At 50.2% G+C, this 114863-nt stretch overlaps 7 protein-coding genes and 1 long non-coding RNA gene across 20 annotated transcripts; 7 read left to right on the top strand and 1 right to left on the bottom strand.

Annotated features, from left to right (window-relative positions):
• The first annotated feature begins 743 nt into the window (after window positions 1–743).
• On the top strand, window positions 744–14414 carry MPG (N-methylpurine DNA glycosylase). The gene is made up of 5 exons (XM_048320692.1): window positions 744–829; window positions 4811–4951; window positions 5546–5771; window positions 8799–9003; window positions 13897–14414. The coding sequence occupies exons 3-5, from the start codon at window positions 5550–5552 to the stop codon at window positions 14289–14291; spliced, it is 822 nt and encodes a 273-aa protein (XP_048176649.1). The 5' UTR covers window positions 744–829; window positions 4811–4951; window positions 5546–5549; the 3' UTR covers window positions 14292–14414.
• Window positions 14415–16219: 1805 nt separating this feature from the next.
• On the bottom strand, window positions 16220–57889 carry NPRL3 (NPR3 like, GATOR1 complex subunit). Of its 9 annotated transcripts, none has more exons than XM_048320681.1 (14): window positions 57723–57885; window positions 56484–56553; window positions 51487–51525; window positions 47938–48067; window positions 44702–44776; window positions 42423–42627; window positions 41582–41663; window positions 35278–35415; window positions 34389–34545; window positions 32431–32537; window positions 31108–31237; window positions 23243–23432; window positions 21891–22083; window positions 16220–16951 (listed from the first exon to the last, which is right to left on the bottom strand). In XM_048320681.1, the coding sequence occupies exons 1-14, from the start codon at window positions 57838–57840 to the stop codon at window positions 16786–16788; spliced, it is 1800 nt and encodes a 599-aa protein (XP_048176638.1). In that variant the 5' UTR covers window positions 57841–57885; the 3' UTR covers window positions 16220–16785. The 9 variants fall into 9 exon arrangements, with proteins under 9 accessions (XP_048176638.1, XP_048176640.1, XP_048176647.1 ...); XM_048320683.1 differs by having other exon boundaries at window positions 42474–42627; window positions 57723–57884; XM_048320690.1 differs by having other exon boundaries at window positions 57805–57876.
• A 1733-nt stretch (window positions 57890–59622) lies between these two features.
• On the top strand, window positions 59623–65679 carry LOC125334505 (hemoglobin subunit pi). 2 transcript variants are annotated; one of them, XM_048321374.1, is made up of 4 exons: window positions 59623–59793; window positions 63532–63700; window positions 64648–64852; window positions 65404–65679. In XM_048321374.1, exons 2-4 carry the CDS (start codon window positions 63606–63608, stop codon window positions 65530–65532), a joined length of 429 nt encoding a protein of 142 aa, XP_048177331.1. In that variant the 5' UTR covers window positions 59623–59793; window positions 63532–63605; the 3' UTR covers window positions 65533–65679. The 2 variants fall into 2 exon arrangements, with proteins under 2 accessions (XP_048177331.1, XP_048177332.1); XM_048321375.1 differs by lacking the exon at window positions 59623–59793 and having other exon boundaries at window positions 62623–63700.
• A 2255-nt stretch (window positions 65680–67934) lies between these two features.
• On the top strand, window positions 67935–68854 carry LOC125334481 (hemoglobin subunit alpha-D). Its single transcript, XM_048321325.1, has 3 exons — window positions 67935–68080; window positions 68195–68399; window positions 68675–68854. The coding sequence occupies exons 1-3, from the start codon at window positions 67989–67991 to the stop codon at window positions 68801–68803; spliced, it is 426 nt and encodes a 141-aa protein (XP_048177282.1). The 5' UTR covers window positions 67935–67988; the 3' UTR covers window positions 68804–68854.
• Window positions 68855–71047: 2193 nt separating this feature from the next.
• On the top strand, window positions 71048–71904 carry LOC125334457 (hemoglobin subunit alpha-A). The gene is made up of 3 exons (XM_048321292.1): window positions 71048–71203; window positions 71351–71555; window positions 71677–71904. The coding sequence occupies exons 1-3, from the start codon at window positions 71109–71111 to the stop codon at window positions 71803–71805; spliced, it is 429 nt and encodes a 142-aa protein (XP_048177249.1). The 5' UTR covers window positions 71048–71108; the 3' UTR covers window positions 71806–71904.
• A 101-nt stretch (window positions 71905–72005) lies between these two features.
• LOC125334459 lies at window positions 72006–75902 on the top strand. Its single transcript, XR_007207140.1, has 2 exons — window positions 72006–73310; window positions 73823–75902. It is a non-coding gene; the product is annotated as an uncharacterized LOC125334459 (long non-coding RNA).
• Window positions 75903–79372: 3470 nt separating this feature from the next.
• On the top strand, window positions 79373–96601 carry PGAP6 (post-GPI attachment to proteins 6). Of its 4 annotated transcripts, XR_007207112.1 has the most exons (14): window positions 79683–79933; window positions 83548–83725; window positions 85242–85449; window positions 85528–85661; window positions 86023–86288; window positions 87453–87772; window positions 88495–88588; window positions 89163–89286; window positions 89954–90090; window positions 91977–92155; window positions 92958–93104; window positions 93494–93610; window positions 94049–95997; window positions 96058–96601. XR_007207112.1 is itself a non-coding variant. In XM_048321031.1 (13 exons), the coding sequence occupies exons 1-13, from the start codon at window positions 79376–79378 to the stop codon at window positions 94343–94345; spliced, it is 2298 nt and encodes a 765-aa protein (XP_048176988.1). In that variant the 5' UTR covers window positions 79373–79375; the 3' UTR covers window positions 94346–96601. The 4 variants fall into 4 exon arrangements, 3 of the variants coding, with proteins under 3 accessions (XP_048176988.1, XP_048176989.1, XP_048176987.1); XM_048321031.1 differs by lacking the exon at window positions 79683–79933 and adding an exon at window positions 79373–79472 and having other exon boundaries at window positions 94049–96601; XM_048321032.1 differs by having other exon boundaries at window positions 79672–79933; window positions 85561–85661; window positions 94049–96601.
• Window positions 96602–97268: 667 nt separating this feature from the next.
• On the top strand, window positions 97269–100211 carry MRPL28 (mitochondrial ribosomal protein L28). The gene is made up of 5 exons (XM_048321278.1): window positions 97269–97615; window positions 97722–97874; window positions 98576–98710; window positions 99317–99403; window positions 99816–100211. Exons 1-5 carry the CDS (start codon window positions 97328–97330, stop codon window positions 99897–99899), a joined length of 747 nt encoding a protein of 248 aa, XP_048177235.1. The 5' UTR covers window positions 97269–97327; the 3' UTR covers window positions 99900–100211.
• The last annotated feature ends 14652 nt before the right edge of the window (window positions 100212–114863 follow it).

The raw sequence follows: 114863 nt of genomic DNA on the forward strand, positions 1-114863 counted from the left end.
TTGACTGTATGCTCCATCTGGATAAAAGCTGAAGCCAAGAATTTTTTCTGCAGGCCAGACACTTGTTATTTGGGGAACTGAGGGAGTAATCAAATGTAGCTCTCTATAAAGCCAGCTTGTGACCATGCATGTCCATTGGAATGCACGTTCATGCCTTTTTGGAGTAGAATCACAAAATAATTTGGGTTGGAAGGGACCTTAAAGATCACTCAGTTCCACCCCCTGCCACGGGCAGGGGCACCTCCCATTATCCCAGGTTGCTCCAAGTCCTGTCCAACCTGCCCTGGGACACTTCCAGGGATCCAGGGGCGGCCACAGCTTCTCTGTGCCACGGCCTCCCCACCCTCACAGGGAAGAATTTCTTCCCAATATCCCCTCTGTCAGTTTGAGGCCATTCCCCCTTGTCCTGTCACTCCAGGCTCTTATCCAAAGTCTCTCTCCAGCTCTCTTCAAGGCCCTTTAGCCACTGGAACGGGCTCTAAGGTCTCTGCGCGCCTCCTCTAACGCAGGCTGAACACCCCCAGTTCTCTCAGCCTTTGTACTGATGAATTAATAACTAACATGAAAGAGCGAGGAGTGGATGCTGAAAACCAGCGAGAGTTCAAACGCTGTTTTACAGAGCGTCTGTGCTCCAGAAAACAACACCCTCGACGAGACACCGCCGAGGAACAAGAATCTGTAACTCGGGGCCGCTACCGACGGCTCTTCCCCCGCCAGGCCCGCGGCCGTCCCGCCTCCCCGGCCCGCCCCTCACGGCCGCTGCGGGGCTTCCGCGGGGCCTCGGCAGGGGCTGCGCGCGCCCCGCCTGCGGCGGGAACGGGCCCGGCAGGTGCGTGAGGGGGAGCCCGGGAATGGCCGGGAGCGGCCGGGAATGGCCGGGAATGACCGGGGCGGGCGGAGGAGGGAGCTCGGATTCCTGGAGCTCGGCCGCAGCCACGGCGCCGGCAGCGCCCGAACGGGCCCGGCCGGCCTTGCCCAGCACTGCCGGGCACGCCCCCCGCTGCAGCCCTGGGTTTCGCTCCGTATCACGAGTCCTAAGCCAAAACGGAGCCTAATTCTGCTGTGAAGGCTTTTTTTTTCTTTTTTGGTTGTTTTTTTGTTGTTGTTGTTGTTGGTTTGGTTTTTTGTCATTGCTCGTTGTTACCTTCTTTGTTCTTTACGGAAGGATGAGTTAAGTTTCATCCCTAAAATGCTCAAGATGCCCGGTAGGGAGTAGGAGCGAGGACTTGAATTTCAAGGGAAGTGAGATCCCCAGCACTCAGTAAGGTGAACAAGAGCATCCCTTCTGGCATATTTTTGAGGTATTAGGATTCCACGTACTGTCAGAATCTGTCTGTGGAGAAATTGACTAATTTATGGTTACATTAGCTCATGCCTGCACTCTTTTCAAGGTTTTCTTTTCCTGCTTCTCACACTGTTGTCCAGAAAACTATACATTATTAACTTACTTCTGGTTACTAATAGGTTAGACTAGACAGGAAAGGCAGAGAGACATCATTCATGCTGAGAACTCACTGAAGGATCTGCATTAAAATGTCTGTTTAAGAAGTTATGGAACAAAAAGACAGGAATAACAAGTAGTAATAAGTTGCCAAACTGGCAGAAACAGGCAGGAATAAACTACCAAACCAGATGCAGCCCCCAAGGACAGTGTTGCTAATGATGGTTTCAGCAGCAAATGTGTCACTAATTTTTAAAGAGGGTTCTAGGGGAAATCCGAGGACTGCAGACCTGGAAGTTTGACCGCCAGCGAGTGAATTAATAGAAAATGTAGCAAGGTAGGCTTATTGGACAGCTGCATAAATATCTAGGAGGGAAAATCAATGTGGCTTAAAAGCCATGCCTTAAAAAAATGCTGTTAATTTTCTGCAGGTTTAAATAAGCATGTTGAGAGGTCTGGCTCACAGTCTGTACTCAGATTTCAGGAAGGTTTTAAACAGGATCCCTCACCTGAGCAGCCCTTGACATAATAAGGGAGTTTCCCTGTCATAAATACACAGTTGTTGCAAAGATAGGAAAGAGGATGTGAGTAAATGGGCAGTTCTCCTGCTGGCTGGAGGTCACCGTTGGGGTGCTGCAGGGATGGTTTGTAGATGACATGGAAAATCAGTGTTTCCAGCTGGCTTTGCCTTATTTGAGGTGTTAAAGAAGAGGGCTGAAGGTGATGAAGTGCAGCTGTAAACTGATTCATATGGGTGCGGAGCAGTGCAAATTTCTCACACAAAATGAGTGAGTTTTTGGAGCACTAGTAAGTAATTCTGTGAAGTTTTCTTCCTTGGTAAAGTCTTCCTTTGGCTTGTCTTAGAGAGGTTCAGGGAAGACTGTGCCTTGGTCAGAAGGTTCCAGTCTAGAGACATGGAGGATGTGTGGAGGAGCACTGTGTGCTTATTCTGTTCTTCCCCAGGCTCCTGCTCTTGACCTGGGCTGGAGAGCAGGATACTGGGGGAGGTATCCTTTGGTGTGACCCAGCATTGACCTAGCATGTACTCCCACTTGAAATCTGTACAACTGGGAATTGGTGTGAGGAATTGTCTCTCCAGAAGTGGCAGTGCTTTTATGTACTCTTCTTCATTGTTCTGTCAGAAAAATAGATGTGCCTGAGGAAGGTTTTGCAGGTAACTGGATCTAGGAGCCAAAAGTACATGCAAATTGCTGGTGGGATTTTTTTTTTTTTTTTTTTTTCCTTCTTTTCATGAAAAATTATATTAAATACCTAAGGAAGTGCCTGCAAATGTAGTCTTGTTAGAAGGATAAAAGAAGCCTTTGTAGACTCTGTTGTGCCTTGACTACAGGGTATATCTGCTGCTGAGCTGGGTTTTACACAGATTTGCAGTGTCTTTCTAATTTTGGCTTGCAGGTTCCTGAACCACTTGCCTGAGATTAGCCCAGCAGCCCTGAACACTCCAGGCACTTGTTCTGATGATTTAGCTCTTGGTCTTCTTTTTCTGAACTTCCATAACTTTTTTTTTTAATATGTTTCCCAGATGCGCTTAACAACTTGTAGTTAATTTGGTTACAACAGGATTAGTAAAAAGTGATTAAACCCACGGCTCATTATTTGAGGCACAGGAGTAGAATTTGTTTATTACACAAGCAAGAAAATCTAGATAGAAATGAAGAGTTGCAGAATTTGTCTGCAGACTTACAGAAGAGGTTGTGTCTCTTGCTTCCCAAATACACAGGGCTTGGATCCGTGGTGTGTGTTGCCTTCTACAGTGTGGTTTTTCATAGGCAAGAAGAGATTTGTATTTACAAGCAACATCCTTTCCAGAAAGTGCAGATAGGCTTTGAGGCATAGAGCTTTTTGTTTCAGATCTTGCTATGAACAAGCAGGGAGACAAAGGGTATGTTGGGGGTTTTTGCTGGGTTTCTAAGCTGGTGTTGCAGCCCCTCGTTCTGCACTCGTGTTTCTGTATGTGACCCATTTCTCCTGGCTAGAAGGCAGTTTTCTGCTGCCATTTCTATTGAAGATGCTGAGATGTGTCAAGGATCAGCCCACAGCAATGAAGTTACAAGTGTCCTGAGGCTGCTGCTATAACATGTCAATAAGAGCACTTGCAGCTTTTAGGAATTATTTAATTAGAAGTGCAGTAGGTGCCAGGCAGCTCAGATCCTGTTTCTGATGTCGCATTCCATAAGAGCAGAAATTACCAAATGAGTTAATGCTCCACTCGCATCAGCCACGTTTGCAGCGTGTCTTTATGTGTGGCTGATGAGCTGGAAGTTCCAGTTAATACTGTCAGAGGAGTCTGGAGGTATTGTCTTCAGTGGGAAGTACTGCCTTGACTGAGTGTTTCAGAGGGTCAGTCTGAAATGGTGAAGTGTTCCTCCTCTGGCCCTTCCTTCCTGCAGCACTTTCTCATAGACAGGACTCATTTGCCAAGGCCACCAGACAGTTTGTCTGAGGCAGGCTGGTGAGTTCTGGTGAGTTCTGACAAAATTTTTAAGAATTCCCACCAGCTGAAAGCCACAGCTCAGAGCAGAGTACCTGGCATGGAGCTGGTGGTTCTATGGCAAGTCTCTGACATCACTGAATTATTGCAATAAAGAATTAGGTGGTTAGAAAAAAATAAAACCATCCTACCTCTCTGTCAGTCATGCCAATGTGATTTTATTTTTTCCCCTGCCTATTTTTATATGTTTGTGTCTGGATTCTTCTGAAGTGAAACATAACACTGTTGGGGAATTGGCACTGGTGATTCAATTTGTAGCAATGCTGAATTTGTTTCACTGTAATGAAAAGAAAGTGTTGCAGGTGGAACTTTCATTGTGAGAATCATCAGACCAAGATAAAGATTAGTTTTGATGTTGAAATTTTTTGTAGTAATTTTTAAATGCTGATGATCTGGTGAAAAATGAGTGGCAACAGCTAATTACTTATGTATATACTTCCTTGCAGGTTCAGCTGTGTATAGGATTCCTTCTCCATTTCTAAATCTGTATGATGCTGGAGCCTTACGTCTACATGTGGTTCAATTTTAGAACTGGTGTTTTTGCATTCTCTTGTAAAAGTCCTTTTTTTGAGGCTGACACTTTCCAAATTTAGTGCCAGTGGGGGCGTTTAAAAAGTTTGGTTTCAGCTTTCTGTGTATTCAGTATAGGAGAAGTGCATTCCCCACTGAATAACAAAGGCTGAAGAGCATCTCCAGCACTGCCCATCTGGGAGATGGGACCAAAAGAACACTGCAAATTATTCTGGAGTTTGATTTAATGGTGCACTTGGTATCACATTTCCATCATATCTCCAGAATCTCTTGGCCTCTTTCAAAGTACTTTATACAGTGAATAAATGTTTGTGCCTGTTCAACAGGTGTAAGGACTGCAGCCCTGAAAAGGAAGCACCAACTTTTTGGAACTCACATAGTAAAGTGGTGACAAACCAGAAGAACAATTGCACCTGATGTAATTGCCTCAGGTCCATACTACTGGCTGGAACAGTAGGTTGAATCTGGTAGGTTGAATCATTTTGGGGAGATTCTAACACAAACATTTCTACAGCACAATAAACAAGTTTGTGACTGTGAATAGGACATCTCTAAACTTCCTGTGGAGATTTAGATTCTGATCCTGTTACATTACCTTTGAAAATGATTGATTCACAACTTCTGTGGGCTTTCTGAGGCACCACAATTATTGAAGTGGTTGTTTTCTGTTTTTTCTGTCTACTTCAAAGATTATGTTAGTTTTAGGTAAAAAGTACATAGTACTGGTTCATCTTTGCTTTCAATTTCTGAATTTTCTAACCTAACAGCAAACTTATTTTCAATGCTCAGTGGAGCAGAGTTGCTTTTATCTGCAGTCCTTAAAAGATGAATACTCAAACTGCTGTTTTCTGTTTGCTCACCAGTAGAGCCCAATATTTGCCCAGCCTGGTGCAAACACAGCTAAATCTGTCACCTGCTGCTGCAGTTTGCATAGGTTGTCCATGTAGTCGTAGCTTTCAGATTCATTGTTGTGGAGAGATGTGTAAAAGCAGAAGTTTGTGGAAATGAGTTGCTTTTAAATAAGCTTTATAATCCTAATTATGCTTATATCTATTTTCTAGAACTATGCCAAGAAAAAGAAAGCTGTTGGCTCAATTAAGTGCTCTTCAAAGCAACACCAGCTTCCCTCAGATCGATGCCTTGGAGAAACTGAGCACTACACCTGGAGCAGATCCTTCTCCAAAAAGCAGCAAGTATTTTGTGATAGAGAAAAAAAACTCTCCTCAGCTACAAGCAGATTTTTTTGACCAGCCCTGTGTTAGTCTGGCCAAGTCCTTTCTGGGACAGGTAAGACATGAGCACTGAGATTCTTGTAGTGGAGCATGTGCTAGCTAATAACTTAGTGTAAAAGGATGAAATTCTTTCTTGGCCATTTGACTCCCAGGCTTGGCTATTTTAGGAATACAGCTCTCATTCCTTCTCTTGCTAAGTGCAGTGGAATGTAAAGACTAGTAGCCAAATCTATTCTAGATGAGGTCAGAGGAGTAATTTTTCAGGTTTAGTCTGTCACATTTTTAATTGGGGTTTTTTTTGGTGGAGTTTTCCTCCCTTTTTTCTACTTACTAAAATGGGCTTTACTGCTTGTAGTTTGAAGGCTGTTTCAGGCCCATTATTTTCCTTTCAGCAACTGCTTTGCTTGTTTTTGTTTCTTGCTTAGCCCAGTGGAAAGTAATGCTCTGCAGTCAGCAACATCTTCTCTGCCTCCATTTTACTGTCTTGTTTTGCTAAGGATTGCACAGTCCCACAGTTAAGTTCTCTTCCCTCCAAATATTGCTATTTCTGTCTTTTGTTTCTGAGTTTCCAAGTCATTACTTGCTCATGCAAGGACTTCTCCCTTAGCCCATTGCATAAACTTTGAGGAGTCTTTGGACCTTGTTGAAAGGCTTTGGAAATCAGTGTAGTGGAGATTCACTCTTCTGCTTAGTGAGTCCTTCAGAAAACTCTCTGGCTGTTCCAGGGGAGAGAGTTCCCTCAGTGTTTTCCCTATAAAAAGTTCCAGTCTGGGACCTTCTAAACGCAACTGCAAAATGTGTGTTCAGTTTCACTGCTATGGTCTTATCTTCTCTGAGTCTTTTTTATACCTTTATTGTCTGCAGGGTGAGCAGACTCTCTGTGTTCTCATGGCTTTAGATAACTTCAGGAATTTGTTCCACAAACTATTGGTTTTGGCCCATTTTGCTGCATTCAGCCTATTTTTGTTTTCTAAGGATATCTTGCTTGTAATTGACCCCTTTGCTCTGCTTTTTAGTCCTGCTGGGTTTCTTTCTGCTATGCTTTCACCTCTCTGTGATACTCCATATGTGTTGCTATCTTTACAGACATCCTGTTAGAGGCTTGCCTTTCAAGCCTTAACCTTTGGCTGCCTCTAAAGTTCTTCCCAACAAGCTTCCTCACTTTACGTAGTTTCCTCTTTTTGCTGGTAGGCAGGACTCTGATAGATTATTTTTGGACTTTAATGCTTGTGAAAAGACACTGAGCTCTGTCTTTCATGGTCATGATACAAAGTTGATTTTCAGGAACAAGTCTTTGGAAAAGACTTTGTGTTTTGCTCCAGATATGAGAACTGAGTCTTTTCTTACGAGATTCCTGATTCCTCACTCTGCACAGCATTTGATGGTGTCTAAGAAAACATTTTATGTGTCCTGGTCTAGCTGAGGATACCTGAAGTGTCACATTACCGATACATTGTTGTTGTTTTAATGGCTCCATCACCCTTATGCATTCAGTTACTCTGGGCAGATGATATTTGAGTCCTAATTCTGTATTTTTCCTGTTTAGGCCTAGTATTACAAACCAGGTGATTTCTATCGTAATTTTACATTTTCTTTAAAGTAACCCCCAGTCCCCCATGTCCCAGCCTATTCTCTCAGAAAGGTAATTTGGTGTTTCCTTCATTATCTTCATTCTACCAAATTTTGGAGGCATCTGGTATATTAATCTTGCTTATCTTCATGATACCTGAGTTCTTGGAAACAAAAAAGATACATGCAGTAAATGGCCTCTCAGAGGGAACTGCCATAACATCAAGATACATCCTCAATGAGAAAAGTAACTTTTATGAAATGGCTTACTGTGAGGTGTTGGGAATTATCACCAATTTTAAACTTTTTTATTCAACAGAATATTTGGTGTGTCTGAAGACAGGGAAGTGCCTGGATGCTTTTAAACCCATTACCTAACCATTGCATTTCATCATGCTGAGGGAGAAATGTGGCCACATGGGTCTGGTTTTGGGGTGTTCACAGGCACTTGCTGAACACCAGTGCTTTTTTTTCATAAAAATAATAAACTGATTATTTTCAACAATTTGACAAGTGCTGCAGGAAAACCATGGTATGCCAGAGCTGCAAGTTTGGAAACCAGCTTCTGGAGCATCCATACTGGATTAGATCAATATCTGCATTAGCAATCCAGCACAAACATCTGTTAGGAATTAAGCTTTCTTATCTGAAGGTCATTTTTGAACAGCTGGATGGAAGGGCTGGTTAATTAAAGTGTTATAATTAAACTGATTGCTGGTACCCAAACATGACTGTGCTGCAGTATTTCATACACATTAAGTAAAACACAAAGTTTGGAAATCAGGTCAAACCACAAATTCCTTTGTACAAAGTTTAGTTGTTGTTTTATTTTTAAAGAGAATCTTTTGACTGTCATGTTTTGTTTCCCCTGCATCTGCTTTGTTTTATTCAAGGAGGTACCAGCAGCAAAGAACACACTGTAATAACAAAGATCTGTTATTGTCTGCCTGAAGCCAATTCCCAGCTCTCCTGCACTGCCCTTCTCTGTGGTGCAGAAGATACTGAAATAGCATTGATGCTCTCTCTAGAGCTGATTATCTCTGTGATTTGGGACTGGGACTTGTTTGAAACATCTCTAGGGAGAGAAACTGTCTAATCATAGCAGTTATTTAATTGTGCCACTGTCATATTTCTTCTGATCTAAAGATTATGCATTCATGATGCTTCAGGGTTAATATCAGTGGTGTTTTTTGCCTTAAACCTGATGGATTGGAGTGCAGAATACAAAAAATAACCACAAAAGCAACTCTGTGGTTCTTTTTAATATTGCCTCATCTAGACACTCAAATGCACCGGGCATTTTGTGGGTGAGTGATAGGTAGGGAACTCCTTGTAGTGGGCTGTGGCCTGGGCAGTGGAAGCTGAAAAAGTTGGTTTTAGCTTACAGACTGCTAACTGGAGAGGATTTAGTACCATCAGGTCCTTTCTTTTCACCTTCTCTGTTTCCACAGCTCTTGCTGTGGTTATTTTGTACTGAGGGCTGGTAACTGATGCACTCTGACCTCTCTTTCAGATTTTGGTTCGCAAACTTCCTGATGGCAGAGAGCTCTGGGGCAGGATTGTTGAAACAGAAGCTTATCTGGGTGGGGAAGATGAAGCTTCCCACTCGAAAGGTGGGAAGCAAACACAACGAAATGCAGCAATGTTCATGAAACCAGGAACTCTGTACGTGTATCAGATCTACGGGATTTATTACTGCATGAATGTTTCCAGCCAAGGTAAGCTGAGGCTGAAAGAGATGGAATGCCAGCAGGATGGGGCTGACATTTCAAGCTACAGCAGCACTGCAGTCACTTGTGCGCTCTCTGTGGGCTCTCTGATGTCAGTGACTTGCTGTCATGATCGTCCCTTGGGACCTGGGCTTTGCCACTGTGCAAGTAGCACAGCAGGCAGGGCCCATCTCCAGCTGCCCAGTTTGTCCCAGCTGGGAGCTGTTCAGGCACACGAAGATTGAGAAATGAGGGAAAATCTGGATGGGATAGAGCTTTCAGTTTTGATGACCGGGCTGCTGCCTCAGTCATGTGATTCAGTGAACCTTGTTCCTCAAAAGTGGTGATGTAGAGAAGAATTCGGAGTCATTAATGACAGCCTAAATCTTGGTGTCTGTTGCCATGGCAGGAAACTCCTCTGTCTCCTACCTTTATCTTCAGAGGCTGAATGAAACATTGGGGGAAAAAAAGTCTGAGATGTCCTAAGCTTAAGCAAGGAGTCAGTAGGAGCATTTTAGCTGTTTTGTTGTATCTAAAAGCCAAAAAACCCCACCCAAATCAAAATACCCAGACTGTTACAGAATCTTCAATCTTCTTTTATTATTCTCAAGAAAAAATAATCAAGCTCTAATTAAATTATTCTGGAATTTACTGAAACTGTCCTTCCACATTTCAAGACTCTTAACAAGCAAGCGTTACTGAAAACTTCCTTTTTTTCCTTTCCTGTAAGAATGACAGTATTTATCTTGCAATGAAGCTGTTGTTTAATTAGACACCTTGAAATGGCAGCAAGTGTTTCCTAGGTAACTACTCTGTTAGAAAAAAATCTCAAACCCAATTTACTTTCTTTTTCACCATTTCGAAGATAAAGGTTAAAAAGCTTGTGTATTCCTAAGTGAAAAGCAAATGTAACTGTGACCATTAATCCTCAGGTTTTGGCCTTTGGACAGAAGCCAAGCAGAGAAACAGTGCCAGGTTATAGTGTGGGGAAAGAGCCTGACTTTCCAGCTGGGGTCTGGAGTCTGGACGATCAACACATGTGAACTTCATTACATTGGCTCTGCTAGATCTGTTCAGATAATGAAAGCACATGGTTCGTTCGTCAGGATGGGATTCTTGGTGTTTGAAATATTAGGAATAACACTTTTTATTAAAAAAAAATACGTTTAGCCTTTGAATTCTAGAAAGACTTCTTTGAAATACACACTTTGGGAAATTTTTCCTTATATACCTGTGTTTAGTTTTGTAGCAAACCAGTTAAAGAGCTCCCTGTGGTGATGGAATTCATTGGATTTTTTGTTACAAACTCCCTCTCCATCATCCTGTCACACATGCAGTGACACTGGGCAGAGCCGTCACTGCCAGCTTTGTCAGAGCACTGCAGTCAATACTGTGGCTGTGCACTGATGCAGCTACATAAACAGGAGCTGCTCCTTCTGTGGATTTGCCCACATGCAGAAGTGTTACAAGAAAGAATCTGGGGGGGAATCACACCTGAGATGTTTTTCTCCAGTTAGAGGGAGAAGGAGTTGTTTAATTGTCCTGTTGTTTAGTCTGAGGGAAGGATTGATGGAGTCATCTTCGTGGTGGCACCTGGGCAAAAGGCAAAAGCATTTAATTCTCTGGATATGGGATAGATTTTGGAAACTTAGACTCTGGCTGTGAAAAAACACAAGGAAACCCTGGCAAAAAACCCCCTGTTTCTTGTGGCATAGCTTGGTCCTTCTTCATAGCACAGACCACACTGAAGGGGAAACAGCTCCAAGAGACAAGTGTATCCTCTGAAGCAGTGGCAGCTCTGACTCTTTAGGGATCACTTGTTTAGATACACAACCTCATAGCCTCTAACTCCAGCTGGAATAAACCTCTGTTTATTGGTTTATGCTGGAGTTCAGGCTCCGGTATCACTCAGGGATAGGAAGAGTGTGTCACCCGCAGCCCTGTGTACATAAAACCACAATGAGATGAGGAGGGGCTCCAGTACTTTTTGTCAGTGAGGAAGGGGAAATAATTTGTGCAGATCACTGAGATAAAGCTGTGTCATGGGGAATTTTACTGTAAGAGGTCTTCCCATCACTGAGTGAAATGCTGCAACTGCCTGAAGCCACGTCAGGCATCACTGCATTTGGAGAAATCACGGATGGTAGAGGAGAAGAGCTCACATAAAAAATATAGCCAGAGTCTTTTAGTGTGCATGAATCCTACAGTATCTCCTGAGCAGCACATAATCTTCGTACTAAGAGCTTTCCCTAGAGTTGAGAGAGATGTGGGGCTTCCCTTGCCTCAGGAAGAGGATAAATGGCAGTCATGCTTCTCTTCGACTTAGCTGTGATCTGTTTCTCTGGAATTTGCCAAGGTCTGTATTTTGCTGCCAGATCTGAAAGAATAGCTTGTAAAATGGGTGATGCTCAGCCCAGGGTCACACTGCAGGGACTTCTCCTTAACTTTCAGATCCTAGACTAGGATTTTGAAGGAAGTATTCGGGAGCACTGAGTCAGGCAGGTGAATGGAAGAAAAAATTCTCTTCTCTCCAGTGGCCAAGAGCTGTTTCCAAGCCTGGGAGCTGGAGCTGTTTCAGGGAAGGAGCAGCAAGCTGCACTGTGGGGGTGTGGGACTCCACTGTCATGTTACGATTTCTAGCTGCTCAGGGAGAGAATTGACCTCTGCAGTGTTGTTAGATCCCAGCTTTTAGCCCTGAATGCTGCTCATTATATGGAGTGACTCTTATCAAAGGAGATAAATACTTGGCATCACCGACTCGCCCTACTGCTGCTGCTGGTGTGTCCATGTTGGGCAGATGCTGAACCCAGGTGACCCTTGAGAGTGAACTGCTGCAGGCTGGGAGGGGGAGGAAGCCAGGCTGAAGCACTCTAGAGTTGAGCCAAAGGGATTCAGCTACTCTTTGGGAATTAAAATTAAATGTCTAATGTGGAAGTATGCTCAGGAGGACCCAGGGGTGTGAGGGGAATAAAGCAGTAGCTCATCATGGCATCTCTGCACTCTTGTCCTGCCTGCTGTCTCCACCTCTTCCCAAGGCTGCTTTCTGGGTAGAGTGTGGTGTGTGTTGCACACAGCTAGAAAGAACCTGGAAACTTCCAGCTGGAAATGCAGAAAGAGCAGCCAGAGACAGAAATTCCCAGTACCCCCTTGCTGGGCTCTGCGATGCTCTGGGAGCACCTGCAGTTTTCCAAGTGCTCATCTCTCTTCATGTGAACTCCCAAGGACTCAGTTCAATTTATGTGTGGCCACAGTTTCCACTTGCATTTGAGATGGATGAAAGCAAGTAGTATAATTAGCAATTGCTCAGAATCCCACAGTTGTTCCTGGCAATGGAGGCAGCAACATGATATGAAGGATGTTTCTTCATGCATCGATAAAAAGCAGAATTAGGACATGGAACATGTTCTTAAAAATCTAAAATGACCTTTGAGCTCTAAATCACTGTTAGGCCAGGGAAGCGGCTTTTGGCTGCCAGATTAGCATCAATCCCCCCCTCCTTGCAGAAGGGAGTGCCTAGGAACAGATTGCTGACAGCTGTTGGAATTCAGGCTGTTGACTTCATCGAGCTGTAGTGGGGGCAGCAGGGGCTCCGAGAAGGTTCAGGACAGCAGGCACACCTCAGAGAGCCAGGAACCAGGACCTCACTGGGAGCACAGAGGGATAATTTAGTGTGGGATTTGTACAAAAAATGAGAGGGATTCTATTTTGGGAAGTCACAGGTCCTTAGGGATCTGCCAGTGCCTACAAAAAAAACCTTTGCCAGGCATGAGCATGGTTCCAGATGTTCGAGGCTGGAGAGGGAGCGGCACCACGCAGATGCTGGCAGGAGGAAAGCCGTGGGCGGCCAGCACAAGGAGAGCTGTGTGGGGCTGCACACAGGCCCTGTGCCAGTGCTCTCCTCACCCACTCAGGGGCAGAAGACCTCCCTGCTGTCCACTGGAAAATACCAGGGAAACGTTTCTGTCCCACTTAGGCTGGAGATCCTTGTTAGACAGGGAATGTCTGCTGTGAGCTGTGTCTTTGCTTGACTGTCACCTGGCTGCAACAGCTGGGAGGGCAGGAGACCTAAGGCTTCTGACAGGGTGGCAAATCACATTTGAGAAAAGAATTTGTCCGTTTTCTTCAGTTTTTGTCATAGAAAGGTCTTCTCTGCTAAGTGCTGCTCCCAGGGCTGTGCATCCCACAGCCAGACTGTGCAGCCCTGTTCTGCCCCAGGTCCCTGCCTTGGGAGAGCTTCCCTGGCACGTGTCCCAATCACACTCTGTTGGAGCTGTGCAGTTACCCAAGGCCCTGCTCATCCCACCTGTTCCACCTCCAGGAGTTTGCACTGGTGCCACCTGCAGCTCAGGCTCCCTCAGCAGTGTCTGCTCCCAGTGCCTGCAGCTCCTTCCCAGGTTTCTCTTTGTCCAACCTCACTCTGCAAGCTGCCTCTTTCTGCTGGCAGCATCCAGACTCATTCTTCCTCGCCTTTGTTAGCTGGAGTTCTTGTAATCAGAGTTTATTAGAAATCCACTGGGTTTGGGAGCAGCTTTGGATACCTCTGCCAAAACTGAACCAGATGTATATTTATTCCTGTACATTGTGCTGACATAAGAAAAAGCTCTTGCCCTCTGGCAAGCCTTGAAGCAGCAGCCAGACTTAACAACATGAGGTGGAGCTGGGAAGAGCAAGTCAGCACTGCAGAATGAAGGGCACAGAGCTACAGAACACTGGACATTGGGAGGAGGGAAGGGAGTGCACTTGGAGCAAAGGATAGGCCCCATGGTTGGGTGCACCAGGCCATTCCCTCCTCCATCGGGCTGAGCCACAGGCTCAGAGCTGAAGTGCTGCTGGCAGTGGGCTGAAAGGTGAGGCATTCCCAAAAAACACCCCCATACTAACACCAGCTCTTGTTCTGCACAGGAGAAGGGGCTGCAGTGCTGCTGCGTTCCTTGGAACCTCTGCAGGGCTTGGATGCCATGAGGGAGCTGCGCAGGGCCTCCAGGAAAGCACCCACCAAGCTGCTCAAGGACTGGCAGCTCTGCAATGGGCCCTCCAAGCTCTGCCAGGCATTTGGGATCGACAAGGCTTTTGACCAAAGGGACCTGACTCAGGATGCTGCCATCTGGATGGTGCCTGGACAGGACCCGCCAGGGGAGCAGGACGTGGTGACCACTACCAGGATTGGCATTGGCGACAGGGGAGAGTGGGCACAGAAACCACTCAGGTTTTATTTACGGGGAAACAAATTTGTGAGTGTTTTAGACAAGAAGATTGAGAGAGAGATGGCAGCAAGGGGACACTCCCCTTGCAGCTGACAAGTCTTGGAAGTGCCCCAGGGACCAGGACCTGAGCTGTGCTCTGTACAATGGCCTCAGGCTGCATCATGGCAGGTAGAGGGGCTTGGGTGTTTTTAACAATAAATGTACTTTGTCACAATGGATGGGGCAAGGTGGAGCTTTACTTGCAGGAGACTGGCATGGGCCTCCCAGCCAGAACTGAGGCTGGTTTTGGACACTTTGGACACTGAAGGCCACTTTCCCTCTTGCCAATGGATGCAGGCTTAATTAGGGTGGGTGAGAGGAGAAGGGTCACAGCTCTGTGCTGCTCCTGCCTCAGCTCCCAGCAGAGGCCAGTGCTTGGTTGCTGCAGGGGAATAGTAAAATAACTGGATGGCAGCAGAGCAGCCTGAAAGGATGGGAGCTGGGGGAGAAGGATGTAAAGGGGGGCTCTTACTGTTGTCTGCAACTACCTCAGGGGAGGGTATAGAGAAGACAGAGCCAGGCTGCTGTCAGACAGGATGAGGCAACAGGCCACCAGCTGGAAAACAGGAAGTTCTCATTAGCTCTATGGAAAAAATTTTCACCATGAGGATGGTCAAACACTGGAACAGGGCCCCAGAGAAGCTCTGGGCCATTCACACCTCCACAAGACAGGGTCCTGAGTGACCTGATCTAACACCTTTCCTTTGAGCAGAGACCCCTTCCAACCTCTACCTATCTGTAAGGTCCGGCTCAGAGAACAAGAATGGGTTTTGTTCATTTTCCCAGCTGCATTTGAAACCAGTTCAGAACTTACCACTATGTGAACCCCCACACAATGAAAGCACTGGTGCAGAAGCCTGACTTGAGGTACAGAGGGGAAGAACGTCCAGGATTCAGGGCAGGACCTGCAGGACCGCAGCCACACTGGGTGGGTGACAGGGACACACCTCCCACCTCCACCCCCACCTTAAGGTTCCATACAATAAAAGGGCTCAAGTTTTTAAAAACTCTTGTCCCCATCCCATGAAAGAATTTGGTTTGGCCCCTTCTGAGCAGTCTTTTTTCTGATTGCAGTAGCTCACCTTGATGCTCAGGTGCTGGGGCTGGTTGAGACAGGGTCTACAGGGGTGTTGATCTGATTTTTAGGTTAGATACCGTTTTTTCCTCTTCTCTACCATCCCTGTTGCAGCTGCAGGGCCAGACTTGCTGAAGGAACCCTGAGTCATGGAGTAGCTCCCCCAGCACTTGACTGCTGGAAGGTAAGGCAGCTAAAGCTCCCAGTTTCACCTAGTTTGTGTGGGCAAGTGAAGCTGCTCCTGAGAGCCTGGAGCTCTGGGAAAAGCTCCAGGTGTTGTGCATGGTGTAAGGGAAGGTCTTCAGAGGGAGCCTGACAACCTTTTAACAAACCTGTAGAAGCTACACCACTATGGAGGTAAAGTTCCCCCTCCCTTCCCCAGGTATGCAGCACAGAGCAGTGAGCAGCTGTGGGGGACAGTGGCCTCACACAGGCAGGGGTGAGCTGGCACAAGCTCCTGCTGTCCCCAAGCCCTGGCATGTCCCAGGGCTGTCACCTCTTCTTCTGGCCCTGGCATGGCTGGAGGAGCAGTCCCAAACCAGAGCAGGAAATACAGTCCTGTATCTCGTTTTCCTGCTGGATAGCTTTACCCCAGGCCAGGGTCCCTGTCTGGTTCCCTGCAGGCACAGCCACGCTTGTGGGAGGGAGAGTGGAGGGGCGAAACAAGCCCTGGGGGACAAGCCCGAGTGCCCTTACCCCCAGCCTCTGGGTGGAACGTGTCCCTGCACCTGCAGCTTGGCCAGTGCCTTTCAGTCCTGCTCAACAACCAAGCTCCCACCCCCAGGCAAAAACTGGGAAACATGAAAACCCAGGAACACAGAGGCTGCGTGGTGGCAGTCCCTGCTCCAACAGACACTTGGGAATAAGGATATTGGGACAAGGAAAGAACGAGCTGTGACACAGTGACTGAGTCATTCATTCATGATTTCATGTTTACTTGTGATACTTTGTCTTCCCACCTCTGTCCTCGCTGCTGCTGCGAGATCAAACAGAATCCTTCAGTGCCCAGGGTCATTTCCCTACGAGCCAGGCCAGCTCCCCTGTGCCCTGGAGCAAGGCCATGCGTGCTGTGCCATGGGGACAGGTCTCATGGCTGAGTGTCCCAGCAGTCGTGCTGGAGAGCAGAGGAGGCACTCTCGAGGCACCAGCATCCCCCCCAAAGGTGACATTCTGCCAGCAGCACCGCAGCAGAACCCTCTTATCCCACTCCCACGATTCCTGGGGAGCACCAGGGCCAAGGAAGGGCTGTGAATGTAGCAGGGTAAGAATCCAGGCTGAGCAAGCACATGCTGTCCTGCAGCAGCCCCTGGAGCTTCGGGGAGCAGCTGGGACATCGAGGCACGGATGGGGACAACCTGCTGCGTGTCACGTGGCAAGAAGGAACTGAAACCACCTCCTTCAGTTTTTAGGCATCCTTTAGACTCCCAGCATGGAGAGTATGGCAAGCTGCCTCCCTCCTCTGTGCCAGCAGAGTCACTTCAGGAGAGACTGGAACACAGAAATGACGGGGTCCTCGTGGCTGGTGACCACCAGCACACTGCGGAACTTGTCAAACAGCATCAGGAGCTGGGAGCGCCGCATGTTCTCATTGTACATGATCTCCTCCAGGTGGTGCCGGCCTCGGAAGTAGTGCAGCAGCCTGCAGGGAACAGAGCAAGGCAGCACGTGGGCCAAAAGCAGCTCAAACTCATACTGCCACCCCCAAGGTCTCCTCCCCCATGGGATGCGAATCAGAATGTTGTTTGGGTTATGTCCCTCATTTGCATGAAAAGGGAATTAAATCATGCCTAGACAGAAATCCTCTGGAAAAGGATGGGAGTTGCCCACTGTGGGGCTTTGCCAAGGTCCTCCTTGGATCAAGAGGTTTCCCAGCATTTCCCAAGATTGTAAATTTTCAACTTAGTTATAATTCCAGAAAGTGAAGAAACATAAGTGCCAGCGAGCCTTGAGAAGTCAGGACATAGCAGATTTATTCCATGTTCTCTTAGCTGGGCCTAAACTGCCCTTTGTCACAGCTCTGCATCAGGGGCTTGGGTACCTGCGCTGCCTTTTAGAATTAAGAGCAATTTTCCCTCACAGCAGCACAAGGGGCTTTGTAACTACAGGTCCTGCACTCAGGGTTTGGGCAGCTTGGGTGGGGTGGAGCAGTCACAACAGGCTGATGGAAATTTTGGTGGTAGGCACCACAGAGAAGCTGCAGGAGTTACAAACCCCCTGAAGCCTATGCTCAAACCATGCTGGCTTCTTAAATTCCCTATTCTCTTTAGACAAAGACAACACTGATACCCCTTTGCTGGCCACCACCATGCTACAGCCATCAGAAAACCTTAGCCCTGCACAGTCAGTCACAGCAGGGTCCACGACAAACAGCACAAGTCCCCGATGGCTGAGGGCCCCTCCCCAGAGTTCCCTCTGAGCCATAATGCCAAGCCAGCCCCACAGATGAAGCCTGAGTTTCCTGCTCAGTCTCTTACTTGTCTCGACACCCTCCCAAATGTCACAGCCATGCTGCACGTGTGACTCAAATGCTCCCACCCATGAAGGCCCAAAGGCCAGAGTCTCTTCCCAGCTCCACAGCCAGCTGTGCCTCCACGTGTGTTCCACATCACACTCTGTGCTCCAGCAGCCTTTGCTCATGTTCCATTACCCATCTGCAGCTTCGTGCCAACTGACTGTAAAAATGAGTGGAGATGACATGATCTGTTTTCCAATCCATTCATACAGCCCCCATGCAGGAACAGCCCTCAAAATATATCATCCACTGGAGCACTCCTGCCTGTTTTGGAGGATGGAGTGGCTCGTGCTTTCCCTGCAGGACCAACGCCTGCCTGGCTGCCTCCTGCTGGGCACTCCCGTCACCCACCACCCTCACGGGTGACTGCAAAGGAGTCACTGTGCAACAAGAGCCCCTCCATCACACCCCCACTACACTGTGCAGAGGAGTTTTCACCTCTAGCCCAGTACCACGTGTGTTTCTCTGCTTCCCAATTTGCCACGTCCCTCCTCTCCCCCACGAGCTGTCTGTGGGCTCAGAGCAGGATCCTCACTGGCAGCCTGTAGCTGGGCAGCCCCAGCTCACTGCCAACTCCCTCCTGCTGTTCCTCTGCCAGCTCTCAAACTGGCACCAGTATGGAGAACATAACTGCTGCCTCTGTACCTGCAGCACAAACAAACAACAGAGACAAGCTCCAGTCTTTCCCGTATCTGGGCTATGCCTTTTGCACTGTCTCCCACTGGGTATTGACACGAGGCTCACTGGCAACCTCCCCAGGGCCAATGGCAACTGTGTGCACTGAGAAGTGGCTACTCACAGGGACACTGTTCGGTTCTTGGGTGTGTCAAAGCCAGACTGTTCCCTCAAGTATGAACAGAAACATTTGTATCTTACAACTCATATCACAGTTCACAAGGTGGTTTTGGGGATTCCTTCCCCTGTGCCAGTCTCATGTGCCCATGTGCTCATACCCTGGCTCAGCTCTCGTTCCTGTATGACCTGGCTTTCCACGGCAGCACAGACTGAGCAGTTTGCCAATAAATAAATCCATCTTATATTCAGAAAGAGTCTGGATTTGTAACTGGTCAAGACTAAATACTTTCCACTCCAATAAAAGCTAGAGAGGCTATTAAAGAATATCACAAAAATGCCAGCTGGAAGACACCCCCAAAGTCTAGCCCAGCATTCTGCTCCAGCAGGACTATTGCTAATGCTGTAGAGCTTTTTCAAACCCTTCAGAGATGGAGATCCATCCACATGCTTGGGCAATCTGTCCTGGGCTGCACCACCCTCCCAGGGAGGGGTTTTCCCAAAAGTCCAAGTAGAATCTACAAAGCTGTCCTTGGGGCTTCACAGCTCCAGAGAAGGTGAGCACTGCCTTCACCTTTTTGGGCAGTGAACATTTCTGGGACACAATCAGCATGATGGCACTTCTTGGGGCAGTGACACTGTGTTTGAGTCCCTCTGAAGCTGCACAGGTGTGTCTGTTGACAGATGTGCACATCCAGATGCAGTGATGGAAGATCATTGCTTTCCATAGCTCATCACTGTTTTCCCCTCCTCAAGTTGCAAGAGCTGGCCCTCTAACAGCACTGGAGTGTTCCTATGCACTAAAAAGAAAAGAATTCTCCCAGACTAGCAATGCCAATATAATTAGCTTATTTCTGGCCAAGGAGATGTCCCTGCCACAGCACTGCTTGAAACCAGAGCAGAACTGTCCACAGCTCAGTGCTGCCAATGAGCATCCCTCCGTGGAGTGAAGGATCTCACCTCCCAGTCTCAGAGCAAGACAAACCCTGAGAGCAACTCAGGGCTTGGGAGAGAAGCCATGAGTGAAGCCTCCAACTTCTTCAGGCTTCAAAAGCACTGCTTAATGTGCAGTGAGGAAGGCTTGGTGCACATTACTGAGGATCTAGATCAAAAACAACTTGTGTCCTTCCCAAGCTTACTCCTGGAAGGACATGCCAACCCTCCTTCAGTTGCACCTTAGGAAAGAACTTGGATTTAAATTCTCATTGGATGTTATGAGGGTTAATGCAGCCAATGCTGGAGCCAAGCTTTAGTAATTCCTTACTTCCCCTTAAGGTTTCTGCCTTCAAACATGGGCTGTGCACAGCCTGGACAGGCACCAGCGCTCTGTGCTGTCCAAGTAACAAGGGACAGGCACTCAGAGGCACCAGCACAGAAAAATGTGCCAGGCTGAGCTTTATTGCTGTGCTGGAAATAGCCCATCCCTCTGTGTGTACACACAGCACCCTGGGAAGGGCAAATACCACAGGATATTTAGGGCACCAGTTGTGCATTTATAGCACTTGGCTCTGGAGGCAGCTATGAGAGCAGAGCTGTTGGCCAGGGCACAGCCCCCCCCAGGCTGCTGCTCCTACGGCAAAGGAAGGAGGGGCTGGAGCAGTACCTGCATGAGGGTACCCAGGGAGGTCAGCTCCTTCAGGCAGCTTCACCATGGTTTTTTCCCTTTCATTGAGAGCAACAGATTTACTCACTCATCTCTGATGGTTATGGCACAAAAAGAGAGAAAATACACCACAACCTACAAGTTGTGGTGTCTCATACAACCAGCAGTAACTAAGAGGGTCTGGCATGAACATTCCTACGTGCGCACGGCAGCGTCTGCCCACAGGACCCATCTGTTTATTGTTTATTTATTGTTTAATCTGTTTATTCCTCTCTGTTGCCTCAGAGCACTCTGCACTTGTCAATTCAATCTGTAGCAGACTGGAAATTCAAACCTGATAAGGCCTGGGGATTTGCAAAAGAACCCGGGGCAGGAGCAAACTGCAAAATAAACATCACTCAGCTTCACAAAGAAATCAGTCATTTTTTGCATCTGCAGTTCAAAAGCTTCCAAATGGGCTGTTTTACCCCACTGAGGGTACTGAGAGGGGAGCAGTCATGACATCCTTTCCTCACAGATTCTCTAAGAATCTGCATCGTCACTGAACTGGTCCAAGGAGTTCCCCACAACTTCTGTCTTAAGCTATTAAATATCATTTTGTTTTTACTTTCCTTCCTCACTGGTTTTGCAATGACTTAGCTGGTAATAAAGAAAAAAAACACTTCAGAGTTCTCAAGTGGCCAATGTTGCCTCCCAGTCAGAGCATATTCTCTGAAGAGTTGCAGAAGACAGAGACAAATAATTCAGAGAGCAATAACTACCCACAAGCTTTGAGAGCTCTGTCAAAGTCCCTGAGCTGTACTCTGCCACAGACAATGAAAGTATTTTCCTCCTATTACAGTTTCCCTAGGCTAGCTGACTGTATCCATCCTAGGGCAAGAACCAGCTTTTCAGGGGATTACCAACTGAATCCAGAATATGGGACAGCTGCAGTCCTTGCCCCAGGTGGTTTTCTGCTCCACAAGTATGAAAACCAGTGAAAGTTGCATTCCAGTGATGCCACTGTGTTTTGAAATCCTTAGGAAGAAAAAGTCTTCCCCCGCCCTCCCTTCTTCCCAGATGGCTGCTTAGGAAGTCATTCTGCTTTTAGCATGTGCAGAACCACATCGTGCCTGCTTTTGTGGTGTGCAAATTTCTAACAACAAAATGTGTGCTACTGATCTGAGTGAGCTCTCATCACTGCCAAACAGTGAGCTCTCATCACTGCCAAACACACCTTGGGACACTCACAGGCTGGTCTGTAAAAGTATTCAGGCTGGCTCTGTGTCTCTTATTTCCATGGAGTTTACAAACCATCAAATTAAGGAGAGCTGGCCTGAAAATACCAATGGACACAAAATGGCAGCATCAGTATCACTGGGTCTCTGCCTTGCCTGCTTAGAACAGTTTTTTAGGCTGTGCAGTTTTGTGTCTGCCATGTGTGCACACAGCAAAACTGGCAGGCAAACAGTGAGTCCAACTCCCTGATGCTCCTTCACACAACCAGGACTCTTGTTACCAAGTGTTCGTGTGCCACAAATATTAGTTTGTATTACAGATGATATACAGGAACAAACCCCGAAGAATTTCTCCTCCAAATCCCCAGGCTAACAGGATTTGCTCAGACTCCACACCAAGCCTTCCATAAAGCAGGAAGGAGAAGAAACAATGACTGCATGCTGCCCTGCTCACCTCGCAAACATGCGGAGATCTTCTGGATTCTGGGCAGCTGGGACATTCAGGATGGCTTCCCGCTCATGTTCCAACAGGCTTGCCAGGAGATTCTCCGTCATCCTCTTATTTAGGGGTGAGTCCCCACCAGGTATCAGCTCAGCACTGGAATTATCCATGCTAGGGCTTGTCAGAGTCATGTCATCACTACTGGCTATCGGGGCAAGAGAGAGACATACATTACACACAAAAGCTTTATATTCCTCAGCATAAGGATGCAAAGTTTATCAATTCAGTGCAGCAATTCTGTGCAGCCTTTCCAACTAATCCCTTTTCTCTGGAGAGCAGAGAAGGTGGGTCTCCAAGTGCTCCATGAATCTGCAATTAGTCATATGACAACACAGCGCTTTTCTCAATGGGAAATTCAAATGTTTCAACAAAGTCATCCATTTGTGTGGAAAACTGTACTTCTGGAGACTATAAACAGTCCATAAAAAACATTTGGAAAGAGAATTCCCAGACAGCTGTGCTGGAATACCATGAAGTGGTAACATGAAAAGCCTAACAGCACAGAAGGTGGGAGCAGACAAAGAGGCCAAGAAGCAATATCCTCTTGTGAGGGAGAGCCAGAATAAGCAGATCACAGACTGATCTGACTCACGTTCCAAGATTTCTGCCCTAATTCATTACTCCTGTAAAAGCTCAAAGTTGTACAGAGAATCTCTCCCCATATCCAAGCCCAGCAGAGTTCTGAGAAGGCTGCTCAGAACAGCACAGGCAGGACAGTTTGGTGATTTCAGCACCATATCTGACTCATCCTCTCAGAAGAATGCTTTCCTGGAATCACCCTGAAGAATGGCACTGGGGAGATTAAAGAAATCAGGATACATAAACAGAAATCAGTCATTTGTGAGAACAAAGCCAGCTCTGTGTCTCCTCGGGTGGCTCTAATGGTTCTACAGCCCACAGAAATCAGTGCTGCTTGAACAAATTCTCACATTTTCTTTCTGTCCTGAAAACCAAAATCTGGGCAGTAATAGCAATGCAGCCAGAGGAACATAGGGGATACTTCTGAGTGCAGCAAGGGAGGAGGAAGATACTTTAAAAAAGAAAGAAGTACCTCTCATAAAAATCTTTTACATGACCACATGAGAATTTGGCAAATTACAAAGCATTACTTCTTTCTAAAAAGAAGTCTAATAGCCCCTAGGACTTTCACCAGTGCCTAGTTCTAAATTTACAAAAGGCTGGACCTAATTAGCAAGTACTCCAACAAGAGGAGATGTCTCATTACCAAGGCCTGATGGCCCTTGGCAGCACTAAGGGAAGTTCTAGAAGTGAGGTGAGAACAGCAGAGAAAAGCATGCTCATACTTGGAGAGCCAAAGCTGAGAGCATTGGGGGTGCTCAAACTTCGTCCCCCAACCCTGGCAGTGAAGGGCATGTCCTCATCCTGGGCTCGGAACTCTTCCTCATTTGGGGGCACCATCAGGCACACGTAGGTGTGGAGCTGGATCAGGAGCCGGTGCTGGAGCATCCATATCACCATCTGGATAAGCTGGGTCTGCAGGGGGAGAAATGAGGGGTTAAACACCTGGGAAATGAGATACAGGAGGAAAACAACACACAAAGGGTACACCTGGTGAGTAACGACTCACATGGAAAAATGCTTCTCGACCCACACAAGAGTTTATCCCTGTTCCAATCACAAAAAGGTGACCAGGCACAAACCTTCATCACACCCAGAGCCTCTGTGGGTGCTTAGGCTGCAGTGGAGCCTTTAGTGATCCACATCTTTATGCAACACTGACCAGCACAGCCTCGAAGGAACCTGCCCTGCCCCAGCTCCAAAGCAGTTTGCTGGTTTCTACACAAGGGCCACTAAAATGTGTATCACAGAAGGCTTAATCCCAGATGGTCAGATTGAAGCCCAGGCACCTCTAGAGAGCCAGAGAGAGGGCAGGGTGATGGGGCAGAGCTAAAGTAACCAGGAGAGGTGGCCAGGAATAGGAGCCCTTTGCTGTCAGATGGGAAACTGCTGATTAGCCATGGGAGACGCTCTGGAGATCAGAGCCTGACAGGGCTGGGCAATACAGAAGCAGGAGGAGCAGCAGCAGGAAGCCCTGGCAAGGGTCAGCAGCCTGAGCTGCCAAGGAGTCCCCTCTCAATGCAGAGTCACTATCCCTCTTTTCACCATCCCTCTGCTATATAGGGCCAAGCTAATAAAGGCACCTGGGTTTTCAGGCAGGCAAGAGACTCAAAAGCAATGAGATGTATTAAACATGCCCAACACCTGCTAGAGACCTGCACCATGGGCAGAGCCAGGGGCAACGTTTGCAGGGTCTTGGCATGGTCTGTTTTCACAAGTCTGGGAGGAGCCTTCAAAATGTATCATTGTGTCTTGATTTCTGCATAAAAAGCCTTTTCATATCACTGCAGGCAACTCTCATAGCAAAAGGCTCAGAACACAGTCACTGACAAGGCTGTTTGGGGACTTCATAGCAACCAACACTGTTTTGGTGAGACAAACACATGCAGCATGAGCTCAGACTCAGAAGGAAGCTCACTCTGCTGCGTTAATCATCAGGGTAACAGGCCAAATCGCAATAAAAGCCCCAAACCCAAGTTCATCAGCCCACATAATTTTCCTTTTTCCATAAATCTTGTAATTCTCAGTTCCTCCTCTGCTATCAAATCACAAAAGAAACCTCTTCTGTTTGCAGACAGACCCACACCCTGTCTTTTCAGGGATTACCACTTCTGGGGGCTCAGCGGATTTTAATCTTAAAACATATTATCTGGGATCGCCTTCAAACATATATTTTTTGGAAAAGCCATAATTCATTTTACATGTTTAACAGAAAATCTACAGAAGAGGAAGGTTGGCAAAAGACACCAAAGACCTAATGCTTTGCTAACATCTGAAGGCAGCCTGGAAGAGCGAGGTTTACTCCAGTGATTACGTTGCTGAAATCCTTCCTTCCAGACGCAGGCCTGGATGGAAAGATGGCTCATTAATTTTACTTACATTTCCAACCTGTTGGCACACAGTGACGTCTGATTAGCAAATGAAAGAGGTCTGCACGTTTCAGAGCACAAAACAACCCTGGAAAAATCCAAGGAGACAGGAAGACAGGCTCTACCAGACCTACAGAAGCAGTGGGTTGGGCCTGATCCAGACCAGCCTCCCCTGGTCACTCTGGTGGTTCCATGAATTACAGAAATAGCCAATTTCTTTTGCTGCAGCTCCATGTGCATGGAGAGTCTCATCCAACCCCCTCTAATCCTGCATGTGCACCATCACCTCCACACCCTCGTGGAAATACCTAGAAAGCCACCCTGAGCCAGAAGCTATGGCCCAGTGGAACAAGAAGCCAGGCAGCAGAGGTGTTACAGCTTTACAGCCAAAACCTTGTGCAACCAGCCCCTGTCAAACACCTTTGTGCCGTCTCTGGGTGGGAGAGTTGGAGACCTGTGACTAATCTGAGAACTAGAGGAAACTCATCTTCCATCCTGAAGTAAGCTTGATCATCCCTAGACCACAGAGACTGATGATCCCTGACATTTTTCTGTATTAAGACAAACTTCAGCAGGAATCTGGTACTTCTTAAAACCCAGTCCTAGAAAAAGCCCAAGTGCTGCAGCATCCTGCAGTGGCCCCTGCCCGTGATGAACTTTGTGCCACCACTGCAAGTGCCTCACACCATTCCCACTTCTTCCAGGTTTAGACCCATTTCTTACCAAAAGAAGTGTGGAAGTGCAGAACTGTTTTCCCAGATCAGGTCTAGCAAGGGCTTTGCTAACACATGCTGCTGCCTGTCCTTCTGGACACGAGCACTGCGTTTCTCTTCGCTGTCCATCTGCTCCTCCCAAGCTCCGATGGAGCTCACACAGGGCTGCAGTAGCAGAGGCTGCCCTGCACCATCAGTGCTGTGCTGGCTGGAACTGCTGCACCTCCCCCAGGGGTGCAGGGTTATCTCTGGGCCTGCTCTCAGGGCACTTCATTAGAGCTTGGCTCCCTGCTGAAGCCAAAAGGGCTGGGAGCAGCTTCCCAGGCAAGGATATACTTCATCCCAGGACTGCTTGCCTCAGTCATCCTCTGGCACAGCAGGAATCCAGAGCCAGGATTTTTTGGCTGAAACAGCAGGATTGTGATGGAAATATAAAGTGAAACATTTTCTGTTGCTTAATTTAACTACCAATTCAATCTAAATTTCATCCATATTCCTTTCATGCTTCCTGTCTGCCCGTGCTGCCTCTTTCCAGCTTTCTCTGAGGGGGTCCTGTCTGCTGCAGCAGCCACATCTGGCTTGTTCCTGCTGGCACAGAACAGCCCAGGGCCATTCCCAGAGCAGTGACAGAGTGTTGTCGAGCAAGGCACTGGTACAATGCCCTGCTTTGTGTTCACTGGCACAAGCAGAGATGCTGCACTGGCTTCCAAAAACATGGCACTGTGCATCAGCCCAGCTGGGCACTTCAGGATGGCCAGAGATCAGCCCCAAGTCTTGGAGGGACAAGATCCAGCATTCCTTATTCTCTGGGGCCATTTGTAAAACTCTTGAGAAATGTGTTACATTTCCTGCAAGGATTCTTTAAGGCTGTTTTCTTTCCCAGGCCTAAAAAGTTAAGGATAACTGGGAGTAGCAACAGGTTCAGGAAAGGGAAGGGAAAACAGCAGCCTAGAAGCAGTCAATCCTAGCTTGTTTCTCACTACGTGAGGAGACAGTTAAAACACAGCTTGTTTTGCCTACTGAAGCACACAAGCCCCCTTTCTCCAACCTGGATTATCCAGTTATTTGACACAAACCCTCTTCAAGGTCTGACTTGAGAACTGAGGGCTGCCTTGGCTCAGGATGATGACACCTTCAAAGCCACTGGGGCGCAGGGATGTTTGCTGAAATGTATTACCTTTCTTTAGCATTCAAACCACGCTGTTTCATGGAAAACAGATCAGCTATTAAAACTTCTCCCTGTTTTACAGGAAACAGACTCTGAAAACTCCTACTGATGTAGGATGAAACATTTACTGTCTAATGTTGCCATTTTAATCACAAGGTGACAGCTCTGAATTCTCAGCTTCACCATTCCCTCCATTCAGGCCTAACATGACATACTCCTTTAACTTACTGTGCTAAACCCCTGATTTCATACCCAGCCCAACTGAATATAAATGCATCTTAATCCTACTTCCCTACCTCTGCCAACAAAAGCTCCCGTGGCTCCTAATGCCTTCCAGCAGAGCAGCCCCATGTGCAGCGTGGCTCCCTGAAGACACAGCTGCCCATTCAGGGTGTGCAGGCAGCTCCCCTCCCACTCCATCCCCTGACACATTTTCCTGCCTCATTTTCCATGAGCCCTGCACAAAGCTCGGCACGTTTTCTGCAGGCACAAGGCAGAGGCCTCATCTCCCTGTGCCTGACTCCCAGCAGGATGGCCCAGACTGACTAAAACAAAAGTGAAAAGTTAAACAGATTTTGTTCAGCAGCAGCTGTCCTGCTTTCCCATCTGTTTTTCTGGGGTTTTTTTTCCTGCAGTTATCCATATCCCATCAAGGGAGAATTAGAGAACCACAATAATAATGACAATGTGCATTATGATAAAGGGGATGCAGGAAGAAAATGGGATGTCTAATTCACCTAGGAACACTACTTACAGGTGGGAAGATCCCTCCTGCTAGTCCATGTTTGTTCAAGGCAGGGCAGAGTGATGTTCCCATGTTCATCTGAAGCAGATGAACTAGCTGAGGTCACAGTGCAGAGGAGGGGAAGCTACAAACATCATCTCTAACTCTTGGTTTGCAAAGCAACTTAGTGCAGAGTAGCTGGGTAAAGAAATTTGATGCTGGACAAAGAAATCCTTATCCTGAAAAGCAGGCCAAAGCCTTGCCCTGCACCAGCAGCAGTGCCTGGTACAGATCCTGCCAGTCAACACGTGCTGACCTGAAGACTTTGGGTCACCAAGTGCTCCTATGCTTTCCCCGGAGGTTTGGAAGGCATGTGCACCCCACTGAGCAACCCCAGAGCTCCACCCCAGGTGTGCTCTGCACTCAGAGCAAGGCTGTGCCACTCAGAGGAGGAAAGCACAGGGACACGAGCCAACAGCCACAGGCAGCACAACAGGGACAGCTTCTTTGGGGTCAGAGTAGAGGGGATACAAACTGCTTCTTTTCCAGTGAAAACACCAAAAGGCAAGATGAGTTCCCTTCTGTATGAGCTCCCCACCCCTTGGCTGCATCCTGGTGAGATCCAGGACAAACCCAGGCACTGCAGCAAGTCCTGGTGACATTACAAGGCACAATGGGGCTAAGGGACAACTCACTGTGAATTGGAGAGAACAGCTTCTGCTTCCCTCACCCCCCACCAGCTGCAGAAGCTGTGCAGAAATCACCTCCCTCTGCGCCAGCCCTGGAGCTCACTAGATCTCCCCAAGTGAATTCCACCTGCTAACCTGGCAGAAAACTTGTGCAGCTGAAACAAGTTGAATGAATGGAGTCAGGCAGGACAGGAGCCAGAGCTCTAGGAATGGGAGGAGGGAAGGGAGGAAGGCTCGTGTGTGCACACACCTGGGAGTGGGAAAGAAAAGCAGGGCCTCGGCTCAACACCACCAAGACCTCTTTAGGTCAGCTGAGCTGAGGGCATGGGCTCATCCTCACCCTGCTGCAACACTGCTGTCCCAGGAAAGCCAGGGAATCCAAGGGAAACACAGAGAAAGGGAAGCAGCAGGGAGAACCACAGGGATACGAAAACCTTCTCAACTGACAGATACACACTGCCCAGGGTTCCACTGCAATACACTGCTCCTCATCACAGGCAAGACAAGAGATCAAGATGACACAATCAGGACTTTCAGTCTCTGGCACAGGGCACGGCTGAGAGCACTGGCAGGCCAGGCACACACCACTCACTTGACACCTCCTACCTACTTGACAGGCAGACAGCAAAAGCAGAACACAGCCATGCACTCCCAAGGCAGTCTTGTCCTTGCTCAGGTTGTTCATATGTCCTACCAGCCCAAAAATACCACAGCACACCAGGTATAAAAATGACTGTCACATTTTTTTCATCTACCCAAAGGAATAGAGGAATTCCACTCGTGCAATGGTAATTGAACAAAAATAACTTTGTCCCCTTTCAAATCAAGCAATATTTTTGTATAAAAACAGGAAGGGCTCTAAGAGCTCTCCTGTTTCCTATCGTGGGCTTTATTAATGCCTTCTGTATTCTTTACCCATCCAGAAGCACATGCCAAACGCAGGGAGCCAATCCCATGCTTAAGAGAAGAATCAGATGGGATGGATGCCATGGATGCCATGAGGCCACAAGAGCTTCTGCAGAAGATCCAGCCTCTCCCACAGTACTGACCCTCCAGCACACTGACCTTCAGGAGAACAGACAGTGCCCTCAGCCTGATGAAAAGCACGAGGTAACCTTTAAAGCTAAAATACCTCACATCCCCTCCTGTGTACACAAAGAACAAAACTACACAGAAAGTCCCACCTTTGCTAATTTTTTTCAAAGGCAAAGCGAGTACATTTTGACAATATTTACAGTTCAGAGTACAACATCTTTTATCACAGCACAGCGGAACAAAAACCCACCCACATTTCATTAGATTAATTGCTGTATTGATTAGATCTCTGTTAATTACAACTGGAGCCTGACCACTTCAGGGCAGGGATTGGAGTCACGTCTCTTAAAAGATTAAAAAAAACAAAAAATAATACAAGAAGTCCTACATAGGTAAATCAAAGTAGAAGAAAATGTACTGATATGAAAATACATAAAAACTCTCTTCAATCTAAACTCCCCCAAGAACTGTCACACTTTGCTTTATCAAAAAGCCACAGCTTTTCACAGCATCATCCTTCATCTTCCAATAAGGCTGAAAGGATGATGAAAGCAAGCTGTGCTGCTGACCCTTAGGACCCCAGCACAGACAGGTGAGCAGCAGAGGGAAGGTACACACTCTAAAAAAACACTTTAGCACTCCATCAGCTCTGGCAAGCATTTATTGCACCCTTCTTTCAAGGCATAACCGCAGTAGTAAGTGGCAGACTTTTATTTGTGTATTTTAAACAAAAGTAGGACATCTGAGAACAACCAGAACTATTGAAGGAGAAGTACTGAGGCAAGTAATGAATTTTAAAAGAATTACTGAGAATGTCTCCTGAAGCTACTGCAGCTAGAATAAAATTAATGCTATGGCTTCAGCTTCAATTTTCAGGACACTTACTTGTCTGTAACTACAGTGGAGTCCTGCTCTTTCCCTGCCTCCCAAGGTGGCAGCTGACCAGTACATGCTACTGGGATTAGACCTACATCATTACTTATCTTTATCTCTGATCATCATCTCTCCCAACCTGTAATTACAACCAATTCTTCCCTCACAGCTGTGCTTGAGTGCAGAGGTGATGGCAATCTTCTCTGTATCTGAGCAGGGGCTCAATCCGTGGAGCCACCAAGGCACCCAAGTCTGAAGGCCAGAAACAAACATCACAAGAAACCAGCCAAAGAACTCTGCCTATGCTTGCTTTGGCTCACTGAGCCACGTTCAGAGGTCCAGGCTCCTCCATCTGGGAACAGAAGAGTGTCAGCCAGGACACCTCACATTATTGAGCTCCTTCTTGTGTTCCACCAGTTCCCAGAAATGCCACAAGCCATGATCGATGCCTAAGCAAAACAGCTCACAAATCCCAAATCCATATTTTATTAACCCAGATCTGAATACTAAAAAGCTAATGCAGTGACACACGGACTTCTGCTCACCCCATGCTGAGTCTATTTCCTCCAACAGCCTTTAAACAATTCCAGTTTTACAGCAAAACCAAGTGTACAGACAGATTGCTTTTAAAAATAGATTGTGAACTTGAAGCAGATGGAATAAAATAAAATCGAATGTGATTGTGAGGAATCCACAAAATTGATTCACCCCTACCAATTCATGACAGTTTGCAACAGACCAAATGGAGTTTCAGTTTTCCCTACTACATCACTCCATGAAAAGAAACATTCTAATATTTCTTTCAGGACTCTGCTTTGCCAGCACAGAGCACCCTCTCACTTTGAACATCCCCACAGCTTTTCGGCACGAGGACACGAAACAACAAATCATAAGGCTGGAAACACAGTAATTGGGAACTTGTAAATGTGCAACAGCAGGTTCCTGACCAAGTGCTCCAGAAGCAGCACCATCCCTTGTTATCAGGAGAACAAGGAGCTGTTGGACAGTGCCCAGCTCACCTCCTGCACAGGCGGTGCCAGCGGGTTCTTGAACTCGGAGAGTGACACCGGGAGGGAGAACTTGGCCAGCATCGAGGGCAGGTTGTGACCCCGGAACTGACAGGAGAAGGCGTCTGCCAGGGGAGAGTAACTGCAGGAGAGAGGCAAAGGCACAGATCAGCTCTGTAGTGCTGGTCAGGTTAACTTTTATCCATTTAAGCATTGCAGAAGTGCCAATTCCCAAATGTAATACTCCTTGTGATCTAGAAAACCCCTAAGGATAGTTGATGGCATGTTGTGTCCTGCAGAAGCCAGCCAGAAGCTCATGCACTTTCACCTCAGCCTTACATTCAGCTCCAGCCCTTTATTCAAGGTGTGGAGGGAATCCAGAGGAGAAAAATAAAAGTGATAAAAAGTCCAGACCTGTGCAGCCTCTGATGAAAGGGACAGAGCTTGGGCAGGGCTGGGCAGGACACACAGCCTCTGAATGTGCCAACTGCAGCTGCAGATGTGGCTGAGCCCCCTCCCCATGCTGATAAGACAAGCAATATGACTGAGCAGAAGTGAAGGATAGTCAAGCTATATATTAGGAAAACTGTCTTAGCATTTCCATCTCCAAAGGTCTTCAAGAACAGCACTGCCATATATGACACAGGCACAGTTGCTGCTGAATGACCTCAAGGTCCCTTCCAGCCCTATTTTTATACTTCCATCACCGAAGTTTTGATTTAAAACTACTTTCCTGTAACTGAGTTCCAACACAGAGTCTAAAAACATCTCAAAAACCAACAGAGGAAGGCTTAACAATCTTCAGCAAAGCAAAAATACCCACCACTGCCTCCACATCTTCCTTGCAGTGGCTCTGCCTGCTCTCCAAACAGCCACGTTGCCTTCTGGCTGTGACAAGGCACACAGTACGGAATGCCAGCACATGAAGCAACACAATGGCAACTTTTGCTACTTTTGATTCATGTCAGGTGTGCCAGCTACACAGAGAGCCCTATAAACCACTCATTTAACTTAATCATAAAGTATTTTGGTTTGTAGATGTTCTCATATTGAACATCCAGTGAGCAAGAGTACTAAAAATACTGACAGCAGCTCCACAGGGTAAATATTGCTTCCAGGGCCCTCACCACCACAGAGGAATATTGATCTGCTCTGCTGCTCCTCCCTGCCCACACTGTGGGCTGTGCAAGTCCAGGCTCATGTAATGGTTTGTGTTTTGTACAGTCTCAACAAATTAATTAAGAAAGATCCCACTCTCTATCCAGTCAGGGAAGGAAAGTGCATCTGCACTCTTCAGCACTGTGCTGCAAAGCAACACACTGTCCTTCTACTTACAGGCAGACACTGGCATTTGGAGAAAGCATGTAGACATTGTTTTCACAAAGAGGATAAATAATAATTGCTTTGCCCCAGTAAACAAGATGTGCAGCAAGCTGGAAAACCTGTATTGAGAAAACAGGGAAAAATTAGGGGAGCAAAAGTAATATACAAACTCTCAGCAAGCATTCCATACAACAACAAAAAAAAGTCTCGTTTGAGCTGAAATGAAAGAAAAATGTTCCATCTTTTCACCCTGCCTTCAGAATAAATTCATGGTTTAATATAACATGTGGCAGATCAAAAAGCATTTGACAAGGTTATGAATTTCCAGAGATTCGCTTCACATTTCTAAGCAACTTAGTATTTCCTGCCTCAAAGGAATTCCTTCAAACTGTATCAATACAAGTTTAGTTTCTTTTCATGTCCCCAAAAACTATTTTTGTTTATGCACAAAATGCATTGTGTTATACATGAAAAATAAAACAAAAGAATCAGCTTCTACTATGACAGAAACACAAAGGAAACCAACACTGCCTTTTTACTGCACAGAGGTATTTCAGTAATGAGCTATACAAAGTATTTTAATGTGTTAAACAAGTCAGTGGTTGCTAATGGCTCTGGAAAAGCCACATAAATAGTGTCTACAAGACATAAAATCCAGCCTGTATCATTAGATGCATTTAACCGTGCTTTTTTGTGGAGAACAAAATTACAGAAGCAGTAGGGAATTTCCAGAGTCCATCCCATGGCCAAGTAACACCACAGACCACGGCAGACAGACCTGGAATTTTATTACAAAGCAGGACCTTTCCCTTGGAACAAGAGAAGGCACAGACCTATGAACAGAAGAACATGTGATGATGAGCTGTGTTTCCCCTGTCACACAGAGCACAGATTGTGTCCCTGGGTCTGGATCAACCCTTAGGAGCATGGAATGGCCCTTCCCTCTCTGGAATCATCTCATATAATCATCCCAAATGATCACAGTCATTCACAGGGGTCTCTCTGTGGCCTCAAAACTCATGTGAGTGCCAGAGTCTCATCCCTCCACTGGCACAAACTTCCCTTTCCAAGGGCTCATCACGTCACCTCCAGCAATTCAGATTTGAGAGCTGGGTGTCACTGGAAAGGTATTTGGAAAGAGCTGCTGGCTTGGGGAGACTGGCTCAAAATCTTTGCCCAAGCCTAAACTAGATCTTCTTCCCATGACTCTGCAAAGTCTGTGCACTAAGGGACTAAAGGAAATGGATGGGAAGGTTTGCACAGGCATTCACAAGGCTTTGGTAGAAAAGATCCCGGCAGCTCCAGGGAAAGCAACGTATTTGGCCATGGCAGCTGTAAATCTTCACTTGCTTTTTGAGTGCTTCATTTGCATGTAGACATCAACGTGGCAGGACCAAGACAGACCACTGTGGTGTCAGTCAAGAGTACAACTTGCTCTGGTTTTAACCACCAAACAGGAAAGCACAGAGAAGACAGAGTCACTCTCCTCAGAGGGGCACAGGGAGAGGTCCTGAGGCAACACACACAAAGGGGACATTGGGAAATTCCCTTTTGATATGAGGAAAGGTTTCACTCTGATGCTGGTCACGTGCTGGAGCAGAGAGGCTGTGGGATGCAGCCCTGGAGGTGCTCACAATTTGAAGAGAAGTTTTTCATCAGCCTGTTTTAATGGACTTGTCCTGAGCACTGGTGAGGACTAGAGACCCCCAGGCTGGGGACTAGAGACCCCCAGGACTTGAGACTCCCATCTGAGATGGGATGCAGCTGCAGGGCTGCCCAGCACTGTCCCTGCACCCCTGCCCTTTGTTTCTCCAGCCTTTCCCCAGGCTCCAGGGCTGGTACTTTCTCCCTGCCCTCTGCTCACACCAAGGCAGCTGACATGCTCCTGCAGCACAGAAGCCCACGGGCACACAGAAGAAAACACCTCGTGATTTAAAAGGCTCTCAGCAGCCGCTGACAGCTCCCCGTACCTGCAGCAATGCCAAGTCAGCATCCTGAGCCAGTTGCTGCAAATTCTTCACAGCAGAGGTAGTTTTAATTACTCTCACCAGGGCAGGAGAGCAGTCCAACGGGAGCTCATTAAGCAATGACTTCTCATCATTTAAAAGTAATAAGGCATGGTAAGGCCTGCAGAAAAATAGAATACATTTGCACAGTAAACTGCAGCTTTTCCTGAAGGCTTTGTTATTCCCACACCACGATACCTGAGGTCAATCTAATGGTAGAAAAAGAATTTCTAATACCATCCTTTTGCTCTAACTGGGTTCGAAATAAGCTTATTTTTATGTCACAGCATAAGACACTCCCTATAAACAGGGGACAGATGGTTATATGGTTACTGGATACCCCAGCAACAAGGAAAAAAGACTGCACTGTACTGGCACACAATTGAGAACTAGTCTGAAAACTGCTAGTCTGCATTACTGAAATACAGAATGGAGTAGAAGAAAGGAAGAAAGCAAGAGTTAAGTTATTTTTGCAGATCAACAAACACAGGAAATAAGGTATCACAGGACCTGGGTTCTCTTCCTTCCAAAAGCAGAATTACTTCTGGGTCAACAGATTAAAATGAACACACAATTCCTGGCTGCAAACAGTGCAGGCCACTCTTGCAGCATCTCCTCAGTACAACCACCTAGAGTTAACACCAAGGCTGTGGCTTCCCACCACCATGAATCCAGCAGCATCACAGTGCCACAGCAGCAGCTCCAGGGAGTCCTGTGTGAGCGCAGGGCCCTCCACCTCTCCAGCCCAGCCACACCATCCCTGTGTGACTGTGCCATCTCAGATGTCTGCAGCATCACCCTTGGAACTGAAGCAAGGACTGGCCACACTTGGAGGGGCAGATCTTGCTCTTACCTGATAGATTTCAGACTTCTCTCGATTGCTTCTGGGGGTATGAAGTTGGTGGCAACATAGTGGATTTTGTGAGGAAGGCAGAAACTCACTTCCAGCCAGTTGTTGATGTGTAAACGAACCACCCCTGTCGTGCAGAGACTAAAATAGGAAGGCAATAAATCCATACAGCATTTACCCTATATCACAAATGAAAACAGTGGTCCAGAGTCACCCCTGCACAGAAATCAGATCAGGACAGGAAAAGACTGAATGCACCCTGTCTGTCCCCAGGCTGGCTGAGGACCAGCTGACTCCTAACTGCAAGGGCCTCCTACACTGGGACTTACAGAGCACCATCCCCCATGGCATTTTGAGGGAGATTTGAGAGACTTCACCACTGATCTTTTGCTCCCTCTGCTCTTAACATTGCAGCAGTGTCTCAAGTTTTAAAAGTTTATTCAAGATCTACTGCGAGGCAAAGGAAAATTCCCTAGGCCAAAGCTGCAAAGGGCAAAGATGAACTGGGCTGTCTTCACCTCCAATTTCCATCCTCCTCTCCAAGGAGAAAGAAAAGAGGATGTCTGTATTGGGCAAGGGCTGTTCCAAGCAGCACATTTCCACAATAACAGCCTCCTTTGGTTCTGCTTAGGTTGTTTGTTTCCTTACTAACCTGTTCCTGCTTGTCACATGAAATCACAAACGTGCTTCTTAAATGGTTTCTTCATTCTAGGAAACCACAGGGACTAAGCTAAGCCCTTAAGCTGACTCCAGACAACAGGACTGGAATGGAAATGATGGACGTATCAGGAATAATAAAGACAATAAAGTCTGACCCTGGCGCTCAGCCTGAAAGCAACAATAAGCCTCTTTTACTGAAAAAACCAGAAAAGCTGGAGATTAGAGCCAGGAACATCATTCAGGTGCTTTTACAGAAGTGTGCAAATCTAGACAGGAGGTGGAATACACCTCAGGAGGGAACTACAGTTACTTAAAATGGGTAATGTACCATAGGGAGTTAAGCCAGCACCACTTTGCAAACCCTCACAATATTCCCATTCCACGGGCAGGGAATGCTGGCCTGGGAACAACTGTGCTGGGAGAAAGCAGCAAGGCCTACCACACCTCTTCATGAGTTAGGAACACATATAAACTTGCTGATCAATATCAAGAAACAGCTAATCTTGTCTACACCAGAGAACTGAACTTCTCAAAGCCCTTCGATTTTAAACTTTCTTCCCAAACAACGTCTTTTGGCTTAAAATCAAATTTCAAAGTTTGCACTCTGAAAATTCCAGCCTGAATTTTAAATTACAAGTGTGTTGAGACTCGCAATTTGACTTTTGTGTCAATAACTCCCATGAATTTCCCCCTCTACACAAACAGATTAAAAAACATGCCAGCAACAAGCCGGGAGCAAATACACACCTTGGAAAAGTCTTTATGTGGTGATTTAACCATTTATAACCAGCATCCAATTGCAGGTCACAGACTAACATGCTCTTTTTCAAGCTCATCTGGCTGTGCACAGGGTTTGGAGAGAGCTGAAATTTCAGCTTTAAACAAAAACATTGGGTAGCTTTGGCTGCTGGTGCAACTACTCACCAAACCACAACAGAGTGGTGAGGGAGCAAACGCGATCCCCCCCTGCCTCGTACATGATCAGACTCATTAGGGAGCATCTATCTCACTGCACACAATGCTTTGCAAAAGATTTTGTTCTCAAATCTTGCATTGAACTCTGGAAAATGCTGATTTTTCAAGCTGCAAATTGAGCAGATACCATGTGTTTTGCTCTTTTTAAGAGAAACTGAGAGGGTGAATCCAGTGTCTCTCTGGCCCCACCAACTCTCATCCGCTCAGAGGCTCCCAACCCTGAAGGAACATGCAAAGCACAAACACCTCTGTTTTAGTTCATTAAATGCTGCAGCTCCAGTAACACTGCTTATCCCACCACACAAACAACTGACACAGAAAGCTGGATTCCCTCAAAACACATCAGGGAAAAGGGCCGAAGCTGTGGTTATCCACAGCATCTCCCAGGCCAAATCCTCACAAGGGGAAACATGGCAATAAAGGAATGGGACAAGCGAGTTCAGAGACCACCTGAAAACTCTTGGAGTTGTAAAAACAGGTTATCCAAGAGCAGCAGAGATACATGAAAGCATGAAACACTTGCAGGGATATTTTCCCTGCAGAGTTTAACACTCAGAAAAAGATCCAGTTGGTTCCTTTCATTCTTTGGTCCAAGTGCACCAAGGCAAAAGCTTTAATTACATAATTACACTCTCCACAGCATAATTTTGTCTACAGTGCACTATACAACAAGAGCCTAGAATTAAAGACAACAAGAAAACCAGATTTTCAGTTCTGATCTGGATCTTAATTTCATTCTTCTGCATTTGCATTCAACTGTACAATTTCCAGCCATCATTACAGCTTTATGCACAGATTTCTCCTTCACCTGCCCCTCCTTGGATGGAAAATAATTTAAGTGTCTGTAATTTGACAAGGAACAAGCTACACCCTCCAGCAGCAACACTTGCAACTGCCCTTAGCCAGATGGCAGAGTTAAATAATGTCCCCAGTACAGACACAAAGATTCAGGCAATAGGATATTAAACCCTCAAAAACATTTTATTCTGTAAGAACTTAAGTTTCAACACTTTTTTTTTTAATCTCTGGTTTGATAACACCTGATGAGCAGTCTGAGGGATACATGGGGAAGGATCAGGATAATCAGATATCAGAGTAGTTTAAAACTGAGAGAGCGAGAGGCAAATAGGAAAAAGCTGTTTAATGTCTCTCCATCATAACGCCCATGAGACATCTCATGATACGAGAAGGAGCAAAGTTCAGAAGAAATAGAAAGAAACACAGAAAGTAGTTAAGCCATGGACCTCCTTATCAGAGGATGCTGTGCTTGTTAAATATTTACCCTGGCTCACAGGGTTGTGGGCTAATTCCGGGAAGTGAGATCAGCTGAAAGCTGCTGAATGTACAGAAACCCCCTCCAGAGCTGCAGGAAGCTGGGGACTATTTTGTGGAATATCACTGCTCTTTTGCTCTGTTCTGCTGTGTCCTGAACTGTGAGATACTGCCCCAAAACGAGGACCTGAAAGCTTGCCAGTATCTCACAGAACTGTAGCCTTTTCCATAACTATTGGCAAAACAAAGAAATCCCACTTCATGTTTATAAAAGAGTTATGAATTTTTACATATCCACACCTCATATCATGTCTATCCTGTCTATATCAGAAAGGAACACATTTTTGAGTTTGGTGGAAGTGAGCTTGTAACTCTGGAGTTTGTTTTTCCTAGAGGTTGTGACTACTCAGAGCTTTGAAATTATTTTGTATTTCCTTATATCAAAGGACATGGGCTGTCCTTTGATAAATAACTGTAGTTGGATTGTATTTTACAGTACAGCCACAGAAATCACATCTAATAATTCATTAAGTCTCATATAAGTATTCCCTGAGCTGCTGAGATGGGCTAGATATACCACTCAGTTCAAGTCCCACTATGCTAAAAATTTATAAAGGCTCTTTATGTATTAAAAAGAAGAAACAAACAATCCAAACCACCCCAAAAACCTCTCCATACTTTCACTTCTATGCCAATGCAAAGCTGAGAGAAGTTTACTAGAACCAGACAGGCAGTTAGTAAGTATCAAGCTCACATATTATCTGCAGTTGCAGATAAAACTTGGTGAAAGCTCCTTAAAAGAGACACATATTGTAACACCAGTAAGTTTTTCAGCCCTGGAGGTCCTGAAAACTTTCTTGGGCCTAAAACCCATTGCTTTCTGTTCCACACAAATGCTTCAGCCTGGGGACAAGATGAATGAAGACTCTCAATTTTCTGAATTAATCAAAAAGAAACATTCTAGTTCTCTCCATTAGAGACAAAAGGGTCCCAGGAAGTACATGCTGAAAGCCTCTAAGCTGTCAGTCTAATAGCACTCCATTTCTATAGCAGCAATAGTGTTACAGTCAGGATGTCCTGGGTACTGATCCTGCCCGAGGAAACACAGGCATCTCATTCAAAACACAAAGAACACTTTGAATGACAAAAATATTCCTACACTTGTGGTTTTGCACAAACCAACTTGCTCAAGGACACGTTGGGTCTTGCCTGAAATACCTCAGCACCATCTACAGGAAGCCAAGGGCTCGACAGCACCTCTGGAGCAACCCTGGAAATTGGGCTGGAATTGCAGAAATCAGCAGGCACTTGGAAATGCTGGTTGGAGCAAATCTCAAACGGAGAGCTGGGCTCCATCTGCAATTCAAAGTGCTCTCTCCACTCCACTGGCTGTTCTCCTACAGCCAAAGGCTATGCCAGAAATTTAAAGCAGCACATTGTCACTGCATGCATCTGAAGGTTTACCCTTCCCAGCAGCGCTTTCTCCTCTAAAAGCAACAGAGCAAATCTTTCCATCTTCCCTCTGAGGTCATCCACACTCTTCCACACTCTCTAGGTGGCCTAAATCCCTCCTGAAATGTGGTGTCCAAACTGGATAAAATAGTCATTACAGTGAGAGTTTTACAGCTGTGAGCAGGACTAGTTCCTATCTTACAGGCAAGACTTGCTTTATGCATTCTTGTCTATCTGCTTTTTTTTTTTTGTAACCCCATGTCACTTATGATTAACCCTCATTTCATAGAAGACCACACAGACTTCACTCCAAAGCTGCTGCCACACAGGAATAATCAATTCATCTTGGACTTGCAGAAGAAGATTGCATTTCTAGAATCCTTTTTCTACCTTACTAAAAAATAATTTAAAATCTATGCCTGCCTGGCAAGGTGCTGCAGCTCCTCTCAGCTGATGTGACTGCAGGTATAACAAGCATATTTCCTATGCTCTCATATTAAGTATTAATGGCAAAACCGTGCAGAACACCTCCTTATCACCCAGCCAGCCAACAACACCGTCAGCTCCTCTTCAAGTACAACTTTCCAATCAAGCACACAGGTACTCCAGATTTTTACCAACACCTTATTTCTTACATTTGCTTTTGACATTGTCATGCAAAAGCATCAAAATCTAACTTGCACCACTTCTTCTCCACTCACAATGCCTAAATGAGGGAGCAACTGCCTTGTTTTACAGCTGGGGGCAGCACCAAAGTGTATTTCTCCATGGTCTGTCTATTCCTCCTTATCTCTGGGAGGGCTCACAGCAGCAGAGTACATGAGCTCGAGCTCTGTGTTGCTACAGTCACAGCTAAATGCCACAAGATGTCACTGTGTCCCTAAAATGTTTGGAAACACGATCAGGGTTTGCCCAGTCATAAATACACAGCCCTAGAGGAACAGAAAAACATGATTTGAATATTAGAATTACAGGCTGCACAAAAACTGCCTTACTTAAAGGGTTAGTACAGGTTTTGTGCAAGGTGTGTGGAACAATACACATTCCTTCAAACAAGATGGAATTCACAGCTCTTGAGCACAAAGAGCAGCTTGGTAGAAGTTTTCTGATACTCTTTGCTACCATTACATTATTTAGGCTCCCAGTGCCTTACCCTACAGGGCTCTGATCCCCTTTGTACAAGAGCAGCCACAACCCAGGGAGGATAAAGGGTTCCCTGAGGAACTCCAGTCTAATTCTCGGAATCCCTGACAAACACCCCAACCAAGGGGCACAGCGCCTTCCCCCACACATGCAGAGGTTCTGTGTCCCTTTGTCCAGGCCTTTCCCCAAGCACATCTCCTGGCTGGAGGAGCCTCTGGGCCTGAGGAGGCAGCACTGACAGGCCCAGGCTCCTGCTCAAGTTCAACACCAACTCCACACTGCTTTGAAACCTTTGCCAGAACTTCTAATCCAGTCAAGAAACAGCATGTTCCACTTTCCATTCTGCTGGAAGTCTCAGCATCTCATCCAAATTTGCTGTCCAGACATGCACAAATGGAGCCAGGGCAGTTCCTGACTTGCCATCAGTGCTCCTGCAGCACTTTCCTCTTAGCTGCAGGTTTAGAGCCCTTCTCCAGTGCTGCGATACCCCTGTTATGACACTTGCCAGTTCTACAATTCACTTGTCATTAGGTGCCTCTGTGCTAAGGAAGAAAATAATAATTCTAAAAGCTGTGACAGACATCGCCAACTTTTAAGAACAAGATACCAAAGACACACCAAGATAATGATTAGGATAGCAGTTCTGCAAGCATTTCACCTGACTGCCAGGCTTCACATTGCTCTGCCTGGTTTAAAACCCAAATCCCAATGATTAACAGCATGAGGAAGTGGATAATATCCTTAAGAACAAAGAGATTTCAGTGAGAAACAGCGTACTGTGAGCTAGGACTAAAATCCAACTTACCTGTCATATGTCTCTTTGAGATCTCTGGCCAGTTTGCACTTGGGTAGGATGTGATGAAAAGGTGACTGGGGCCCTTCTGTGGCTATGGAAAGTTTCAAAACAAGACAGCAAATAATTGATTTCAAATCAAAGAGTTTCCTCTTCCCCCACTGGGTATCAACCTGTATCTTAGGGACAGAATTCGTATCATTTGAATCTACAATTATCTTTCAAAGCTTTTACAATAACTCAAGTCACACGTTAAAATAATAATAGTGAATTATTGCCAACTTCTCCTAAACTTCAACTCAGTTAAGCACATGTAACCAAATTTGACAAATGATGATTTTAAGTGCTTTGCTTTTCCAAACGTTAGCTTTAATTTTTAATGCTCGCAGCAAGATAATGCATCACTGTCAGAGAGAGTTCACCTTAAATAGTGCATATTATTATAGTACATTTCCAAGTGCCATCTGTAAAAGTGCTCTGTAACTGCTAGCCAGGTAGCAGCATGTAAGGGTAAAGCTTCCACGTAGAAGTCTGGTGACTCAGCAGACAGCATTAAAGCATGGAAAACTTGCTCTAGGCTGGGTGAAGCAGAACACATAGGAGCTCTTCCATGGCAGCCTGACAGGAAGAGGCAAACATGATGGCTCAGTGCAAAGTCTCCAGGGATTCTGCTGAACTTAACTAGCAAAGAAAGCAAAGAAACTACTTCACCTCTAAAACTCACATCTCAGCATAGGGATAGTGAACTTGGCTGAGGAAAAATGCAGGGAAAAGCTGTCAGAATGCTACAGAGCACCAAAACTTGTTCACAGTGATCCCAGGCATAGGAGAAGTAAGAAGGTACAATCAGCACCTCTCTGAAAGAGTGCTCCTGGACAGAGCCATTGCTGCTCAAAGCACTCACTCTCTGACATGGCAGACACCTCGTCCTGGATAGCCAGGATGAGCTTGGCCTCCCTGGTGAGGTACTGGCAGCGGCGCTCCTCGTGCTGCAGGACGATGGCGATCCTGCGCGACAGGTTGTGCAGGCAGTTGATCACGGACGGATCCGCGTTGGCCTGCAGGGAACACGGCAAACGAGCAGCCACTGAGCCACAGCACACAGCACTACAGTGATGATGGCTGAGAGGTCAAATGATTTTCCATTGATACCAAAAATCAGCCTCTCGACTGGAAAAAGAACAGAATTTTCTCTACCGGCAACCAAGCAGAAGCTCAGAGGTGTCCAAATGTGATTTGGATTTCTAAGCTTGTCTATGTGCATCAAAGGAACACCACACCTGGATGTGATACCCCTAGCTGCTTTGTTTTTCCAGTTGTTAAAGGGCCTTCTACTAGCAGAGAGCAAAGAACTCAACTTCACACAGTGAGACAAGAAAGTGTCAAGCTTTATCCCAATGTTCAGGTTAAACTCCCTGGCAGCACAAGGGCTGCAGGGCTCTAACATGTCCCACTCACTCCACGTTGCCACACTGGTATTTGTCCTATGTACTGACAAGGCAGTAACTAAGTAACAATTACCAGCTCGTGACCAACATTTTCATCCCAACTCTGAATTAATTTGGATTTACACTCCTAAAAAATTCACAAATACAGCTTATTACTAACACTGCATTTATGAAAGTCCCAGAAAGAAAGTGCTGGAAAAATCTATCATGTCAGTACAGCTGCCAAGGGGGGGTGAGGGGGAACTCAGTAGCTCCAGCATGAGTCAGCAGCTGCTTCATGTTTGTTAAGACATTTAAAGGAATTTAAAGTTCTGGCAAGTGAGAAACCAGCAAACCATGACTCATCAGGTTTTTTTGACTCCGCTGTTCTTGCTGAGTCACGCCACGTTGGTGGCCCTGAAGCTCAAACACAGCAGGATCAGTGCTGATTAAAACACTTGGGCTTTTGCCTGCTCTGTCTGCCCACTGCAGATGGACACTCATCTTTATCTCTGAGGGCCTCCACCCACTCCCTGCACTGCACTACTCCATCCTAGGAAAAAATTTCTACTTGCTTCTTGCCCAACACTTTCCAGAAACCTGACTGCTCCCTGTGAACTAAGAGTGTCTCATCTGGCAAATGGATTTAGTGCTGCATCACACACACAATTACATCAGTATCATCACATGGCTGAAGGGCAAAGAAAACAAGTTTTCCTAGAAACACTAGAAATTAGATTCCAGAAAAATGTGGGCTAGCCTTCACTGCACTTTACCAAGCTCTTGTGAATGGAAGAGCATTGGTTTCAACACTGCTGCTGCCACATGACTCAGTGTGCATCAGTGTGTGTGCTTGCAGGTGCATCTACACACACTTCCCTGCAAACAAAGCACAGGGCTTTAACAATTCACCAAAGCAACACCTCTTAACATGTGAAATCTAAAATCAACTCCTCTATTGCAAATTCAGCACTTCCTGACCCAGGAGTGTCCCAAAGCACAGGAACACTGGATCCCCAGCAGAACTCCATAAACAATTTCTTGCTTGATTCAGATAATTGTCTTGTGTGAAACCTTGCTCCTCATCTGAGGACAAGCCATCCAGGCTGGGGCCATGTCCATGTCACCACTCAAAAGCCAGTGGTAAGAAAAGTACCAGAGCTAAAAAGAAAAAATAAAGTTCCTTTCACAAGCAAGGAGCTGGAGGTTTTTAAATCATGACATTACATCCAGTTGAGCAAAAATCAACCACTTCCATAAAGACAACTATTCCAGCTCCCTCTTCTATTTTTAAACAACCTGTGGATCAGGAAAAGAAAGCCAGAGCTCAGAAATCAAATAATGCTTGAACATAATGAAATTTCTAGGGCTTTATACCATCTAATTAGCCAAGCCAGGATCCCTTAACACCAGCACCCAGTTAATAGAGGAAGCCTGAAAAAAAATTCCAAGCAGAAACTACATATTTGGTCCAGGTTTTTGTTGAGCATTGAAACCTCTTTATTCTTCACTTGTCCTTTTTTCTCATTTAGCTGCTCAGCTGCTGCTCCCTGGCACTCTCCCTTTACAGTGACCTCACTGCTGAGAGGAGGCAGCTTTCAAACACTGTCCATTAATCATAAAACAAGCCTGGAGTGGGCCTACTGCATTCTCTCATGCATCCAAAGCACATCCCACTGTCAGATGGAATGGAGACAGTCCTTACCCTTAGTGCAAACACCACGTTGAACAGAATCATGGTGGGCATCTCTCTCTTTGGTGAGGGGTCAGTTTTGGATACCTGAAAAATATTTTTTAAAAAATCCCAGAGGCTAGTGTCAGTTGGAGCCAGTAACAAAGGGAAAGTAATAATGAAAAGAAAATTTAAAAAAAAAAAGCCTTAGTTAAATAACAAGCTGAGAAAAGAGAGCAGACAAATCAATTTATATCATCAAATATGACTTGCAAAAAATAGAATTATGATTTTTTTTTTTAATTAAAGTGTCACAGTTACTCTACAACAGTGCCTTTGCTGAGCAGCTGTGAAGACTCAAACCAAAACCTTTTGGCCATGAGCATGGAAATGAGTGTCAGTTAAGACAGCACTCTTACTTAGTGTCTTTGTTATTACATTTAGGATCATTAGGGGCCTTAGGTTTAAATTCTTTAGCACAACTGTCAGAAATACTGTCAACAGAATTCCACAGATTTCTCATCTCAGGCCACACCTATTCTTTCCTTTCCTAGAATCCCTATTCCAGTTGCATCCTGTTACAAGCTGCTGCTTTTATCAGAAAAAATATGCTCTAGCAAAGCAGTACTAAAAGAAAAGGTTTGATTTTTCCCTTCCTGCAGGATTTCAAACACATTATCCAGCCCCTCTATTCTCTCTGTGGCAGACAGCTCCATCCCTAAGGCAGATTCAATCTTTCCAGCGAGAAGAAACAGCTGAAGCTGAGACAAGCAAGTGGAATTTGCACAGCCAGAGCAACAGCTCCAAGAGGAGCACATGCTGCCACAAGATGGAGCACAAAATGCAGAGGAGGTTCCCACCTCCCCCTGCTCAACACCCACCCCAGCCCAAGTGCAAACAGCTGGAACCTGCCAGGCCAAACAATAGTTGGTCTCTACCCAAAGTATGTGCAGCACCTGAGCCAGGGCAACCACAGAGCAGCATCTGCCCTTCCCGACAGGTTCCAAGCACCAGCAGGGAACTGCTCGGTAGTGGACCCCAAAATCTGAGTGCTTTCACCCAAGAGTCTCAAAATTTAGAAAACTAAGAGGTGATACCCAGTTGTGGGGGGTTTTTTTCCTAAAGTGAAAATTACACTCTGTTGAAAAGGCAGTGATGGGAGAGTGGTAAAGGCAGTTTACTGTGTTCATCTGTTCTGGACTGACCAGTTCCAGGACATCTTGTGAATTTCCAAGTGTAAGGACTGATCCTGTTCCTTCCTTAAAATCAAAGAAACGACCACCACTAACATCAGCTGGGATGCAGGCTAGATTTCATATCACCTCATGTCCAGAAAAAAAGAAGACAACTAAGCTGGGAAAGAAAATGCTGAAGGAATTTGAAGAATTCAGAACTCCTGCTACATAAAAGGCAATCTGGCACACAGGATTAAATATTTGTGCTCTTGTAACTCCTGAATCTCATTTGAGTAAGCATTTGCTGAGCTGTCCTGTGGATCAGTTTACTGCAGCATGAACTCTGAGGAAACCCAAAGCAGAGGCTGCTGGGTTACTCCAGTCACTGCCTGAGCTCCATGGAAAAGTAGCTCCATCTGGCTTCCTCCTAACTGCAGGAGGGTCTCACATTTAGACTGATATAAACCAGCAGAGATGGCTGCCACATCGAGAAGATTCTGGACTCTAGAAAGTTCTGGGGTGCCTCCTGGGTTGATAAGACACACCCAAAAAGAATATCCTTCAGAAGTAACAAAAAAGGTGTTTACAGCTCTTTATAACTTTGTTTATTTGCCCAGATGCAATTTTATTTAGACAAATTGAAATGAAGTGGCATTTCATGCAATTAGTATTAAACTGGCTGGAAAGAATGTACAATAGTTAAGTGGTGAAAAAAATGCAAATCCAGATTTTCAACCTCATTTACAGCACATTTAGGAAGTTAGGCCTTTCAGAGATTAGTAAAATAAAGGAAAATGACCTGAGGGAGAACAGGCTGCTGCTGCCAGAGCCTTGAGGGCACCAAAAGGTCTTAATGGCCCTGACCAGCCCCAGTTGGGTTTCCACACACACCTCCTAGTCCATGACCTGGGAGCCCCATTTAAGCTCAGCCCAGGGCCTGGAGCTGTGTCTGTCTCCTGGATGGACCCTTGGTTAAATCCATCACACCTTTGTCCTGTCTCCTACTCCTGGCTGGGGTCCCAATACAGACCCCGGGCCTGGTTCATCACTTGCCTTGTCTGGGGCTGCTGATGGATTTGCACAGCTTGGGCACACTTGAATCCTGTCTTCCAAGACAGTTTAACCTTTTTAGGGCTGAGTCTTGGTGATCCTCCATGACATTTCCTGCAGACTCACAACTGAGTTCCCAAAGTAGCATCTTTTGATGCTTTAGGCCAGCTCCTCACTGGGATTAAAGCAGTCTGGTCCTCTAAATATCAAGCTGCAGTTACCAACAAGCTGTTTCCACCTCTAATTATAGCTAGAAAGCAGGACAGAATTGGCAAGGAGACTTTTCCCCCCCCCTGAAAAAAGGAATGACTTAGCAAATTTGATGAAAAATGAGACCAAAGCAGTTCAGTGACAGGGATCCATGTTGGATTCAGAAATTACCAAAGCCTAGTTCATTCCTAGAGTTGATCAGGAAGAAGGAATAGGATAGGGAATATTTGGAACACAGAAGCACATGAATTCTTTCCTGGATTTAAGCAGGGCCTTTTGCACAGCCCAGGTAGCAAATTGCTCTCATTCTAAGCACCTAAAACACAGGCCATGGAGGAAGGTCTCAATGCAAACATCAGCTTGACTTGGTCCACAAGAAAATTTTAGATCTCTTTCAACATCCTACATATTCCATCTAAGTCTTGTGGATCATCTTCAGCCTCAGGAAGAGTTAAGAGCCAAACAAGGCTGACGCAGCTTTTAGCATTTGTGAAGGTTTTCAGTGGTGTTTTTTTAACTGCCACACTAATTAGAGGTGCTAAAAGCTAACTTGCAGGAACTAAAATAAAATAGTGAGAAACAGCTTTTTGAGTTGGAGTGCCCAGTTTTACTTTTCTTTACTCACACTGCTTCCCTCAGTAACCTGAAGAGTTTCTGTGATCACTGACAGCTCCCTCAGTTTGCCACTCACTCCATTTACCCAGAAGTAAGTAAAAGACAGCTTGGAGTGTCAGGATCAAAAGCCAACATGCACGTTCTGAATTCCAGATTTTCTCACTAAAGCCAGGCAGTTTGTGAGGAAGGCAGGTCCCCAGAGGGGATCTCATACCATACCTGCCCGAGGGCATGCTGGAGCAAAGTGGGATGGCCAACAAAGCGAACATTATCGATCTTCAATTCAAACTTTTTGCCACACATATCTGACTTGGTAGCCAAAATTGTTGCCAGGATGACATCCGAAAACCTTGAAGAGCAGAAACAGAAGTTATTGCGATTTTCAAAAAGCACACCCCCAAAATATTCCTCCAAATACAGATATATTTAACTTTGAAGCTGTTAAGGCGTTGTAAATTGTTACTGAATTGCTGTACCTGGAGTACCACCAATTATGTAAAATTAAGGACCCCTAAATTACATCTCTCAGATCATCACAATTATAAAAAAGGAAGCATTCACAACAAAGACTGCAGGGTCATGCTCATTTAATTACATGCTCAGCAAAATACATTGAAAAGATTAGGTGCAGTTTGCTTAAATATAAAAACAGCTGGAGTTAGCCATTGCCTGGATTTAGCTGCAGGTTAATGAACTTACTAAGCAACTACATATTGACACAGCCTGTCACTCAAGCACAACAGAGATCTTTAAGCCACCCAGTATGGCAGAGGGGAAGGCAAGAAAGAGCTGATTCAATTAGGAGAAACACAGCCAGTACTTGTCCTTCCTTTCCCAAAGCTCATCAGTGACATTCCATGTTCCTCACTTAACAGATCTCAACCTGTGGTCAGCAGACAACTGGCACCTTCCAAGAGCTGCCTGGCCTCACCTGGGCTTTCTCATTTGATAAGCCACATTCATGACAGGGCAGGCCCTTCCCAAAGCCCAGCCATGGCATTACTGAATAGCTCTGGATTGGTGGGGGGAAGGCAGCAGCTCTGAGACAGGAGGGCAAGTATCTACAAGGGGTCTGCCCTGTAAAACACAGCCACTGCTGCAAAACCAGCTAAAAATCCAATGTGACAAGGGAAGAATTCCACAACTGCTCTCTCCCATGGCCTCGCAACATCAGTCCGGTCTCTACCAACACTTGTTTTCCTCAAGGTGTTCCCTGGGACAGTGAAGCTCAAACCCACAGGGAAGAGGACCTCAGCTGCTAGAGAAAAGTTGTTGCTCTAGCATAGGAGCACTGCAAGGCTTGTTATTAACAAGTTCTTTCCTCATCTGATTTCCCAGAGGCTCCTATTTAACCAAATGAATTTCAAACCACTTTCTGATGAGAGTCGGTTTTTAAGAATGAAAATGTTTATTTTCTTTTCTGTATTCCACTCAGGGATGTGTGTCCCTGCCAGACCATCCCCCTCCAGCAGGCAGGTGTCCCAGATAACCCAGTATCACTCAGAGAGGAGGGCAGGCATGGGTGTGTGCTGTGCTCACCTTATCTCTTGGCCACAAGTGATCCCTCCATGCCCAGAGAAAGAAGTAATGTACCTTAGTCCTGCTTCCCTCTGAGTCATGGAGAACTACAGAAATTAAGACAAATGCACTCAAGGGCACAGGGGGCATGTCCTTTATTTACAAATACTGGAGATGAAAGACCACACAGGTCCAAACTGCCAAAGCCCCTGGTGCTTTTACAAACAGGTCACCCTGACCACAGCACTCTGTTTATGTTTGGTTTATGGAAAGAGCAGCTGTGTACAAACATCCAGATCCCTGATTGCTCTGCTCCAAACTCCAAGCTAAGGGCAAGCAGAGACTAGCCAGAGATTCCTGGGGCCACTGAGCCCACGCTCCTCAGCCACTGGGCTGCACAACTTGGGAAGTTTGGGAGGAAAGGACAAAGCAACCTCAAACAGGACCTGGACTGACAGTCCCTGGAGATCACACTCAAAATAGAAAAAAAAGTCACCATGACAGCAGTGAGCTTCTCCTCCTCTTTTTGCCCTGTTGAGCTGCTTGTTAATAAACTCATCATGGAGCCAGGAAGATGGTAATAGCAATGGATCCAAAAGGAGCATATGTTTTGGGGAGTGAAGGGAGAACGAGGGCAAACTAGAAAATGTCAGCTTCCTGGTAAGAAATTAGTTACACTTCCCTCCTCCAGTCTTGGCAAAGGATACCTGGGAGCTGATAAACTGATCATTCTGATGACTTTCACAAGGAATTACACCAGCAGATCCTTTTAACAGATAATGTGGTGCTAAAGGTGGGAATTCAGCAGTTTCCCAGGAGAGCTCGTGACACCAAGAGCCCTGTCTGCCCTACCTTGTATGTGGCTCATTGGGGAGGAGGACATTAAAGGGTTGATTTTGGAAAGTCCTCAGTATCTTCTCACTAGCAGGGTCTTCTGTGTCTGGGAGAGTACTGAAATTGCAGCCAGATGACATGCTCAGGGACAGATAATCCTGACCTAGCTGCACCTGCTATTACCACAGGCTCTCCCAGGAGTCACCTGGACTCCAGCCCCATTCTCCTCCTCTGACAGCCTGGATTTATAGTTTTGCTGTCTGGGTTTTTTTAGCCCTCAGTGCTCTACACAATTTTGACATTTCTTAGGCCTCAAGACAATAGGGAAATCGAGGAACAGCAGATGTGTTATTCCCATTACTTCAGTTCATCACCTCATCTTAGAAAATAACACTTTTACTTTAAATATTTTAATACACGTTTTCCCATCTCTGGGGTATGTTAAGACAACCTAAAAACACTGACTTCTCAGAGCCCAAGAGTTTGTTAGAAGCAGATTAGGTTTTGCAGTTGGGCAGTAACAGTCCCTTCTCCTTTTATGAGATTAGTCTGATCATTGTGAATTCCAGAGGGAAGCAAACCTCTTCTGTACTACGGAATTCAGCAGGCAGAAAGTAAATACAATAAGCGAAAGCTCTAATTTGCCCAAATATCCTACCACTCCTGTCCCAAGCACAACATAGCAACAGCACACTGAAAAGAAGGGGGGGGGAGGGGGAATTCAAACCTGAATTCATTTTTTCCCCCAAGAATGGATAATAACTTTTTCTATGCCACAGGAATTCAAAGCAAGGTTTTTATAAATAATTTTTCTTTGAAGTAGTTTAGAACAGGACCTGAGTATGTAGGTGAGGTTTATTTTAAGCAGGGACTAGAGATACATTTTCTTACTTCTGAGGCCCTGAGTTAAGCACTTTTTTCTCCACATGTTTAATCATCCCCTTTAGCTGAGTGGGGCACCAAGAACAAGCAACCAGCACAGCTGCTCAAACCTGGATCCTCTAAAGAGCTCTCCATCATTACCCTGGGATTAGTTTACTCACTGATCTGTACTTTCAAGTCATTTCTCCTCAGAAAACAATTTGGTTTAGAGCTCCTCGTTGGAATAACTACAATGCCAAGGCTATACTTGTTGCATTCCCAGAGACTCCCAGCTTTCTCCAATTCACAGAAGGGACAGTGCCACACCCATTGTGGATTCCCTACAGGAAGCACAGAAATGTTAGTAGGACCTTTGTAATTATCCTGGCATAAACCTATAGCAATACATTTCCTACAGTCACTGTGATTCAGCATATAATTTTCTCATCATTCAGTGTAAAACAAAAACCAGAAACAAAAAGCACAATTAAAAGGATGGTGAGAAAAGAAAAGCCATTCTAGACAAAGGTGATTGTTTAGAACATTTTGTCTTACCCTGAAACCAATTGCTCATCAGTTAGAGGACATTGGTCTCTGAAATGGGAACATGGCCATAAACACAAAACAAAACACAACAAAAGAAAATAAACGAGGCAAGTACACAAAATACAAAAGAAAAAAAAAAGAGATAATATTAAAAACTAGGATGAACTATTAAGGGTTAAACTCCTGTAAAGGAAATACAACTGTTGAGAAGAGTCAAAAGTTAATGGAAGGTGAATTCCAGGGATATATTGCAGGCTTAGTTTGACAACATGGAGAAAACAGGCTAAGGTAACTTAGTCCTTGCACTAGCAGTGGCTGCTGCCATGTGTTTTCCCACAGTACACAGCATTTATGGAGCTGGATTTCCATGGCACTTTTTAATTCACGCTTACCTTAAGAAAAACAGAAGAGCTTGCAGTCTGATTTAGAGCAGATTCTAAACCTCAGTTTCTTTCCTAGACTATTACTATCATTTTCACCAAAGAACCTCCCATGCAGCCCCAAATGACCCACAGCTCTTCCCAGCTGGTTCTAGTGCTTCCACACCCACAAGACTTAGGAAAAGAGGATGCCAAGTGTTTATTGTTGCAGGATTCTGTAAAGGGCCTGGCACACAGAGCCCCCACTGCTCCTGCAGGGATCCACACAGCAGATACAAGGCTGGCCAGACTCACAGCACACACGTGAAGTCCTTCTCTGCCCCTCTGTGTGCCCCAGGCAATAAGCACAACTTAGGAAGTGGAGGCTGAAAAAGCTTTCAAGGCAAAGAACCCTAAACCCTTCTTTACAACAGGTGTACAGAGCAGGACTCTGCTAGCACCTGTACTCACTTTTATATCAGAAACACCTGTTTCCATTTTAACAGTCAACTGCCACTTTTCCCCCAATTAAGAAGATAAAAAAACTACTTGTTTCCTGAAACAATTTCATAAATGTACTGAAAAAATGAATCTGATAAAAGCTTTATACTATCCCACATTAGAAAGGGGAGACAAACTGAAAACCTCCAACAATCACTTAATACAAAACAAAGCAGATTTCTGCCAGTCGCTGAAAAGAGAACGTAGAGAAGCTAAATGACAAACTACACAAAGGGGTGATATTACAGGAAGGGTGTTTCAAGGAATGGGTGGATGAATGGAAAAGCACAGGCTTACAGAAAGGAAGCCTTTCAGAACAAATACAAGGAAGAACACTGGAGTCCAGTGAAAGAGGGACAGAGGAGACAGAAATGTTATCACAGGAGAACTACTGTTTGTTAGAAAGGGACATTCACGTCCTTGTTTGTCAGTAACTTGGGTTTTTTATAACAGAAGCATTTGCTAAATTTGCTGAAACTCCTTCAGTTAGTCAGCTCTGCTACTAAAAATGCGAAGTCTGCTGTAACATATGTTACTATATGTGCCTCCTCATTAGAATATTTGCTTGCTGGCTGTACCACCTTCAGAAAAACTACCAAAAAACCCATTTCAAACCAATTTAACATAGCATTATCTTATGACTTCAAAGGAGTAATTGCCTCATATTTTTTCAGGGGAAAGAAAAAATCTAGCAGGCATCTCCATAAAGATTGGGCGGAGGTGTACTCCTGGTAAAACACTCAGAAACTGAAGGATGTTTTTGAAAAGTGCAAATGATGAAAGGCTGAGAAGAAGCCAACAAAGAGAGACACTTGACAAGCAATTTGTTTTGACAGTGACAGTCTTCTGAATACCTTTTTGTTGCATGGCCACCATCAACACACCTCAAACACTTTTGCTGCTCAACTTGCTTTTAGCAGGAAATAAAATATGTATTCTGAGGACCCAAACACAGCTCCATTGAGCAGAAATTAATACAGGCAAATACACACCAGTAACTTGGAGGAAGGATTATTATGAATAGGCTGCCATTGTCTATAAAAAACCAAAAAGCCTAACAATGACCAGGAAATTGAGATTGGAGGCCAAAAGAAATCCAATTATCTATACAAATATACATGGAAATGGAGTTAAGGCACCTAAACTGATCTAATCTTGTCCTTTCTGAGACCATGAAGAAATACATGCACCTCAACTGCTCTAGGAAAGGTCAGCTCCAAATTAATTGATCTGGGATCCAATAGCTCAGGGAAAAAGCAACAGTAAATCTTACCTAGGACACAATTGGTGCCAGACTGCTAATAAATTAAAGACAGCCATCCAGTATAAAAAAGGATGACTCCAACCCTCTTAAGAACTATTGCAGCTACAAGATAAATCTGAAATAACCTTTGTGCTGAGCATGCAGTGGGAAAAACCCAACATTACAACATTATCAAACTTGCCATACCCCATCAACTCAACCTACCAGTCTGCCCACTCCACAGCCTCAATTTGTGCCACCAAAACCACCCACGGGGGCTACTGACACGCAGGGATTGAAAGGAGCATTTTTCCAACTCTTTCTCGACAAAGTCTTCCAAAAACAATACAAAACCACTTCATAAATTATTTTTATTGTGGACAAGTCCAGACAGAAAATCATCACCACCAGAAAACAGACTGGACTTGATGCTGATGAACTCTCTCCGTGGACTGAGTGCACTGAGTGTCCAGGGAGGGAACTGCTGCGCTGCAGAAGAAGGATCTTACAGGGATGGAGCTGCCACTGAAAGAATGGCTCTCACAAAACCAGTTGCTCCATTTCTGGTCTCTACAATCTGATCTTCAGTGGAAACACACAAACTGAAGCAAAAATTCATGTTGGTGAGGAAAAAAAAATCAATGATGATATTGGTTGCACAGCACATGGAAGTTAAACCCCTTTCCTTTCCCAGCTTACAAATCAGGTGCATCTCCCTCTCTCCAGGGGATCTGCACTTTCCTGCCTCCACTCTTCTCTTAGAATCTCTTCTATTCCAAGGCACCAACTTCTGTTACTCCTAAAATTGCCTGATACAAATCAAAGTTGGAGCAATCTGTTGCAGTTTTGAAGATGCCTTTTTGTCTTCTGCTGGAAGAAGCATCTGTGTAGTTAAAACTTGCATATTTTTTTCCACCTCTATCAGTCAGTGAAAAATATGAACTTTGTCAACAAAGCTCTCTTGTCTAATTTAAATTAACAGCACTCAGTATATAAAGACCATCAGCATGTTCTTCTACTAGCAGGTTCCACTGAAGAGGATACATTTGGCTGTTACATCAGTTGTGTAGGATGCAGGGGACTTCAGACTTTCCCACTGCTGTTCGGAAAAAGCTTTCAGTAAAAAATCTGGAAACTAACACAATTTTGAAAGGGACCTTGAATTTCAGAAAGCAAATGCCCAGCCATGTAAGCAGCACGAGCAGTGTGCTGGACTCCAACATCCAGCATCTAGAAGAAATAAACTTTCAGAGCAAATTAAATGCTGCTGCTCTTCTATTTCTATTTCATATGCATGGCAGATATAAGCAGATCTGAAAAAATTATTTAAAAAACACCAAAAGTTTAGTAACAAATACCTGACCAGGAGATGAAGCATGGATGAACTTTCATGCCCAGCGTTCTGGACATCACTACAATGAAACAATCTAAAATTTGTTTAGTGTAAGTTACATGCCAGCACATTCAGTCTAAAAATCCATTTCAGGAAAACACCAGCAGTTTTCTCATCTGACCATGATTTGAAATGATAAAAGCTTTTCCTACATCTCTGCAGTAACCACATATTGTATCACACTAATTCAGCAACACAGCAACATACAACACAGCCACACATTAAGTGCTTTGTCCAACCTGCCAAAACAGCAGAGGCAACAAGAATCAGTGTGAGACAGAAGCTGGTATCATTCCAACACCTTCTTAATCTATCTAGGGAAATTCTAGAGCCAGGGGTTTGAACAGCAACCAACAAAACCCCTGAGATAACCAGCAAACGTGTCCACTGAGCCCTCCTGCCCTCCACAGCCCAGTCTGAAAAGCCAGTCACCAGTTCCCAAACACAGAAATGCTTTGCTCCCACTGGAGCTGTGCCCTGTCCATACTGCACTCACTGGACACACAACCAAAGGCTGCGTTTGAAGGTTTCAAAGGCATCAGAAGAGGCAGGAGATACAAGTGACCTCAAGAAAAACGTGTTTTTGTAAGATCCCAGTCCTGGAAAACCAAATTAACTGATGATGTTTACAGTCACGTGGATAATTTTAATTTCAGCTAAACTATTCTCAGTCATAAAGATAACAACAAGCTTACATTTTTTGGGGGGGAAAGCGATGATTACTTCTTTAGTACTCTTATATAAAAGAAGAGCAGCAACTTCTTTTTATTAATACTGGAGATTAAAATACGTATCACAAAAAAGATCTGCAAGTGAACTATGGGCCAACAGACAAAAAACCTTTTTCTCTCACAGATTTCTCTCGTATCTAGTAGTGATAAATTTAGAACTATGCAGCAGATTTCAAATACTCAGAAAAAACTAATTAGAGGGTCCATCCATACATACACACATGCTGAACGCCACACTGCCTATTTTCAGTGCGTTTGTTACCCTCTGATTTCTGTACTTAAAAACTCTCTTCAAGTCTCAGTTTCATTTTGAGCCACTGTGTCACTCCACTGACACAATGGCAGCTCTGTCTGGAGAAACAAAATTAGTTATTCATTAGTGCACAGCAATTCCATATGACCATTACATGAGCTAGAGAAGAAGTTGAGGCAACTGAATAATATATCCAGTAAGAAATAGGCAGGTAAAGAAAAGTGGGATTTTGCCGAAGGATTAATACTCCCTAGTTTCGAAGGGGTAATATTGCCTTTCTAATGAGCACAGAATACCTGACCTATGCCTTGCCCAGAAAACAGCAGATTCAGCAGCATTCCCTCATGAGACAGTCCTCGTTACTAAGCACTAAGTTGCTCATAACTTGGTATTAAAGCTTTTTTTTTCCAGGTTGTCTTCTATACAGTCCAAGAGAATGTGCCTAGGAACTAGGAGGCAAGAGACCAGGAGGCTGTCTCTCCTCTGTTTCAACTTCTTAGGCCAGAAGAAATGTTTTCCCTCGTACCTGGAGTCCCCATCTTGATCTTCTGTGGTGTCACCAGAGCCATTCACAGCATATCGACTCCTTGGTTTGTCTGAAGCAAAAAATAAAGATAAATTTACCCAGGAACAATCTGTTTAATGTGTGTTTGTATGTTTTTCTACTCTCACTCAAAAGAATGTAAAGAAAAATAGGAGAAAAATTTTATCCTTCAGGGGATGAAGAGGAGAAAGTGAAACATTCACAGAAACTGACACAGGTAATAGTTTGCAGTTCAAGAGTGAAAAGTAAAATTCTGGCCAATGCAATTTCCCTCCTTATTGCTCAGGTTTTGGGATAACTATAATGCTCCTGCAGTCTCAGGAAGGGAAATCCTTTACCAACAAAAAGCAGGAGGGGGGTGGCAGGGAAGCAGTCAGCAAAAAAAAAAAAAAATCTTTTCAGATTTTACCTATAAAAATGAACAGGGATTTAGAGACAATTCTCTCCTGATAAAGTGACTCACAAGCTAAGCAGGAGAGTCAAACTTCTCCTGACATACAGCAGTTAACACACAACCCAAATCACACAGCTTCATCACCCCGCAGCACCTTTAGGCCCTGCACCGATACTGGTCCCAGTCCAGCCACAGGCACTGTCCCGAATGACGTGCCTCAAAGTAAGAGGGGCAACCAGTGCTAGCACCTGAATAGTCCCATGGTCCTGTTTTCCAGGAGAAATTAAACCTCCCCCAGCCCACTATTCAAGACCACGGACTGAAGTTTCATAATTTCTACCCACTACTGGTTAAAGCTAATAGTATTCACTGAATCCCTGCTTCCAAATCAGTGCCTTCCTTCTCATCCTACCTCCTCCTTCCCCTGCAGCACCCAAAACCCACGGCATTCACCTGCCCCAGGGACAGCAATAAGGCACCGGGTGGATAATGACACCTGGCACTGATGTGGTTCAATCGACCTGGGACGGTGACGGGTCCAGGGGTACCCGGAGGGATTGAGGGCACCTGCAGGGCAGGGGCTGAGAGGGGCAGAGTCCCATGGGGGCTGTGAGCGGTGCGTGTGAGACGGGGGCCAGGTACCCACAGACAGTGAGAGGGGTGCCAGGCCCCACGGACAGTGTGAAGGATGTGAGGGGGGTTCCGGGCCCCCACAGTGGGTGTGAGGGGTGAGTGTGGGGTACCAGCGCCACAGGGGGAGAATGCCAGGCCCCGGCGGAGGCTGCTGCGGGCGCGGGGCAGCCGCAGCCCCCGGCGTCGGCACTTACTGTCCTGCGCGGCGGGGTGCTCGGCGCCGCGCTGGAACGGGAAGCGGAACAGCAGCTTGTTGCCGCGGCTGCCCGAGCTCACCAGGATCACGCTGATGGGGCTGGTGCTCTCGCCCATGCCGGCTCGGCTCGGGCTTCCCGCAGGAAGGGCCCGGCCGCTGCGCCTTCCGCTTCCGCCGCGCCGCTACCGGCACCGGCACCGGCGGGGACAGCGCGGCCGGGCCGCCGCCTCTGCCCGGTGCCCCTGCCCTGTGCCCCTGCCCGGTGCCTCTGCCCGGTGTCCGTGCCCTGTGCCCCTGCCCGGTGCCTGTGCCCGGTGCCCGTGCCCGGTGCGGCCCTGCCCCTCCATCCCACGGCCCGTGCCCACTGCAGCCCAGTGCCCCCAGTTCCGACCAGCACCTCACACACAGCTCTATCCCCAGGACAGCCCAGTGCCCCCAGTTCCGACCAGCACCTCACACACAGCTCTATCCCCAGGACAGCCCAGTGCCCCCAGTTCCGACCAGCACCTCACACACAGCTCTATCCCCAGGACAGCCCAGTGCCCCCAGTTCCGACCAGCACCTCACACACAGCTCTATCCCCAGGACAGCCCAGTGCCCCCAGTTCCGACCAGCACCTCACACACAGCTCTATCCCCAGGACAGCCCAGTGCCCCCAGTTCCGACCAGCACCTCACACACAGCTCTATCCCCAGGACAGCCCAGTGTTCCCAGTTCTGACCAGCACATCGCACCCCGTGGCCCCAGCCCCGGTACAGCCCGCTGCCCCCAGTTCCGACCAGCACCTCACGCATAGCTCCATCCCCAATACAGGCAAGTGACCCCAGTTCTGACCAGCAACTCATGCCCCCACGGCTCGTTCCCAGTACAGCCCAGTGCTCCCAGTTCGTATAAGCACCTCACCCACATACCCATCCCCGGTTCTGACCGGCACCTCACACACAGCCCAGTTCCCAGCATAGCCAAGTGTCCCCAGCTCAGATCACCACTTCACACACAGCCCCATTCCCAGTACAGCCCAATGCCCCCAGTTCTGACCAGCACCTGGCACATACTTCCCCTCAATCATCCCAGTGCCCCATGGACCCACTCCCTGTTCCACACACTCCCAGTCTATTCCAGTGCTTTACGTGCCTGCAACCAGCACCTTCCAGCTCAGCCCAGTGCCCCCAGCATGGCCCAGCACCCCCAGTTCAGGCCCGTTCCCAGAGAGTGCCTGGTGCCCCAGCCCTGGATCCCTCCACAGGGGCTTCTGGATCCTGGACTGCCCAATGCTGTTAGTTGGCCACTTTGGGTCATTTGTGGGCTTTCAGCCAGTTCAGTCATTAACTGCACAACCTTCCTAACAGCTGGTAGCAAAGAGCAGCAAGGGCTCATCACCCCCCTGCCCCCAGACGCCCCCGGGTTATCACCCTCATGGAAAGAATGGACAGGCACTGGAGCTGCCTAGGGCAGTGCTAGAGTCGCCATCCCTGGAAGTATTCAAAAGACATGTGGATGTGGCACTTTGGGATGTGGTTTAGTGGTGGGCTTGACAGTGCTGGTTTAATAGTTGGACTCAATGAGCTCAGAGGGCTTTTCCAACCTTAATGATTCTGTGATACCAGGGTGCCTGCAGCGGGGCAGCTGTGGAAGTCAGACCTGTGGGCTCCCTGTGCTCGTGGAAAGGCTGGCTTGGGCTTGTTGCTCGTGTTCACTTCACAGCTCTGATACACTCTGCCTCGTGGTTCCTGTGCTTTTACTCCTGCCTCTGGATTAGGAAGGGTTCCATTACTCCCCTGGCAGCAGTCTTGGTACTTCCATTTTTTTTGTGTTTAACCAAGATCAGAAGTTATCAGCAATTATATTTGAGGATGCCCTGAGGTTTTATGCAAATTCTTCTGTATTTCATTGCATTACTTAGATGCTTGGACACTTTCAGATATCCCCACTCTGGGTTTTACTCTGCAGTCCCCCCACGGACACAGGACAGAGGTGGGTGACTGAAGAGGGAGATGAGCAGCCCCAGCAGGGTGTAATCTGCAGGGCCATTCTGCACAAGGCCAGAGATAACAACTGAGCAAGAGAAGGTAATGCTGAGGGGAGAGTGTTGTCATGGGGTGATTAAAGACCACTCGTATTATCACAGCAGAGCATTCCTCCTGCACGAGCACTGGGCTGTCACGTTAAAATTTCAGTGTGTCTGCTTCAAAATATAATTTTACTTTCTTAAATAATAAATTATAGGCCTATCTGTCATTCCCAGCTCTTGAACATTTAGTTGTACTTAGCCTTGTAGTTTAAAGCAATGGTTGCAAGTTCTTCAAGCCCTGGTAGGAAATTAAAGAGTAAAGCCAGGATTTAGACTCCACTTTTCAGATTTTCAAAATTTAATATGCTTCAAATATTTCAGAGTTAAAGCAAATGTATGTACCCCTTTATCCACAGCATTCTCCTTGAGCGGAAAGCGGTCCCTGTGGATAACACTGGCCCACGGAGAAAGTTATCCCTGATCTCACAGTGATGCCATTCAGCTGGATTTACAATCAGGGCTGTTGGAAATTAGAATCCCACTTTTACAATTAGCTAACAGGCCTGTTGCTTGCTTCTGCTGTTTAAAATGAGAAACTTTGGTAGCCAGCTTTTGGAACAGATTTTGGATTAAAAAAGACCTACATTAATTTAAAAAAAAAAAATCACCTTTGAGGATTTCACGACAAGATTCATGACCTGCCCAAGGGTGGACATTCTGGAACGGGTCTGTGGATCATCGTGAGAAGCAGCAGCAAGACAGGAAGGCAGGTTTGGTGGGGTTTCCCAGAGGACATATCTTCACTAATGCCCTGTCACATAGGAGCAGCAGTGGTCATGTTGTCCAGCTCTATGCATTCCTGAGGCCAGGAGCCCCCTGTCTCACTACCCCATGGGTAGCTGAAGCACTGGAAAGAGGAATTTGGCTGAGAGGTTCATGCAAAGCTGGAGACAGTAATTTTCCATGTTGTGTTGAGGATCAGGCTTCTCCCACCAGGCAAGTTCCTGAGGAGTTCCCACAACAATCCCCTGCACAGCCCTGATCCTGGGTGAGCAATGAACTCCTTCTAGCAAACCACTGTCACCTTTTGGCTGCTCTGGCTTTTGTGATAGTGCAGGAGTAACTCTCAGAAAATGAATTCGAATTCCACAATGATTTCAGTGATGATGAATCCTCCTGTGCAGACGTCACTCTGTGTGCACACAAACCTTAATCCTGCAGTCACAGAGGACCAGTGCCCAGGTTACACAAAATAGGAAGGAGTCCTGATGGTCTGTGCCTTATCCCCGTGTTTATCTGGGTCACAGCTTGGTTGAGTAACCCCTGATTAAAAGCACTCTCACTGAGGAGAGCTTGGAGCACAGCCATGCAACACATCGTTTAAGAGGCAGCACTTTGGGGAGGAGGCAAAAACATTATGTAAATGGATATTTCACAACAGCATCTTTATTTTCAAAGTAAATTTTCTATGGGAAAAGTCCAAGTTTTGGAAATGTGTGTAGCAAGGGATGATGAATACAGCCTCTCTTGATAATGCCATCCATTTAAGTTGTATGAACTAAATATCATGCTGTCTGTGCCCTGGCTCTGCCTATGCTGTCAGAGGCACTTTGAGTTGGAGACTGCACTGCTCTGCATCTGTGTAGCCAGACAGTGAGCTCTGGGTTTTCAGGGCATGTGTATGGCACTACCAATGGGAAGGTATACAAAGAGCCCTCTGATAATATTCCCTGTGGTAGAGCAATTGTCCCCCTTGGGTCTCAGATGAGTCTCCTTTTATATCCCCTCTTAAAGTGAGTGGATTACCCAGCCTGTGGTCAGGAGGACTGAGGAGGAGCTGTGGCACTGAACACGATCTGAAATTAAATCCCAGAAGAGTTGTTGGCATCCACAGAGGGGATGATAATTCAAGATCACCAAACCCAGCCAGGTTTGCAGACTCAGAGGCCCCCGGTGCTTTGTGCCTGCCTTTTGAGAAAGCCCAAGGTTTATTCTAATTGTGTGACAGATGGCATGCAGAGAGGCTTGAATTGGAGACCAGTGCAGAGTACAAGGGGTGGATCAGAGCCCTTCTGCAAGTGCCACTTGCCCCAGGAAAGTGGGGACAGCAGAGGATACAGAAGTTTCTGTCTGACCCCATCCCTGGTTCTTACCCCACCACTGGTTCCTTCCCACCTGAGCCCAGGATGCAGTGGCAGAGGCACAGCCCAGGAAAGTCGTGTCTATTTGTAGTGCATAGATCAACTCCTTCAGGCTATGGAGTCTACCTAGAGAGGAGAGACCTATCCCCATGTGACAGCACAGAAGAGATCACTGCCATACACACAGCACCTCAAACCCAGCACATTCCCAGCAGCACAGCACAGCACAGCTCCCCGTGGCTCCTGAGAGGCTCCAAGGCCAGTGCACGGTCCTGTGGGACACCTGTACTTCAGGACAGGTATCCATAGGCTGGACATGCTCCAGTCCATGCATGACCCAAGGATCATTAGATCCCTAGAAGGGCTTTCCCCTTAGCAGGATGACCATGGCTGGGAAACACCCTCTGTAGCAGTGGGTAGTGCTGCTGTGAAACACAGACACATCTCTGGCTGAGACACACCAACCTTCTCCACACGAGTGTGTAGGGCTGCTTGGGCAGAGAACACTATCTGACCCCTCTGACAGTGCTCTGCACACAGCTGCCAGCTCTCAGTGGTGATGTCTGAGGCTGCTGTAGTTTATCAGTGTGGCAAAGAGATTTACCTCTGCTTTATGGGCTGGCAGGATATTTATTCCCAGAGGTTCTGCAGCAACCATCTCCAGTAGGGTATTTCTTTGACACTTTGCCCACTTATCTGTGATTACAGACCTGTGCTGGTCTTCGTTTTGCTTGTTTGGTCCTTCACCCATCTAGTGGGCCCGTGCCCTGATGGTACCAGCCATCTGCTGTGGGACCAGGAGCTCCTGTGCATGTCCAGCACAACACAGCCAGCACCAATTGGGATGCTGAAGGCTGTTTTATGGTGCAGGGGACAATTAACAGTGAGATCACACAGTTAGAAATCAAAGGTGTGCAGTCTGAGGATGACAAAAAAAAAGTCAGACTGGGCTTTCTCACACACACACTTTTTTCTAGCACCATACTCAATTTCACAAACTCTCTATTCCTGTATCCAAAGTGATCCTTACTACCAGTGCTGTTAAAAGCAGCAATTGTAATCTGGGTCCCTAATTCTTTGCAAGAGGCTGGCAAAGTGAAGTCCTGAAGCAAATGGAAAAATCTGCACTTACTCTTAAAAAAATCAGGATTTCACTTCTCCTCTGAACTACACTACAGACCTCCCAGCCTGTCCCTACCATTCCCTACAAAGCATTTTATGTGAAATATTGTACATGGTGCAGCCACGTATACTGGAAGTGGCTGGGTCAGAAAGGCCCAGAGTCTTTCGTTCACGTCTGTGAACCAAGGGAAGAAACACAGACTCCTCTCCAGGCTCCTTAGTATGCTGGAGTCCACATGCTCCTCAGCTTAAAGATGTGTCCTAATGCTTCATCAATGGAATTTTGCAGCATTATCTCTCTGTTCATGTATCAATACATGTCCAGACAATTTCTTTGGACCACATGGTCGCTAGGTTTAGAAGCAAGAAGCTGATAAGGCTGGCAGGCAAGGAGGGCAGTGTGCCGACCCTTGCTGAAGTAGCCAGTGCCTCTCAGGAGATAAGCGTCCCCCACTCCATGAGTGGGCCTCTGGAATGACCAATGAGTGTGGACAGGCACCAAGGTCTGCTCTCCTCTTCCCCTTTATAACCAGGGCTGCCAGGGTGGTGAGTCCAAACCTGCTCCGAGCCGTCACTCCAAGGGAACAGAGCCAGCACCTCCCGCACAATGACGCTGACCCAAGCCGAGAAAGCCGCCGTGGTCACCATCTGGGCCAAGGTGGCCACCCAAGCTGATGCCATTGGGGCAGAATCACTGGAGAGGTAAGGCCCCAGCAGCCCCCCCCAAAGAGGGCTTTGCTATCGGGATGCCTCTCATGTAGAACTTGGGTGAATGAGAGCAGGCTGGGACCGGGGAGACTTAATGGAGAGTTGTGCTGTTTGATATGTAATCTTCAGGAGTTATATCTGTGCTACTAAATGCTTCAAAATCTAGCAGTAAAGCACGATTTTTTAAACAATTTAATAGGGTTTTGTTTCTCCTTATAGCTATACAGAAGAATTCATAGCCAGAAGCACTGGCAAGGAATTCAAAGTCATTCCTACTCGGTGTCCTAAACACCATTATCCCTGTTAGGGGATAAACTTGAAGCGGTTTATTGTACAAGTGATGTGCTTTCTCTTACAGTTTTTATCCATTAACAAAATAGTTATCCACCAAACTCACTGGATGCTCAGGTTTCATTGTTCCAGTTGGTAAGTAACAAACTGTTAGGAAACAAGACAGCTGGATCCCCTGCATGAAGCATGGCACAGTAATTCAAAGTCCGTACCAATTAAGCAAGCTGGCACAAAAGGGTCTGTAAATATTCAGAAATTCTCATGTTATTCAAAGTGATTTAAATGCTATTTACAGCTCACTTGAAAGTATTGTGATCCTCCTTTCAGGATTCTGAGTACCACTCATATCAATTCTGGTTTGTTCATTTTAGTTTGAAGGTCCTGGAAACTTGGTTATAATATAATACAGGAAATTTGGTGACAATTTCGGGGTTTAGTTTATTAAAAACAAAACCAAACAAAACAAAACCAAACCCAAAACTACATTAAATTTTAAATATTTTTTAACACTTAATTCTTCTCTAGTATGTACAGATTAACCTGCTGTATAATCTGCATGTGCTGCAGAAGGTTTACACTGCACTTACTCTGAGGTTTTACCACCTCATACCATTTCTGCTGCTGAGCATCTTCTTCTTGTTTTCCTCCAGGCTTTTCTTCAGCTACCCCCAGACGAAAACCTACTTCCCTCACTTCGATCTGAGCCAAGGCTCAGCTCAGCTCCGTGGCCACGGCTCCAAGGTCATGCATGCCGTCGGGGAAGCTGTGAAGCACGTTGATGACATTCCAGGGGCTTTGGCCAAGCTCAGTGAGCTGCATGCTTACATCCTCAGGGTGGACCCCGTGAACTTCAAGGTGAGGGAGCACAGAAACTTTCAGGGGTGGAAACTGCCATCACAGAATCAGAGACCACAGGTCATGTGGGCTAATGGCATACAGTCCCTGACTGTGCTGCACAGCCTGCTTCTCATGTGATTTTTAACCTGGGATCGGGTCTTTTAATGGAAGTTCTGGCCCAGTGCAGGCAAAGAACTACTCAGGGGGCTCCTGTGGTTTGTGTTAGACAGACTCAAATCTCTGCTGTTTTAGCTGTAATTCATGAATCTGCCTCACACCTCAAGCTACATCACCTGTCTTGAACAAAGTTTTAATAAATTATGAACAGTCCCACTTTGTTGCACTTGAGGAAGGAAGGGACACATGGAAGAGGGAGTGGGATCAAGCAGTGCCTTTTGCCCTATGCCAAAGACAGCTGTGCTTCTTCACTCCCATCTCAGGCAGCAGCACTGCCTGGTTGGGACACGTAGTTGTCATCCCAGAGCACACTGGGCCCAAGGTCCATTGCAGACCCCTACACTGATACCTGGTACTCATTATGATGGATTTCATGCTGCTTTGCCTTACAGCTGCTTTCCCACTGTATCCTGTGCTCTCTGGCTGCCCGCTATCCCAGTGACTTCACCCCAGAAGTTCATGCTGCGTGGGACAAGTTCCTGTCCAGTGTTTCCTCTGTTCTGACTGAGAAGTACAGATAAATGGCCTCAACAGAGGGTGAGGGAGACCCATCTACATCCCAGCCCTGCTGCCAGGCTCTGGGGTATCACCCCTTCCTGGGCAGCTCTTTAAATCCCCCCTGCAGGGGCTCAGTCATCTGCAAAACCCAATAAATAATTCAAATGTGAGCTGTGGTCTCTGTGCTTTCATCTCGATGTGTTCTGCCCACACCTGACTGTTCAGGCAGGGGTGTTCTGAAATGTCTACACAATATGGAGGGGGAAATACTAAACTTTATAAATTCATGTACTAATTCATATACTAACAAATGTGTACTAATTCATGTGCCAGTTCAGTGGGGGTAACATAACATTCAGTAGGAGCAACATACCATTGAGCAGAAGCCCAGAATGGGCTGGAGCCCTGTGAATGCAGCTGCTCACCGAGGTGTATCCACCACAGACTGTTTCCAGGCTGACCAGGAAAGAGTCTTGTACCCTGCCAGGACATTGAATGGATCCAGGCTTTTTGCTTAACCTATCCAAAACCCATCCCAGCCTGTTGGGAATCAAACCTGCATTGCAGTGCAGGGCATTGTCCTGTCACACTTCTCTCCATGGGGCATGGACATGGTATCTGATGTGCTTCATGCTGTGGGTTGACCCCACTGTGCAGTCACTGCACCCCAGCTGCCCACTCACTTTCCCCCTGCAATGGGATGAGGTGAAGGGCAAAGGAAGAATAAAACCAAGAAAATTTGGGGTCAAAATCAAAAAAACAAACATAAATAATTGTTTAGTAATTGAAGACTAAGTGGAAGCACAGGGAAGAAAACAAAACAGGGGATGCAGAGGCAATCACTCACCACATTCCACGGGTAGGCTGATGTTCAGCCAGTTCATGAGTAAAAACCATGGATAACCCCCCTAAAACTCCCTCAAACCCCTTCTTTTCCCTTTGATGGCTGAGCATGGTGTTATATGGTTGGTTAGTTATCTTTGGTTAGTTGGGCCTATCTGCCTGGATGTGTCCTCTCCCAGCACCTCAAAAGCTATTCCCTGGGTGGGGGCAGAGTGAGAAACAGAGGCAGTCTTGATGCTGTGCAAATGCTGCTCAACAGAACCTGGAAGATCAGTGTGTTACTGGGGGCAGTTTGGCCAAAACCTAAAGCACAGCACCATGTCAGCTCCTGTCTCAGAGACTTCTGGCGTGAAACAAACAGTGGGTGCACAGCCTTCACCCTGCTCTGGTAGCCAGCCTGAGCCAGCACTGCAAGTGGCAGTCCTCATCTCATCCGTGGAGTTTAGGGACTGTGTTTGGACAAGGGGGAAAAAGGTGGTGTGGAAGCTCTCAGGACACCAAATGGTTCTAAACATGTCACCACAGCAGCTTTTAAAGCATTCTGCATCCATGGATGTCAGGTAACCTGGAGGTTTAAATCCGTGACTGACATGCTCTGTCAGCATCTGGCATGTCCCTTACCCCATGTTTGCACCAACTCCTTCCTCCTACAGAGGCTGAGAGAAGGATGTGAGAGTCAGAGGAAATGGCCTCAAGTTGTGCCAGGAGAGGCTTAGGTTGGATATTAAGAAAAATTTCTTCACTGAAAGCATTGTCAGGCACTGGCACAGGCTGTCCTGGGCAGTGGTGGAGTCCCTGTCCCTGGAGGGATTTAGAAGATGTGTAGATGTGGCTCTTGGGGACCTGGTTTAGTGTTGGCCTTGGCGGTGCTGGGGGAATGGTTGGGCTCAATGATCCTAGACACCTTTTCCAACATTAGTAATCCTATTACTCTAAAATTCTGTTATTGTATGACCAGCCACCATGTGCCCTGCGAGAAGTCCCAGCATTTATGGGGAGAGGCAGGAGCACACATGGGGATGGGAAGAAGGGAGGGAGTCCATGACTGAGAAGCATGACAGGATGGACTTTGGGAAGACCATGAACCAAAGAGGAAGTTGTTCCCTGCCTGGGTTTCTCTGGGGGGGCTTGTCCATGGCTCCTAGTCAGAGGCCATGGGGCTCTTAGAGCAGAGAGGGGCTGGATGTGCCAAAGTCTGGAGGGGACCAGGGACACTTGTGGGACCTACCTCAACACCCTCAGAGCCAAGGAGGACCCTGGCCTATCTGTGGGGAATGATGGATCACAACAGGAGGTTTGAGAACATGCCAGCCAGGGTGGAAAAGGCTGTGGCACGCATGGGACATGCCCAGGGCTGCTGCTGTCCATGGGGCAGCCTGGTAAGGTGCTGCCCCCAGCCCAGTTCTGGTGTTGGGCTGGTGCAGCAGGGCAGGACAGGCAGCTGGGCCCCTCAGGGGCCTCCTTAGGGCAGGGCCCCCCGAGGCATCTGGGCCCCTCCAAGGCAGTGCCGCAGCCCAGCCATCCCCTTGCCCCTCAGTGTGATAAGATAAGGCTGGGTGGAGGTGCCAGTGGCTATAAGAAGCGTCCCTGTAGGTGCTGCTGCTACCAACCCCTGCCCACTCTTCCAGCCGCCACCATGCTGACTGCCGAGGACAAGAAGCTGATCCAGCAGGTCTGGGGAAAGGTCGGCGGCGCCGAGGAGGAGATCGGAGCCGAGACCCTGTGGAGGTACAGGCCTGGGGACCCCATGGGCCAGGGGGAGGAGGGGGTGGTAGCCCCACGGAGGGGCCAGTGTGGTGGGTCCGGCTGGGGTCAGCAGCACTGACTGTCCCACTCCCCCAGGATGTTCCATTCCTATCCCCCAACCAAGACCTACTTCCCCCACTTCGACCTGTCACAAGGCTCTGATCAGATCCGTGGCCATGGCAAGAAAGTGGTGGCTGCCCTGGGCACTGCCATCAAGAACCTGGACAACCTCAGCCAGGCTCTGTCTGAGCTCAGCAATCTGCACGCCTACAACCTGCGTGTGGACCCCGTCAACTTCAAGGCAGGCGGGGGATGGGGATGGGGATGGGGAAGGGGTCTGGGGACAGGGATCAGGATGGGGAGGCAGGGAACAGGGGACGGGGGACAAGGAATGGAGACTGAGGGACAGGGAGTGAGGGGCAGGGATCAGGGTGGGAGGAGGGGGTTGGAGGACAGGGGATGGGGAGGAAACTCAGAATGGGGAGCAGGGGATGTGGGACAGGGGGTGTGGGACAGAGACCGGGATGGGGACGTGGGGGCTGTAGTGGCGGTGCTAAGCCCTGTTTTGCCTTGCAGTTCCTGGCTCAGTGCTTGCAGGTGGTGCTGGCCGTGCGCCTGGGTAAGGAGTACACCCCCGAGGTGCACTCTGCCGTCGACAAGTTCATGTCGGCCGTGGCCGCCGTGCTGGCTGAGAAGTACAGATGAGCTGTCAGCCGTGCTCGTGTACCATCAATAAAAAAAGACTCCTTTGCTGCAGTAACGCGTCTGTTTGTGCCGGGGCCGGGGGCTGGGCTGGAGTGTGGCAGTGCTCCTGCCGGAGAGAGGGGGCTGCGGGTGTGGTACGGGAAGGGCAGCGCCAGCCCTGGGCTCCCTGGGTGTCCCCCAGGGCCCTGCTCGCTTCCAACCCTCCCCTGCATGGGATGCAGCTGATGGCAGGAGCCAGGGAATGGAGCTCTGCCTGCATCCCTCCAGGGAGCAGGACGAAGGCTGCGCCAAGACAAACGTGATCTTTGCATCCCCTTGAAGGATGCCGGGGGGTGATGGGGGTGTAGGATAAATCCTGCCTGTCTCCATCTATCAAGATGGCTTTTTAGGACTTTATTAGGGAGCTATGTGCTTGCATGAGCTCCAGAAGCAATCAGAGAATTCATGGAGAGAAAAAAGTCCACCACAGATCATTAAGCACAAAGCCTGTTCTTGGACTCAAGCTCCTGAGCCACAAATCCCAGTCAACTGCCAGGGAAGAGCCTCCACACCTGCCCCAGGTGTCTGCTCTTCTCCTGGGACCTGGACAGGGGAGGAATGGGATGGGCAAATCTGCCAGTATAGGGACACTGGTTTCAGGACTTTTGAGCCTGAATTTTAAAAAAATCAGTGATCACAGGTGGCGGGCTATGAGATACTAAACTAGCCCTGGGTTTGCTCTGTGCTGTGACACCAGAGGGAGGAGAGGAGGTCCTGCAGGAGAGAGGTGCCTGAGTGTCCAGGTGCGGGCAGAAGGCAGGCGGGGGCACGCAGGGATCCTGCCTGCTCACAAACAGGCCTGGCAGTCCCAGACCATGGCAGCCCCTGCTCCTGCAGGTGAGCCCACAGCACTTATGCTCCATCCTCAAACACACCCCAGTCCACATCCCAGTGTGCTCATGTGCGCTTACACCAATTTGGTTTTGTGCCAGCAGTTTGAAGGGCTCTGCTACCTTGGCAGCTCCCCCCATGCACACACATGCAGCAGACACTGCCCTGCTGCTGCTTCCCAGAAAATCAGCCCCCCCGGCCCTCCCTCCCCACTCTGAAGTGGTGCCAGACCGAGCTAATCTCCCCTAAACACAAATGATAAGAACCTCAGCCATGGAGGAAACACGGGTGTGAACTATCACCTGCTGGTCTGCGCCACCTCCCGAACCTAGTGCAAGCTCTGCAAGCCCCCTCACCCTCCTTGTCTTCCTCACCACCTTCATCTTCCTCGTCCTTGTTACATTCCTCACCTTCATTTGGAGCACACAGGGCTCACCACAGACCACTGTGATCCCTTGTAACTGCCCAAAGAGCTTGCAGCAGTACCCAGTGCTGATCCTGTGGCTCTGCCAAGTGTCCTCCCTCATTGGAAGTCAGGGTCCCCCAGTGCCCCACAGCACCAGGGCCAGCACAGACTGTGCAGGAGAGGGGGCTGGGGCAGGGGAGCTCCGGGGTCTGTTAGCAAAGAGATGTACGTGACTGTGGTTCAAGGAGCAGGTCACACACTGTGGGGTGGTGTGGGATACACCGGTGTGGGGTGTCCTGAGGAACAGGAGCAGGGAGTGCAGCGGGGCAGCTGTGCACAGGGACTGTGTTGCATGGCAGAGGGCTGTATAGGGACAGCACATGTGTGTGCAAGGACGTGTAGGTGTCAGCTGGCAGTGCGTGGAGGGGCACTGTGTGTCCTGGGGCAGATCAGGGGGGTGTGTGCAGGCTGTTGGGTGGTCAGCCTGTACATGCAGGTGCACAGGGGGCTGTGTGTGGGTGTGGGGCACAGACTCCCCCCTGCTGCTGTCCCAACACCTGACCAGAACCCACCCAGGCTGTGCCAGGAGCAGCCAGCCAGTGTCCCACCCCACGCCAGGAGGGGACACACACGGGCTCCTCTGCCAGTGCCAGTGCAGACCCTAACGACAACCCATGCCAGCCCAGGCACTACACCTAAACCTAAACCTCATCCTAACCCCAAGCCTAACCCTAATGTCATGTCAGCGTGTGTCCGTGGGGCAGAGACCACCCACCTGCGCTGGAACAAGCCCTGACCGTAACCCTGACCCGACCCCGCGGTGCCGAGGCAGAGCCCCCCCGCCGCTGCCGGTGCCGGTGCCCGGGCGGAGCGGGGCGGGGGAGGACGGGCGGTGGCCCCGCCTGGCCGGGGTCCAGCACCCCCGGGACCGGGGCGGGGCGGGGCGGGCGGAGCCCCAGCACCGCATATAAGGGCGGCGGCGGCCAGCGGGGACACCCGTGCTGGGGCTGCCGAGGCAGAGGTGACATCATGGTGCTGTCCCCCAACGACAAGAGCAACGTCAAGGCCGTCTTCGGCAAAATCGGCGGCCAAGTCGAGGAGTATGGCGCCGAGACTCTGGAGAGGTACTGTGGCCGTCCCCAGCGTGACCCTCTCTCCTCTCCAGCCCCGACTCCCTCGCATCTGCCCCCTCTTCTCCCCATCCGCAGCTGTCTCTGTCCTGTGCCTCCCTGTCCCTGACTCACCCGTCTCTGAACCGCTCTGTTCTCCAGGATGTTCATCACCTACCCCCAGACCAAGACCTACTTCCCCCACTTTGACCTAGGAAAGGGATCTGCTCAGGTCAAGGGTCACGGCAAGAAGGTGGCGGCTGCACTGGTCGAAGCTGCCAACCACATCGATGACATTGCTGGTGCCCTCTCCAAGCTCAGCGACCTCCACGCCCAAAAACTCCGCGTGGACCCTGTCAACTTCAAAGTGAGTGTCTGGGAAGGGGTGTCCAGCCCTGGGAAGGGATGACCAGCCCAGCTCCCCTCCTGCACGCCTTGGCTACTCCCTTGCTTCATTCCCTTGCTCACCACATCCTTTTGCCTTTCAGCTGCTGGGCCAGTGCTTCCTGGTGGTGGTGGCCTGCCACAACCCCTCTCTCCTGACCCCAGAGGTCCATGCTTCCCTGGACAAGTTCCTGTGCGCCGTGGGCACCGTGCTGACTGCCAAGTACCGTTAAGACGTGTACCGTGGCTAGAGCTGGGCCCAACACACCACCAGCCCTCCAACAGCGAGCAGTCAAATGTTCTGAAATAAAGTCTCTTGCATTTGTGCTCCAGCTCTGGTGTCCTGCTCTGTGTGCTGCCTGCGGGAAGGGAGCGGGAGGGATGTGCTCTGGGGGTCTGAACTGGAGGTTCCCCCACCAGGTGGGTACATGGAGGAAATGGGCTCTGGTTTTGCTGTCCCTGAGAGGAGGCAGCATCTGGGGGGTGGTATCCAGCAGGCAGACGCCGCTCTGCTGCTGTGGGGCTCTGGGAGCAAGCAGAGCATTCCTAGGCACCAGTGGAGGGGAGAGACTGGAAGATCTGGGGCTCCCTGCAGCCCCAGACTGTCCCACCAGAATTCCACGCTGGAAGCCCCTCTTGCATCACCAGGCCTGTGCACCCTTGCTCAGGACAAAGTGTTGGAGGGCATCTCCTCCTGGAAATGTTTGCAGGAGACACAGGAGTACAGGGGCTCCTGGCACCTGTGACCCTCTGCCCGGTGGCAGCGTGAGAACACCCTGAGGACCTCCCTGTGCCAGGACATCTTTCTTTGCACACAGGGCCGTGCAGTGGTGGAAGACTGCTTCTGTCTCCACCTAATGCCCCATTGCTCGGGTGTCTCTGTGGAAGGGTCCTGGGGAGCTGCAAGGGGAGTAGATGGGGCTCAGCTCCAGATCCAGCAGTGTGGGGTGGGTAAAGAGCACAAAAAGGAGCCCAGGACTTGTGCTGCTGTCTGTACCCCCCCAGCCCTTATCACAGCCCACAGCAGGGTGGCCATGGTTGGGGGCTGATAAAGGAAAGTCTGGGCTCTGCTCCAGCTCTGGGTGTGGTGGGAGACTGGGCAACAGATAGTCCCAGGAGGCTACAACCTGCCAGGTGCTGAGTAAGGGCTGGAAGGTCTTTAGTGAGGGGGGAAGGTTCAAGGAAGCCCCAGGGTGGCTCACAAAGCCAGCTAAGGTTGCCACAAGGTCCTTTGATCCTTGGCATTGGCAAGGATGGACTCTTCCCTAGTCCCATGGCCTCCAGGCACTGTCAGTGAATGCACAGAAACAGGAGAAACTCCAATGACTCCAAAGAGAGAAGGAGGCCCTTCAGACCCTGGGGTTTCTTCTGCAGTGCACCTCAGGCATCATGATCTCACATGGCCACTGTACTGGCACCTGTGACCCACTGGGCATGATGAGGAAGGGAGGAGAAAGCTGCACATGGCATCCCTGGGCAGTCTGGTCTCCCTTTGTGCAGAGCAGGTGTTGGAGCAGGTTCCACCCCTCCAACCAGGAACATCACCCAGGCAGAGCTGTGGGCACAACTTCCCAGGGATCTCATGGAGAACCAGGATATGGTGGGGACTCAGGGCACACAGGTGTGCAAGGAGGTGTGAACTGGTGTGGAAAGCGTTGGGAAGAGCCAGCATCAAATCCAGCACGGGCTTGGACTCCTGCTAACTCAACCACTAAGGGCCCTCAAGGTCCTGAGCATGGTGGGTACATGAGACGAGGTGTAAAAGTGTGGGGACAATGTGTATGTGAGGGGTGAAAGTGGTTCCCAGCTCGGCTTTAGCTCCTGACTGCTCCCAAGCCGTGCCGTGACCTCAGGCAGGACACGCCGGGTGGCAGTGGGCAGTGTCCTGCCTCTGCAGCACTTCCCCAGGGTTCTGCCTGGCCAGAGGACCGCTGCGCTGCTGTTGTCCCAGCCATTTGTCCCTGCTGCCACCAGAGGGGGACCTCCAGCCGTGGTGCTTTCTCGGGCCCGGGCAGAGGGTGCGCGGGCTGGGGGAAGCGGGGCTGCTGCGACCGGGCTTCCAGCCAGCCCCGGGTCCCGAGTGCTTTGGGGACGCCGGTGCCAGCTCGGAGGGGGGTGCAGGACCCCTTCCCATCAGTCCGTGTCCAGCGCTGAGAGTTCCAGCCCCGAGCCCCTTGTGCCTCCTGGCTCATAGCGCAGGGGCTCCCTTCACTGGGCATCCCTCGGTGACCATAGCTTCGTGTGCCCCAGGACGCAGCCTGCCCACGGGACAGACACGCTGGCCACAGCTTGGCGCTCCCTGAGCTGGCATCCCTGCCCAGCTGCCTTGGGACCCACCAGCACCACAGCAGCCACGCTCTGGAGCGGGGCAGGTCAAATATTTGCCCCAGGCTGGTTTTGCAGCTGGCTTTGCTGCAGCTCCAGTGCTGAGGAGGGAGTTGGAGGCAACTTCTGCATTGCCACAGCAGCAGCAGCAGCCTGAAACAGCCCCAGGTGACGCTGAGGAGGTGGATTTGGAGACAAAGTCCCCTGATCCAGGCAGCACTCAGGAAGCCGAGTCACACCAGGCAGCTTCAGCAGAAGAAGGAAGATGAATATCTCCAGGTCATGCCCGTTTTGATGTCTCCACTCTCTGCAGGCCTTTCTCAGCTCTCATTTATTCTTGATGGACAAAGCACCCAGGGTTCAAAGATACCCCAGAACAGCACAGTGTTCTCTCCTGTGATGTCACCACGGCAAGTGGCATCTCAGAGCTCATTTTTATTGAAAGAGGAGCTAAAATGACATCAGGAAATGAGCTTGATGGTTATGACTTACCTGATCACAGCACTTTCACCCTCCTCTTGAGGGGCTGCAAACAGCATTGTCCAGGTAGTTTGGATTCTAATTATTATGTTGGATAGTCATGGCCCTAGAGAGGGTGTCCTGGAAAGGGACACAAAAACGTACTTCTGGAGGAGGTCAAGCATCCTAGGGGAGTTTAACAGGAATTCTCCATGAATTTTCTATCTTCCCACTGCTTCTCTGCTAAAATTTGATCTAGCAAACAGGCAGTGGAAAGATGGAGAATTAATTCCTCACTGGAAGGTGATCTTAGGAGAGCAGCTGAACGATCCTTTTGCTGGAATGAGGAGGGAAAACATCATGTGTTTTACAAACTGTTCTTGTTTCTACATCCCATATTGGAATTCAATATGGCAATAGTGTAACCCGTGAGTGGTGCAGCCAATAGGTCTTCTGCTTCTTTGCTGTGTGTTTGGACAGCCACTCTTTCCTAAATGTCAGATTTTCCCTGCTGAAATGATCTCTCTGATTTGTCTGGATCCTTTTGGATTTTAAGCCAGTGTTTGCATCCTCTCCAGCTCAGGAACATCTGAGAACTTAATAAGGACATTCTCCACTACAACACAAGTTATTGATGACAGAACAGTGAATAATAATGGTAAACAAAGAACTGGAATCTGTCAAAGAAGGAAAACAGACTCATCTGAAAGGATTCATTCCTGGCAATGGCCATGATTATTACTCATCTCTTTCTTTGATTAAAAGTCCCACTGTTTGGCTTTTTTTAATTGAAGCCGACTGGTTTGTAGTTCCTTGGTTTCCTCCTTTTACCCTCCTAATGATAAGAGACACGATGGTCTCGTTTCTGTGACCCCATCCCCCTCCCTCTTTTCCCAGAGATATTGCATGTTTGGAGGTGGCTTCCATCAGTTTTTGAGGTAAAGGGGATTTTTTTTTTCAGGCAAGCAGTCTGAAAATAAGGAATGATTGAAATATACTTTAATTCAAACTTTTTGGGATCCTCCCACCTCCTCCACTGGCTGTTTTGGCAGTGGAAAAAGGAAAAGTGGTAGAAGACAGAAAATGAGCATTGATTAGATTTTCACTACAAAGATGGAAATTGAATAGAAATGCAAAAATTTTCTTCCTGCTGGTTGCCCTGTCTTCCCACCACACAGCAACCACCTGGGAGATTGATTTTGCTTGGAGATGAGATGATAGGCAATGCTCTGCTGGTAACATTAGTAATTCCTCTCTCCCTGTGTTGTTTTTCTGTATTTTTCAGCAGCAGGAGATACCATCTGGGGAGGGCACAGCTTTGGTTGTGTTCCTCCAGCTCCCACACAAGCAGTAATAGCAATTCCAGAGGGTACATCCCTGCCTGTTGCCTTCAGCATCTGTCTGTTGACCTGCTGCTGCTCCTCATGAATTTGCTCTACCTTTCATAAACCTGCTGATCCTATTTGTTTCCACAACCTCCTGTGGCAGTGAATTCCAGAAGTTCATTCTCCCACCTGCTCCAAATAAAGCCCTTTTTATCCATTTGGAACCAATGTACCAGACTGATCGATGGCCTCTAACTCATCATGCATGTGCACCAGGTCCACGTTCTCTTTATGATTTTGTAGGGCTGGCATGTTTGCTCCCCCTTCTCCAGAGAAAAATCCCAGCCTCCCTGGAACCTCCTCATAGTGCAGCTACCCCATCCCCTTGATCTCAGTTATCCTGCTCAGGGCTCTATGTCCACAATGCTCTTACATCCTAAGAGGTCCTGTTGTGATAGGACAAGGGGTGATGGTTTTAAATGAAGAGGTTTGATTTAGATTAGATACAGGGAAGAAGTTTTTCACAATGAAGGTGGTAAAACATCGGCACAGGTTACTCGGAGAGGTTGGGATGCCCCATCCCTAGAACCTTTCAAGACCAGGTTGGATGGGGCTCTGAGCAACCTGACCTACTGGTCACCCCATGGCAGAGGGGGTGAGTTAGACAACCTTTAAAAGTCCCTTCCAATCCAAATTATTCCGTGATTATAGGATTCTATGATCAGAGGCCAGACCTGCACAGATGTGGGTGCACCAAGCTGTTACACAACAGGCAGGAGGTGCCCTCTTTCTTATTTTGTAAGCCCAGGTCCTTCCTGATGACATCACCGTATTTTGTTGGCTTTTTTTTTTTTTTTTTTTTGCTGCACATCAAGGCTGCAATCTTGGTGAACCATCAGTGAGGACCCCAGCGCCTTTTTCCTGAGCTGTAATATCCAGTTTAAGTTCAGCCTCCTCTGTTTTAGATCATATTTCCCTATCCAGGTCACCCTCTTTATCTACACTGAAAGGATTGACCTTCTGTTTTTCTGTAGCACTGGGAGCTGCACATAGCAGCATTCCACAGAGTACATCAAATATCCTTTCAGCAGTCTCCTGCAGTAATGGAGCATCATCTGACTTTTCTGTCAAAAGCTAAAACTCTGCAACTCTAACAGCAGATTTTTGGTCCCTAATCCTCGGATACAGTTCTTCATTATACTCTTCCTTCCCCTGTCACAGTGACTTCAAGTCAAGCTGCTGGGTGGACACAATTCAATGAAGATCTACCTGAAGATAGTTAAAACAGAGAGTTTTCCAGTCTGTGCCACTTTTTTTACTCCTTGCACTGGGATAAAACAGAAATAGGGGATCAGACTGTGCCAGCTCTCTGCTGTCCAGAGACTTTTGCACATGGCCAAGAGGATCCCAGCTATGGATTTATGGAAAGCAATACAGCAAAATGTGCATTGCAGCTGCTCATCCAGAAAGCTTTTAGACATCCCTCAATAGTTGAGAAGCTGAGTGCCTTTATTAATAGTAGAAATATATTTATCAAAATTCATGGATCAGCACTGTTAAAGCTCCATAAATCCAATTTGGACAGGCCACCATTATTTATTTTTTCAGGTTGTTGCCTCAAAGAGGGATACTTAAAGTATATAATCCACACTTTTCCACAGGCCTGTTTGAAACACTGTAGGACATGCACTCTCCAGAATAGCATCTTCCTCTTTTGTCTGACTTCCTAATGAAGGGCTGCAATTTGGGACTCTTGCACCAAAGAGCAAGAAGCAGAAGTGGTCAGCCCTAACCATCACAGGAACACCGACACCACATTCAGAGAGTCACTGAGTCACACAGACGCCCTGGCCCCAGCATGGCCACGGTCCCTCAGGCATCAGCATAAACAGAACCTCCCATGTGGTTTTCCGAGTCCTGTGGGTTCTTGATGCCACACAGGATGAGGCAGATACCTCTTCAGCTGGATCTTCTGCCTGCCTGCAAGTCTTTGTGATCCACCTGCAGCACTGCCTGTGCAAGTGGAGGAAGCTTCAGCTTCCCCAGCTCCAGCTTCAGCCCCAACTCCGGCTCTGCAGCCAAAAGGAGACCCTCCCTGGCCCAAACTCACCCCTTCTGAGGCTGCAAGGCAGCTTAGCCAAAGGGAAAAGGAGCAGCCCAGACAGTCACTAAGCCAATGACAACATTTGCATGTCCCCATGTATTTGGGGCAGCTGTCAGTCTGGAGGAGGCATGTCCTACAGCATCCATCCACACAGCTACAGTGAATGCTGGAATGCTTTACTTGGGAACAAGCAAGTCCAAGAGACCCAAGCTGTGAAAAAAAATAGGTATTGTAACACATAATGGATCTGACTCTGTGTTGTGCTAGATAAGCTTAATTTATACTCAGATCTTTGACATTGAATGTCTTCTTTTTTTCTTTTTTAAGAGGAAAATAACTAGAAACAGCATTTCAAGAAAGTAATTCATAAGGGCTGATTGGAGATGAGCTGATATCTCTAAAAGTGGAGTTGAAAGCTAAATTGATGTAGAATGAGGATGGAAGGGTTTATTTGTTTTCCTCTTAGAAGGAGAGCTCTGAAAATTCAAGGATAGTATCACACAAGGGCAAACGGAAATGAACAAGCAGTGAACAAATTGAAGCTGGAAAGTAGTGGAATGGTCCTCTTCCATCCCTTGAGCTTATGTGCTCAAGCTTCTGGGCTGACTTCAAGGAAGTCTCCTCCTAAATCAGATGAGGACATTGCCAGCTTTGAGCACACAGCCTGCTCTGACTGGGATTTTGGTGATGTCAGAGCTCCTAGAAAATGACACTCACTTCCCCAGGGGATTTTCTTCCCATGCCCCAGGAAGTTATTACAAAGAGTAATATCCTGTGAGAGCAAGAGGCAAAGATTTTGAGCTCCAGAAGTAGAAAGTCCCTCTCCAGGGAGCTTGTGGTTGACTGGAAACAGCTCCGAAGTCCTCAACTAAGCTGACCCGTAAGGGAGTGGTGGGATTTTTGCCTGAGCAAGGACTCCAAGACTGTCCCCAGGCTGCATTATTCTGCTGGAGAACACATCAGAGGGAATCCCAAGGAAAAGGCATGTAAAAGAGAAAATCCTTGACTCTTTTGAAATCAACTGGAAAATCAGAATGAGTTGACCATGCCTACGAAAGCCGCATTTCCCGTGAGTCCCATGAACGTGGCAGATACATGAGAGCAGAGAAGGCAATCGGACTTTCCAGGAACCAGTATAAAACCACCCATGAGTTTGAAGGGCTGAGCGTCCCCAGTGCTTTCCCGTCTGAGCGAGGGCACGGTGTGCTGTCCGGTTATGACCGAGCCATGTGAAAGTTTGTGATTTCAGCTTAAACTGATCTCAAATTACCACCTTCCTCGGCCTTCAGAGCGCTGAGAAGCAAACCCAGGAGCACCATTGGCACCACCCCCGGGCTCTCTCCCCCGTGCCCGGGATGCTCCGACTCGCGAGGCGCATCCCGGGGGCTCCCGGGATGGAGCGGGGCGGTGCGCTCCGGTGCGAGCTCCGGCCCCGCGCACCGCCGGAGCTCCGCGGGTTCGTCCCTCCCGGTTCGTCCCTCCCGGTGCGGGGGGGCGGTGCCGGGGGGCCGGGCCGGGGCGGGGCGGGCGGCGGAAGCGGCGGCGGCGGCGGCGGCGGCGGCGGCGGCGCTGCGGGGCGGGCGGGCGGCCATGGCCGGGGCAGCCGGGCCGCCCCTGCCGCGGCTGCTGCTGCTGCTGCTGCAGCTCCTGGCGCTGCCCGCCGGCCGCGGCAACCGCACCGGCCCCGGTGAGTCCCGGCGGGGCGGGAGAGGGGGGATCGGCGGGGCCGGGGGGCGGCCGGCGGGGTCCCGGGGGGCAGAGGCGGCGGTGGGAAAGCGGCGGGGTGATGGTGGAGGGAGCCCCCGGAGCTGCCCCGGGTCCCGCAGCTGCTGCCGGGGTGGATCTGCAGTGACTTTGGGGTGTCTTCGTGCGTTCCCGAGGGAGTCGGAGGCTCTTGAGCATCCCCGGGGAGCAGCGCTTGTGCCGGTCCTGCAGAGCAGTGGGAGGTCAGGCTAGTCCCAGATGGTTCTGCTGTGTTTGCAGCGGTTGTTTTCCTTGGGTTTGCCTTGTTTTCTGGTTACTTTACTTCCAGGGCATGCAGACGGATGGATGAGAGCGGGGCTTTTGGGAGACCGGTGGGTCTAAGGTCCCGCGGGGATTGTGCCCCCCCTCCCCGGAGCTTCTGTGGCGGTGGAGAGGTTTGGGGAGGTGAGGTTGTTCACCTGCTCACCCCGTCACGGAGGTCGGCTCGATCTGCCCGTCCTGTCCTGTTGATGGTGGTTGTCGCTTCCTCACAGTCCGCAGAGCGTGCGGCTCTCGGGGAGCCACGGGCGAGATGGCCCCGTGCCCCAGGCCCACCCTGCTCTGGCATCCTGTTCGCTGGGTTCCCAGCCCTGGAGAGCTCCCCTGCGCCTCAGGTGTGGTGCTGGGTTTGTCTCGGCGCCGTCCCGCCGGCCGTGGGAATGCCTCGGTCGGGAATGCCTCGGTCGGGAATGCCGCGGTAGGGTTACGTCTGGGCGCTGGCAAAGATCAGCCTCTCCCCAGGGGAGCGAGGGGTCCCTGTTCTGCAACATTTGTAGGAGGATTTTTGACCCAGGATAAAGGATTTCTGTTACATTGTAAATGGGCAAACATCCTGCAACATGGCCCAGTCTTTTCTTGAGTCAGGTTCATCATCAACTTTGTAGCTTTAGACAGCGTCTGCTTTGAAATGAGGGCTTCATCCCTTTGATGGGAAGCCCTGTGGAACCCGCAGTCAAGGTATTATTTCCTAAAACTACCATGAGATCATCTTTGGACAAACAAACCCGAGCTGTAGCAGGTGACTCCTTAATCTGAAATTGAAATAATGTGTCTCCTCTGTGCATCAGGGATTCTACCACGTTCTGTTCCTTGTCTTAAAACACTTTCGTTTTTTGCATAATACGTTTGAAATCTGCTTGTGCGAAATCTGTATGGAAGAGGATGGAAAACAGCATCTACTGGACAGGTCTCTTGCTCTTAAAGCTTGTTTCACATCATGGAACAGTCAATTGGGACTTTCCAGGTGTTGCCATGCTGGTGCCGGGCAGACTGAATAGACGGGGATGGACACAAACAGAGCACAGCACATGCCAGAGAACTCTCTCTTGATGCAAATGCACTGCCAGAGCACACGCTTTGGCTGCAGTGACCTGTCTTTCAGGCTTTTCTGTGCTGATGTTCTGTTTATCTGTGGTATTTCCTTGTCAGCCCAGGTGGAGGGTGGCCTGGGAGTGACATACCAGCTTGCTGGTGCAGCTCTGGGTGCCCAGCACAGCCTGCGAGCAGGGGCTCAGCCCTTGGCACCACAAGAAGCTGTTTGTCAGTGGACTTTTTCCATAGCCCCAGCTGGTGCTTACCTGGTGGCAGGCAGTGCGTGGGCAGGGCAGATCTGCCTGCTCTGACCTGGTAATGCTCTTGAGCTCGCTCCACGTAATTGACCAGTCCTTAATAAAGAGCACTGCTGATTGCAGGAGTTTTTAATTTTGCAGCTGGTCTGCCCTTTCCTTCCCCAAAGCCACACAGAGCGAGCTCTGGTTTGGTGAGGACGTGCAGGGCAGGTGATGACCGTGGCTGACAGCTGGTGGGGTTGGGGCAGATTGTAGGTTGTCTGATGGGACCTGTTGCGTGGAGAAGGACCAGGGCTCTCCCAGCTCTAATCACACTTTGTGTCCCTGCCTACCCTCATCCTGTGCCCAAATGTCTCCATGGACTGCCAGAAACGAGAGTGCCAAGCATGCGTGGAGTGTGCTGGGGGTACAGACACCACTGATGAAAGCCTGCTCCTTTCCATAGCCCCAGTGTGGGAAATGTCCCCGGGCTGGCAGGGATCACAGCCAGCTCTTGTCTGCAGTACCCACGCACTGCGCTGGCGTTTCGGCCAGGGAGCATTGGTTTGAAAAGCCCCTTTTGTGGTGTCTGCTCCTTGCTGGCCTGGAGAGCAGTGTGACCCCGGCATGGGGACTGCAGTGGGACAGCTCTGCCCACAGGCTGTAGCCTCTTGGCCATCCTGCTCAAGGCTCACTTTTCCCTATGGCCTTTCCCGACTCGGTGGCTCTGCTCCCTTGGCTGGCCCCCACGGGTGCGTGGCTGGGGCAGCCCCTGCGGCAAGGTCAGGCAGCCGCACTCTTCCTCCAGGAGGAAATCCTCCAGCTGCCTTGTGTGCCTGGTATTTCTCGCTTTTCTGTTTCCTCCTTTCCCTGCTGGGATTGCAGGATGCCCGCAGGCTTTGGCTTGGTAGGTTGCCAAGGAGTTAAACCCATGATTATCGTTCCTGTCTCCTTGAAGTGCTGTGGGTGCAGGCCGGCGAGCGTCCTCCTTGGGGCATGAATAGTAGTTCCTGCTAGGATTAGATTCCTCCCGGCAGGAAGTACGTCCCAGGGATCTGGTCCTGCCTGAGGATTGTTTTCCTCTTTCTTTGCCATCTTTCTTACACAGAGTTGGGTCCTCTGTGTTTCCAGCATGACCCTGTGCAGCATTGGAGGAAGGCAAGTTAACTGCTATTCTGTGATAGAAGTGAAGAATCTGCCTCTGAAAGGTGCCACAGTTTCTCCCCACACTGGGAATTCCAAAGTAGGAAAGGAGCAGCAGGAAGCACTCCGCAGACATGTGAAGACATAACCTTCTACCCCCTTGCTGAGTGTTACCTTGGTTTTGGATGGGCAGCATGGCCTTGGCCCCGCTGTCTCTGTGCAGTTCTAGCCCTTTCTCAACTGGTGTGATGCTTCTTTTCCAGCCCTGAGTTGCAGTCTGGCTGGTTTGGTTAATGTATCATTTTGCTGGGGGTGATCTGTAGGTGTACAGCTGGGCAGAGGAATGGAGGATCTAGTTAGTCCTGATGGCACTTTGACTGAGTAGCTGTTGTTTTCTTGCCTGCCCTTTCAGCCTACCCCGGGGCTGTTCTCACTATCCCAGCAGCCTTTCTTCCAGCTAGGAAAATCTTTAGGCTTTAGAAGGTATGTCTGAAAGCAGAGTTACATTTGCGGCACATGAATTTTCATAGCGTCGTGTGTCACAGGAAGAAAATACCTGTGTCCTGAGCTGGGTAAATGCATAACCACAGAATGGTTTGGGTTGGAAGGGACCTTTAAAGATCATCTCATGGGCAGGGACACCTTCCACTAGACCAGATTGCTCCAAGCTCCGTCCAACCTGGCCTTGGACACTTCCAGGGTTGGGGCAGCCACAGCTCCTCTGGGCACCCTGTGCCTCCCGACCCTCACAGGGAAGGATTTCCTCCTAACGTCCAATCTAAATCTCCCCTCCTTTAGTTTAAAATCATTCCCCCTGTCCTTTCACTCTCTGCCCATGTAAAACATCAGCCCATGTGCTCAGCAAAAGACAAGGGCACAGCTCTTGCCTCTTGGCACCATTAACTGCTGCTGGGGCACAGGGCAGCCCTGTGCTGCCTGCACCCATCTGCTCTGCACTGTGCCCTAGGGTTTCCTGCTGCCTATTCCATCACCTTTCCTTCTGCCATCAACCTTTCCTCCTGACCTTTTCCTCCTCCTTGGTGTCTCTGGTGATCTCTCATCTTCAGGGCACGTCTCTCAGAGTGTAGTTTAGGCATCTGTTAGTGCTCTCTGGTTCAGGGTGATGGTTTTATAGCAGGAGTGTGGGTGGCTCTGGCTGGAGGTGCGTGGATCACCACATATCTAATGGGACTGGAATGAGAAATCAGGGACACAAAGTGCACTTTTCCAAGAAACATTAGGCCTCCTGTGTGCTTCTGTGGGTGGATAAAGCCCTGCAGCCTGCCCCCAGCAGCCCCCCTGCCAACTGCTGTGCTCTGTCCCTTCCAGACTCCCTGTATGTCTCCGAGTACTTCTCTCAGAGTGCACAGAAGCTGTCCTTCTACAGCTGGTATGGGAATGCCAAGCTCTTCCACTTCCACGTGCCAGAAGACACTGTGCTGCTACGTTGGCTCCTGCAGGCATCCCGGGGGAAAGGCCCTGAGTGCACCAGCATGGAGATCACTGTGTATGTATGTCCCTGTGCCAGGGCTTGTCCTTGTGAGCTTCTTGTCCCCTTGTCCCAGTCACTCGTGGCTGGGGCTGGTTGGTGGTGGAGGCTGGGCCCTTCAGTTGCGGGAGCTGTAGTTGCTTCATGCAGTAGCACTGAATCTGTGTTTAAACCTGTAGGAGTGTTTTATGTTCATGTTACCAGTGGATCTGGGGCTGCCTCTCTGGTGTGGTGTCCAAGAGACCCCTTAGGACACTGGAGAGAGCTTCACAGTGAGGCAGATGTGCTGCTCAGAGGTGCTCCTGGCCTGGCAGAACCTGCACATGGTGCCAAAGGATGTGGCAGGACTACAAGGAACTTGAGCAGACCTAAACTGGTTGGAGATGGGCAAACTGCCCAGTAGATAAGAACTGAGGAGATCTTGGGGCACTTTTTGAGGGGTGTGGCTGAGTGTGGAGCAGAGGTGGGAGAGGAATGTGGTGTCCTGTGGATACAAGAGCATGTGAAGATTGCAAACTCAGTCTCAGGGAAAGAAATGCTGCTTAAAGCAGTACTTGACTTGTTGAAGGATTTGAGGTCAAAAACTTGCCCAATTTTGAGCTTTATCTTTGGAGGACATCAAGCTTCCTCAGCAAGTTGTGCCCATGGAGTCACATGGGTCTCTAGCACCCGTTCCACAGAGATCTGGGAGTGACTGAAGCTGCTTGGCTTGTGCTTCCCTGGTCTGTCCTGGGCAGAGACTGGCGCTCTTAGTTGTTCCTGAGCAGCCTGGCACAGATGATCCTCCTGCTTTCTGCTTCCCAGAAAGGTTTCCAGTAGTTTGGGGGCATGAGGGACAAGGCAGCAGCTAAACAATAATCCAAGAAGTGATGGCTAACCCAGATAAGCTCCAAGGGGTAATAACATATCACCTGTCATGTTTGCTTGCTGGACCTGTTGCAGTGCAGTCCAAAAGCAATCAAATTAAATGCCAAATTGACTGAATAAATATCTCCCATGTTCCTTAGCTGTGTGTGTTCCTGCTGCTTCAAATGCTGGGCTTATCTGGAAAGCAGAAGTGCTGCTGTACTGAAGTCTGTAATATGGGTCTTCCTTGGAAAGTGTCTTTTCAGTCTGTCTGTCTGCCTTCCTTAAAAGAGGAAACACGAAGATGCAGATCTTAGCTAGAAAATAAAAGGTCTCTGTGGACGATTTTCCCTATATGGGGCATTTGCTGATGGTTATAAAGCAGTAGTCTGTGGGTGGGGCTTAACCTTAGTAAGTGTTGGAAATTTGCTTACAGGCTTGATGGAACCATGTAAATCTTAATCAGCTGCCAAGTGAAACCAATCTCTAAATAAATCCTGGATAAGCTAATAGCAGCCAGTCCTCACCAGAGGAAAATGATGACTGTACTTGAAAATGTGGGGTTTTCAGCCTGCTCCCTTTCCAATCCCAGGCCAGCCAGGGTGTCCCCTAGTTAGTTTGTATCCCAGGTTAGCTTGCCAGTGTCCCTACATCCCTGGCTTTACTCAGACCATGGTTTCTCTCGCAGGCACTTTCGCCACGGAGCCCCTCCCGTCATTAACCCGCTGGGCACTCGCTTTCCTGCCAACGCCACTGTCCGTCCCTCCTACAACATCAGCATCACCCTCAGCAGTGCTGTGCAAAACACCACCTTTGTGAATGTCACCACCCCTGCTGCTGGGGACTGGTTCATTGCTGCCCACCTGCCCGAGGCTGCGGGCAGGATTGAGGTGAAGGTGAGGGTCCTGCCCTGCGCTCTGCCCCGGCTGTCTCATCACAACCACGGCTGACCCCTGTGCTCTCCCCTCCTGCAGGGTTTCTCCACTCCATGCCCCTATATGTTCCAGGCAGATATGTTTGTGCTCAGACTCACTGATATGCCTGTCCTGGAGCCTGGTGTCCCCATGCCACACACCGTTGTCTCGCCTGCTAAGCCACTGCATGTCAAGTGAGTGGGAGCAGCGGGTGGGCAACTGAGGGCATGGCGGGGTGGGATTTCCCACATGAGCTGCTTAGGGGAAAGCCAGTGTTGTTCCCACATGGGGCTGAAGCTGGGGGGTCTCTGAGCCTGCAGCTAAGCTCCCTGCAGCAGTGGTAGGGTCTGCACGGGGAGCACACGAGCACCCTCCTCCGACTCTTCCCAGGTGATCACAGATTCAGCCGCAGAATTTTAGTTCTTCCAGATGTTTGCCTTGGGAAGGATTTTCACAGCACCAACCAGGGCAGTCTAGTTCTTGTCACAAAGCCCTGGGAACCTGGCTTGTGCTAAGAGTAGAAGCTCTGCAAACTGCTGCCCCCTCCTCCCGCAGGGTCTTCGTTCCCAAACACGCTTCAGGGATGCGGTTCCAGCTGAGCAGCTGCGTCACCAGCGAGCAGAGAGCCTGCAACGTGCGGGTGCTGCTGGGCTCCATCACCCTGCCCCAGTCCTTCCAGAGGAGCCTCACCTGCACCGGGAGCATCAACTGCAGCCTGGCCCTGGATTCGCCCCCCTGGGAGAAGTGGCTGCAGATCATGGTGGAGAGTCTCGGCACCACCAATGCCAGCGTGTCCCTGGAGATGCTGGCTTCTTTCACAGGTGTGAAATTCCATGTTCTTTAGCTGTAAGGGAAGGACCAGAGGGAACTCTGTGTGTGCTGTGTCTTCCTTGGGTCTCTGGGTGCCTGGCTGTGGTGGCCTATGCTCCCCAGCATGCTGGTTGCCTCCTCTTGGAGGCCCTAATTTTTGCTTTGAGGTCTAAATTGAAAGGTCCGGTGTTCACCCCAGAGAGGCTTTTGCTAGAGCTGCCTGTTTTGGAAACACCTGAAAAGTTCAATGTTATTTTTCTAAAGGTTGGTTGGGAAGCAGTGGCTGGCTTAAAATCTGGTGGGGAAAATAGCTTTGGGTGGTAGACCAGACTAAGGCTATGTTGACTACTAATTGGCCAAGAGCAGGCTACAGGCAGGAAACCACCTCACAGAGGTTTTCTTGGGGAAATGTCTGCGGTTGTTGTAAGGGGATGTCACCATCTCCAGTGGCACCTTGTGGCTCAGGTGGTCACAAGGTCCCTGTGGCTGTGATAGGCACCTTTGCACCTATTCCATGACCATAATCCCTGTTTGACTGCTGGAAGCTCACCAACTAGGTACATTTTTAAAGTTTTCTTCTGCTGGGGGTTCTGCTACCTCCTCTTCAAAGCAGAGCCTCATCCTGTGTGCTGGAAGACCTGGCACTGGCAGCAGAGATGTTAGAGGGCAGCACTGGTGTCTCTGGGAGCAGTGGACAGCTCCAGCAGTGGGAATCCAAGTGTCCCATTCGGCTCCATCTGCCACGGTGTGATGTGCCCATAGCTCCACTGGGTTGGCTTCTCTCTTCTGCTCAGCTTTGTTTGCTCACATATGGGGATCTGGGAGAGGCTTTTGTGCAGCCTGTGGCTGTGGGACAGCTGAGTGCTGAGCTCTGCTGCTGGTGAGTGAGCACTCCCTGGGCACATTGACAGTGCTGTGTTATCCCTTCTTCTCTTCCCCCTTCCCTGCAGCTCCAGGGTGCTTCCACCCACTCTACCACTGTCTGGCTCCCTTCAGTGTCCCAAATTGTGGGTGGTCCCCCTGCAAAAATAGTGCCTCAGGGACAGTTCATGCAGGGCATGAACCATCTGAAACCCCCAGTTTGTGCTGTCCCTTGGAGCGCTGGAGCTGCTGGGGCCCTGCCTGGGTGAGGTGCTAGACCTGGCTGTGCTGATTCCTCTCCTTTTTTGCTCTAGTTTGCAGACCAGGAAGCACCAGTTCTTTCCTTAACTTCATCAGCCTAAACCAGAGCCAGGCTGGTGCCAGACCAGGAGCAGCAGGCAGCTCTGCTCCAGCTGCTGGAGAGGCTCCACACAACGTGTCCAGCCAGCGGAGCTCCTGCCTGCAGAGCCAGCCCGTCGTGAGGGAGGACCTGGACGTGGTGTCCGTGCGCTACCGGCTCTTGAACGGTCCCAGTGTGCCCGTGAACTCCCTGTCCCCCACCGTCCTCCTGCTCAACCTGAACACGGGCATGGACAGCGGGGGATCGCTCGTGGTCAATCTGCTGCTTAACAAGGTGTGAAGGCTGAGGGACAGCGCTGTGTGCCCTTGGCAGGGCTGTGTCCCTGCTCCTGGGCTGCATGCTCCAGAGGTTGTAGGTACCAGTGGGACTATTTCTCTTTTTGTTGTTACAAAACACTCCGAGCCTGTTTTAGCTGCTTCCAGCGTGTCCCACCTGCCAGCTCCAATTCAAATGCCACAGCTTGTGGCATGTTGCGGCAGTGACGCAGAGGAGACAAAATGGAAAGCAGCTGCAATGCCATCTTCTCCACAGGAGCCTGGCACCTTGCCACCGGGAGAGGAGGCTGAGCAGGGGAACCCAGGGATGTTCCTGTCCAAGTCACTGATTCCCAGGCTCCTTCAGTGACATCCCCCCACCCCCACCACCACCAAAATCAGCCCCCTGAAATTCCATGAAACTTTTTGAGGGCTGGAGCAGAGCTCAGCCCTGATGTTCTGCAGACTCTGACTTGTGCCACCCTGTGCTGGTGCTGAAATGATGTGTGAGTATCCCAGCTTTGGGGCAGCTCACCAGGGAGGGTCCCCCCGGAGAGTCTCTTGCCTCTTAGTCACGACACAACACAGTGGCAACACGGGGTCAAGTGAACCAGAAACCTTCTGAATTGATGGGTGGCTTGACCTGCAGGATTTATTGTCCCATGGGCACTGTGGGAGAGGAATGGTGCAGGGGGATGGCATCGGGGCACTCTAACATGGGACAATGCTCTGTTTGCACAGACGTCTGTGAGCCTGGCCAATGCCACCGTGGTAGCCTGTGTGAGTGCTGCTTCACCAGTGCTGTCCCTCAACGCCACACAGAACTGCAGCACAGGTAGGAGAGATGCTGGCACTGCCACCAGCTCAGCTATGTCATCTCAGGGCTCTGCTTTTAGACCTGGAGAGGTATTAACAGACTCAGGGCTTCATGGAGTGTCCCAGAGAAACCGGTTTTGGCACAAACCCTCATGAGGTCTTTGTGCTGGCACATTCCCAGGGTGCTGGGGTGCAGGTGGTGGTCTGGCACCACCTTTGGTGGTCTTCCACCAAAGGAAGGGCTGGTTACCAGCTGGGGCTCTTCCAGCCTTGTTGGCAGGAGGTTTGGGGATGGTGAAGATACTGCTGCTGTGCAAAGCAGCTAAGCTGTGCACTGGAGGACCAGCCAAGACAACAGGCTGTTCCAGGTGCTCTGTGCTGCTCAGGCATGTACCAGGAACTGAGATAAAAGACAAAACTCAAGAAAAAGGGTCTTGGGAGCAGGGGTCCTCTCATGTGCCTGGTGCCTCCTGAGCATGGGAGCAAGGAGCCACAGGAGGCAGCTGATTCCTGTGTGGTCAGTCTCAGCCTGGAGTTGCTGTGGGCCCTTCTCCTCAAGCCCTGGCACATCACAGCACCCTCTTTTCTTTCAGCTTTTTCCCAGGGCTACCCTCTGAGTGTGAGCACGTCCTCTGGGGAAGCGATGCTGATTGTCCTGTACCCACAGACTGATGACTGGTTCCTGTCCCTGCAGCTCCTCTGCCCCAGGGGACAGGGGTGAGTCTGGATATCATCCTGCTACATCCCACTGCCCTTGGCTTGTGTGAGCAAACCTAACTCCCTGTCCTCATGTCCGGGCTGTGGGCTCCTCTCACCTGGTGGCAGTTGAACTGGGGCTGGAGAGGGACAAGGAGGTGGGTGGCCCTGCTGACATGCTCCCTTGTGAGCACCCAAGCTGCTTTGATGCTGAGCTGGCACATCTCATGTAGACTGCAGATGGTAGAGCCTGCCTAGGTGAGCTTCCCCTTCCCCAGGTGGATTTGGAGGTAATAAATCGGGAAATAATTGCTGCTGTTACCCTTCTGGGAGGTCTCTGAGATGCAGGCAGCTGTACCCGAATTCCTGCAGTTTACCTTCTTGCTGGTTTCTTGTGTAAGGAGCCAAGTGCATGATGCAAAACAGCACTGGTGACACTGGTCCTGAGGACAGTCATGGGCACCAGGGTCTGCCATGGGGGTCTGAGGAGAGCTGGCACCCACCTGGATATCAGTCTGGCAGCCCAAGTGGCGAGGGAGCAAACTCTGCTCCTGGCTCTTGGGAGGGATGGAGCAGCTCCCCAACCACCAGGGAGTTGCACGCAGGAGCGTGGCCTGGCCATCAGGAGCAGGGCACAGGGCTGCCCCAAGGCCTGTGGCACCAAGGGGACCTTGGGCTGTGCTTGCAGGGACTGTACCAGTGCAGAAGCCAAAGTGACAGTGTTCGCGTACCTCACGCCCTGCTTCAACGACTGCGGGCCCTACGGGCAGTGCAGCCTCCTGCGCAGACACGGCTACCTCTATGCTGGCTGCAGCTGCAAGGCTGGTGAGTGCCTTCTCCTGGGGAGCTTTGCCATCCTCCCCGAGGGGACAACACAATTTAGAGTGGTGGTGTTTGGGTGGGGGAGCCTGGGGTCTGTCATGGCTGGCAGTGTCACAGTGCCTGGGGAAGCAAAGTTCTGGAAGCACAGAGCAGCCCAAGGGTGATGGGGAATTGGGATGAGGACAGCTTGGAGTCCCCCAGGGCTTGGAGAAGTGCTTTTGAGCATCCCCAGAGAGATCAGGGTGCCTGAAAATGCCTATGTGAGAGCCTGTGCCTCTCAGGGAGGTTGGCTGTGTAGGTTCCTGGTATGGCATGTGATGAGGCCGGGCTGCGGTCCCTGTGTGTCTCCTGCCAAGAGCCTTAGACTCGGAGGTGCCCCTGGAGGAGGAATATCTGTGTCAGCTCCTAATTATCTTAATGACCTGGGAAGTCTGTGGCGTAGGGAAGATGAGCTCTGCTGTGCCTGCGTGGGTCTGTGTACCTGTTCTGAGCAGAAGGACAAGGCAAAATGTGGTTCCCTGCTGCTCTGGGCCTGAGCCAGGACCTCCCTGCTGCAGTGCTGAGGGTGGGTGAGGAGCAAGATGGGGAGCAGCATCCCAATTTCCCTGAGGGCTGCCAGGTTCTGGGAAGCACAGAGCACCTTAAGGGAACTGGGGAATCAGGATGAGGACAGCTTTCTGCTGAATCACTCCGAGCAAAATGCCCCATCTGCATATTTGTGACCCAGAAATAAACTGGAGAGAGGAGCTTCCCTGGGCTCTGCCTGGCAGGGAGCCAGCACACAGGGCAGAGCTGCTGCTGTGAGTTCCAGTGACTCTGGAATGGGATGGATGCTACTGTTAACTCTGCTCCTTGACCATGGAGTGCCTGCACACACCCCGGCTGCCCTGTGGCTGACCTCCTTTTTTCAAAAGGGCATGGCCATCCTAATCTTTATTTTAAATAATTTAAATAATTTTAGAAAAGAAAAGGCAGATTTGAGTTCATAGAGATTGACTCAGTTCAGTCCCTGGTATCCAGTCAGAGGCTGAGAGTTGTGTTTTGTGCCAGGCACTGTCCTTTAGGAAACATTCACTCCCACTCTCCTGTGCAGCCCTGGATGTCACCATGGGCTGAGGCAGTGGGTTTGTTCAGCCTGTGGAAGAGAAGCTGGAGTGGGACCAGTCACACTTTCTGCTGCCCACAGAGGTTACAGGGACCCTGGAGCCAGCTACGCAGGGTGAGCACAGGGAAAGGGCAAGAGGCCACAGACATTGGCTGCAGCAAGGAAATTTTCACCTGAAGTGAAGAAGATGCATGTTTTCCCCTTTCAGAGCTGTTCATTTTTGCACACTTTCCAGGTCTCCATCCTTGGATATCTTCAAAAGTCTGTTGGGGAAGGTCCAGAGCAGCCTGACCTGGCTTTGGGTCTGCCCTACTGTGACAGCTGGTAGGAGAGGAGCCCAGTGGCTGCCTCAGTGCTGGGGATCGTTCTCCACTTGATTCCTGGGATCTGTAGGGATCTTGCATCCAACTTACACCATCATGTGAAGCATCTGAATCTTGAGTGCTTGATGTTCCAGCAGCAAGTAGCATGTGTGCTGAGTTACTGTAGGGACGGAAAGTACCAGTCTGGATGTAGGATGGCCTCTGCTACATGGAAACACCCTGGGGGAATGTCCTCAGGGCAGCCACAGGGCTCTGCTGGGGTTCTGCAGCTTCCCACAGCAGAGCATGCAACGAGTAATGAGACCACCCTGAGAGCAGGAATGTGACAGGCTGGTGGAGAGAAGGCTCGGGGACAGTCTGGGTGTGGGATTGCTCCTTCTCAGCAATTCCAGGCTCCTGCTGGGTACTGTGGGAGGACAAGGCAGGGCCTGTGAGATCCACAGAAGCCTCTCTGTCCACAGGTTGGGGCGGCTGGAGCTGCACGGATGACACCAAGGCCCAGACCGTGGGTGCACAGAACTTGGCCACGCTCCTGCTCACCCTGAGCAACCTCATGTTCCTGCCCGCCATTGCAGTCGCTGTCTATCGCTACTACCTGGTGGAGGCCTCTGTCTACACCTACACCATGTTCTTCTCCACGGTAGGGACTGCCTTGTGTCCCCTGACACCTCCCCCTGAGCTCTGGGAATGCTGCACCAGACTGAAGCCCTTGATGGAGCAGCCCATCCTGGAGCTCCACAAGGAGCTTCTGGGATCATTGGACAAGCACCTCCATGGACACGTTGTAGAATCCAAGAAAGCTGAAGGGTTGGAATGGACCTTAAAAATTACCTGATTCCATGGACAGGGACATCTCCCACTAGACCTGGTTGCTCAAGGTCTTATCCAACCTGGCTTTGAATACTTCCAGGGCTGGGGCATCAACAACCTCCCTGGGGAACTTGTTTCAGTGTCTCACCATGCTCAGAGTCAAAAATTTCTTCCTAATATCTAACATAAATTTTCCCTCTTTCAATTTGTACCCATTAGTCCTTGTCCCATCACTCCAGTTCCTGAGAAGGGTCTCTCTCCAGCTTCCCTGTAGCCCCCTTCAGACACTGGAAGGTGCTATGAGTTCTCCATGCAACCTTCTCTTCTCCAGGCTGAACAGCCCCAACTTTCTCAGCCTGTCTCCATAGGGGAGGTGCTTCAGTCCTCTTGTCAACTTCATGTCCCTGCTCTGGACTTGCTCCTATGTCCTGCCCTTTCAGAACTGCTGGGACGGGGTAGGGTGCCTGCTCTCACCTGCTTTCCATAATGCCACAGTGGTTTGGTGAAGCTTCCTGGAGCCACTGCAGGAGGGATCCTGCCTGTGGGCTGAGCCTTCTCCTGCCTCCCCTTCCCAGTGAGCCATGTGGTGCTGCTGGGTCCATGCTGACCTTTGCTTTTGTCCCTGGCCACAGTTCTACCACGCGTGTGACCAGCCAGGCGTGGCTGTGATGTGCATCATGGACTACGACACCCTGCAGTACTGCGACTTCCTGGGCTCCGTGGTGTCCATCTGGGTCACCATCCTGTGCATGGCCCGTGTGAAGAAGATCCTGAAATACGTGAGTGTCAGGTGACCCCACGTGGCCCAGCCAGACCCAAGCCAGCCAAGCCATGAGTGGCCATGCTGAGCCCTCTCACCGCTGTGTTTTAATGACACAGCTGGGTGACAGAGCCTGCTTGTCACCCAATGCCACCCTGGGTTGTTTTGTCCCAGGAGTTTGGCTCGTGGACCTGTGTGCTTGTAGGGGCTGGGCCTGAAGATTTCCCCTGAGATTTGGGGTAAAGGTTCGTGGGTTCTGTGGTTTCCCCTTGAAAGTGTTTTTCCTGACTCTTGCATGGATGCAGAGCTGAGTAGCAAGAAGAAGAGGTCCTCCTTGCCTCTAGCATGTCTGGCTGTACTCTCTCAACAGATGAGCTCCTGACAGTAGTGGTGGTGTCTCTTTTCCAGGTCCTTTTCGTCTTGGGGACCTTGTTAATTGCCATGTCCCTGCAGCTGGACCGCAGAGGGGTGTGGAACATGATGGGTCCCTGCCTCTTCGCCCTTGTCATCATGGTTACAGCGTGGGTAAGTGAGGGCAGCCAGGCAGGACCTGCTGCCCTTTGCTCCCCATGGGGAATGGTGGCGGTAGAGCAGACCCAAGGCTCCAGCCCATCCACAGGCATGCCTTGGTCACCCTGAAACATCCAGGTGGAGGGGGCAGGGCAAGGGATTCACTTTCCAGCCCTGCAGTAGCTGAGGAATCCCCTGGTTCTGGGTCTCAGACCTGGAGCTGCAGTGCTGTCCCGAAACATGGGCTGTGGCTTGGCCCTGGGCAGGAGCTGTAGCCTCTGCACTGGGCTCTGGTGCCACAGCTGGTGGGGAGATTTTGCACAGCAGAGGTGGGCCCAAGCAGCGGGGGGCTGAATTCCTCAGGGACAGCAAGCACCCTGGGAGGTTGGCAGATGCCCTGGGGTCCATTTCCCCCCTGCCTAAGCCTCTGCTTGGCTGCTCTGACCCCCCCAGGTTCACCACGGAGCGAAGCGCAGGCACTGTTACCCCTCCTCGTGGAAGCGCTGGGTTTTCTACCTCCTTCCAGGGATCACCTTGGCTTTCATTGCCATCTCAGTGTACGCTTTCATGGAAACCAATGAGAACTATTTCTACACCCACAGCATCTGGCACGTGCTGGTGGCTTGCAGTGTCGCTTTCTTGCTCCCTCCTCGGGACAAGCATAAGAAGCCCTGGGCCTGGTCCCAGAAGCTCACGTGTCGCTATCAGATCTGCCAGAACGACCGTGAGGAGCTCTATGCTGTGACCTGAGGTGTCCTGGTCACAGGGGTGGAGGGATGGGGAAGCTGCTCTTGGCCGGGGCTGCCCCTTGCACGTCAGACGTGCTTGTTTCCTGGACAGGAGGGCGCAGCATGGACTGGGTTTAAAGATGAAGATGGTTTGGGCTGGTCTTGTGGAGAAAGTTTGGGGCCACCTCTGCTTTTCTGCTGGGGTGGGGCAGGCTCTTCATGGTTCCACATCAAAGAATAGCCTGTCCACCACCTCCCCATAGCCCTGGGGGAAATCGCCAACCCTTCTTCCCCCGCTGCTGCATCCATGAGGCTTGGGCTTAGCCCACACTGAGCTGGAGCCAAGGCTTTGGCTGCTGGGCTCTTCTCTGCACCCCGTCCTGGTAGAGGATGTGGGACAAGGACCTCCCCTGCCATCCTGCAGTCACCACTTGAACCCAAGAGAAGAACACGTTTCTTCTGTTCTGGGGAGCAAATGCTGCCCTTGGTGCTGATGGGAAGGGAGGGAGCTGATCCCAACACGTGCTGGGCTCTTGGCTGCCATCTCCTTGGGAGTCTGGAGCCTCTCTCCCTTTGAAACAGGTGCTGCTGCTCTTACCCAGTCCTGGTTCTGTGGGGGGGAAATGAGGCTGGGACTTGGGCCCTGGATTCAGGATCCGACCCAGCAGGAATGTGAAAATCCCCATGTGGGGACATGCAGGAGGCAGCAGCAGCATCTCAGCCAGAGCTGTGAAACCCACAGCAGTGCAGGGTTTAGTCTGAGTTTAACTTCAGCTCTGGAAGGAGCCAGGCTGACGGTGTTCAGGGATTCACTGTTTTCCTCCTTTTGGGGGGTTTGGCACGGGCAGGGCTCTGTCTGGGGCAGCGCAGGTGCTTCAGGGTGGTGCCTGAGCTGCTCCTCCAGCCTGCTGTGCCTCAGAGCCTGGATGTACTGCAGGGTCCTGAGGCCACAGCAGTGTCCCAGCCCAGCCAGGAGCATCACTGGGGGCTCCCCAGGTGGCCACGGTCTCCTTTGCAGTGTGTCTCACCTTAGCCTTACTCTAGGGCACGCAGAAAGCAAGGGCAGAACTTGGCAACCAGGGAAGTTGTCTTTGCCCATCCTTCTTCTACAGATAAGGGCTCGCCTACATCGTTCCAGCTGTGCCAGCCCAGTGTGTGCTGCTGGGAGCCCCTCCTCAGGTGGCTTTGGGGAGGAAAGAGCTTTTAATGAAGGATTTGCCTCCTCGGGGTTCTTTCTTTGCTTTGAAGAGCATCCAGCTCAGCTCTGCACTTTATCCCTCTGCCTCCCCTTCCTCTGCAAAGTCTCCCTTTTTAAGCAGGCACGGGACAAGTGAAGGACACTTGTCCACACCCAGCAGTGTCATCCCCCCCCACCCGTGTCCCCTGCGTTTCTCTGTGCTGCTGCCATCCAGGGCAGCACGGCGAGAAGGGGAACATGGGGCCCTCAGGGCTTCCTCCAACTTTCACCACTTTCAGGCACTTTTTTTTCCCCTGTCTCGGTTTGCACAGCGGTGCTGAGGCCCCAGCACTGTGGCAGGCGACTGCCGCTCCTTCACAGCCGTGCCGTCCATGTCGGGCTGCAGGTGGGACCCAGGTGCCACCAGACTGGTCTGGGTGCTGCCAGTGTGGCCCAGGTGCTGCTAGTGGGACCTGGGTGCCACCAGTGTGACCTGAGTGCTGCCAGTGTGACTTCGGTGCCAGTGGTGCAACCTGGGTACTGCCAGTGTGGCCCAGGTGCCCCCAGTGTGACCTGGGTGCCACCAGTGTGACCCAGGTGCTGCCAGGGTGGCCCAGGTGCCCCCAGTGGGATCTGGGTGCCACCAGTGTGACTTGACTGCTGCCAGTGTGACCTGGGTGCCACCAGTGTACCTGGGTGCTGCCAATGTGACCTGGGTGCTGCCAGTATGACCTGATGCCACTGATATGGCCAGGTATTGCTGGTTATCATAGAAAGCAATAATTCCTCATCGGGCCTTTCCCTTCAGGGATTTCCATGCTCGAAGCAGGAGAAGCTTTGGGGCAAGAAATCCCGCTGACATGATTGTTTATTTTGTGTTTGATCGTTAATTTTTGCTTTGCCCCCTCCCTGCTGACCAGGCCTTGGTGCCTGCAGGAGGGAGGGTTAATTATTTTGGGTAAAATCTGAGCAAATTCCTGTGTCTGGGGGAAAAAAAATGGTTATTTTTTTCTTTGCTGTTAATACCTGTGATTATTTTATACGGTAAATTTTAAAGCTTACGGTTTTATAATTTAATAAAGGTGACGGTATTTGCGGGCAGACGCCTGGTGGCTTCAGTCACACAACCTCAGGGCTTGAAGGGGCCTCTAGAGATCATCCCATCCACCCCTGTTGCCCAGGCAGGGCCATCTGGAGCAGGAGACACAGGAATGTGTCCAGGTAGGGTTTGGAATGTCCCCAGGGAGGGAGATTCCAGCCTTCCCCGGGCAGCTGTTCCAATGCTCTGCCACCCTCCATGGGAAGAAGTTCTTCCACACAGAATATCCTGATCCACGGATCATCCAGTCCAATTCCCGGCCCTGCACAGACACCCCAACAACCCCACCCTGTGCCTGAGCATTGTCCAGACGCTCCTGGAGCTCTGGCAGCCTCGGGGCCGTGCCCATTCCCTGGGGAGCCTGGGCAGCGCCCAGCACCCTCTGGGGAAGAATCTTTCCTTGGTATCCAGCCTGACCCTGCCCTGGCACAGCTCCAGCCGTTCCTCCGAGTCCATTGAGGTGGAAGTCCACGTCGTTTAGTTCAAGCCCATCCCTGGTTCTGTCTCTGGGCACCGCCGGGAGGAGCCGGGGCCACCCTCGAACCCCCTCCGGTCTTGGCGGGGACGAAACGCGGGCGGGGCACGGCCCCTCCCGGCCGCCGTCGTGCTCCGTCCGTGCCAGCCAATGAGCGGTGGCCGTGGCCGTGCTTGAGGCCGCGCGGGGCGGAAGCGGAAGCGGCAGCGGCGGGGCCGGGGCGGGGCGGGGCGGGGGCCGCGGGGCCGGAGCGATGCCGCTGCACCGGTTCCCGCCACGGCTCTGGGCCGCGATGCGGATGCGGGAGGGCATCTGCGCCCGGCTGCCGCAGCACTACCTGGCCTCGCTTCAGGACGACACGCCGCCCACCCCCGTGCACTGGCAGCCGCACGGCCTGCGCTACCGGCGGAACCCGCGCACCGGCGAGCGCGAGCGCGTGCAGGACGTGCCGGTGCCCGTGTACTTCCCGCCGGCCGCCAACGAGGGGCTCTGGGGCGGCGAGGGATGGATCCGCGGCTTCCGCTACGCGCGCAACGACAAGGTGAGCGCTGCGCCCTTCCCCGAGCCCGGGCCGGTGCCACCGGGGCCTGCTGGCAGCGGCCGCCGCCTCCCCCCGGGGCAGCCCCTGACGGCCGCGCCGTGCCCAGCTCTCCACCAGGCTGCCCAAGACGTGGAAGCCGCAGCTCTTCGAGCGGCAGTTCTACAGCGAGATCCTGGACGCCACGCTGACCATCACCGTCACCATGCGCACGCTCGACCTCATCGACGCCGCCTTCGGCTTCGACTTCTACATCCTCAAGGTACGGCCCGCGCCCGGCGGGGCTCCCGGCCAGGCAGGGCTGTGCCCACGGTGCGCCATGGGCGGGCAGGCAGGGCATCCTAGAATTCAGGCGCAGAAAATCCCAAGTTGGAATAGGCCCCCAAGGATCATCCAGTCCAGCTCCTGGCCCTGCACAGACACCCCAACAACCCCACCCTGTGCCTGAGCATTGTCCAAATGCTCCTGGAGCTCTGGCAGCCTCGGGGCCGTGCCCATTCCCAAACCTGTTCAGCGCCCAGCACCCTCTGGGGAAGAACCTTTCCCTGATCTCCAGCCTGACCCTGCCCTGGCCCAGCTCCAGCCACTCCCTGGGTCCTGTCCCTGGCACAGGGAGCAGAGATCGGAGCTGCCCCTTGGCAGGAGCTGCAGCCCCTGCTGAGCTCTGCCCTCAGTCTCCTCTCCTCCAGGCTGAACAAGTGCTGCAGTTAATGTTTTAGCACAGCTCTAATGCTCCCAGCCTTTAATACCTTCTTGACTGGAGCCCTTGATATTCAAACTCAGACATGTGATCAGATTGTCTCCAGAACAAATCCAACAGACCCTTCCCCTTTCACAGCATGTGTTCTGGAGCCTCTGCTGTGTGTGGATAAACTGCCAGTGCTGTCAGTGTGCTGGGAGACTCCTGTGTTCCCTGGCAGCTGGTCCCTTGGTGTAGCTTAACTCCAGGCTCCCTTTCTCCAGACTCCCAAGGTTGACATGTGCTCCAAGCTCGGGATGGATTTGAAGCGGACGATGCTGCTGCGCCTGGCCCGGAGGGATCCTGAGCTGCATCCCAATGATCCAGCCAGGAGAGAGGCCATCTATGACAAGTACAAAGTGGGTTCCTGGCCTGCAGTCCCTGTCCTGGTGTTTGCTGCTTGGAGGGTCACCTGTCATTGGTGTTGGTGCTCCTGTGCTGAGGGATGAGGGTATGGGCAGAGAAAATATAGACATCATCAGGTTTTTCTTGTCTTTCTGTGGGCTGCTAATTTTTGTACTCATCATTTAGGGACACAAGAAGCAGTATTTTTGCTGTGACTGAGGCCAGTGAGAGGCTGCAATAAAAAACAGTAAGAATTTGTACTACCCCTGGAAGGAGGAGCCCAGAGTGCCCATGTGCTGTTCAGTTTTGTGCAGCTGGTGGTGGTTGCCAGCGTGGAAACACCACCAGCACCCACAGTCCGTGGAGTTGTGCTGAGAAACAGCCCCAGAACTACATAAAAGAACTGCAAGAGCAGACACAGCTGATCAGAGAGCAGGACCCCTGCTAAGGAGAAAGGAGAGAAGGGAAGTGGACCTTGGGTGTTAGAAATGCGGGAACAGTGCTTTAAGATTTGTCTGTAGTAATGCTCCCACTGGATTACATGTTTGTGTCCTGGGCATAGGGAGGATTTGCATCTCGGTCACCTGCAAAGACTGTGCTACCTTCTTTTTTTATCACAGGAATTTGTGATCCCAGAAGAAGAAGCTGAATGGGTTGGCTTGAGTTTGGAAGAAGCCATCGAAAAACAGAGGCTCCTGGAAAAAAAGGTGAGTTCCTGAGGCAGTGCTCAGCACTGAGGTGTTGTGGCTGCACATCCAGCTTCTTCAAAGGATGTGTTCACCCACGTGCTCCAGTACAGCTCTGATGGCAGGCAATGTGAGGAGGGAGGGAAAGGAAAAGGAAGGAAGGAAAGGGATCCTTGGGGGCTACTGATGGTTCTCATCTGCTCTCAGAACTGGGGAAGCTGCTGATTGTCCCACACAGGTGCCTGCCCTCTCTGAGGGAGGGTTACAGAGCTGAGCAGTAGCTGTGGCACAACAGGTTGCCTTGTTCAGCCCCTCAATAAAACCCAGTCACATCTTCCTCTGCCAGCAGTCCCTGGGCTCCCCACTGCACCTCCCCTTGTTGCTGCTCATGTTCACTCCCCTTTTAAGTGGTTTATCCTCTGCTTTGTTACAGGACCCTGTCCCACTCTTCAAGGTGTATGCTGAAGAGCTCGTCAGCCAGCTGAAAGAACAGCAACAGGCAGTGCAGAAGCAGTAGAAGGAGAGAAACCTTGGGAGCAAAAGCCTGCTGCAGATAAAGCAGTGGGGTTCAGGGGCTCTGCTGTCTGAGTCACGCTGGTGGGGAAGAGGCCACGTGAAAACCATGTTCCTGAAGTGTCATGACAGCCTAAATTCAGTGAGGACCTGTTCCTGTGGTCTGAGGAAAGAGTTTCTGTGCTGTGGCTCTGAGAGTTCTTGTCAGACTGACTCTGTAGAACTTCTGCCTGTAGGAGCAGTTGGCTGCTGTGGAGAGCCCACTTGTGATACAAAATACATATTTTGGTATTAAAAGCAGTAAGCTTCTCTCTGATACTTATCAGTGTGTTGTAGCAGGGACTGTGAGACACAGTGTAACTCAGATCAATGCCCAGCTTCATCCAGCAGAGATGGTTGTGCCCCAAAAGTGTGACCCCGAACCCCTCAGCAGGTGGGGCTGAGCTCCCCAGCACAGCTCGCTAACCCCTGGGTTACAGCCCTGTTTCTGTTGTAAGTTGGTGACTTTTAAATCTTCTGTTTTGTAAAAATGTAGCTGAAGTGGGTGTTGAAGCCTTTGCTGCTGTCTGGTGACAAGGGATTGCAAAGCACTTGCCATAATTACAGGCTGAGGAACAGCACTGGGAGTCCCTGGTGTTGTCTGGAAGCTTTGTGGTGGTGCAGTGAGTTTCTGGGTGGATCAAAATCAGCCTCACCCCCTTTCCCCTCAGCTCTGAGGTGAGGGACAAGCACAGAGCTTGCAGGCTGAACCTTGTGTGGGTTGTCTCTCTGGATCATTGCTTGCTCCTGGAAGAGACTTTTCCTTACCCCTGTCTTGGGCTTCCCTCTCTCTGCCCATCAGGGCAAGTGCACTGCCTTGGTTTGTGAGCCACAGGACTGATGAGAGAGAAACTGGGCTTGTAGAGCAGCATGTGGCTCATCCCCTCTGCACTGGAATGGAGCAGGACCACAGGGGAGTGGAGATTGCCAGTGCCTTGAATGTCTGGGGGAGAGGTGGTGCAGAGGCAATCACTGGGTGAGCACAGAGCCTCCACAGGGCTGTGCTGGGGGTTGGGTGAGGGAGGTGGTAGAGTTGAATATGATCCAAACAGCAGCATTTCATGAAAACCAGACTTCTCTGCTGCTCTTTAGGACAGAGATGGGGTTGGAGTCCTCATAAGGGGTATCTGAGCCCACAGGGAGCCTGGCACAGGTTGGTAGGGCTGGTTGGGACTGCCAGATGGGGCTGTGCTGTTTTTGCAGGGGCACAGGGGGAACAGGCTGGGTGGCAGAAGCTGGGATGTTTCCAGCCTGCCTGTGTGTCCCATCCCCAGCAAGTCCAGGTTCTCAAGAGCAAACTGGCACAGAAGGTCATATTTGCCTAATTAATGACTGTGCAGCTAGGCCAGCACAATGACATTTGCTTATCTTCTCTCTCTGCTGCAACTGAGCTGAGTGGGAAGCTGCTGCCCAGCTCCTCGGGGACCCTGACACTCTGCCCTCGTTAGAGATAATTAGCTGGGACAAGCTCCTTGTTTGACAGCTCTGCTCATCATTAGGGCCAGCGCAGCTCATGCATTTTAATGCAGCTCCCAGCAAAGCTTCAGCCCGTGGCTCTGTCGTGGCCCCCCTCCACAGCTTTGCTGGAACGTGCCTGGCCTCCCGAGCCTGGCTGGCGCCTGCCTGGACCCTGCCCAGCCCCGTGGGGGTCCCCGGGTGCTTCAGAGCTCCTCGGTGCTGAAGGAGCTGTTGGGGGTGGCCAAGGGGACAGAGAGCAGCTGCTGCTCTGTCCCTGGGGTGGGAGGTTTTGGTTCTGTGGAACTGAAGCTCTGGTTGTGTGGCCTCTCTCTGCCAAAACCACCTGGCCTGGACCCTGAGTGGTCTCCAGAGCTGCTCATTGGGCATCTGCAGGATGTGCTGCCTTGGGAGGGCTTGGTGGGTGACAAGGGGTAGCAGGAGCTTTTTGGGGAGAGCTCCTGACCCGCCGGGGGTGAGGGTTCTAAGGGGGGCACTGCATGAGCACAGCTGGAGCTGCAGGAGGTTCTCTGGGGGAATCTATTTGGGATATGGTGAATCCTGGCTTTCTCTCATCCTGCCTTTCCTGAGAAACCTTCCCCTTGCTCCTTTCCTTAATACCCATGTTGGATGTGGCCCAAAAATGTGCTCTCATGGATTACTCTGCTGCCTTGAGGGAAGCTGGAAACTGTGGACCAGGAGTGCTGCAGCCTCAGGGGAAGCAAAGCCGGAGCACACAGAGCTGCTGGGCACAGTACCAAATGTCTCGAGGTGGGGAGGGAACACCTGTGCAGCATTTGAGGTAGTTCAGGCTACAACCCCCCCTGCCAGGTTACCTCGAGGAGGTGGAGGAATAGCTCAGGCCCAGTGTTAGACCTGTCCTGCTTGTACGGCACTGGCTGCAGCTGGAGAGTTTGGTGCTGCTTGAGGGATGGTTTTTCCCTGTCTAGGTGGGCTCAGTCTGACAAATAATGGTTCCTTTGCTGCCCTGACGGGGGGGATCAGAGGATCTGGTAGTTTGCCATGACAGCATGTTCCCAGGAAGCCACAAACGCCACAAACCCACGGGTGCAAGTAGGGTGCTGTCAGCCTGAAGTTGAAAACCCACCCCTGAACAGGGGAAGGGCCTGGCTACCAAGCACAGCTCAGACCGCAGCACTGCCTCAGGCTTCTGCAAAGGTCACCAGCCTCCTGCTCCTGGCCCAGAGCTAGGCACAGGCATGTGGAGCATTGAGAGGATCCAACACCAGGCTGGCAGCTGGCAAGGACGTGACAGCCCCCAACAAACTGCCAGAGAGCCCTGCCTAGGGACACCTTGGACCTGGCAGTGTTAGGCCAGGCTGGGATAGCAGTGCTTGGAAGGGGGAATGGTGAAAAATTCTCAAGACAGCAGTGGAAGGAAGGTGAATGAGAGGCTGGGAGAGGCAAGTGTGCTGTATCAACCAGCAGCACTGGGAAGTGAGAAGGTCAATCCAGGACTGAGGGATTCCTGTTTAATTAATTCCTCAGGTAATAAAAACATGCCACTCTCTTTCACAGTCCCAGCAAGCCACAGATATGGAACTGCCCCTTGGAACATGAAATTTGGGCCCATGTTCTGGTTGTGGAGGGGGCGTGGTAGGGAATCATCCCCAAATCCAACACTGAAAAACAATAAAGCAGAGAAAAATGTTAACTGGGGAAAGCATCCAAGCTGGAAAGGCCTTGGCTGGTATGGCTGGACTAATCCTGCTGTTTGGGACTTGGTGGTTCTGAATTCTGGTGTTTGCTGGTATCTGGAAGCAATGTTTGAATTTTGCCTGTCTCACTTGTGATTCCCAGCAAGTTGCAGTCACTGATCCAAAAACCAGCTTGAGATTAAGGCTCTGCTTCTCAACAAATGTTTTCTTACCTGTTTACCTTCATGAATTAAACAGCATTTTCCTTGTAAATTCCTAACAAGCCCCTCTGTATTCAAACAAAAGGGGTATTTGGGGAGCAATAGCAAAAGCAGCATGTCCTTTCCTGCTGGTCTTATAGGTGTAGGCCTGTCTTTCCCTCCTGGCTTGGAGCCTCTTGGTTTGGAATCACTGTTCCAAAGGGATGTGACTTTTAGGAGTTCTGTGAATCAGCCCAAACCTGGTGTCAGCACAGGTCGAAATGTAGCCTGAAAGTCATCCCCCATCCTATGGCATTAATCAAGGAGACATGAGATTTACAAACTCACTTGGACAATTTCAGCAAATCCTTTCAAATATCACTGCAGTGTTTGTTTTGAGATCCAGAGGACACCATTCCTTCCAGACAGCTGGTCTGGGATGCTCAGGCTGTTGAAGCTGGGAGTATGTGCTGTGCTCACCCCCACAGCTTTGCTCTCTCCCTGGAATTTGCTCTGGGGGTGAGGAAATGGCAGCAAAGATCCTGGTGGTTCTGCCTGTGAGTGACAAATCATTCTGGATTTTGGGGATCAAGATGGAGCCAGGCTTGTTGCAGAGGGAAGGACAGGAGACCATGGGTAGTGATGGCAGAAACACTGGCTGGACTTAAGGAAAAATTTCCACAGGAGGGTGGTGCAGTCCTAGGACAGGGTGAGGCCTTGCAGCCAGCCCTGCTCGGAGCAGGAGCTTGGCCTGAGACCTCCAGAGGTCCTCCCAACCTCACTGTTCTGTGCTGCAGCTTCTGTGCTGCAGTTCCCCCCTGCAAAGCAGCCGGCAGGGAGGGGGGTGAGTGGTGGTCTGAGGAAGAGCAGCTCCCAGGTGCTGGCGGGAGGGGAAGGGCAGGAGGGGAGGGACTCCAGTAGCTCTGTTCCCTCCCTCCTCTGGGGTATGGACAGTCACCCTCCCGCCTGAGCTCCTTCTGCGGCCACGTGCTGTGCTCTCTCCTCTCCCACCTGCCCAAGCAATTCTAGTGTGCCAAAGCATCACCTCCAGGAGAGGTGGCTGCAGGCAGGGAGGGCAGGGTGGAGTGGTTGGCCACATGCTGGATCACCTGGAGCCCAGGGAAGAGGAGCAGCAGACAACGACCTGGCTCTGTGAGAGCATCCCTGGGGCTGCCCTGGGGCTGTCAGCCTCAGGTGCTGGCTGGCCATGGCCAGCAGACAGCCCTGGTGGCTCTCCATGAGTGACTGCTGGCTTTTCCAGCCCTGCTGTTTCCTGACACACTGCTCATCTTGGCCAGCTGCCCCAGCCCTGGAGGGGATGACGTGGGACGTGGCATGGCCAGTTGTGTCAGGGCAGAGCTGGTGGCCTGATGGTGGCCGGGGTCTTGGGGGACAGCCAGGTGAGACCAGTCTGCAGCCAGGCAAGGTCTGATTGAGCCTGAGTGGAGAGAGACATGGGGGTTTAGTTTTTATAGTCAGGAGTCATAAGAAAGAAAGAAAAAAAAAACCTAATAAAATCTACATACGCAAATGAATTGCCAAAATCTCCCTGCCATGCTCCTGCCACCATCTCTCCTGCAGCCAGGGGCTGAGCTGGCCTGGGGACACTGGACATGGGGAGATGGACACACGGAGCAGGGACAGGTAGGTGGAATTCCCTCCATTCCCTGCTCCTGCCACATGCTGTGGGCTCAGGTTGGGCTCCTTGGCTGCAGGAGGAAGAGCTGAGAGGGGTGGCCATGCCAGCTCTGGACTGGCCACAGAGGCCTTTGCCTGGCTGGACTCTGCTGCTCTGTGCATCCATTGCACACATTTTCCAGGCAGCCATTGCCATGGTAACACTGGAAATGGTGCTGGTTCAGGCCAGCCAGAGCACTCAAACACAGAAAATGGCATTTCTGAGATGGGAGCAGGGCTCTGCTCACAGGCCTTCTGGGTACCCAGGGATGTGAGAAGGTCCTTGTGCCCTGGTGCCTCCAGGGATGTGTCCCCCGAGCAGAGTTGAAATGAAGTGGAGGGAGCAAACAGGGTGGGACATGCTAGGGGAAAGGGGGAAAGGGAGCAGTGGGAAGGGGATTTCCCTGGCAGTGCTCCAGGCACGGATGGAGCCAGGATTTTTGTGCTTCAGCCAGGTATTTATTCCCATGGAGACTACTCACACATTCCAAGACATTTTAATTTCCTTGACAGCCCTTTAAACTCCTTGACAGACCCCTCCTGCATGTGTTGTGAGAGCCGGGTGGCCTTTCCCAGCTGAGTCTCACCCGCTCAGCAGGATGTGAGGTGACTCTGCCTCCACAGCCCATCACTGTCTGTGCCTGCTCGTTTTATTCCTTAGGATGCTGTTCCTTGACTTTTGAGGCTGGTCGAGGACCTGAGTTTGGTTAGATCCTTCCCCATAAAAGCCATGTATGGATTTGGAAGGTTTCAAGGGGTGGAAAGTCTTTACTCCTAACTTTAAGCTGCCTTGCTCCAGCTCTGGGAACGGAGCCTTGTCATGCTCTGCACCCAGTGCAGGACTTTGCCGTATGTGGGATTTTCTCTTTTTTCTCACACTTTATCCTCTCGGTCTATTGAGCTTCAAGTCTTGCTGCAAGGCTTTTCCTCTAGAAATCATTAGCTGTTGCTTTTTCTTTTCACAGCAGTTCTCTACTCTTTTAAAGGGTGGGACCTGTGTGCCAGCACCAAAAATGGAGGGAAATCTCCCTGGATGCAGGCACTAGGCTAGTGGGTTTCCATCCGGCTAGATGGTCCTGGGATGTGCAGAGTTTAAAGCACTGTGGAAATCTCTCATACCCAGACCTGCCTGTCGTGCTGAGCTCCCTTCTCTTCTTTGAATGCTGTGTCACCTTTTATTGTTTGTTTTTTCCCTGTCTTCTGCATGATCTGCTGAAGAACAAGGTGAATTAAGGCCTTTGTAGGGCTCCTTGTTGGAGGGGCTTGTGGAGCCACTCTCTGCAGTGAGGAGCAAGGCAGTGGGTCCTCTGTGAAGGGACCAGCAGAGAAGAGGGTGGAAGGTGACAAGACCCTGGCAAGGGAGCTGGCAGTGGGTGTGTGTGGCTGAAGCCGTGATGGCGTGTGGCTAAAGCTGCTGGCTCAGAGCCCGTGAGCCGGGAGTTACCATGGGAACTGCTGGAGGATGCTCGGAGGGCAGCGCGGGCTCTGCCGCCACGGCCCCGAGCGCAGGTGGGAGCGGGGACCTGCAGGTATCCGGGGAGGAACCAACTCGTCCTCAGTGCCGAGGGAGCGATCCCCACTCAGCCAAGCCCCAGAGCACTGCACAGAAACGCCGCCTTTAACAGACAGAAAGCACAAGTAAGAGAGCAGCCCCCGGCAGGACCAGAGCGCGGCGGGACCCGCAACAGCCTCCGAGCTGTGCCGAGAGTCCCAGCCTGAGTCCCAAACCTGTCCCCCGTGCCCAGCAGAGCCCGGAGCAGCCAGCTGCTGGCCCAGAGCACAGCTGGCACTGTGACACCGTTCTTAGTGTGGCTGCATGGTGTGGACCCACTCGCTGCACTGGGGGATGCAGTGCTCGGCTGGATCGGGGCTGCAATGTTTGTTTGAGCTGAGCCTTCCCGGCCACCCTGAGCCGGCTGCTGATGAGCTTGGGCGGGGAGAGCCCACCCTTGGTGCCTCCCTTTGCTTGACCTGGCCCCAGGTGGGCTCTTTGCCCAGCACTGAGACCAGCTGTTATGGCAGCAGCTGCCCCAGGCACCAGCCAGCCCCTTTCCCCAGGCTGCTCCACTTCTCTGGAAGCCTTTGGTGACCACATTGTCACCAGCCCTTTGCACGCCCATGGGAGCTTTACTGTGGGCATCGTTCACTGCTGCTGCTGCTCCCAGGAGACAGGCTTCCCTTCACAATCATCCCAGTTCCCAGATGGAGGGTATTTAATCAGGTGCCCACAAAGCCCATCTCCAGGAGTGTCTCTGCCAATTCACTGGTGCTGCTGTCAGGGTCAGTGACCTGCCCCTTCCAGGCTCTCCCTGTGACATGTGAAAAGGAAAGTTATTATCACATCTGCCAGGCTCCAGACAACTCTTTCTGGCAGTGGGTAGGTAGGATCTGTCTGAGGATCAGCTAGTTCACCCCCAGTTCCTTCAAAAGCCCTGGACACACCTGCTGCCCCATGGCTCCTTTTTCCTCTCTTCTCGGCTGGGTTCATGTTGCCATCTGCGGTCACCTTTGTCTCCTCTCTGCTCCCCAGGGTGGGAATCTCCAAGTTCTTCCAACAAAATAATGAGCTTGGGCAGAGTCTCCTACTGCTCCTCCTGCAGCTGCCCTGAAGCCACTCTCTGGATGGCTCTGAGGAGGAAACGGGAAGATGACCTCGGCTTCCTTTCCCTCAAGCCCACCCTGTTCATCTCTTGCCTTGCTGTCCATTTTCTCCTGATTTCTTCAGGCTTTAGATTCTCCCTAAGACCCTTTCCCCCCCATTTTCCTGGAACTGATGTTTGGTGCCAGTAATGACCCATGGGAACAGAAGCACACTGCAGGTCCCATGCTGGTGTTCCTGCCAGCAGGGCTGGGCTGGGCTGTTTGCTGTTCTCTGCCTGCCACATCCATCCCTGGACCATGAGGATGGAGCCAGGACCACATTCCCACCTGCAGGACCCACTCAGCTGTGAGCATGAACCCATGTCCACATCACAGGTCTGGTGTCCAGCCCTGTGCTCTGTCCATCATCATTAACACCCTCCAGAGGAACAGGAGGCTCTGGGCCTCGCAGACCTGGCTTGGAGCGGCTTGGCTGGAAGGCAGGAAGCATCCTGGGCTGTGGGGATGAGCATGGCCAGAGGTACCACTTCCCCATTCCAGCCAGCACCACGAATCCAGGAAAAGGGATGGCTGATCGAGGCACTGCCAGCTCCCTGGTAGAAAACCCCAGTGCTGTGAACAGGAATCATAAACGGCAGCAGTGGGGAAGGAGGGAAGAGGCCATGGAGGACTGTTTGGCCCTATCCTGGCTCTTGGGATGAACGAGTGTGGAATCCCTGTAGGAAACAGAAGAAGTGACTGGTAGGGCATCGTGCATCTGCACCCAGCACCGCTCCTCGGAGGAGGAGGATGGTGAGGGTTGACGGTGATGAGCTGTGATGGTGCAGGAAAGCCTTGGCACCGAGGCATTGTGCAGCGGGAGCGATGGGAAAGGCTGGCCAGGGGAGGCACCCCTTTCTGAAACAGCCTTCAAAGAGTTTCCTTAAGTGATGCTGCTCTTCAGGGCTTCCTCCTCCAAGAAAAAAAAAGTAGGGAAAAAAGGAGATGAGGAAGAGCAATCTCTGGGTGTGGGATGAAAGCGGCCTGTCTTGACTATTTACCTAGCAATTATAAGTAAATCGGTGGTGCCTAACGGGGCCGGTTGCCATAGTGACGATGGGATGGAAGGACCAGCATTTGGTCCTGGCTGCAGCCAATCAGGCTGGGAAGCCCAAGCTGCAATATAAAGTAAAGATTCCCATCTTCCAGCCACGCACTTGCCAAGAAAGGGAAATAGGTTCAAGAGTCTGGGGAAAAAAAGTGCTGCGGCCGGCGGCAAGCAGGGCGGCTGCTCCCGTCATGGCGGACTGCGAACGCCCGGGCAGGTGAGAATCCCAACTCTCCCCATCTCCCGCTTATTGTTCTCCCGCGCCGCGGTCCCTCCGCCGCCCCACCCCACCCACGCCGCCGCCCCGACCCCCTCGCCCCGGCACCCACAATGAAACCCCCCTTTGGGCAGGAGACAAAGAGAGGCGGGTGGAGAAAGGCTCCACCATTCTCCCCAAATTGCCATCGTAGGCCTTTCAAATCAAATTTCGCAAAGCAGCTTCATCAAAGGCCCCCAGCTGAGAGGCACGAGCCCCATATTCCTGCCCCCCCGGCAGGTCTGGGGTGGTGCGGTGATCCCATACAAAGTCGGCACCGCTCCAGAAGTGTCTTTGCAAAAAAAAAAAAAAAAAAAAAAAAAGAAAAAAGGGGGAAAAAAAAGGGGGGGGATATGGAGATAAAAAACGCAAGCGAGAAAGAACGGCGCCTAAATTGCTCATCGTCTCCCCATCTCATTACTGGCGACTTCTGAGGACGGATATTTCCAAAGGCTGCAATGAAAGACTTGTGAATGGAGCCCCCCCGGATGAGATCAAAGCCCGAGGCTGGGACGCCAGGGTGTGCCGGAGGAGGGGGCGAGGGCCGGCGGCACCGCAGGATGCTGGGGGGAGCCTTCCTCCCCTGCTGCCGCTGCCCTCCATGTTTCCCAGTGCCGCTGCCGCCGCTGCCTGACCCATCTTGCAATGGAGACCAGGGACAGCGGCCAGATCCCAACGGCTGGAACCGAGACGAGCAAACTCCATTGGCTCACAGTTCGGCAACTCTCCCAAAATTCATGGTTAATAAAGGAGCTTATTCCGTCTGGGACCTCTCCAGACACCTCAAATTGCAGATGAGCGGGTGGCTTCCCCACCGCTGGAGCCTGCTCCTTGGGTCTCTTCTCTCCTCACACCACAGCATCGCCAGCCTGGTGAGCCACCAGCAGAAGGGCCGAGGACAAAGGCAGGAGGACAGAAGTTGTGCCACTTTCCCTTCCCGCCGGCTCCCTTCAAACACGGGCTGCTTTCTTCTGCTCAGCGATAAATTTGGCTCCGGGCGACGTTCCCACCACCGGCACCACCGGCAGACGGGCGCCCCATCAGTGGCACAGAGAGCAAACTCACAGATGGTAAAATAAGAGAGTCGTGTAGGGTTCAAAGAGACCTTCTATGTCAATTGTTATATTATTAGGTAAACTCCAAGAAGAAAATCTTTTAATCCACTGTGGCTAATCCAGTCCACTTTTGTTGGCCAGGACATATTCAGCATCAACAAAAGGCTCTGGCCGACGGACACCGGCATACATAATGTATTGATAACTGCGGGAGCCGGCTCGGCGGCAGAAAGAGCCACTGCTCAGGCCGGCAGTGGGGGCCGGCAGGAGGATTTGCCTGACTTTTATCAGTTTTATTTTCATTTCAAAGAACGCGGCTGATATTTGCACTGCACTGCTCACCAGGGGAGCACAAAGAGGGCAGGGATGTTCCCAGCTCCGGCCAGCCCCGAAAACCCGCCGGGATCCTGCCAGGACCTCAGTGGGACCCTCACCCCTCACTGCCTCTCCAGGACAGTGGTGGCACAGAGGGCTGCAAGGTCAGGTTCGTTCCGGGCCTGGTTTTGGGGTGGTGGTTCCCACGGGGACTTGGCAGCTGGGGTGGCTCCCCTTAAATTAGCCATGCCCTGGGATTTACCCTGGGAAGGTGCTGTTGCCCTGGGATGGGGGAATCACCTTCCTCTAAGGACATGGGATACAACTGATGCAGGAATAGAAGCGTCCACGCTGTGAAGAGCCAGCGCCGCTGGGGAGGAGAAGTGGAGATCACACCTGGACTCACTTTGTCTTCCCAACACAGCACAGCAGAGACCAGAGCCAAGGAACCTGGAAAGGAAATAAAACCAGCGGCAGCGAAGGGCAGGTGGGACATGAGTGGGGACAGTGTGGCCACAGCCCGGCTAGTGTGAGTGTTTGGGCAGGAGGAGGTGGGAACTGGTGGGAATGAGCTGAGAGGGGTTGAGGTGGCAGCTGCAGATGCTGGAGATGAGCAGGGCACACCAACCACCCACCCCCTCCAGGCACTGGGTATGGCCTGTCCTGAGCTGAACTGTCCCCTGAGGCAGTTCTGGGTGAGGGTCCACACCTGGTCCACAGCAGGACAGGAGGGCATGGATGGCCAAGCTGGGTCCACAGGGATTGAAAACAGCTGTGAGCTACGTGGCTGGACAGGCATTGGTGGCCATGGGATGAGGATGGGGCTGAGCCAGCAAAGAACTCTGCACAGCAAGGAACTGGGGTCTCTGGTGGGTGTGACCTCACTCAGGAACCCACGGGCCTTGCAGGATCCCCTTGAGTTCAAAATGTCCTTATTTCTGCTGCGGGTAGCTCAGTGCCACCCAAGGCCAGTGGCTCATGTGTAGCCATGAGGATCTTCAGTAAGAGCATGGAAAGAAAACAGCAATGGAGAAACCAAAAGGACTCACTTCAAAGAGCCCAGAGGCCTTGCCCAGGGTTTTGTCCTCATGACAAAGGACAGCAGAGGAGTCCCTCTTCTGAGGGTGGGGGACTCACTGCACCCCCAGATGCCCTCTGAGGTGGGCACAGGCATTCATCCATCGGGATAGTGCTTACAAGGCACAGACAGGCACAAGTGACCCAGGGAGGAAACAGCCTCAGAGGGATTTGGTTGTTACTGCAAGCCCCAGGTCCAGCCATTCTGTTCTTGCTGCACTCACAGATACTGGGAATCCTCCAGAACTACAGTCCCCCTCCAGTGGGGGTAAAATGGCCAATGCTAGAAGCTTCTGCAGGGAATGGATGCACAACCAGTGAGTAAGTGGAAAGCTGTGAGTTACCAGCACTGGACAGTCCATCCTGAGATCCCACCAAGGGATCCAAGGGACAGGAGTCAGGGATGTGGATGCCACCCTGAAGCAGAGGCTCTTCGGAAGGCTGAAGCACAGTGGGGGCTCACTAAGCCTCGCTGCCCAACACAGACAGTTGCTCTGATCATCACCAAGGCATTCCCAAAACTCCCAACTGCTCCACATGGTCCATCCAGAGGTCTGCCCAGCACAGAAGCTGCCAGGCCAGACTGACACATGAAGAGCACAAACCACCTGGGAGACAGAGGATGAGAATTCAGGCCGAATCATTCATTTCCATCAGGCAGAATTTTCATGGCAGGGGTCTCTGAGCAGCTGTTGAATGCGAGACTAAGGTAAATAGGCTGAGCTAAACATGTTCAGCATTGGAGACCTAGAAATACCCCTCTGTTGGGAACAGCAAGACCTGGACCTCCTGGGCAGACACCTCTGCTCCGTGTCCCACTGCAGGACAAAGCTCAGGTGCGCTGGGATGACTTCTGGCATTGACTGGTGTCTCGTGGGACATCGCCCACAAGGTGGTCACCCAAGACCATGGGCACTCACCTCACAGCCCTGGGAGAGTCACAGAAGTGTGGGAAGAGGAACCAAAGTCCATGTCAAGCTCCTCTGTGAAACATGTTCTCCATGACATGGCCTTGGCACACTGGGGAAGATGCTGCCAACAGGAAGAGTCTAAGCCCAAGGTCTGGACAAGATTTGGAACTGTATATCTGCTTCCAGATGTGCTTTCTCATGTTTTGAGCCACTGTAACTATAAAGGATCAGGATGAAAGACAATACGAGGCTGGATTTGCTCACATTTGCCAGCTGTGGGTTCTCTGGATGCTGGTCGCTGTGCCAGCCAGCATGTGTCCAGGGAAGGGCTGCTGACAGGAGATGCACTGGTAAGAGAATGCCCAGCAGGACAATCAAAGCGGGAGTCTATTCTCTGGGGGAGCACCAGGGGAGCCCTGGGGTGGGATGGCCAAGGCTGCAGGGGTCTGGCTGCTGGCAGCTCTCTCGTGGCAGAGAGGAGCTGCACAGGCTGAAGGGCACAGCATGAGCACGAGTGGTGTGAGATGGTTGGACATGAGATGGTTGGACACCAGATGGTGTCTCCAGCCCTGCAGAGCAGGGGAGTGACAGGAGCCTCCCTGTCCTGATAGGGAAAGGGGACAAAGGGCTGGGAAGCCACTTCTATGGAAGGCAGCCCAAGGCTTGGTGTCTGGAGGAGATGGGGCACTCAAAGCTGCCTGGCCTGATGCTCACATGTCCAGGGAGCAGCTCTTGTAGTCTGTTCCCCAGGGAAGTGGGATTCCATGGTGTGGCAATTTGATGTTCATGATCACAATTCCGTGACTCCCCCTGCTCCCAGACTTTCTGCGCTGGAGAGGACTTGGCTCTGCTGTGGTTCACCTGCCTGGCACAGGAAGGGAAGATTTTAGGAGAGAGGCAGAGAGTTGCCAAGTGGTGAGCATGGGTTATGGGCCCAGAAGCTCTGGCAGAAGGGGACAGGGAATCCCATGGCTGACATCCAGTGCCAGAGCAGGTTTGCCTTTGCTGTGGAGCAAGTCTTGGATTCCTTCAAATACAGAGACCCCCCACTTCTCTGAGCTGCCTCCCACAGTGAATGATTTTGTGAGCAATTTCTTGAGTTTTCTGTCAGGATGAGACCAACACTCTCCATATCTGTTCACCTCATGCTGGAAAACCTTGAGATGAGTCAATGCCAAGATGACCTCCTGGGCTGGGCTTGTGCTAGGGCAGTTAAAGCTGCAGAAGAGTTTGGAGACTCTCTGCTAAGTGTGTGGATAAATGGCTCCCACTGAGCAGCCCCAGCTCATCAGCCAGGACTTTTCCCTGCAGGAGGAAGCAGGTCGGCCCCATTTTGGCATGTCCAGCATTTTGGCTGGTCAGGGCCTCAGCTGATGTCCATCAGTGCTGAGCCTTTCCTGGCACTGTCCCACTCACTCCCACCATGGAGGAGGAACCATGCAGGGAAACCTCCAATGACCCTCGGGCAGGTCACTGGGGGTGGAAGGGCTCCAGGATATGCCCGTGCTGAGCCCTGGCCACCTTCACTGGGTGCTGGTGACACATCAGTGTGGGGGTCCCATCCCCCAGCTCGGCCAGGAGGGGTGGCCCTTGCTGGGGAGGGGGCACAGGACAGTTGCTCCGAGGAAGGGCCATCTCACAGGGAAGATGGCAAAGGTGGGCAACCCCACCTGCAGCTGGGGATTTTCAAGGTGCTGCTGGGAAGCGGGAGGTTGGAAAGGGGTGGTGGAGGCTGGAGTCTCAGTGTGGGTAGAGAGAGATCCCAGAGGGCCTGTGGCTATCTTACCAGAGAGCTGAAAGAGCAGAGGCTCTCAGAAGTGCCCTGCCAGGACTGGGGGTGCCCGAGCTGGGGCTGGCCAGTCCCCCTGGCCCAGAATACACCTGGTCCTGCAGCACACAGAAGGGCCCAGCAAGGGCTCTGGCTGGCAGACCGTGACCTCCTGCCAGCACAGCTGTCCTGCCTGACACAGGCAGCCACCAGGAGCCCGCTACTAGGAATTAGCTGCCAGTGGCAATTAGCTTCTGGCTGCTGGGATCACTCAGAGGAGCATTTGGGGCATCTAATGCCCTGTCTGAGGAGCTTGAGGCTGAGAGAATCATTCTGCAGGAGAATTGGGGGGTGAAAATGCCGTGGGGCTTCCCTCAGCAGTGCCCAATGTGATCATAGGGTTCCCCTGCCCAGGAGTAGCGGGGGCTTGGACCTCAGCAAACCAGCCACAGCCTCAGCTGCTGTTGTCACTTCATGGGCTTGGAGCTCTCCTGATGAAGGACAATGGCAAGCTGGGACCTAAACTGTACCTGTCAGGCAGAGTGCAGAGGTAAAATGATTTCTAGAGCTTGCCTTGGATGCATGAGTGTTTCTGAGATGTCCTCACAAGCCTCCCTACACCCAGCAAAGCCGACCATAAACCCGTGGGCCACTAGGTGGACTCACAATAAACCAAAATTGCGGGATTGAGAGTTCCCTGACCATCTTCCTCATGTCCGGGGAAAGCCTTGTCAAAGCAGAGGCACCGTCAGCGAGACTCATCCCAGGAGAGAACAGAAAAACAGCAGCGTGTGTCCAACTGGCCGCTGCCTGGTCACCAGAGGTGGAAAATTAGCCAAAACATAGTCTACAGGCCTTACTTGTCACAA

Source organism: Corvus hawaiiensis, chromosome 16 (assembly GCF_020740725.1).
Source record: "Corvus hawaiiensis isolate bCorHaw1 chromosome 16, bCorHaw1.pri.cur, whole genome shotgun sequence".
Classification (NCBI taxonomy): Eukaryota; Metazoa; Chordata; class Aves; order Passeriformes; family Corvidae; genus Corvus; species Corvus hawaiiensis.

Excerpts from the sequence above, each read along its gene's own strand:
- NPRL3 (XM_048320681.1), bottom strand. The coding sequence starts at position 57,840 with ATGGGCGAGAGCACCAGCCCCATCAGCGTGATCCTGGTGAGCTCGGGC. Across the intron at positions 41,664-42,422 it reads AGGAGCACTCTTTCAGAGAG|CCACAGAAGGGCCCCAGTCA; the intron begins GTGCTGATTGTA and ends AACTTTCCATAG. Across the intron at positions 23,433-31,107 it reads TGGCACCGCCTGTGCAGGAG|ACCCAGCTTATCCAGATGGT; the intron begins GTGAGCTGGGCA and ends CTCCCCCTGCAG.
- PGAP6 (XM_048321030.1), top strand. The coding sequence starts at position 79,831 with ATGGATGAGAGCGGGGCTTTTGGGAGACCGGTGGGTCTAAGGTCCCGC. Across the intron at positions 89,287-89,953 it reads CTCTGCCCCAGGGGACAGGG|GGACTGTACCAGTGCAGAAG; the intron begins GTGAGTCTGGAT and ends CTGTGCTTGCAG. Across the intron at positions 92,156-92,957 it reads ACACCATGTTCTTCTCCACG|TTCTACCACGCGTGTGACCA; the intron begins GTAGGGACTGCC and ends CCCTGGCCACAG.
- LOC125334481 (XM_048321325.1), top strand. The coding sequence starts at position 67,989 with ATGCTGACTGCCGAGGACAAGAAGCTGATCCAGCAGGTCTGGGGAAAG. Across the intron at positions 68,081-68,194 it reads GGAGCCGAGACCCTGTGGAG|GATGTTCCATTCCTATCCCC; the intron begins GTACAGGCCTGG and ends CCACTCCCCCAG. Across the intron at positions 68,400-68,674 it reads TGGACCCCGTCAACTTCAAG|TTCCTGGCTCAGTGCTTGCA; the intron begins GCAGGCGGGGGA and ends TTTGCCTTGCAG.
- LOC125334457 (XM_048321292.1), top strand. The coding sequence starts at position 71,109 with ATGGTGCTGTCCCCCAACGACAAGAGCAACGTCAAGGCCGTCTTCGGC. Across the intron at positions 71,204-71,350 it reads GGCGCCGAGACTCTGGAGAG|GATGTTCATCACCTACCCCC; the intron begins GTACTGTGGCCG and ends TCTGTTCTCCAG. Across the intron at positions 71,556-71,676 it reads TGGACCCTGTCAACTTCAAA|CTGCTGGGCCAGTGCTTCCT; the intron begins GTGAGTGTCTGG and ends TTTGCCTTTCAG.
- LOC125334505 (XM_048321374.1), top strand. The coding sequence starts at position 63,606 with ATGACGCTGACCCAAGCCGAGAAAGCCGCCGTGGTCACCATCTGGGCC. Across the intron at positions 63,701-64,647 it reads GGGGCAGAATCACTGGAGAG|GCTTTTCTTCAGCTACCCCC; the intron begins GTAAGGCCCCAG and ends GTTTTCCTCCAG. Across the intron at positions 64,853-65,403 it reads TGGACCCCGTGAACTTCAAG|CTGCTTTCCCACTGTATCCT; the intron begins GTGAGGGAGCAC and ends TTTGCCTTACAG.
- MPG (XM_048320692.1), top strand. The coding sequence starts at position 5,550 with ATGCCAAGAAAAAGAAAGCTGTTGGCTCAATTAAGTGCTCTTCAAAGC. Across the intron at positions 5,772-8,798 it reads CCAAGTCCTTTCTGGGACAG|ATTTTGGTTCGCAAACTTCC; the intron begins GTAAGACATGAG and ends CCTCTCTTTCAG. Across the intron at positions 9,004-13,896 it reads CATGAATGTTTCCAGCCAAG|GAGAAGGGGCTGCAGTGCTG; the intron begins GTAAGCTGAGGC and ends TGTTCTGCACAG.
- MRPL28 (XM_048321278.1), top strand. The coding sequence starts at position 97,328 with ATGCCGCTGCACCGGTTCCCGCCACGGCTCTGGGCCGCGATGCGGATG. Across the intron at positions 97,616-97,721 it reads GCTACGCGCGCAACGACAAG|CTCTCCACCAGGCTGCCCAA; the intron begins GTGAGCGCTGCG and ends CGCCGTGCCCAG. Across the intron at positions 97,875-98,575 it reads TCGACTTCTACATCCTCAAG|ACTCCCAAGGTTGACATGTG; the intron begins GTACGGCCCGCG and ends CCCTTTCTCCAG.